At 38.4% G+C, this 144,179-nt stretch overlaps 4 protein-coding genes and 1 long non-coding RNA gene across 5 annotated transcripts in view; 3 read left to right on the top strand and 2 right to left on the bottom strand.

The window, feature by feature from the left end:
• Window positions 1–1,240: 1,240 nt before the first annotated feature.
• LOC123237906 lies at window positions 1,241–18,437 on the top strand. The gene is made up of 3 exons (XR_006505481.1): window positions 1,241–1,344; window positions 3,603–3,701; window positions 16,889–18,437. It is a non-coding gene; the product is annotated as an uncharacterized LOC123237906 (long non-coding RNA).
• Window positions 18,438–34,266: 15,829 nt separating this feature from the next.
• OIP5 (Opa interacting protein 5) lies at window positions 34,267–48,238 on the bottom strand. The gene is made up of 5 exons (XM_044662197.1): window positions 47,812–48,238; window positions 45,032–45,098; window positions 40,545–40,667; window positions 35,984–36,065; window positions 34,267–34,365 (listed from the first exon to the last, which is right to left on the bottom strand). The coding sequence occupies exons 1-5, from the start codon at window positions 48,236–48,238 to the stop codon at window positions 34,267–34,269; spliced, it is 798 nt and encodes a 265-aa protein (XP_044518132.1).
• Window positions 48,239–48,612: 374 nt separating this feature from the next.
• Window positions 48,613–78,759, top strand: NUSAP1 (nucleolar and spindle associated protein 1). The gene is made up of 10 exons (XM_044662196.1): window positions 48,613–48,705; window positions 52,553–52,621; window positions 56,427–56,565; window positions 58,588–58,686; window positions 60,885–60,997; window positions 64,031–64,242; window positions 69,821–69,987; window positions 72,355–72,471; window positions 76,903–77,011; window positions 78,583–78,759. The coding sequence occupies exons 1-10, from the start codon at window positions 48,613–48,615 to the stop codon at window positions 78,674–78,676; spliced, it is 1,212 nt and encodes a 403-aa protein (XP_044518131.1). The 3' UTR covers window positions 78,677–78,759.
• Window positions 78,760–80,315: 1,556 nt separating this feature from the next.
• On the bottom strand, window positions 80,316–90,889 carry NDUFAF1 (NADH:ubiquinone oxidoreductase complex assembly factor 1). The gene is made up of 5 exons (XM_044662195.1): window positions 90,717–90,889; window positions 86,375–87,027; window positions 83,962–84,147; window positions 81,481–81,555; window positions 80,316–80,552 (listed from the first exon to the last, which is right to left on the bottom strand). Exons 2-5 carry the CDS (start codon window positions 86,960–86,962, stop codon window positions 80,409–80,411), a joined length of 993 nt encoding a protein of 330 aa, XP_044518130.1. The 5' UTR covers window positions 86,963–87,027; window positions 90,717–90,889; the 3' UTR covers window positions 80,316–80,408.
• Window positions 90,890–125,390: 34,501 nt separating this feature from the next.
• Window positions 125,391–144,179, top strand: part of RTF1 (RTF1 homolog, Paf1/RNA polymerase II complex component) — a 49,159-nt gene continuing 30,370 nt past the window's right edge. The window contains exons 1-2 of the mRNA XM_044665118.1: window positions 125,391–125,585; window positions 140,305–140,415. Of these exons, the coding sequence (XP_044521053.1) occupies window positions 125,391–125,585; window positions 140,305–140,415 (306 nt within the window). The remainder of the gene's footprint in view (window positions 125,586–140,304; window positions 140,416–144,179) is intronic.

The following is a 144,179-nucleotide window of genomic DNA, read 5'->3' as shown; positions in this document are numbered from 1 at the left end:
TCAAGTTGTATCTCAGACACCCCTCTGTTCTCTAAACTATGAGGGTCACCCCCTATGTCTTTAGGCTAACCTCTCCCCTGCCCATGCCTCAGTGCATACCACTTTAGTCACATCTTCACTGTTGTAAAGAGTATAAAGACCCCAGAATTTATGTCATCTGGGAACAGCTTTCCATCTATACTGTTCCACCTAGGAGGCAGTCTTCCTGGCCAAATTCAACAGTACCTTCTAAACTGATAAATTTCTCTTATTTTTAAGCTAAGTTTCATAGTCTTGCATCCTTGCATCCTGACTCAGGGGTTCATCTCGGGCCCCCCACAACAATACTAGCTAAAAGCAATATGAGAAATAATTATAAAGTGGCTCTAAGAAGAGAGTGTCCTAAAGGACCGGAATCATAGGATCAAAGAGTTGAAATGTCCCTTAGACACCATTTAGTCCATCTCTTTTTAGTTTAAATCCAAGGAAACTGAGGTCTAAAGGAGTTAAGTGATTTGTTCAAGAGCCACTCATGCTACATATGACAAAGTGAAAAGTAAAATGGGTTTAAAAAAAAAAAAGTCAAGGAGGTATTGATCAGATAGATTCGACTTTTGGGCCTCTTTATCTCTTCCCAGTGTCCCATATAATTCATGCCATTTTTTGCTTATATGGGCCTTTGATATCTTTAATCTTCCTATCTTCCTAAAGATCACCTGCTTCTAGCAAAGTCCTCGGCCCTCTCTTGGAAGTTAATGAAATCAATAACTCATAGCTACACTGTGCTTTACAGTGTGCTTACAACAAACAGCACAGTAGAATTGTGGAAAGTACTGTCACCCAGACACACGCTAAACTTTTCCTGGAACCAGTCAAATAGAATCATAGAGCCCAGCAGGGTAGAAAAGGTAACAATTCAGTTCCAAATGACAAGAAAGTGAGTAATTCTGTGCCGCCCTCTCCTGCCTGCCCCGGGAACAACCACCACGTCAAATCCCTAGAAATGCTAAAGAAGGTGGGGATAGCTAACTATTCCACTAATCACCTTTCAGTGAAGTCTGCCGTGTTACCTAATCGGATAAAACAACGGTGGGGAGGGCCGGATGATCGACATTGATTTTGACCAATTAGTATGGAGAGTAGGGCACGACCAGTGAGTTCAATGATCAATTGAATTTCAGGGACAGATACGAAGGCGGGGCTTAAGGATCCAGTTGGCCTCTGGGTAGGCGGAACTGAGAAGGAAGAAAAGATGGCGGCGTGAGGAGTTTGGGCTCGCGCCGCGGCTTTGGCCGCCGCTGCTGGCAACCCCCGGCTCTGGGGTTGGCAAGCCCTGTTCAGCCGCCCGCTAGTCTGATAGCGCAGGTAAGTCTGAAAGGAAGATGGATAAATGGTTAAGTGGCACTTTCTCCATAGCGTGGGCTATGGGGAAATGCCCGAATTCGTTTGGTTCTCTACTGGAGCCATCCCGATTGGCCGGAGGTTTGGGACGGGGAGGGAGTTAGGGGGGGCGGAATCTCGAGGTTGCTTTGTCCCTTACTTAGTGAGTTCCCGTCTTCCCCACCCTTTTGCGGCAGCCACCTTTGGCTGGTACCGAGAGTCCCACGTTCCCACCTTCTTTATAGCTTTCGTTGGCCCTCTTCTGGCTGCCTTTCCGATAGCCCGCCCCCTAGACGTTTCCTTAGGGTGACATCTGGGCGTACTTGATGGACCTCCGGTGGCTTGCCCTTGGCTGCCTTTGTGTTATCCTTGGATGTGCCTCTCTGATTGGACAAAACTCGGGTGTGTACGGCATCCGCCACTTTCCCTGTTACATATTGCGGCCTAGGTGACTATTCTTTATCCAGCTTATTATTTGAATTATTTTTGTGCCTCTAATTAGAATCTCAACCCCTCTCCCATCTCTTTTCCAGTTAATAGGAATTGATTTGATCCTAGCCCTCCTTCGTCCTATTGACCTTGAGATTTGTTTGCACAGAAATGTCACCTAGATGGGCTTCATGCTGATCCTGTGCATTGGACGTCACCCAGGCTTTTCATTATGTCCTGAGTAGGCAAATTTTTTTGCCATTTTGTGCCCCACTATTGAGGTCACTTTTAGACCGTGTTGACATTAGCACTTGGAAATTCCCAATCATAGGTTTTTGCTAGAGGATCAGGGGAATCTGTGGTGCTTCTCTTTAGAGGGAAAGGCCAAAGACATTTTTAAGGGACATGGTTATATATATTGTGCTATAAATTCTTTTTGCCATTCTGAGAGTCATCAGAATGCACTATATAAAGTAGATTCAGTAATATAATTTACTTGAGGCTTAATTTAATTTATTATGTAGTAATACTATTTTGTCACTCTTTGAGCTGCAACATCTCCCCCCTCTTATTCCACCATATGAATTCAGAGGCTTTTGTAGACTCCAGATTAGAATATAATGTGGTTTTCTAATTGACGTTTCTCTATATGCTTTAAACTCTGGACTAATGAACTTTATTTTAAATTTTTTTTCCTCCCTGGGGAAGGGCAGGAGGAAAGATATGAAGGGGGAGGGCTGATGAACCTTAAAATCATTTACAGTATCATAACTGCCTTTTACAAAATGTGTCATTTAAGTTATTTAATTTGATCCTCACAGCCCTGGGAGGGAGTTACTGCAGTTGTTCCACTGCAGATAAGGAAGCTGAGACTTAAATAAATCAGGGTGGGGTAGGTAGCAAGAGCATTGGAATAAGTCACTTGAATTTCTTAATTCCTAAATCTTTAATTTCTTCATCTGTAAATTGAGGACTATAATACTTGCACTCTTTATCCTGGGTTGTTCTGACAGGAAGTGCTTTGTAAACTATTAAGTGCTATGTCATTGTTGAGAAGGAATTGTTAGACTTGTCTAGGGTGTGACCCAAGACTTACACCCAGATCTTTTGCCTCTGTGGCCAGTGCTTTTGCACCTATACAAAAAGTCAAGTGTTGGAAAAGGCCAAATTCTTATTTGCTAATGAGTTTATGTGAGAGAAAAGCTCAAGATAAGTTTTATTTAGAGTCATTGTCAATCAAGACCTGTTTAAACAGATATTTCATATTATAAGGATATAGAGTGTTTAGCATAGTCCCTTGTATATAGTAGTGTCTATGTATGGAACAAAAGTATTTCTGAAATTTTATGCCACAATAGGAAGGTTCTTGTTTCTCCAGGGCTTTGAAATATCTAAAAGAGTAGTAATTAGTTACCACTAAGTCATTTCCATGCATTTTTATTAGATAGTAGATTATTGTCCTGTTTAGTCTTTGGCTATAAATAAAAATAAAATAAAATATTATGATAAATCAGCTTAAACCCTTTGAAAGAAAGAAAGGAGGGAGGATTTGGAGGATATGCTTTCTTTAAGCAGGGAAAAATCTGTCACAATTTTTTGGTTATCCTAAAGAGAAATCTTCTAGCACCTCTTTTAGATAAATTTCAGTCCAGGGTAAAGAGTAAATAACTGTCAAGCTGTGGTTTCTCTTTGGTATGTGATAATGCTATTTCTTAAGGTAGATTAGTTCATTTTAACTGCTGCACTGTTCCATAAAATGCTAATGAGGGATCTATTACTTTGAAATTCTGTGATTTTCACTTTTTCCTCTCCAGAGGTTTCTCATCCTAGGCAGAACAATTTTCCACATTTGGGATGTTTGTATTGTCCTCATCTAGAAAGAAAAATAGAATCCAGAGCTCAGGATTTAGTGGGTAAGTAAAAGTTGATGTACCATTCCAAATTTTTGTCTTTTTAATAACCTCTTAATAATTACCTTGACAATTTTCCCTAAGCAAGTAGCAGTTTCTGTTGGGCAAGTGAAAAAAATACAGACTTTATTCAATTTACTACCATACAGGAGGTAGATGGATAAAAATGTTCTATAAATAAGTAAACTTTTAGCCCAGCAAGACTGGTTTAAAACTTAATCAGCATGTGAATGTGTTTTTTAAGTTATAAACATCCTGTAATATAATTTTTATATACTGCTTTCTTTGATACTTCGGGAGCTGTTAAACAAAAACTTCAGGGAATACACACCTGAAAGAGTCCTAATTCTTTGATATCCTCTGAATTTACTACAGAAGGAAAGTAGTTTTTATGTTCAGAAAATTACTTGAAATGTAAATTTCTTAATGTTTTTGCCCAGTTTCCTAATCTAAGAAACAAGTGTCATAACTACTTTGCTCTAATTAATTTTGTGCTGTGACTAGTATTTAATATTATAAACTTAATTGGAAAATTAAAAACCTACTACATGCATTTCATTAATAAAGGAAGACAAACAAAAAAAGGAAAAATAAACTGTTAAATAGACTGTTGGACTATGAAATCTGAACAGATTTATTACCCAGATTCAGTACTTGAAGTAATAATCAGACTTTGATAGTAGAACATTTATGTTGGTGTAATGCAGGAATTTCAGAAAAGATATGAATCTGCATTAGTGAAAGGGATTCTTCATTGGGAACTCCCTATGTCAAAATCACAGGTCTGGCAAAAAAAAAAAAAATAGTCCCAGTGATTTAAAAAGGAGTTCAGGAAAGGAATGAGCCATTATATAGTACCTGTTATATGTCACACACTTTGCTAAGTGATTTTTACAATATCTGATAATGATCCTCACAACAGTCTTGAAAGGTAGGTGCTTGTATTATCCTCATATGCAGTTGAGGAAGCCAAAGCAAACAGATTAATTGACTTTCCTGGCGTCACACAGCCAGTATCTATGGCCATATTTGAACTTGAGTCTTCTTGATTCTAGACCCAATGTTCTATCTACTGTGCCACCAGATGCCTCTTAAAAATATGACTAAAGTCAGTTTGCCCATGCATTATATTTATATCTTCCCTAGATTATAAATTCATGATTTGCAGAAACCATTTTCTGTATAACTTACCCTGTGGTGTCTAGCATAGTACTACATGCAATTAAACAATTTCTTATTAGCAATGCTTTTGGCAACATTATAAAATAATATTCTAAATTTGCAGTCTACATAGGAGGGCAGGATGACTCTTATTCTACACAATGAATCATTCTTGTCTCCAAAAACAAAACAAACCATGGTTTTTTATTCCCTGAGTGAGGTAGTCAACTTATTTCTATCAATTTTCACTGAAAAATTGTTTTCCTTTTTTTTTTTTTAACTAGTAAATCAGTCATTAATTACATACTCACTTTGACTATAGTCAAATGGCTTCAGAGGCTTGGAAATAAAATTTATTGGACTCTAGCTTTATAGGCAGGGCATGTTTTTCTGGGTTCTACATATTTGAATTATAATTCTTCTCCCTTAACACTATAGAAACTTGCTTCCATTCTCTCTTGAGTTCAAGCATTTAATAATAGTTTGTGTACTGTATACTATTTGATGCTGAAGGAAGTACAAAGGTTCATGAATATAACACTATTATAGCAGTTAAGAAATAAAGGTAAATGATTTAGATACAAAATGAAATGTAAGTATATAAGAGAAGTAAAGGGAAAAGTTTATGAGATTTCTGAATAGGGGAAAGCATTTCTAGATGATAAGATTGGGTTACTGAAGTAAGTGATATTTTTAGTTGGGCCTTCAAAGTAGATAAGATTTCAGCAAGTAGAGACTAAGCAAGGAATAAGATTCTAGAAATAAGGACAGCAGGAAAGCATAGTACATCAACAAGGTAGTATTTGCCTGAAGATTAGAATATTTAGAAGGGAGTAATATGAGCTAAAGCTGGAAAACTCCATTGCTGCCAGGTGATGGATGGCTGTGTTGGCTGTTGTGAATCCTGTTATCCAAATTGCATAGATCCAGTCAACTATTTGGGGACACTTGGCATGTATTTCAAGAATATAGTCTACAAATGAATATCCATATTATTGTGAGGAAGACTAGATTAGAGTAGTTATTGATTAGGTATTAAGTACATAGCAGGAAGGAGCTAGAGCTGGGAATTCCAGGATGGAATGAGGGGTGGAGAAGTGTGTCTGTTCCCGGAGTGAGGACTCCATTAGTGGTGGGCAAAAACTGTTGCCAGCCTGGGAGACCTCAGAGCAAAGGACACCCTGCTTCCTGTTTTTCCCTTGGGATCCTGAGTGGTGTGGCATCTAGCAAAAAGGACAAGATCTACAGTGCCAAAGGAAGAAGGAGAAGTTTGAAATCTGGTGGACAGCGTTCAAGCACTCCCTCACAACCTGGTTCCTAAGACAACCTTAGCTCCTGGCATCCAGAGATCATCAGTAGATTGCGTTGAGAATCCCAAAGCCACAAAGGCCCTAGCTGTACTCAAGCCTGGCAGGTTCCAGGTCTGAGGAAGTTGCCCAGAGACTCCATTTATAGCTCCTTGGGCCCTGTTAGTTTAGATCACTTAGATAAGAGTAGAATAAGTCCTCCCATTACCCTGTGGTTTTATCCTTTAGATTTTAAGTATAGAAATCCCTTTCCCACCTTTTAGTCAAACATAATTAAAGCTGTTAAGTCCCTTTTACCTTGTTAGCCTGTTTCTAGACTCTGGCTTAGGGGAAGCTGAGTGACAGTTAAGATCAACTGCCATTCCTGTGGGAATCCAGTAAACTCTGGTCTCTCCATCCTGATCCAGTCTCTCATAAATCCCAGAGTGTGATCCCACATACCACTTAGTTTATTTATAATATCCCTGGTGACCCCATTACCTTACATATATTTTCTACAATATTTGAGATATTAATGTATATTCTATGAAATTTTCAGGGTTATAAACTTTAGGTTTTATGGTCTTTGTGCTTTTTAGTGTTAATAGATGCTGGGACAGCTAGGTAGTTCAGTGGTTTGAGAGCCAGGCCTGGAATCAGGAAGACCCAGGTTCATATCTGTCCTCAGACCCTTCCTAGCTGTGTGACCCTGGGCAAGTCACTTAACCTCAGTTGCCTATCCCTTACCCCTCTTCTGCCTACTTAATTCTAAGACATAAAGTAAGGATTTAAAAAAAAAAAGTCTAAATGCTATGGGATCTGTGAATTATGTATATTGTTTTGATTTGTTGGCTTGGGCAAATATTTTACTTCATGATCAGCTCCTTTTTTTCCTCATGAATTATTTTAGCAGAATTTGACTAGAAAACGACTTGGATTCTGATTTGAATTAGTAGTACTAGTAGCAGTAATGGAAGGTAAAGCTAGTTTTTGTTACCATATCAAGTTTTTAGCTACATATAAAATAGCTATAGCACTTTATAATTGTGAATTGTTTATTAGATAACAGTAATGCACTGAATTTGCAGAACCCAAAGTTGGCTTATGAAAGAATTTTTGCCCTATGGAATTATAGTTTTTAATTATTCAAACAAATGAGAAAGTTTTTAGAAGTTATACAAGAGAGTGAAGATAATACCATTTATAGAAAGAGCCTGTACTATTAACTAGATGGATACTTGAAAACATTACTAATGGGGAAAAGAAAATTATCTTTCCCCTTAAACCAGATTTTTATTAGAGGTCTTTTATAGTGTAGGGGTAACTGATGCCCAATTTGCTTCAGGAGCCATTTGCAGCCTTATCCTCATTGACCAGAAACAAGGGTTGTATAGGAGGAAGGTTAGAGGGAAAATACTTCTTTCTCTTCTCATATTTCTTTAACTTTCTTCTCTTCTAATTTTTATCAAGTCAGCTACCCACAGGAGACTTAACTGCCTCATTGTTAGCTTTTTCTTTCCTATTCTTCATTTATATAACCTGAGAAAAGATTTTGCTAATCCTTAAATAGAAAAAAAAAATCTTTCCACAAAGTAGGATTGAGAACTGTAACAGATTAGTGATTATAGGAACTGATGATTAAAGAAAGACTGATTTTAACCCCTTGTTTTTTAGGATATTTGTTGTTGAGGCTAGGACTAAGAATTAAAGACTGTATCAAATTAAGTTGGGCATAGGACTCAAACCAGAGTATATAAAAATTGGCCATAGATGCCTACACAAAGTATAATGCAGAAGTAGGAATGGGCCTATCTATAAAACAATATTGTAGCTTGTTAAGTTACCTTGTAGAAATTCCAAGCAAATAAGTTACTAACTTCTTACAGTGATCTACAGAGATAAAAAGTTTTAAAGTAGTTTTTGGAAACTAGGATTCTTGATTGGGGATTGCTGGTCCCCAATCAAGCTAATTTTGACTTCAAACTAGACTCCTTTTGATATGGCATGTATCATTGGAGACTGTTGTTCCCAGCTCTGAATGCCATTGTGCTTGAGGTAAAGAATTCTTCCACTAGCAACCTTTATACAATTTGACCTCACGTCAGAGAGCCTTTTACAAATTATATGTCCAGATTTCTTCTCTCCCATCTTCTATCACAGTCATAATTTCCCTACCTAAAAGATGTCCCCACGTATTCTTTACAGCCCTTCTTCAATAGTTAATTCCCTAACATTAATAGTTATCAGCTTCTGTTCTTTTCCATTTTTAATGAATCCTCATTAGATATGCTTTTCTTTGTGGTTTGTTAGGAGAAAAAAATACATTCATTTAAATTATTCTGTAGTTATCTCTACATTTCGTTTTTGGAAAATATAATTTAGTAAATCATTGATCTAGGTTCAGTTTTATCCTTCTTCCAATTCATTGCATGACCCAGAACAAGTTCTTTTCAATGTCTTTGTTTCCCCAGGTGCACAGTGAAGATAATAATAATTTTTACTTGCTTACCTCACTGGTCTGTTACAGGAATTAATGAGGTCATGTCTTTGAAATGGTTTTACTCAAGGGTGTAGTACCAGGCAGGCACATAACAATTAGCAGTTATTAATCATTTTGTAAATCAGTTTTTTGTACATTAACCAGATTCCAATGTCACTTCTATTCTAGGTTAATCTTTTGAACAAATAGGCTATATCAGCTATTTCTTGTAAATTCCTAATCTTTCACACAGGGTTATGACTACTATTTTGCAGAACCCCAGAATCAGGAACTAGCCGTACAAAGAGAAATATGAAATGTGATATTTCCCTATCAAGTCCTTTGTGGTCTTGAGACTTTAGTTTGTTTCCTGTAGAACAGTAGTATTACATTATGCCTCTGAATGCTAATGAGAATCATTTTCCTTTTCTCTTAATTCCCAGTAGCTATGATTTAGATACTTATTTCTCCTTTGAGGGAATAACTTTGGTTTGCATGTGCTTGTGTTATTTCTGTATTTTATTTCATATGTGACTGAGTATTGGAGCTGGATACTTCCTTTTGAAGGTCAGAATTGGACAGCAAGAAATTATAGACTGTTGTGTCAAAACAGTGTCAGGAACCACAGAAAGCAGGGACCAACTGCATCTTGCAGAAGGACCTTAGTTTCTTCTCTCTGTAGGAATGTTCCACAGTATAGGTGAAGGGAAATACAGGAAACCAGAATTTTTTGGTTCAGGCTTTGAACTAGCCCATGTAAGCTCCGGCTAATGAACTGTCTTGTAACCAGGAGGTGATAAATCATTTCATTGCGGGGTTGTAAGCATCCCATCTCACCCACTATATTTCTTGCTTAATTTACACATTTTCCTGATGAGTCTTCCGTATTTCACAGCTTCATTCCCTAGACTTTTCCAGCAAGTTTCCACATTTATATTTGTAGTAGGGAAAAAAACCAAATAGGGTTTTAGAAAAAGTCAGGTTGTTAATTAGGATCCTGGTTACAGTGTTGTCAGTTCTGTGTGTTGTCAGTTCTGTGTCCAGATGTTCCTTCTAAACTAACAAATCTAAACTCTCTTCCATAGCCTTTGCTTTCCATACTATATTTGTTGTGCTCCCTCATGGGAGGAGCATGTAAACCCCTGTCACTAGCAAAAAGAAAGACCTTATATATACCAAAATATTTAAAGCAGGACTGTTAGCAGAATGCCTATCACATAGTGGGTGCTTAAATGTTTATTGATTTCATAGTAGTAAGGAACTGGGAACAAATCAGATGGCCAGTGACTAAAGAGGCTATGGATCAGGAGCATAGTATGTTACTATGTAAATAATGCATATAATAAATGCAGAAAATTAGATGAAATGATACAAAGTGAAGTTAATAAAAACCTAGAAAGCAGTAGACAGAAAATATCAAAATAAACAGTGAAAATGGGAAGTAAAGAAGCACCACAAGCCAAGCCTGGCTACAATAGAAGAAGGCCTCTTCTCCCACCTTACTTGTCTTCCATGCCAGGTTGCCCTGTGAAGCTCTGCATACAACAACAGACTTTCTTAATATGCTGGTTGGTTTTTGTTTTTGTTTTTGTTTTTTAATTTTTTCCCTTTTTTATTCTTTGTTATGAGGGATATCTTTCTGGGAGTGGAGGGGATCTGTTGGCAAATGTAAAGAATATTAAAAGTTTATCAGTAACATTTTATTTTAAAAGGCATTTCTGCTTTTGTATCCCCAGTAGCTGGATGCTTAGTAAATTTCTTTCATTTTTCTGTCTTTTTAGGGTAATTAATGTGCCTTTGTAATGATTTTGATTAAACATTTGCCATGTACCAGGTACTGTGCTAGAACACAAAATCAAAAGCAAGAGAATCTCTACTCTCAAGGAATTTATATTTTTCTAGAAGATGCAAGAAACAGAGGGTAATGGGAGCCAGGGATAAAGTATAAGACTAAAATAAATCACTTGCTTTCAAGGAGTTTAAGTTTTATTGAGTGAGTATAAATGTATATTCAGGAAAGTGAATATAAAATATATATTTATATGTAAAGTACTTTACAAAATTAATTTAGTCTTAATCTTGTGTAAATTTATATTCTCAAAATCAGTTTATGGGGCAGCTGTGTAGCTCAGTGGATTGAGAGCCAGGCTTAGAGACCAGAGGTCCTAGGATCAAATCTGGCCTCAGACACTTCCCAGCTGTGTGACCCTGGGCAAATCACTTAATCCCCTTTGCCTAACCCTTATCACTCTTTTGCCTTGGAATCAAATGGAAGGTAAGGATTTTAAAAAAAAAATCTGTTTAATAATTTCAGACACAATAAAACTTAAAAGGCTCTATTTGTGCAAAAATATTTTTAGCCACTATATTGGCAAAGATTTAGAAATTGAAGAGGTGTCCATTACTTGGAGAATGAATGAACAAGTTGTGATACATGGTTTTAATGGAATACTATTGTACCATAAGAAATGATGAACAGGGTAAGTTCAGAAAAACTGGAAAGGCTTATATAAACTGATGTAAAGTGTGGTGAGCAGAACCCAGAGAACAGTGTATTCAGTAACAGAAATTTTGTACAATGATCAACTGTGAAGGACTAAACCAATCATTAGCAAAACAAGGTTCCAAGATGACCCCAAGGGACTCATGATAAAAAATGTTCTTCATAGTTGAAGGAGCTGATGGAATCTGATTGCAGATGAAAGCATACTGTCTTTCATTTTAATTTCCTTCATGAGTTTTTTATGGTATGTGTAATTATGTATCTTCTGTCATAGTATGGGGAATATGGAAATATGTATTACATGAAAGCACTGTTATAACCTGTATCAGACTACCTCCTGTGTGGGGGTAGGGGGAGTTGTGCCAGGGAGAAAATCTGAATTGCAAAATATCAGAAAGCAGTTATCAAAAATTATTTCTATGTGTAATTGAAAAAAAAATTTTTAGAGTTTAAAAAAACTATCAGACTCAAAACATTTTTTTCAAAAACCTTAACTTTTTTGTAGGAGAAATAAGGTAGGGTAAATATTTAAATCTAAAGGAGGAAGAAGGGAGTCCGGGTTATGTTATAGGTTAGTTTCCAGGAAGACTTGATGTTGTTACTAGAGGTGTGTGACTGCTTTAGCTTGGTTGGAATAAAGTAGGTAAGAACTATATTGAATCCCAGCACTTTAAGATAGTATATTCACAGGTTCTAGAAAATAACATTTAAAAAAATTAATCCTTTATTTTTACATCACTTTCATTTCAAAATACATTCTCCAGACCAGACCAATGAACTATCCCTTGCATCAGTATAAAAAGGAAGTGAGATTCCCAGCTGTGTGACCCTGGGCAAGTCACTTGACCCCTATTGCCTACCCTTACCACTCTTCCACCTATAAGTCAATGCACAGAAGTTAAGGGTTTAAAAAAATTTAAAAAAATTAAAAAAAAAAAAAAAAAGGAAGTGAAAGGCAGTTCAGCAAAACTAATCAATACATCAACCAAATGTAGCAATATATGCCATATTACATACCCATAATTCCCCACCCCTATATCTGCAAAGAAAAAGGAGAGGTGTATTTTCTCATTTTCTTCTGGGCCAAATTCAGGTGTTACAGTTAGGACAGAATTCATTTTAGAGTTTTCAATGTTTCCATTTTGTCATGTATATGCTTTTCTGGTTCTTCACTTTGTATAAGTTATATGTCTTTTCATGCTTCTGTGAATTTATGATCGTGTATTTCTCCTGTAAGTTTGTTTTAATTTTTTAGCCTTTTTTTCAGAAACATAAATTCAGACTTGGCTAATATTTTCATTTAAAAAGTATAAAAGGCATATCATCTTACTGTAATGCAAGGTGGCTAACAGAAACCTTTTGCTTCTGCAATTTCGAACGGTCACAGAAAGTCAGTTAGAGATCTTAGAATCTTCAGAAAGTCAGTTAGAACCTGAGACTATAAATAGAGGTGAAGCTCCAACTGACGGGGCTTTTGCCTTCTGGCTTTCGCTTTGGCTGGAGGCTTTTGCTTTTTTTGGCTTGTCTTTGGCCTTTTGACTTCGGCCTTGACCTGTGCTTATTTTGTCTTCAGGAAATTTAGACCTATCTGATTTCTCTGAACCTCTCCCTGATCTCTCTTCATTTACATCCCTCCCTTTCCCCTGAATTTCCCTTTGGGCCCTGGGAGGAAGGGAGGGCTTGGTGATTGAACATTGTGGGTTTAATTTCAGTAGGCAAGTAGGGCATCCTCAAATAAGTCACCCCTAGTTTTAGTGATTTGGTAAAGACTTTACTTGAAAGGCAGTCAAAGCATCCTGACTGGGAGAGCAGGCTCTCTCAGTCTAACCCTCTCCTGTTACCCATCCCTCACCATTCCAGCCTTCTCCCTAGCAGTGAGAAAACCTAAACCCTCTTTCCCTCTGATTATTCCTGACTTTAATAAATCCCCTTTGTTACTTATTCAAAGCCTCTGGTAAATCATTGTATCGAAAATTAAGGCAAGGGCTGAAGAGGGAAGGAATTATTTTCTTTTATTTCTTGAGGGACTGCAGGCATCCATCTTGGCAGGAAGTCCTTACCCAAGACTTCCTGCAGCCATCAGTTTCACTGGCAGGGAGGAGCCCTTTCAACTCCTCCCTCAAGGGACTTTAGAAACTAACAATAGAAAACCCCAGCCTTGATCTAAATATTTCTTACTAGCCTAATTCCTTCCTCTGAATCCTCTATCTCAAGCCTCAGTGAATAAACCTGTTTGAGCTGCCCTTCTACATACTCCCTTTCCCTTATTTCCTATATACCTTGTTATAATTATTGGAGGTCTCTTGATCTATTTGAGATAGTAAATTGATGTACAGAGAGAAATAAGATGACCCTTCTCCCTTATAACAGTTGCCCAGGCAGGATCCTTCAGGTCTAAGAGGTATATCCCTTCAGGACCCACCTGGGGTTAATTGATATGTTGATTTGGGCTCTTTAGCTAGGATAACGCCTTGTATTCTAACTGTGATTTCTCCCTTCCCAAAACAAGCTTTGAAACTGCTTTAGGAAGGTACTTTAAACTTTATATTAAACAAGAAGGATGTGGGTAAAGGACTGTGGTATAGGAGACCCTATTCTAATGTTTACTAATGAAATCTCAACTGCTGGCAGATGAAGAATCAATGTAGCTTCCCTCTGGTTCAGCCTGGCCAGGACTAAACCAGAGTAGGTAAACTGCTGGGATATCTTTGACTACTTCTTCAATAGATCTTCAGCCTTACAGTTGAGTTATGTCCACCCTTTCCACCCTCTTCTTCGTCTCCTGCCCATTTCCCGGATCCCTCCCGGGCCCTGGGAAACCTAGATATCTAGATGATGAAACTCCTAATACAGTTAGACACCAAGGTGGTGGTCAGGTACAGGAAGAGTTTGCAGAGAGATGTTTGCACTCTCTCACTCCCAAGACCAGGATCCACCGATCTCCAGCCTCAGCACAGGTCAAAGACCCAGAACTTCTGCTCAGGATTCTCAACTGCCTCTCACATGACTTCCCTGGGAACATTCCATCCAGCTGACTTATTTGTCAATCAAAGGTGAACTTCAAGCTCCCAGAGATTCAATATAACAATAATATTAAATATTTCTTACTAGCCTAATTCCTTCCTCTGAATCCTCTATCTCAAGCCTCAGTGAATAAACCTGTTTGAGCTGCCCTTCCACATACTCCCTTTCCCTTATTTCCTATATTCCTTCGCTTACCTTCATTCCTCCTCCAATCACCTTATAATCACCTATTTCCCCTTTTCCTTCCTCACTACCCAAATTGCCCTGAGACCTGCTCAAAGATTACCTTACTTCTTCATAACATAACTAATCAAGGCTAATTCTTCAGCAGAGGTGTAAATAGAGCTGTGTTTAGTAATTGGCCTGCTACTGTAAGAAATAAAATTTAGTTATTATAGTTATATCTTTAAAATATGTGGCCGCCAGGAATCAACAATTCAGGTTGATTCCGTAATTAAATCAGACCCAAGTCAGCATCGGGTTGAGGAGTTTATTTACAATCAGGAAGGTGAGTAGGGATAAAGAGAAGAGGGAGGTTAGAAGACTAAATAAATGAAGCTGTAAGCCGCAAGGCCCAACAGCCGGATAGGCAGAGTTTAGAATTGGCCCAGCTAGGCCAAGGAAGCCAGCCTAACTTACCCACGTGACAATACAGAGTGTAATCTGTCTGTGGTCTCAGGAGATGCTTCTTCTTCCAGTTCCACACGGCAACTCCTCCCACAGGAAGTTCACTCACTTACTTAAAGAGAATGTGTCTTTCATCACTTCCTGTGTTCCACCTCTAATTCAAATGGACAAATGGCAGTTTCTACATTGATTTGGACTGCCCAAAGGGCAGTCCCTTATTCTTGATTTGTTACTTATTGTCACGTGTGGGTAACTCTCTCCCCTCCCCACTAAGGGAGGTGGGAGTGACATCATTAGCACGCCTGTGTTGAGTAGATTCTTGACTATTAAATGGGATCTGGCTAATTCTATTTACACACTACTTTGTCTAACTATTACATATATACCTTTAGAGTAGTTTCAGATGCAACTGATTTCTACTCTCATTCATGAGATGGAGTATATTGTAATTGCTAGAGGAGGGCAGAAAATAGGATGTGTTTCATAGATTGAAGGACTAAATAAATAGGAATTTTTTATGTCTTTAGAGAGTAGTCACCACATTTTCTTCCCTTGGAACTCACTTAGCTGTCCCACATTATTATATTTAAATCCACCGAATTGTCAGAAAGCAGTACAGAGTACAAAATTCCATTGTTTATTTTTTATCAACGCATTGAACATGGTAGAACAAAATTCATCCTTAAAGACTGGTTTCTAACAATTTTTCTCTCATGCATGGGTAAAGATTGTATGACTATAGATTCAGAGCTTAAAAACACCTTGTAGTTCAACCCCTTCACTTTACAGAAGAGAAAACTTGAGTTTAGAGAGGCTAAGTGACTTTTCCAGAGTTACACAGGTAGTAATTGCTGAGCTGGTCTTTGAATAGAAGTCCTCTGACTCTAGATTCAGTTCTCTTTCTGTTAGGCCATGCTATTTCCATCAGTCACATAAGTTCCTTGAAAAATATAACGAGGGGGCAAGCTCTGTGAATGGAGAGTTTGGCTTAAGAGACTGGAGGTCCTGGGTTCAAATATGCCCTCAGACACTTCCTAGCTGTGTGACCCTGGGCAAGTCATTTAACCCCATTGCCTAGCCTTTACTACTCTTCTGTCATAGAACCAATACTTTGTATTGATTCCTAGATGGAAGGTAGGAACCAAAAACAAACAAACAAATAAGTGTGTGTGTGTGTGTGTGTGTGTGTACATACACACATACATATATATACACATATACATATATGATAAAATGAGATAGTATTGTTGTTTGGTGGTCTTTGTATTATAAATGTTTAGCTGGGCATAAAGCAAAGAGACATGTGTTCTCCCAAAGTGTTTGCCATTGGCATGGAGATTGCTCATCTCATAATAGAAAGCAAGATCCTTGTAGATAGCAACATTCTTCATAATCTCTCTTTTTTTTTTTTTTTTCCCTAATCCTTACCTTTTGTCTTGGTCACGGCTCTTAAGATAGAAAGCTAAGAGCCAGGCAAACGGAGTTAAGTGACTTGTCTAGGATCACACAGCTAGTAAGTATCCAGGGCCAGATTTTAACCCAGGTCCTCCAGACTCTAGGCCTGGCCTTGTATCCACTGTGCCACCTAACTTCTCCTAATGTTTTTCTGAATGGCGCTGCTCTAATTATAACAGGCTTACATATGTTGAACATGGTCTTTAATTAATTAAAGACATTTGAGTTCAGCCTAATAATCCACATAAGAAAACACAAAGTGGCAAGAAAGCACAGTAGAGCTGGCCCATCGGTACTTTGCTACCACTAGATACCGAACTGGCCCAAAATTAAGAGGAAGAGAGTGTTGTAGGTTACATTTGGGAAATTAAACAGTGTTTATAATTTGTGGGTATGTCTGTAAATTTACGGATCTTTTCTGTGACTTTTTTTGGTTTCTTTTTTGGAAGTAACATTTTGTTTAGTATTTTGGTAGTGCTTGGTTCTTGTGGTTGAAATTTTTAAACTGCGTGCTTTCAATATCTATACAGATGCAGTTGTGTAATACCTATGGTTTTTGTTTTTGTTTTTTTATAGAAAGAAACTTTTAGCAATGAAAAAAGCTCAAGCTGAAATAACTATCCTAATTATTCTACTTTTCTTTTGTGTTTTTTAGATCCTTCACTATTTTCTCAGGTGGCCCTGGTCCTGTTTCTTTTATCTAACTGCAGTCCTTGGCCTTGACATGTGGATCTGTCTCCTCTCTACTTTAACTTCCTGGACCAGAATGGAAAAGATTTTTTCACTCCATGATCTACTTCTCAAATCCAGCACATTCAGGTTGTTCGGTGGCTTCCCACAGTGTGCCATCTGGCTGACATCATGCCAATTCTGCCAAGAAAAAAGAAGCAATTGATGTTGGTATTTAGCTTCTATTTGCTTAGATGAGAAAAGGGATTTTTTTTTTCAGAAAGATAAATAACATTTATGTTAATGCCAGGTGCTTAGATGGTGGCATTTGTGAATTCTTTGCCCTTTATGCCCTAAAAGATTATACACAGCAAGAAGTCAAAATGTCTGCAGGGGCCACTTGTATCCTTCTCTTTGGACTAGTATAAAATTACATTTTATTGTATTGTACATGAATTGTATTCACAATTACAGCAGGAAATCTTCCATTTCAATATGGAAAGTACATTTCAGAAACTAAAAATATATTTGAATCCTAATTCCACAATACAGATTTCTCTGTTCAGAGCAAGGGCCAATTCTGCAGTTACCCATGTGATATGATAAGTAAAACAGCTCCTATACGATATAATATTCCTGAATTGATTGTGTGTGTGAAGAAAACAAGAACAAATACTTTTATGCATGGGTACATCCACATTTATCAGAAAGAAGAAAGATTTCTTCCAAGAAACAAAGTCTGGCTGCATTTCCTTTCCCCTGGGTATCTTTTGGTTGCTTCATACCATTTTAAGATGTTTTTCTATTTTCACAAGAAAGGAGTACATCCCATGAATGCATTCCTGGGTCTACAGGAGAACATTTTCACTGAGTTTTGACTAAACAAGTTTTGATCTTGCTAAGAGTGTCTTATGTGATATATATAGCTTACTGTGTCATCTTTCTGCCTTGTGGAGTGTTATAGGACATTGTGGAACTGGCTTTTCATACTGTTGTGACCAAGAGTGAACTGCAACAAGGGGCCCGACACTGTATACTTAGAATATCAGATCAAACCTGCAGTTGGCTATGAATATAGCAGAATGGAAAAAGAGTGGGAGTAGGGAAGGTATTTTCCTGTATAACTCCTTCCTGAGAGATGAAAAGCAAAAATGTTTTGTGGGCCTCCATCTGACTAATGTATCTGCATGATGTAGTGTCATGGAACATTTTCAGCTTAAGGTGGCTGTGTGGGTGATTTCTGTAAGTGAAACTGTAGCATCTCACCAGAGGGTGAGCCTCAAAATAATGCCCATCAACCTGTGCTTGAAGCAGAATGAATTGAAATCCAAAAGAAATTTAGGAGCTAACCTCTGGCCTTCCAACTCTCCCCCCCCCCAAAAAAAAAAAGAAGAAGAAGAAGAAGAAAGATCCACAAAGTGGTTTCCTATCTGCATTAGGCAAGGAATATAGACTAGTTTGTTTTCCTCTGGAGTCGGGGTGGGTGGTTAAGGAACAGAAAGGGACAATGAAAACCTCTCTCTTGGCAGTTGAAATTCTTCCTTGCTCCTGCACCTGAGAGATGCACAGAGTTTGGGATAATTTGTTATTAGCATAGGAAAACAGCTAGCCTCTTTTATTTGTTATCTTACACAACTAGAGAAATCAGTGTAAAACTTGTCAGATGATAAGACTCATACCTTGTTGCATCTTTGTGTTTCTGGGAATGCGTATTTCCAGAGCCTTGGTATGATGTTGGAGTAAAGAGCCCATATTCATGATTGTTCTACCCAAGTGGAATTTCTGGTAAAGGTAGCAATCACCAAAATGGAATATTGGCCTCTGTTTGAATAATAGAATTTGGCAAATGGGGATTGAAATAAAAAACAAAAATGTCCTGGGGTGGGGGGATTTGGATAAAATATGATTTTATAAGAACAATAGTTAAAGATTGACTAGTAGTAAAATGCAGCATGTCTCTGACGTCTTAGTGCAGTTTTAAAGTTTTATTAGCTAAAAATCTCTGTACTAAAACTTTTGGGAAACCCAGTGTAAGTAGTCCTGTTTTTGGAAAATTGTATGTTTCGGTGATCAGATATCTTCCAGTTAACATGGGCAGCTCTCTCAGGCATTTGTATATTTTTTTCATTTGTTAATATTCAGAAAGATAAAGAGCAGTATTTTTGGAAAAACTTATTAACTAAAGGGTCATATTTACTACAGGTGCCACTGAGATGTTGAGAAAGATTTTGTATCTTGTTTCTCTGCCATCCCCTTTAATGTTTTATTGTTGATAGCCTTTCTGGCAAGATCTGCTGGCAGGTAGCAGGGCCATCCTATTCTCCTTACTTCTTCTGTCAAACTTGCCACAGATCTACTGTAGCCCATTGGTGCTCCTGGCATCAGACCTCCTTTAGATCCTTTAGAGTTCTCTGAGTTCATAGCCAGTAAACAAATGTTCCATGTTTTTCTTAAATATACTCCTGCCTTATTTACAACTGTCACAGAATCTCATTACAACTAAAATTTGTGTCATGATCAGTTGTTTCAGCCTTATGTTCCCTCAAGATACCCTCTGTGTTTCTTTTCTGCCTGTCTTTCTACAGTTTCCTTCCTAGCTGTGGTTTTAGACAGCAGCATCTATGGCCTATTGTTGTACCTTCTCTTTTTTCCAGTCCTTGTTGGTTGGAAAATTTTTCTTTTGAAAATTTAAAACAAATAAACAAGGGGCATGTGCAATAATTACATATATATATTCCTATATATATTTTAATACTTGTGGACAAAATAATGTTACAAGTTGTTTGAGAACAACAAAATCACCAATGTCTTCCATTTTGATATGTGTATAGTTTTTTAAGTATTGATGCTTTGTAGCAAACTGTAGTGCCATGTTAGGGGCCAGTGCATGAGCCTAGTAGTAATTTTAAAATTAAAAGTGATAAGTTCTTTCTAATAATAGCCAGTAGTGTAACAAAAAATGAAAAATATAAAAATATCTTTCTTTTTTTCTTAAATTTCTGAATTTGTAGTCTTCTAAGACCCTGGGGAAAAGTGACAGATTAAAAGGGCTAGCTTAAAAATAGAATTATTCTGAGTTGGAGATCTTGAAGAATATGCTTAGGGATGTTTTGGCTTTACATAATGTTGTAGTACTGTAAATCTGCTGCAGCTGAACCTCAAACTAAACTTTGTGGGGGGCTTCCCTTTCTCCCTCCTTCCCAAGTAGTAATCCCTGCTTATATTTTCTGTGTGAAATGAGATTGTTCCTCCCATGTCCTTGTAAGGATGTAGCTTAATCCTGTTTCGTTTCTGTAGGGAGACATTCTCTGCATCAAGGAAGCACAGGAAAATGAGTACTCTGTCATCCTTACATGAAATGCTGTTAACTCAAGAGTAGTCTTTAGACTGTTTTGCATTTCCTGTCTGCAGGTTGCTATCTCTGGGTTGTGCTGAGAAACCCTGATAAATGTTAGAGTCAAAGTATTTGTTTTAGGCTGTCCCCATTTCTCAATCCTTTTTTAAATGTAGTTTTCTTGCTAGATTTGCATTTTTTGCATTGGAAGTGTAGGTAGGTAGAACCTTTATAGGTTGCCATGCAGTGAGGAGTAAAAAAGCATTCGCTTATATTTGCAGCATGTGACTTAAGGATATATCTTTCAAACTTGTATGTGTCCCCTTTTTCTTGCCTTCCTAGAAGTAAACCATTTTGCCACTCTTAAAAAAGTTCATCTTTCTATGAAAAAGCAATTCTTATCTGTAAATGGCTTCCTTGAGAAATTGGACAAGGTGATTTTTTGAAATGATTTCAGGGTCCAAGTACTTAGATAATCCATGTTTTCTAAAGCATAGATTCTACCAGTAGTGGGTAGATAATGTGATTGTGTACAACATTGCATGAGCAGCGTTGAGTTAGTGGGTCCTTTTGTAGCAGTTCTCTTGGGAGCAGGTTCAGGTTCTCTTAGTCTAGACTCGAGTAGTTATACCTTTGAAACAAAATAGTATAGTGCTTAGGAGAATCAGTTTCTGAAGGAAAAAAATACCTCTGAAACAGGAATGCAAATAGCACAGTATGCAGGGGGAAGTCCCCTTAGCAAACAAAGCCATAAAATGATTTAATAAAAGGATAAAACTTTAGTAGCAATAACTGTTTTGCATGTTGATAGTAACTAACTTGAATTAACAAACCTGTATGGTAAAGTAAGTTACCAGGCTCAGTCCTTTACGGAGCTGTGTGAAAGGAAACATGTTTTAGGTAGATGATATATAAAAGATGCTTTTTTTCCCTTCATTTGAGAAGGGGTGTGTGTATGTGTGTGTGCATGTGTATGCGTGTGTCTGTGTATCTGAGTGTATTGGAGGGAGAGAAAAAGAGAGATTCATTTAGCTGTATTAGGCTGAAAGCTCCATTTGTTTCCCCAGGTAGCAGGAGGGAGCTGTTGAAGTGAACACTTTCTGGGAGACAAATTGGAGTCTCACCAATGCATTCCAAGTACATTTTCTACTTGAGACTTTACTTTGAGGATAGCTCCTCCATAATACAGTTTTTTTCTTTTTTTTTCTCCTTTTATTTCCTAAGTGGATTCTTTTTTTTTTTAGGACTAAGAAAAAACTTAAATTTGATATTTTCATTTTCTATATTCATGATTAGGAAAGCTCTTAGTAACTTGTGAGGAAAGTTTTTGTATGTGACTTTTCTATTTTTTGCTGTTGTTTTTCACCATATTTTTGATCGAAGAATTTTTAATGACTGTAGTTTTAACAGCTTATTCTCCATTGTGGAAAACCATTCTGCCACCTTCCCCCATCCCAGCTTAGGAGCCAGGATAGGGGAGTGGGGACCAAAATAATTTTTCTGTTGTCTCATACACCTGACCTTGTGTATAATTCATCCTGGCCATTTAGCAATTGGAAAGTAACTACATCTCTGCATAAGCTAGTTATAAATTGTTTTGTGTTATTCAATTATATGCCCATATGTGAATCCAGGAGAAAAAATTCAATGTAGATGGGAAAGCTAAGAAATTCTTGGTTTTCAAATAAATTCTTATTTGACAATTCCAAAAGATAGAAAAAAGACTAAATTTAATCATCTCTCAGTTTGCTCTCTTTTTAATGTGTACCATAGTGTCATCATTTAACACACTGGGAGAGCAAAGCAGTTTTCCAGGACCTGGCTTGATCATGTGTGTACCCTTCTGCTATATTGCAGATACTTAGTCATCTAGAAGAACCCAAGGGCTTTGTCAAACAGCCACATTAATAGATCTAAATGCTAAAATTGACCAGATGCATCCACTGCATAGTTGGTATCTAAATAAGCATATTCTAATCAAGGGTGTAGGCATAACCCTTTTGATAGGTATCACACAGGCTACTGAGTTCTTATTAAATATCAAGAGGGCATATACAATATGCTAGACACTATGCAAAATAAGATGGGGTCTTTGCCCATGAGGACTTTACATTTTCTTAGTGCTGCTGCTAAAACTTTATTCAGAATATTTTGGCTATTACAGTAAAGTTGGCCCAAAAGATTACTTGTCAACCATTTTTAGAAGCAGAGGGCGATACTAAAGTTTAGGCCATTGAAGACTTAGCTAGTTTACATTGTACTAGCTGTGCTATTAATAAATCTTTATTGGCTGTGTTAGGGGATGGGGATTGTACTGGTGATAACTTTTAGTGTTAGTAAAAGCAACCATTTTGTTCAATACGGTCTCCACAACATATCACCTTTGTCTTTCCATGGTGTCATACCTGCCACAAAGTTGGTCAAGAAAATCCACAATAAGTAAGGCTGTATAGTTTCTTTTCTTAATAGTAGCTCTTGTTCCTGCTCCTTATTTATGTCTTGTCATTCCCATCCTCAGGGGAATGGATTTGTATACCAATCTCTCTCCTTGTACCTGTGTAAAATATTCCCGAATTTTACCTTTTTATTTGCTAGTTTTATACTCATATTCAGAAACATCATAGCAATAGAAATATGGAGGATTAGATTAAAACTCATTTCCTCTTTCCAAAGTTGCCAAGTTACAATATTTCAGTTACAATATTCCAATGAAAAGAAATTGTTTGTATGCTAGCTAAGCTTCATAATCCCTCTGAATCAGGAGGTTTAACCGTTTTGCATGTTTATTGAACATGGGTCTGATTGAAAGGCCTTAAGGAAAAATGCATGATGCCCAAACAAGCAATAGTGGCACAAGCTCAATCTTGTAGAGTTAGAATCCTAATTATGCATGACTCAAAATGTCTAGTGAAGTACAGTTACTAGAAAACTGATATATGCATTTATACATAATGAAGCAATAATAACTATTAAGCTAATAGCTTGAATTTACTGCCTGAATCCTCAGTTCCCTTTTCTCTTTAAAAAGATGGCTTGCCTCCATCAATAACAGGAGGTTAGAGAATAAAAGAGGGACAGCAACGTGACCCTCAGGCTGGTTGGAAGCAGGAATAGCAGAACTTACCTTTGGTTTTTGCCTCTTATCTGGTTTATATTAGTCCCCTATGCATGCTTTTTGTAAATAACAGGGCACAAACTAAGAAGCATGTTGTGTCAATGAATGATTTCTTAATTGCCTCAATTGTAGTCAGAAAAGGTGCAGAGTTTCAGAAGGGGTAGGAGGGTAAGTGAAGCCCAACTGGTCTATAGAAAGTAATAACTGGGTCTATTAAGGTGAAAGTGGCCTGAGTAAAAGCCCAGAAAAATTAGTACTTTGAAGGTGAATAAACTCAATAAGTGCAGTGCACACATTTCAGGTGTTTGGTAGCCTTTTAATACCATATTTTCAGGTAACTAGCCACTTAGGCAGCAGTACTGAATGGTACTTGTGTTGCCCAGCAATAATGGCCCCCTGCAGCAAAGAAAAAAACAGTTCTACTTTGCAGGAATTGACCTGAAAATATTGTTACATCTGTGATTTTGTTTCTCTTTAGTCTATTGGTGTATTTCTTAATTTATTTGACTTGAAATAGATTTTTAGAGCCAGAACACAAAATTCTTTACACTTAATGGATGGATGAGTCAGTCCAGTAAGGTCCTTAAAGAACTCTTGCCCCTCAAGGAAATAGGTGAATTTATATATCCTCATTTCATTAAACAGATCTGCCACTAACTTCCTTATATAGAGAAAGAAAAATCAGATGCTCTTCATTTTACTGTAACCAGATTCTTGCATGGCTTTTGGGATAACCCCTAGAAGCATATGTGGTTAGAGCAGACAAACCAAGAATCATCAACTATAGGCTGTCAAAAGGAGTTTTATTCTCATTAAGAGTAGAAGTTCTATGTCTAAGCAAGTTTTATTAATATCACTCTGTTGCTTTGAGAGGCAGGCCTTCTGTCACTAAAAGACCAATTATAAAAGGGGGAAAATTTCAGTTAAGAAGGTCCTTCTCTCTGGCTTCAGAGATCAAGGTGGAGTCAGTGACTCTGAAAAGCATCTGACAGTTACTTCTGACAGTTTGTTTCCAGATACTGGTTGGAGAAGTTAAAGACTTATTAAGTTCATCAATTAGTTAAGATAGTATAGATAATTTAATATAAGTTCAACACAGTAGGCCCAGATAGGCCTGCTTTGCTGGGCAAGAAGATCCTGCTAAGAAAGGTAGTTAGAAGTAGGGTTCTTCAGAAATTTTAGAGGATTTGGATTTTAAGATGTAGTATAAGATTGAGATATTACTATCCTATTTCCTACCTCCTATTTCCTATCCCTTTCTTCTCTCCAAATAATAAGGATGCTGGTTAACCAGACAGCTCTCTGCAACTTTCATTAACCTCCACCAATAATAGTTACCTTATAACAAGCTAGTTATCACCCATAATAGCTTGGCGAGCCACAAAGATTTTGAATAATCTACAATTTTCCAAATTAGCAGTCAGTAATAGGCAGAAAGCAAACAATAACCATGGTACTCAAGACTATGGTTCAAATAATTCAGGAAGAGGTTCCATCATACCTCCAACAGCTACCATTGCCAAGAACTTCAGTGGATATAACATCTCACTGTTTTAGATATCCTGCAATTGCTACTGTTCTTTGGATTTTTTATTTTAACTGGATTAATCCAGGGATACTAACTGTACCTAATAGCCAAATTGTAACAAGAAAGAAAAAATGACTAAAAAGTGATCAAACTGAAATGAGGCTAGTATATCTGGAGGAGTATTGTACAGTTAAATGAAACTATCTCAAAACAAAATGAGATCATAACCAAATTTATCATACTGCCTCTACCACTGCTAATACTGATTCCACCAAGATAACTAAACTGAAAACACAGATGACACCATTCCCTGAGAAGTGCCAACTTTTAACCCATAAAATGAATTAGCAACTATTAGGCACCACAGACCAATTATCTCATGAGATATGGAGTGATTTAAGCAAAGAACCCCTTCCTTAGAGGTAGAGCCAATTGCAGTTATAAAAAGATAGAAACCATCTATAAGCAGTTCAATTTTGAATACTTATTGGACAAATTATTAATAAAAAGAGAAAGATATTAGTTTTACCCATGAGGCTTGGGGCACTATTCACTGGCTTAAAAATGACCTTCATTGGAATTTGAACTATCCTCATGACTACGAAAGATTATGCAAATCTAGAGAGGCAGTTATTAGGGTGATGAGAGAGTGTTCAGATAGACCAGGAACCTTGAATAAATTTGAGGAATTAAAAGCAGGAACTAGAGAATCCATCTAAATTTATGAACAGACTAATAGAATTAGGAGACATACGTTGATTTAAACATAACTAGAGAGGTGACAAACTTTTACTTCTCACAAAGATTCTCCCTCTTAAATGAGCAAACTTCTCTATAGTAGGGCACATCTCTCCATTGTTGGAAAAACTCCTTCCAAATAAAGGATAAAAATAATAATCTCTAAATGGTTCAGAATTGAATATCACTTCAACAAGTTTCTTCCCAACCCACGTTGGGAAGTTAAAGCCTTACTTAAGCCTATTTACAGTTTTTCTCAGCCACTTAATAGAATATCTGTGAAATCAAATTGGAAAATTAAGTATTTATTGATCTTGTCTTAAGAATATAGTAACTGTCAACCTTCGCTCACTCCTCCAGTAAATACTGGAATATGCTGCTCCTAACAAAACTTAATGTAGGACAGCCACATAGATAGTGCACCAGGCTTGGCGTCAGGAGGGCCTGAGTTCAAATCTGATCTGACACTTCTTAGCCGTGTGACTCTGGGCAAGTCACTCAACTTTAATTGCCTAGCCCTTGTTGCTCTTCTGTTTTAGAATTGATACTAAAACAGAAGGTAAAGGTTTAAAAAAAACAACAAAGATTTAATCTAGAATCTTTTATCTTCAAATTTATCAAGAATCTCTTGGACTTTATAGATTATTCTTTAAAAACAAAAGTTTATAAACAGAAGATCTTCCTTCTGAGGCCAGTTTACTTCCCTTGACCACAAAGTCATTTGTGTGCTGTGCCGTAGTTGTGATGTTGGGCTGTTTGTTTTTTTGTAGTAGTGGGGAGAAATATACAAAATAATAAAGAAATTGGAACACCACATGGCAATTGTCAATCTTTAAGTACCTATACTGTTCTTAAAGTTGTTTTGAAATTGTTCAGCTCTAAAATGTCAAATAAAATAAAACAATTTGGCGTTAGATTAGCAAGACCCCAACCCTTGAAGAGCTCACTTTATATACTCTATATTCTGTTGACCTTTTTTAGCTGCAGGAGAAATTGTTATATGGCACCGTGTTCTGTACTCCATTGCAGTTATTCTGTTTTACAAGGTAATGTTGTTAGAATTTCTCATTGTACATACCTGAAATTTTTCAAAAGGCAGCTTGCTTTTGTATCTATGCATCTTTGAGAGTTTGAAGAAGAGATTTTTATTCTTTTGATGATATAAAGAGGAACTGTTTTTAAAAACCTAAATTGGAAACTCTGCAACTATGTATGAAACTTTTGGGGTTTGTTTTTGGTCTTTTAGCAATAAAGCAGCATGGGCTAAGAATGCACTGAAACTTGACTTTGTGTCTTTTGTTATTTAGAATAGGTTTTGTAGGTGGAAAATTTGCCACACCTGAGCTACATTTCCCCAGCATCCTTTTAAGTATGTCCTCATTTGATGTACAGAGGCTTGGAAGATAAATTTGGCTGAGACCCACGCTGTTGGGGCTCTTTTTGGGTTTGATTTTGTTTAAAGTGTGGTAGGTGTGGTCTCTGGCTCTGGGCTCTATTCAGTTGGCTGAAGGAATCCCTTTCCCTCTCATTTTTCTTATAATTAAATCCTTTAATTTAAAATATCAGGAATATTCATTTTTACTTCTACAATTTTTGGCAACCACGAAGGGATTAAAATTTCTTCTCCTCCTGTGGTCTCCTCTCTCCCTTCTCTCTCTGGGAAACCTTTCAGAGTTTTTCTAGATTCATGGCCTACACTTGTCCACCAGGAGAGCCAGGCAGCTGTGCAGCAGAGCAGCTGAGTCTCTTCCCTTGCAGAGGCTGTTCATGCTGACTTTGCTGCTGATGTTTGCTGTTGCTACTACTGGTAAGCTTTAAACTCCCTGCCCCAACCCCAACCCAGAGGAGGAGGATCCCTTTTTCTCCTCACCAGGCAACTGGTCCTCCCTCCTAACCAAGTCCTTTTTCACCCACCCCACCTTGCTTCCTATACTTCCTTTTAGCTAAAATCTTTTCCCACTCCAGCTAAGAGGTGTTCTTGCCCCCAAATCCTTGCCTTAAAAACCTCCTCAACCCTGCCTTTGTAGCCAGATTCTCCATACTCCCACTTGGATTCTGGCATCTCCTCACCCCATACCTCCCAATTGCCTCTTCACCACTAGAGGCCATTATTGAGCACGAAGTTTTGCCTCTTGCTGAACTGCAGTAGCTGCTTGTATTTTTCTGAATATAACACCAAGCATCATGATTACTACTTTACAAGAAATCTTTTTGGTTTTCATTCATTTGGGAACCTTTAAATTTTCAGAATGCCTCCTCTTTATGTTGCTAGGGATTTTTTTTTTTTTGCCCATTCCTAAATGTTAAGGCACAAAAACTTATACAAAAAAATGCAAGCTAAAATGCAAGCTGACATTCAAATTCAGTTGGACAATTTTAAGCACTCCTTAAATGGTCCAATAGCAATAGACGATTCCATCTAAGATATATCCGATCTTTCCAAGCCTATTCCTGAGCTATAGAAAGAAGTTGATACTGAAATAGACATGGAAGACCTCTCTCCTATGTCTCAGATGGAAAACCACCTCTATCATATTGAGCAACTCCTGGCTAACCTTCTTTCCCCTGCTCCTTCTCCCTATGCCCCATCCTGCCCTGTCCCTTCTCCCACTCCACCACCAACCCTAGCCCCAAGAAAACCTTGTCCTCCTACCATACAAGTTCCTACCTGTACTACCTCATTATCCACACAGACACCTCCTATGAAACCACAACCACTGACCGATTCCTATGAAGGTCTTTTCCTCTTAAGGGAAGTGCCTATGGTACTACAAACTGGGGAAGTGTTAAAAGTAAAACATAGGCCTTTCACACCCCAGGATATAGAAGAATTTAAACACAATGTACCTACTTATGAAGATGAACCTTTCCTGTTAACAAATAAGATGGCTGATATAATCTTTTATTTTGATCCATCTTATAAAGATGTTGAACAATTTTCTCCATGTGTTTTTATCCGAACGTGAGAGGAATAAGATCATCTCTCATGTTAATAAAGCTTGAGGGCGCAATGCAGCACACTGGCCACCTGTGGATCCTCATTGAGACTATAATGATCATAATGAATACATGGAACTACATCATGCTAGGGATACCATTCTAAGAGCGATGTGAGAATGCTCCAAAAGATGGGATGCATGGACTAAATTCAAATGCCTTATACAATCCGATGATGAGACACCCTCTCAATTTATGGATAGGCTCATTGAGCTGGGAGCTAGGTACCTAGACCTTGATATTTCTATAGAAAGAGACATTAGACATATAAAATGATACTTTGTCAACAATTGTTGCAGAGTAGTTCAAGATTATTTTAAAACACATTGTCCAAAGTGGTCTGAAATGGATATTAATGAGTTGAGGTGAATTGATGCATGTTTTTAAAGGCAATAAAGAAAAACAATCAGAAACTAATGATTTACTAGAAAAGATCCAGAAAAGAAAACATTTAACAGAACTGATAAACAAGAAAAAGATCATGATACTTAATTAATGGCACTTGTCCCTCTATAAGAACCTAACTATTGATCCCTTACTTGCCATTTCTGTGGAAAGAAGGGCTACATAATGATGAACCGTAGGAATTTCTTCCAGGCAATGAGAAATAATATCTACTGGAACAATAATTTCAAAAACAACTATAGGAACTTCAGTAATTTCAGGAATCATAACTTTAAGAATGATTACAATTATAGAAATTTAAATCAACTGATAAATCAAATGACCCCTCAACAGTATATATTAAGTGGATCCCATCTCCGAACTCTCTGGGTGCTAATGCCCATCCACGTGGAGCAGAATAAGATAAGAGGTCCATTTCTCTAGCATATAAATGCGTACCCAAAAAAGTTTGGAGTATGGCAACTTTCCACCAATTATTTAAATATTATGAGACTTTTGCTCAATGAATATGTCTAAATCAGTGATTCCCAAAGTGGGCGCTACCACCCCCTGGTGGGTGCTGCAGTGGTGATGGCCACAGGTGCATTTGGGGGCAGTAAATAACTGTAAGGGGGCGGTGATAGTATGTGACAGGGGGCACTAAGTAATATTTTTTCTGGAAAGGGGGCGGTAGGCCAAAAAAGTTTGGGAACCACTGGTCTAAATCAAGGAAAAAACTGACCACAAAGGAGCACAGAAATTAACCTGCAAAGTGCAAAAGAAGCACAAAGGTAAAAGAGACCAAACCAGTCCTATGGGGATTGATGACATTCTGTGCAAAGAGCACAAGAACTAAATCATGTGTGAGACTGGACGTTGCAGCTGTTTAACATGTGTTAAATGCAGGAATTCCTTGTACCACACTCTTTATCAAGTATATAACATCAATTATTCTGACTCCATTATCCTGAAAAGCAAGGTAAAGGGTCAGACCAGTGAATACTATTTCCCGTTTCTCTCGAGATCTAGTCTCTTTTTCTATTTTCTTTCATTATGTGGCAACTTAATGTAGTCCAGACTGTTGAATTGGGTTAGTAATGATTGTCGATGCAGGCTTATGGGACATGAATCAGTATAAGAACCTGTTGTGATTTGTGAATTTTTTTCTTTCTTCCTAGAATTTTCACATGTTTGATATTTTATATTTCACTCAGAGGTTATTTTAAAAATTTCTTTGGATTCTTTAATGTTTTTGATAATTGATTCATATGTCTTATTAACCCACCATGTATCCCTCTGTGATTCTTATATGCATCCTTGTATCTTCCTCAGAGGGGAATATGTTATTATCCTCCTCAGGTGGGACTATGTTATTGTGAATTTTTCATTTTGAATTTGAGTTTAATTTAGAACAAGAGACTACCTCCCAGAATCCAGAAGGTGAACTTTTTGGAGAAGGCACCACGAAAGATGCCTGCAGAGAACACATGCTGCTCCAGGAGTTCCTGAGCAAACTGAATGTGCAGAATTGAACTTTGGGAGGGGGTTGAATACATTTTCCTATATGTACTTTATTGTACCAAAGGGGACTGCCCCCTAATTGGTTTTTGTTCTTAATTCCCTTTTGTTTCCTTATCTCCAAGTTGTTTGTATTTTCCCTGTGTAAATATTGTGTATACCTTAGTTAAATTATGTTTAAAATGATCCATTGGGGAGACTGGTCTCCCAAAAGATCATAGGGGAGGAATGTGCAGGTGGAAAATTTGCCACACCTGAGCTACATTTCCCCAGCATCCTTTTAAGTATGTCCTCATTTGATGTACAGAGGCTTGGAAGATAAATTTGGCTGAGACCCACACTGTGGGGCTCTTTTGAGGCTTTGCTTTGATTAAAGTGTGGCAAGTGTGGGTCTCTGGCTCTGTGCTCTGCTCACTTGGCTGAAGGAATTCCTTTCCCTCTTGTTTTTGTTATAATTAAAATATCAGAAATATTTATTCATTTTTACTCCTATAAGGTACCTTTGCAGGTGTTCTACAAATGATTGGGAAAATGTGATTTGGAGTTTGGGGAAATGAGAAGAAAGTTCCTAATGAGGGACAGCTAGGTGATTCACTGGATAGAGCACCAAAACTAGAGGTGAGGGGTCCTGTGTTCAAATGTGGAAATGGGAGGTCCTAAGTTGGAATCTTTTTGAAAGCTATTTCTTCATCTCCTGATAATCTGATAAGGATGGCTTAGTTGATAAAGAAAGAGGCAGGAGATGATCTTTCTGTTAGCTCGTGGCTGCTTCTCTGTCTCTCACAGTGAGCTTAGGATTTTATTTTTATATTGTATACCAAACCCAATTCACACACACACACACACACACACACACACACACACACACACACACACACACACAGGCACTTCGCAGTTGCGCAGAAATACAGATTATGTCATATCAAAGCACAAAAAAATCTCATTGGCTTCAAAATAGAACAAGGCCAAGGTTGAATTTTGGCTGGCTTATTATCAGAAAGCTACATCTGGAAATACTTTCTCAGGGGTGAATAGCCCCCACTGGAGAAGGTTTTGTCTAGATTTGACCTTGACTGTCTAAAACCAAGCAATTGTATTTCTGACCAAAGGAGAGAATGTTTTCCAATAAGGCTATAATGTTTTTCAATAAGAAAAGGTATGGATTATAAAAGGGGTCAAAAGAGGAGTCTCAGATTTTTATCTATTTGAGGCTGTTTCTCTTATTGGCCTCCCACAGAATCTGGCCTCAGAAACTTCCTGGCTGTATGACTCTGGACAAATCACTTAATCCCAACTGCCTAGCCCCTTGTCACACTTCTGCTTTGGAACCAATACTTGGTATTGAAGGTAAGGGTTTTAAAAAAAAAGTCTTAAGGAATAAGATGATTCAAATTATAGAACATTTAAAATAGAACTCAATATCTCCACCTCTCCCCCTGAATACATCTCCAGTTACCCAGGCTTGCTGTCTCTCTGGCTGACTTCCCATACCCTACATTTCTGATCTGTTGATGAGGAAACCAGGTGGCAATTCAGTAAATAAAAGCACTGCCTTTCCTCTTTCTTTTTAATGTTTTCCTTCTGTTTGCATTGTTATGTATCTTTTTTTACACATTTCCCCCCACATTATGGCTTCTATTAGAATGTAAGCTTGAGGATGAGGGATGGTGTTTTTGCCATTCTCTAGCCCCAATATGGTACCTGGCACAAACAATACCACCCGTATGAATAGCTCACATTTACATAGTACTGTCAAGTTAATAAAACCCTTTTTTCTCCACAGCTTTGTAAGGTAGATAATAAAAGTCTGAACTTGTCTGCATTTTACAGAAAATCATAGGTAAAATCCCAGGGATCATACAGATAGCAAGAGGGGGGAGCTGTGTAGTGGAATTTTACAGCAAATTTCTCTAGTAAAGGTCTTAATTTTCAAATATATGGGGAGGAAACTGGGCCAAACTTATAAAAATAAAAACCACTCCTCAGTTGATTAAAGATCAAAGGATATGAATGAGCAATTTTTCAGAAGAAATAAAAGCTACCAAGTGAAAAAAATGCTCTAAATAGCAACTAATTAATTATGTAAATTAAACAACTCTGAGGTACCATCATCTCACACCCATTAGATCAGCTTATAGAACAACAAGAATATGACATGCTGGAGGGAGAGTGGAAAAATAGGGACACTGTTGGGAGTTGTGAACTGATCCAACTATTCTGGAGAACAATTTGGAACTGTGCCCAAAGAGATTTAAAACTGTGAATACTATTTGACCCAGCAAAAGAGAACAAAGAATACTTACATGTACAAAAATATGTTGTTCGGTTATTTTAAAAAAATTATGTCCAACTCCATGACTTCATCTGGGGTTTTCTTGGCAAAGATACAGGAGTACTTTGTCATTTCCTTCTCCAGCTCATTTTACAGATGAAGAAACAAATAGGGTTAAGTGACTTGCCCAAAGTCATTGTGTTGTTTGGAATTCAGGGAGGTGCCATTTAAAAGTATTTACAAACTTCCTGTGGACATGTGGGGGACTTTGAGACTACATTTTCCGTGATCCAATGGGTTTCCAGTTTCTGACATGATTACATCAGACAACGGGGAACCAACATAGAGCTTGACTTAAATTTAGGGGTGGAGCGGAGGCTCTCTCTCTCTCTCTCTGGCGTACGAGACTAAGGAAGATGGGTGGAGATATGGACGGGCAGCATTTTAAAAAAGTCAGGCGTGGTCGTATATAATTTTTAACATGGCTTTAATTAAATTATTATTTTCCCTCATAACTTTAGCCTTTATCATTTTTAATTTTTAATCATTACATCATACAGCTTGTAAGTGTCTGAATCTGAATTTGAACTCAGGAAGATGAATCTTCCTGATCCCAGGTTTAACACTATCCACTGCACCACCTAAGCTACCTCCAAAGATATTTATAGCAGTATTTTTTGTTGTGTGAAGAACTTGAAAACTGAGGGGATCCTGACGGATTGGGAGATGGCTGAATAAGTTATAGCTGACTGGCAAATTCCTTTGTAATAAATAAATACACAGCACATCATAATTTTTTCCATGTTCTTTTAATAACTTATAGCTTTAAAAAAATAAGTGTTCTGTGAAGATTAATAGATAGGAAAAATAAAAAATGCAAGAAACAAAATGCAGTATGTCAATATTTACACATACAATTACTTGGTATAGGGTTAAAATTTAATTACAAATGTCTCATTTACTTTCAATTAATACTTCAAACAAAAGACACATTTTGAGGACATTCATGTATATTAAGTTTGGGGCACATATAGCCCACTATAATTACTAATAACCATTGAACTTATATTGTCATTAAACATTTTCTTTTATTAAAAAAGCTGACATTGATAAGCTGAAAATGTTTTTTAACCCTAACTATTCTGAAGCACCACAAAATGGTTAACATCAAAGGGAAGTTTCAATCAGCTTATCTGGTAAAAAATGTTCTTGAAGACAAATTACTTTATAAAATTTGAATCTTGAGGTATATTCCTGGTTTTTGGAAGCTTTGTCCTTATCTCCTTACTTTCCAGTTTCAATGTATGAATATGTCTGGTTAATCAAAACAGAAGGATAACTTAGTTTGGAGAAAGTGTCTTTTTATGTCCCAGAAATCGGCCAAAGTCAAGACAGGATGCCACAGGCACCATTAAATACTTCCTGAACTCCCAGTACAGGATGCACTTACTCTTCAAAGTTTGTTTCTGATTCAAATGTTACTCTAGCTCTACGTCCAATGGTCCATGGATTATTGTCTTCAGATCCTGAATTATTGTTGTTAAGTTTGAGTCCATCATCAGAATCTTCTCTTTTAGCTAGGAAGCAAACAGTAATCCAAAACATTCAGCATGCATTAAGCTATCTGGTGGTAAAAAAGCATACTTACATATAAGTGAAGTCATTGACAATACCTTTTCTTTTTAAACCCTTACCTTCCATCTTAGAATCAGTTCTAAGTACCAGTTATAAGGCAGAAGAGCAGTAAGGGCTAGGCAATAGGGCTTAAGTGACCTGTCTGGGATCACACAGCTAAGAAGTATCTGAGGCCAGATTTGAACCTAAAACATCCCATCTCCAGGACTGGCTCTATTCACTGAGCCACCTTACTGTCCCAAGGGCTTATTCTTTCATGCTCCTCAATACCCTGGACATATTTCTGGATTTCTCATGGCTCCTTTTAATTTTTCATTTCATAGCATTTTTTTTTAATTAGCCAAAACTGATTTTTCATTGCCAATTTCAGACTATCATTCTGACACCATCATTACACAGCACTGCTTCTTTGGGTTCTCTGCCTCCTTCAGGATCACACAAACCGAATTCTTGGGACAGTCATGTTCTGGACTCCTTGTCTTTTCTCCCTCTTTCTCAAGGAAATCAATGCCTAGAGCTCACCATCTTCCTCTTAGTTCTCATACCTGGGAGGACTTCAGGAAACATACTGGTATCTTTTAAAATACCCTGGCTTCCCCATTTTGCTTCCCATCTCCTACTCATTAGTATGTCTCCATCTCTGCCACCCTAAGGGAAAGTCATATCTCAGATCTTATCATCCTCCCTCATTGGGGTATCTCCAGGATCTTGAACCCTGTATTTCTTCTCTCTGATCATAACTTCTTCATATCCCTTCAGTCTCTCTACCTGTCTGCCCCACTCTTCTTCATCCTCACCATGTCTTAAAGTTCCTCCAACCCTCCCTGTTTTGCTAGGTCAGTGCTTATACTAGTTTTACATTTTTCTCCAAACACAGTCTTGGCTGAAGATTTCAACTATTTCACTGCTAAATCTAATGCTTTTTCCTCAGCTTCCAACTTCTTGATTTTTCTTTTAATTAATTTCTTAATTAATTACTTTTTTCAAATGAAAAGAAAAATCCATGCCCTGGGAGTGAGGAGGGAAAGAACAGGCATCACGTATCCTCAGTGACTATCTCTTCTAGGACGAAAGAGAACCTCACTCCAAAGAACTCCAACTCCACCTCTATAAAGAGAGTTGCCCCAAGTTTCCAAACATTTTGCTTTCTGTCCCCTACCATGCCCTCTACAGTCTATGTTCTGACCAAGCTAGTTTATTAGTGCTTCATCTCCTACCTTTATTCCTTAGATCAATTATCCATTATTCATGAAATGTACATCTTGCCTCAGCCTCCTAAGCTTTCTTCAAGTTCTGGTGCCACCACCTCCTACCTGAAACCTTTCCTAAACCATGTATTTACTAATATGTATAGATGCTGTATCCCTTGGATAGAACATACAGTTTCATGATACAGACTGTTTTATTTTTGACTTTTTATCTCTAGCCCCTAGCACATAGCTGGCCCTTAAGAAATATTTTAAAAATTCAAAGCTATCTACCCAAGATCCATTTCTATTAGTTCATATCATCAAGAGGATTATATTCAAAAAAGAAACATATCACAAGATGAAAGCTTACCTTTGAAATTTCTTCATTTAGACGCTTAATGGGAAATTCCATCTCTGTTGCATTTACTATAGATTTTGTTTTTAAAAGATAGCTGTAAGAACACAATCAAGTCATTAATATTATGTTTCCTTTATGTAACAGGGTAGGTATATTCCAGCAACACTGCTTATAAAATCAATTAATGTAGAGCAAATTCTACATTATTACTGACCATTATAAAACAGAGGCCAGAGGAGGGACTGAGGGATCTAAGGTCATAGTGAGAATAAAGAAAAATTTCTGTCATATGACAGATAAAAGGAAGAGTAGAATTTAGGTGGGAAATGACAATAGTGGAGAGGAATAAGGTATGGCAATAAATAAAATAAGGAATAAGGTAATTCTTGGGATCCTATGAAGAAAAGAAACCCAGGTCCAATTAGTGGCACCAGGAAAGTAGCTACTCTCATTCCTTACCACCAATTCCCAACTTACCCCCCACCCCATCCACCCTATCCCTAATCATAATAGCTTTCCCTCAGTGTAGGTATTTCTGAGCCTAAAATTTGGAGTGTTTACTAACACCAGGTAAGTGAAGACTGATTTGGGCAGAGGGTGTCTCTGCTCCCAAATCCCTGCTATGGTTATGGGGAATGATATACTTCTGGCATCTCTGAAAGATATTTCTGGAAGAAACGCTACTACATATGGCAACATGGTTGTATAGTACAATAAGTACAATACCTTAATACAGATATATTATGGCTTAAATAGGCCAGGTGGAAGGCTTATCACTATAACACTATATAAAAAATGTCTTTGCAAAGTGCTAAATTACTTAAGGGTTATATTTTTAAACAAATGTTACAAAGTATTTTTCCTTCAGTGAGAAGTAGCACGTTATAGAAAAGAGCATCGGACTCTGAGGAGGCCTGGTAACCCATTCACTAAATGACCTTAAACAAGTCATTTAACCTAGGTATTTGCAATACCTACTGCAGTTTTTGAAAGAAAAATGTAAACTTTAAAGCACATAAAAATGCAGGTTCAGAGGATTATCAGATTTAAAACTAGAAAGAGCCTTAGAACATCTAGAATAACCCATTCAGTTTACAAATTAAGAAACTGAAGTCCCATTCTTGTCATTCAGTTTTGCTTTTGCTTGTCTCTAGAAATTATAAGTGGCTCTACAAATTGTTCTTGAAGCAATATGTTAATAACAACATACCTACTAAATTGGTGATCTTTGAGAAATTATAGTCAATTTTAAATGATTCTAATAAAGAGATGTAATATAAATACCACACAGGACACTATAAAACAGCAGTAATATAAAATTATTAGTGCTTAATTGCTACTCTAGAGCCAACCTCAACCCTATCTAGTACAGGCCCATGAGGAGAGGTGCTCAGAGCACCAAGGGAAAGACAGTAAACTCTGGGGCACAATCTTGATTATAACCTGCCCACAATCCCTCTACATCAGGGTTGGTAGATGTACAAGAATGGAATCTCAGTTGGCTGTTTTCTGTGGTAGTTGTTGGGAAGCAAGGGGAGGATTAGTTTTCTATTTTCCCGCCTATCAGATTGCTGCTACTGGTATTTTTTGGACTGGATTTCTCCAACAGAATGATGGCTCCTGAACTCTATTCCACTAATGAGAGTCATGAAAATTTTGACTTGCTGTTTCTGACCAGCAGCAGTTCAATCTGCCTTAGGCAGCCCATGATGGGTGGTGGTGGTGGTGGTGGTGGTGGGGGACCTATTATCTTGATGGTAAGCTTGGTGGTACACACATCCAATCAGCATTAGCCCATCTGTAGAGAACCAGGCCCAGAACTCCAATAGCAGGTCAGTCATGTGCCCCTCTACCCCTACCTACTGCCTGCATTTTGACAGCTTCCACAGTGACTGGTGGAGCTACTTGAGCTCAGTTCAATAAAACCAGTAATATCATTAGCATTGCATATATCCTGGAGAGGCAATGTGGTGAAACTGATAATAAAATTCTGGTCTTGGAATCAATGAGATGTGGATTTAAATCCTGCCTCAAACTTAAATTTTGTGACTGGGGCAAGTCATTGGACTGTTTTGTCTCCTTATCTACAAAAGGACAATAATAATACTTGTACTACCTACCTCAAAGGGTTGTTGTGAGAAAGTGCTTTGCAAAGTTTAAAATATTGCTGTTAAGTACACTTCAGTTATTTCTTATTTTTACTAAGACAAAACCTCAATTCTAATACTATTAAACCAATTTTTTTCTCTAGAAAGGATTTTTACAGAATTGTGGTCATGCACTTCCATAATTCTGTATGCCCCTTTCTGGAAAAAAGCTATGTAAAAAACCACAAACTCCATACTATTTACATATTGTTTTAAAATATGTGATTTATCTTTGTGGTGGCAAAAAATTGGAAAATGAGGGGAGGCCCTCCGATTAGGGAATGGCTAAACAAATTGTGGGTATATGTGATGGAATACTATTGTGCTCAAAGGAATAACGAACTGGAGGAATTCCATGCGAACTGGAACGACCTCCAGGAATTGATGCAGAACAAAAAGAGCAGAACCAGGAGAACATTATACACAGAAACTGATATACTGTGGCACAATCCAATGTAATGAACTTCTCTACTAGCAGCAATGCAATGACCCAGGACAATTCTGAGGGACCTATGAGAAAGAATGTTATCCACATTCAGAGGAAGAACTGTGGGAATAGAAACACAGAAGAAAAACAACTGTTTGATCACATGGGTTGATGGGGATATGATTGGGGATTTAGACTCCAAAATGATCACCCTAGTGCAAATATCAATAATATGGAAATAGGTCTTGATCAATGACACATGTAAAACCCAGTGGAATTGCATGTTGGGTACAGAAGGGGTGGGAGAAGGGGAGAGAAAGAACATGAATCTTGTAACCATGTTAAAAATAATCTAAATTAATTAAATAAAATCTTCCAAATTAAAATAATAATAATAATAATATGGAAATAGGTCTTGATTAATGACACATGTAAAACCAAGTGGATTTGTACATCATCTATAGAAGGGGGGTGGGAGAGGGAAAGAACATGAATCTTGTAACCATGGAAAAATATTCTAACTTAATTAATTAAAATTTCCCAGGGGAGAGAGGGGGATAAATAAATAAAATAAAAGCCCTTCACAAGCAAAAAAAAAATATGTGAATTATATATGTATGCTAATATAAACATCCTCTGCTTTTGAGTTCCTTTTGGATTTCTTTTACTTTGATACTCTTTTCTCTTTTGATTTTATGGCTGTTGTTTTTAATGTAATCATGGTATATATTCAAATATCACAATCTATTTGGCTATTTCTCCCAATCATTGCATTTATGTTATTTCTAATTATTTTCCCATTACAAATATATTCCATACATGAACATTTCCATACATCCACAGTACATGAGACTTTTAGAAAAGTCCATCTGACCCAACTCCATCTGTTTATAGATAAAAAAGACTGAGGAGATCCAGAGAATAATCTGCCAAAAACCAGAGCCCTACTAGTGGGAGGGCCAGGCCTTGGTCTCAGTTCTTTTGATTCTTGACCCAGTGCTCTTTAACTGCTTCACTTAATTCTGAACAGAAATTTCATCATGGCAGAAACTAGAAACTGGTTTCCAAACTGTAGGACTACCGGATTTTATTACCTTGAATCTGCTGATGGAAAGGAACTATAAAAATCATGTGTTTTTAATGGAGTTAAAGGATGTCACTAAAAAAAGAACTGGCAAAATAAAATGTGAATTTTCTGCCTATTCAATACTTGAGAACCTAGCTCATATGCTCAAATTAATTAGATGGAAAAAACAAATGATTTCTTTAAGAATAATAATGATAGTTAGTACTTATGTAGTGCTTTTAAGTTTTATAAAGCACAGCATATTACCTCATATTTCTTGCACTATTGAAAACAATGAGGGGGCAGCTAGGTGGCTCAGTGGATAGAGCCTGAAAGAGATTCAGGCAGGTCTTAGCCTCGGGAGCATCAGCTCTGGTGGGATTCTTGGTGTTCTTGGCCTTGTGTGCATTGAAGGCTCTCAGCAGTTTTCAGTGTCTTTTGGCTCTTTGGAATTCGACTTCCTACACTGGAGACTCAGGCTGAAGAGGGACGCTTACTCAGGTGAGACTCTTGCATCCTAGGCGAGAGAAACTGCCCTTTTTGGTTTTTGGTTGCTGGACCGTCTGACTGGAGACACTCTTGTGGACTAGTGAGATTCACATTCGGATTTGTGGCCTAGAGGCACTAGGATTAGGACTTAAAGTATTTTTAGCTAAGTGATATTTTCTAACCTTCCTATATTTCCCACTTTAATATCTCTACCTTGCTGTAAATAAAGCTACTAAACAGACTACTACTGACTCATAGTTTAATTTTTATAAACAGCAACCACAACAACTTCTTTTTCACTCATAAATTTAGTCAAACTATTTTTAACCCCTACACATTTATAGGCCCTGTTCTTAATTTAGTTCTTGAACTTCATCCCTACCACAAAGCATCCTTCTCCCCTGAACATTTTCATTTATTTAATAAAAATTAAAGTCTACTTACCACACAATGCTGTTCTTAAAAAGGCAGAAAAGACCCTTCAAGTCAGAAAAGGCAGCATATGTAGAATAAAGTCTGAAGCCTACAGAATGTCCACAAGACTGGCAGAATAAAGGGTTGTAAGTACTGGGGAGAGGAAAAAAAAAAGGACAGTACTCCAGAAGATTAGAAAAATTGTAACACAAAAGTTAATCAGTCTCAGGAAGCAACTCTGTTTCCACTGTCCCCTTCTACCATCCACTTCTTTTTTTCCTTTTTTAATTTAACCCTTACCTCTGTATCTTAGAATTGATACTAAGTATTGGTTCCAAGGCAGAAAAGTGGTAAGGGATAGGCAATGGGATTGCCCAGGTCACACAGCTAGGAAGTGTTTGAGGCCAGATTTGAAGCCAGAAGTTCCAGTCTCCAGACCTGGCACTTTATCCACTGAGCCACCTAGCTACCCCTCTATCATCCACTTCTGGAACCATAATCAAATTACTTTTGTCAATGCTCCTAGAAAGAGTGTGTCAATCTAGCCTCCTAAGGTCTACTGACCATCCTTATAATTTTCCAGACCAACTTCTCTCTCCCTTAGCCACCATTCCCCAATATGTATTCTCTTACTCATTCGAATACAAGCTCTTAAAGGCAGGGGCTATTTTTGCTTTTGTGCTTAGTATATCATGAACAAGTAATAAGTGCTTTTTCATTCATTCATTGCATTGGCATAAAAATACAGCCAGTCATTAATCATTTATTAAGTGCCTACTATGTACCTGCCCCAACACCTCCCCAGGGAGTACCTCTACCCCTTATCCTTTCCTTTCATAGGACAGGAGGCTTCCCACTTGACATGGGGCTGATGCTGCTGAAATGCAATTAAAGCAATTGATTTTCTAGTGCTGGTATTTATTGACTACCGTGCAGAAGGGCTATCTTTCTATTCACATCAAACCTGTGCTGAGTGCTAATGAAAAAAGATAAAGATAGTCCCTGCCCTCAAGCAGCTCACAATCTAATAAGGGAACAGGTAGGTAGTAGGTAAACAATTAATCTTGTAAAACAAGGCAGGATGAATTGGAGATAATTAGTAGAAGTCCCTAGGATTGAGAAGGATCAGGAAAAAGGCTTCCTGTAGTAGGTGAGATTTTAGCTGGGGCTTGAAGAAAGCCAGGGAAGTCAGAAGATAGAGATCGGGACAGAAAGAATTCCAGGCAGGCAGGACAACTAGACCAGAGATAGAGCATCTTGTTGGAGGGAAGCAGAAACCAGTGTCACTGTATGCTACATATTAGGGTGGGAGGTAAGTGGGGAAGGTGGAAGAAGATGGAAAAGTTAGGAGTGGGTCAGGTTATGTTGAACCCCAAAAGATTTACATTCGACCTTGGTGGTGATAGGAAGCCCCTGGAGTTGGCAGAATGGGGTGGTAACACAGTTAGACCTTGACTTTAGAAGATCAACATGGCTAAATGGAGGATGGACTGGAGGAGGGACAGGCTTGGGGCAAGGAGCCCTACTAGAAGGCTACCCATAGTTCTGGCCTGAGGTGAGGAAGGCCTGTACAAGGCAGGGTTAGATGAGAGAAGGGGAACTATACAAGAGATGTCACAAAGGCAAAACCAATAGTACTTGACCACAGATTTGGATATTGTGGGAGGGTGAGAGTAAGTGAGAGAGGTTGACACATAGGTTGGGAGCTTGGCAGTTCTCTCAATAGTAATAGGGAAGCCAAAGGTGAAATTTGAAAGGGGGAACAGTTAGGGGAAAAGATAAATTCAGGTTTGGACATTATGGAGTTTAAGATGTCCAATAGCTGTCTATTAGAGATAATAGACTAGAGGTCCAGAGAAAGGTTATGACTAAATAAGAGAATATAAATAATAAATTAAAATAATCAGCATAGAAATAACAACTAAAACCATGGGTAAGCTAGCCTAATGAAAGAAATGTCAATAATGACTGCAAACATCAATCCTAGATGTGTTTTAATTGTTATAATTATAATTGAAAAGGTAAGAAATTATACAGTAGCATCAATTATACAAAAGATTTAGGATCACAAATATTACAGTATAAACTTGCCATCATTATGCCAATTCCTAACTGAAGGGGAAAAAAATGAAACCAAACTTCTCCTGGTCCTGCCAATAGTCCTCAAAGAACCTCATTAGAATACTGACAATAAAGTGAAAAACAACTTTATTTGAATACAATGATAATAATATAAGACCAGTGGCATTCAAGGCCCTTTACAAACTGGATCTAATCTACCTTTCAAGCCACATTTCCCACATACATCCAGCCCAAATGAACTTAACACACAATCTCAGAGTTGGATGGCACCTCAGAAACCAATTTAATTTAATAAGAATTTCCTGAACATTTGCTGTGTGCTGGGAAAAAAAAGACAAAAATCAACCAGTCTCTCTGGTCAAGTGTAGAATCCTGCTCCATCTAGTAGCTGGCAAGTGGTTAGTTGTCCAGCCTTTTAGTTAAAGATTTCCAATAAAGGGAGCAGCTAGGTAGCACAGGCTTGGAATCAGGAGGACCCAGGTTCAAATTTGATCTCAGATACTTCCTAGCTTTGTGATCCTGGGCAAATCATTTACCCCTGTTTTGTCTACTCCTTGCCTTTATGTCTTATAGTTGTTACTAGGATAGAAGGTCATGGTTGAAAAAAAAGAAAAGCCCTTTGTCTTTAACATTCATAATTGGCATTAGTTAAGTTTGAACTCTAATGCTCAAGGCATTATTATTTTAGGGATCACTTGTGACTCTATTCGTAGTTTGTATCTATTACACACACACACACACACACACACACACACACTTTGGATGATGTGTTTTCCATATACTCACATCAATTTTTTAAGGTAATTTTTTCTTTTTTTCCTCATCAAAATTATTTCTGACTTTGCCTTCATAATTTCATTATTGGGAGTTCCCTATTCTTGAGTTTACCAGTTCCTATAGTTTTTAAAGCAAGCGATATAATCTGCCCTTTCTCTGAACCCACTGAAATTTGCTCTAATCCCAAAATGTAAAGTCCTTATCAGGCTAGCTTATTTTTCTCCTCTCATGAACTCTATGATAGAACGGTCATTTGACCCCAAGATGCCCATCATGTCTACTTCAGCAATCATTTCTTTTTTAATGGCTAGATATGACCTGGGGAGTTACAAAAGAACTGTGTTTAAATCCTGCTTCAAGATTTATGACAAAGGAAGCTCTCCACCTCCAGAGAAAAAACCGGTAGAATCAGAATACAGATGAAAACATGACTTATCCCTTATTTATTTGGGTATATGATCTGGGATTTCAGTTTTATAAGATTATTCACTTGCAAAAATGAATAATATGAAAATGTTTTGTGTGACAATACATAAGCCAGGTTGAATTGCTTGAGAGGGAAAAAGACAATTTGGATCATATAACTTTGGAAAACTTATGTGGAAATCTACTATCCCCCCCCAAAATAAATAATAAAATAAAAAGTGCCAGTCCAAAGAAAATCCTACCTCAAACACATTAGGTGATAATCTTTATTTGCATCAGTTTCCTTATCTGTAAATTGAGGTGCTGGACTCAGTGACCTCTAAGTTCTCTGCTAGCTCTAAATCTATGATCTTATGTCTACAATAACGTTCCCTTTATTACCTTCTCCATCTTGGAAGGATGAAATTATTAAGACAAGTCATGAATTTTGTAGCTGCTCTGCTTTTGGCAGAGAGAGCTCCAGCAGATGTCATGATTTCATGCTGGGTCTGTCAAGTTTCCTGAACAAATTGCTCCTTCTGTATAGGTAAATCTATAACACAGATTTATATATAAGGAAGTTAGCCTAGCAGTACTAGATCTCAAACTGCATTACAATTCAGTACACATCAACACAATCTTGTACTGAATAAGAAAGTGTTGTGGCAGTAGAGTAAATTAGGTACACAATACATCATCTAGCAATCTAGTGTTTGATAAACTCAAAGATCCAAGCTTTTGGGAACTCACTATTTGACAAAAATCATTTGGAAAACAGTTTGCAGAAACTAAGTATTGACCAACATTTCACATGATAAGGTAAAAATAGTACAAAGGATGCTATTATAAGCAAACTAGGGGAGCATGGAAAATTATACCTGAATGGAGAAGGGAATAATTTATGGACCAAAGAAGAGACAGAGAGCATTACAATATAGACAATGGATCATTTTGATCCAATATGGCCAAGATTAGAAGGAAAGCAGAAAACTGGGAAAAACTTTTACAGCAAGTTTCTCTGATAAAAGCTTTTATTTCTCAAATATATAGAAAACTGAGTCAAATTTATAAGCATATGAATCATTCCCCAATTGACAAATGGTCAAAAGATATGAACAGGCAGTTTTCAGAAGAAGAAATCAAAGCTACAGTCATATGAAAAAATGGTCTAAATCAGTACTGACTGGAGAAATACAAATTAAAATAACTCTGAGGTACCAGCTCATGCCCCATTTCAAACAATTAGTACCTACCTGCCCAGAAGAGCACCTTCAATGCCAACCAGTAAGGATTTATCCAAAATGACATTATTTGTGATTCCTGGGGAGAAAAACACTAATAAGAATCTGACTCTCTACTAGTATTAATTGGATTTCTCCCATCTACCATCTTCTAGCCTGGTTCATTCCTACTTCACCTTTTCCAAGAAAACAGCAAACAATTATTAAGCTCCTTTTAGATGCAAGAAACTGTGTGTTAGGCTGTGGATACAAAGACAAAAGGAATAAAAAAAGAGTCCTTGACCTCATACTATACTATAGGTACACAACAAAAGGGATGATTTGAGAGGGGAGGTAACACTAACAGAGGTTATCAAGGAAAGATGGGTCCTAAACTGAACCTGGAAGTTAAAGGCTGGGCAGACCAAGCTAAGGACTGAGTATATTCCAGTCATGAGAAAAGGTTTATATGAAAGTACACAAATGTGAAGTAAAATATTTGGCCAATCTTCACTTTGGTTGGAACTTAAAAGAAATAAGTGTGGAAAAATAGGTCAGAAGCAGTTTGTGGAAAAGGAAATGAAAAAGCTGAGGATTTTATATTTTTTCCTAGGGGCAAAAAGAATCAATAAATGTTTCTGAGCAGGGAAGAGTCAGGTCTGTGTCTGAAGTTTGGCAGGTCTATGGAGGGCATGTTAGATCAGGAAAAGTGTAGAAAGAAAGCTATTAGGAAGCTATTGTAATAGAGGGAGTAAATTGTAATAGATAGAGAAGACTTGAACTTGGACGTTGAGTGTGGGAAAGGAAAAAACTGGAGAGATGGCTAAGAGCATGCTGTAGAACGACTGGTTCATTATATGTAGGGGTAGGAAGCAGTGAGAGAGAAACAAAGACAAGAACACATCCTAGGTTACACCTTACAATCTTCAAAGTACATGGGCAAATTTGAAGGGCAGGGTTGGAGAAGAGTGGGAAGTAATTGGTTCCATTTGGAACACATTAGGTTTAGATACCTGGTGACATTCTAGTAATGCCACTATTATGCTATGCTTTGTATGACTATTAACTCCAGGGACTAGGGGTAGATATGAACATCTGGGGCTTATGTATGTACTGATGATAATTAAACATATGGAAAGTGATCATCAAGAACACAGTACAGAAAAGTCAGAGAACAGGGCCCAAGACAGAACCTAGGAAGATACCCACAATGTATGGGTCTAGCAAAAGAGAGTAGCATTCAGATAGTTTAAAGAAATGGAGAAGGGGGCAGCTGCATAGCTCAGTGGATTGAGAGCCAGGCCTAGAAACAGGAGGTCCTGGGTTGAAATATGGCTTCGGACACTTCCTGTGTGACCCTGGGCAAGTCACTTAACCCCCATTGCCTAGCCCTTACCACTCTTCTGCCTTAGAACCAATACATAGTATTTATTCTAAGATGGAAGGTAAGGATTAAAATAAAAGAAGAAGAAAAGCAGGAGAGCAGTATTCTAGAAATCAGTGGAGATATTAATATATATATATATATATATGTATGTATGTATGTAGGTATGTAGCTTAGATTTATTTTTGCTTTTTCTTTATATACCCACTACTTTGCACACTGCCTGGCATTTAACAGGTGTTTAATAAATATTTGCTGATATTGACTGCCTACTTTGGAGAAGACAAGGGACTTCATTCGCTCCCTGGACTTTTTGTTTCTGGGATTTTCCTTTTCCCACTTATCTGCATGGTTGAGCAAAACAGTTTTGAGGGTTGAGAAACTTAGAGGTCCACAACCCAGAGAATTCTTGGTATTCTGCTTGAAGCACAGCATTTTAACAACAGAAGACTGAGCTAGAAAGAAACCTAAACCCTTCCTTTTACAAATGAAGAAAACTGAGGCCCAAAAAGACTAAGTGATTTACCCAGGGTCATATAAGTGGAAACAGACAGATGGAATCTGAATTAGGAGCCTCAGATTAATCCAATATCCTTTCTACTAGCTGGTAGGGCTGCCTCAATGTAAATTAATTTTTCACCCCAAAGAGATCCAGACTGGATCTCCAGGGGCTGTGACACCTCTGAGGCTTAAATTTACTATGGAGGGAACACAAACTTAACCAACACTAATTTCACAAGGCTGTTAAGAGTAGCTAATGAGATAATTTATGTAAACTGCTTTGCAAATCTTAAAGTTCTCTATAAACTTTTGTTAAGTTTGAGCTGCTTATGGAGGGAACACAAACTTGTCTAGCACCAATTTCATAGGGTTCTTAAGAGGATTAAATGAGATAACACCTAAAATGCTTTGAAAACCTTAGTTTTACACAAAGACTAGTTATTATTATTGATATTTAATAGGAGGCTTAAGTTGCCTGGATAATGGAGGGAGCACAGACTTATCTAGCACCAATTTCACAGGGCTTAGTTAAAAGGAACAAATGAGATAACATATGTAAACTGCTTAGCACACCCTAAAGCTCTAGTTATTTTATTTAACCCACTACATCTAGCAGTTCCCTAGACCCATAGTTCACACCCCCAATCAGTATTCATCCACCGGGAAACCACTATGCCTATGTCTCCTCAAAACCTCGTGCCCAGTTCACTCCTTCCGTATATGTAGTTGGTCTCTAATTTAGTAAGTATATATAAAGTGCCTCCTATGTGCCAGGAATTGAGTTAAGCCTAGTCCTGTTAGGATTTCAGATCCTGTGTCCTTCCGGTAGTAGTATCCACAGGCGCCCAGCACTTATGAGACGCCTCTCATTCATTCATTCCTAAGCTGGGGAGCAAGGGGCCCTTTCCCTCCCGCCCGCCACACTCACGGTTGAAGACGAGGATGCTCAGGGGGCGCGTCTCCTCCCCGCAAAAATGCACTGAGTCTCCAAGTACGGCGGAGCAGTCCAGGCAGTGGAACACCACGAAGTTCTCCAAAGGCCGCGAGGCGGTAGGCTCCTGCAGGGCAGAGGGCCCAGGCATGGCCTTGTCGCGACGGAGACCCGGGGGGCGGGACCTCTTAGCCGCGTGCATGTCCCACTCCACGGAGGTGGAGGAGGAAGGCTCCTCCCCGGCCACCGGCTCCTCGGACTGGCGGCCCTCCCTAGCGGCCTTCTCCTCCAACTCCTGGAAGATCTGACTGAGCGGCTTCGAGACGGTCTTCTTCCCGGACCTGCGGGGAGCCGCCGCTGCAGGTTCCTCTTCCGCCTTGGCCACAGAGCGCGGACTCGGCTTCCGACGCAAAGTCCGCCTCATAGTCGGACCCGGTGCGAACAACCCTGGGAGATCTGTCTGGGGCGCGGGAGTGTTGAAGAGAGTCGGGGTCGGAGACTCAAACGCGTGGAAGGAGGATGACGCGCCCAAAGAAACAAACCCAGACAGGTCGAGCCAATCGTATTGGCGGAAGTAGGGAACGGAAGCAAGGTAGGCTCTGCTATTGGCCGAATGCAGGCAGCCCCTCCTCCCTAACAACCTTAACCAATGGGAAGGTGGCATCTCTCAATTTAAACCGTCGGACAGAAGTTAGCAAATAACGTTTCCGGGTGTGGCGCGGGAGTTTTGAACGGTAGCAGTCGGGGCTGTTACATCCTCGTAGAAGGAAGAGACGCATCCCAAAGGGTTGGAGCATCATGGCTTTCCCTTCGGCGGCGGATCTGGATTCCTTCAAGTACTGCGAGTTACAGAGCTTAGCCAAGAACATTGGCCTCCGAGCCAACCTCCGGGTACGAGGGGTCGTGGAGGGGAGGGCGTGGGAGCAGACAAAAGTCGGGGATAGCGCGAATAATCTGTAAGACTGATCCCTTCTGGCTAGGTGCCTGCTCCAAACGGCTGGGAAGGGCCGACTGGGAAACACTTTTCATTTTCATTTTTTTCAGTAAACATTTACTAAGCGTTTACAAGGTGCCAGGCCTTGTACTAAGCGCTGGAAATCGGGCAAACACAGCAAATCAGAACTTGATGTATTAATGCGTCGTTAGGCTAGACTTTAGGAAATGATGGAGCAAAATGTTAAAAGTGCTGATTAAACCTAAAACTGTGGCCTGCATACTTTACTTTTTTGGAGCTGGTTGTTAAACATTTACACACTACTACTTTAAGCTCTATCTAACACTGATCTATCCTCCGAGAGGGCTGGCCCCTCCCCTGCAGCCCGAGTAATCTGTATTCCTCCTGTTCCTGTCTATTTGTGTATGTGAGCCCTTTAAAAAAATTTTTATTTAGTTAGTTAAATTAGAACATTTTTCCATGGTTACATGATTCATGTTTTTTTCCCTTCGAGCAATTCCACTAGGTTTTACATGTATCATTGTTCAAAACCTATTTCCATATTATTATTTGCGATAGAGAGATCATTTAAAGTGAACATCCCCAATCATGTACCCATTGAACCATGTGATCAATCATGTTTTTCTTCTGGGTTTCTACTCCCATAGTTCTTTCTCTGGATGTATGTGAGCTCTTGATGGGATTTTGGTCTTGGTAGCACCAAAGCCTGGTATAGAGTGGATGCTTTATAAATGTGTAGAGTACAGATACCTGTTTTCATTAGGTTTTTCTTATAGTGCTTATTCTGTAACGTGACATATTTTACAAAAAGAATCATGGGGTTCCTTTCACTCATTGGGGTGTCATGATTATCAATAGAAACCTGAAACGAGAAAAAAGGGGGGTGGTGGAATATCAAACTGATTATCCAGGCCTTCACTTTGGATTTTAACATTTGCAAAAAGATTAAACTATCTCCTTTTATCCTCACCACAACCTTGTGAGGGAGGTACTATAATATAATCTTCATTTTACTGATACAGAGACTGTGAAGAAACTGGCTATTATTAGGTCCTAGTAATTATCAGTACATATATCTAATTCTGTATCACAGAGTTTTCTCTATATCATGGGATTTTTCTGGATGAATACTGTACTGTACACAATGGAAATGCAATAAGCCACTACTGCTTGCACAAGTTTGTCAAAATGAGATTATACACAGTACATTATTGGCTGATGGAATGAAAGGTGACCAACCACAGCACTGTGTTCTATATCCTGGACATTGGCTCATTGTTTATTGAGTGTGAGAAAGGTTTATAAGAGAGTGAGAAGGGTTTATAAAGCCTTAAAATATACATAAATAATAAAATAAATATAACCTCCACAGATTTTCACCTATGGGGGGGGGTGTCTCTGGAATGTAACTCCCAAAATAGGTGAGGGATCACTGTATTCCAAAGAGATCAAAGAAAAAGACCTATTTGCACAAAAGTATTTATAGCAACTTGTTTTGTGGTGGCAAAGAACTGGAACAACATGGTTTGTAATGAATCCTTTTCAGTCATGGTTGGCTATTAGAATTGAATAGAGTTCTTAAGTTTTGTGAAAATAGAATTAACTCTCCCTTTGTCTATTTTTAGTTAATCAAATCAAGAACTTAAAGTACCCCTACTTAGTAGCTAGCTAACCTTTAGGTAAGAGAGCTCACAAGTCACTTACTAGTTCATACCCCTGAAGGCCACAAGTACTGCTCCAACCCCTACTCCTTGGGCAGTGCTAGATAAATTGGGAGATTGCAATTGGTTCCTGTGAAGAAGGAGAGAGACAAGAAATGACGTGGAAAAAGGGGGTATAAAAGAAGAAACCAACATGGTCTGGTCTCTTTCCTTCTTTGGTTTTTCGGGTACTTTCAGTTCTTGATTTGATTAACTAAAAGACAAAGGGAGAGTTAATTCTACCTTCACAGTTTCTCAAAGTTATTTGTCTTTACACTGTTATTGTATTGATTGCTCTTCTCTTCACTTTTTTCATAATACAAGTCTTCTCAGGTTTCTCTGAAATAGTCTCCATCATTTTTAATAGCACAGTAATGTCCCAATATATTCACATGCCATAATTTGTTCAGCCATTCCACAATTCATGAACATTTCCTTAGTTTCCGGTTCTTTGCTACTACAAATATTTTTGTACATTCTGGGTCTTTTTCCTCTCTCAGTGATCTCTTCGGGGTATAGGTCTAGTGGCTGTATCCCAGTGGTGGGTCAAATGGTATGCATAAGTGTAAGATTTAAATTAGGTTTTGACTCAGTAAGAGAGTAATAAAAATGAGACAGCCATTGCTGTTTATAAAATATTAACCCCTACGACAAAATGACTGTTAACACCTTTTATTTACAACAAGATAGAGATAGTGAAAGTGGGAAATATAGGAAGGAGACAAAGCCTGGTCTAGCCTACCAGCCCTAAGTGCTAGTCTGGTGAAGTCTAGCTCAGTACCAGCAGGGGCTTCCCCAAGTCCCAATCTCCATGTGGAGTCTTCAGCCGGTGTTCCACCAACACAGAATGACTCCAAGAAAAAGCATGTCTCTACAGCTCTGCTCACCTAAACTGTATCCAAGGGAAGAGTCTCTCCAAAAGCCAAGGAAGGAACAAACTCGTCTCCAAAAAAAGGAAGGAAAGCCCCCAGACCATGCTGGTCTCTTCTTTTATACTCCTTTTACCACATCATTTCCTGTCTCCCCCTCATCCCAGAAACTAATTGCAGTCTTTCAATTTATCTAGCACTGCCCCAGGGACAGTGCTTGGGGCCTTTGGGGGTGTGAACTAGTAAGTGACTTGTGAGCTCTCTTACCTAATGGTTAGCTACTAAGTAGCGATATTTTAAGTTCTTGATTTGATTAACTAAAAATATACAAAGGGAGAGTTAATTCTATCTTCACATAAGTTTGTAACTTTTTAGGCATAGTTTTATATTACCTTAATGATTATACCAATTCACAGCTCCTGTCAACAGTATGTTAATATGCATGTTTTCCCATAGCAATCATCATTTTCTGTTTTGTCAACTTTGCCAGTATGATGATTCATCAATTCTTTCAGAATCTCAAACTGCAAAAGAGTATAAAGTTACTGTACTTAAACTTCCAGGCTAGTTAAAGAAATTGAATATGCTTAAGAGTAGTAGACTAGAATCTCTATCATATATAAAGATCCATAGGATGTAGAGCTGGATGGGACCTTAAAGATCACTTAGTTCAACCCTTTCATTTTATAGATGGGAAAACTAGGCTCAGCAAAATAAAAGTGTCTCCCCCAAGGTCACAAAAATAATAAGTACAAGAGATTTTGCTGTCTTCCTATAAAATCAGTGGGGGGGGTTTCACTGCATTGCCTTTTTTTTTTTTTTTTTTAAATCCTTATCTTCTATCTTAGAATCAATACTAAGTATTGTTTCCAAGGCAGAAGAGCAGTAAGGGCCAGGCAATGGGGGTTAAGTGACTTGCCCAGGATCACACAGCTAGGAAGTATTCAAGGCCAGACTTGAACTGAGGACCTCCTGATTCTCAATCCTCTAAGCCTCCCAGCTTCCCCTACTGCATTGCATTTTGATAAGTGATTCAAAATTGGTATTAAAGTCATATAAAGTTTAGTTTTCCGATAATCATCTAGTATGTATATATCTTATTTGGACAGTCTGCACTTGATGGTGAAAGTTGGTAGAGAAGACAGAGAATGGAGGGGAAGTGTACAAGGATTCTACTTCATTTGACTTCAGTTATAATTATTAATTCTTTATAGGGAGACAGACTTCTGAAGTCATTGAAAGAATACTTTCAAGATGAACTCAAGAAAGAAAATGAAACTCAGGTAAGTAGTCACATCTTCTCAATGGTCTATAAGTAGGCCAAAAACTAACTTTAGCAATCAGATGTTGTTCATAATTGAAGCTGACTTAAAATCTGCTCCCAAAGGGTATTTTTGGTACCGTCATGGAAGTAGCATTAGTTTCTGTGGATAATTAATTAAATAAGGGAATTTTGTTTTGAATAGTAATGCTTCTTTGTAGCAGCTATCCAAGTGCCAAATATAGAATCTGAAGAACAAATTAGAAAATTTATTGAAACTATTGACTGCCAAACTCTGCTTCATTGTGCAAAGACCAAAGGTCTCAACAAACAAGACTTTACAGGGTACCAGATTGATCACTCAATATGTCAGTGAAGTAGTCAAAAAGAAGAGAATTTTAAAATACTTAAGAGATTGTGACTGTGGTGATATATAACTATGACCTGAAAATTCAGTATTATTCTTCCCACAGATTTTCTTCCATTCCCTTATATCCCAAATAGATCAGTGTCTCTGTTCCTTATCTTTTTAAAGTCTGATTTCCTGTTGATGAATCTTCCAAGTTATTCCGAACTGTATAAGAGAGTATGGTAGGTGCTGGAGAAACAAAGTCTCACTGTTATAGAGTTCACCTTCAATTTGGGGTGTGGGGGTGAGGGTATGGCATATAAACACTTAAGAATGTGCATAATTACATAAGTGGAAAGACAGCACCAGGGAAATAAAGATGGATTTCCCATAGAGAGTAGTAAATGAACTGAGGAAGCTAGGAATTCTAAGAGAAGTGATGAAAAATTCCATGAATGGAAAAAGGCCAGTGGAAATTCATGAAGATGGAGAGAGAAGACTGAGTCCTGAGAGTACCAGCTAGGCCAGTTTGACTGGAATATAAAATGTATGAAGGAGAATAAAGCGAAATAAGTTTAGAAAGGTGGCTGGTGCAAGATTATGATCAGCTTTAAAGGACAAACCAAGTTTATAGTTATCCTAGAGGCAAAAGTGAGACATTGAAGATTTTTGAGCAGCAGAGTTAAAATGGTTAGATTTGGGCTTTGAGAAGATTACTATGACAAGTGTGCAAAGGGTGAATGAGGAAAGACAGACTAGACTGGAGGTCAGTTGGGAGACTGTTGGAATAAATGATCTGGCAATAGCTACCAACATCTAACTAGGACTAATAATCCAGTGAAAATAACAACTCAATTTCTTACTGAATTATTTATAAACATTTAATTAGCAATTATAAGCAATAGTAATTATATTTCAATCAGCTGTTAAAATCAGTTATTCCTAAACTGGTCCCTCTGTTATTTTTTTACATTCTGTTTTAGGATCCATACTGAGTTGTTTCAAAGCAGAAGAGTGGTAAGGGCTAGGCAACTGGGGTTAAGTGACTTGCCCAGGGTCATAGAATTAGGAAGTATCTGAGACCAAACTTGAAACCAGGACTTCCTGTCTCCAGACCTGGCTCTCAATCTGATGAGCCATCTAGCTATCTCTACATACCCTATTCTTTTTTTTTTTTTTTAAACCCTTACCTTCTGTCTTAGAGTCAATACTGTGTATTGGTCCCAAGACAGACGAGTGGTAAGGGTAGGCAATGAGGGTCAAGTGACTTGCCCAGGGTCACATAGCTGGGAAGTGGCTGAGGTCAGATTTGAACCCAGGACCTCCCATCTCTAGGCCTGGCTCTCAATCCACTGAGCTACCCAGTTGTTACCTACATACCCTATTCTTGAAGCCTTTCCAATTTGAAAGGTTTTCAAGAGCTTGAACTTTGATAGGATCACCTTCAAAAACCAAGAATCACCTGGGACAAGGCATTAGAGTAGAAATTTAGAAGAAATCTGTTTTCCTTAAAAGTACTCTAGTTTTTTTCCCCTGGACCAGTGATGACCAGCCTTTTAGAGATGGATTGCTGGGCCCCGCCCCATCCAAGACTTGTGCCATGCCCCTCCCCCTCCACCAAATGTTGGACATGCCCTGTTGCCCCTCTTTCCCCACAGGGGAAGGAAGAAGCACTCCTATTGGGCTGATGAGCAGAGGGGTGGGTAAAGTGAGGGATGTCCTCAGTGAGTGTAGAGAGGGGGAGGGGTGTGGCCCAAGCTCTGTGCTCACCTCTAGTTCTTTCCTGTGAGCTGCCCATTTTACCCCCTTGTGCACTCTCATTGGGCTACTGGGCAGAGGGGCGGGGGATGGGAAAAAATGTTATTAGGTGCAGTGGAGAGGGGAAGAGGAGCAGCAGTTCCCCCCAGTCCCTCTGCCTTTCTAGGATTGAATTCTGGGGGTAGGAGGTGGCCTTGTGCCCACAGAGAGTGCTCTGTATACCATCTTTGGCACCCATGCCATAGGTTTGCCATCACTGGCCTAGACCTAGTTTTAATTTAATAAAATTTTCAAATATTGCTTTTACATGTTTAACATTTATTTTGAATTCCAGTTAGAATATGATTTTTCATATGTAGTTTTTCACCCAGTGTTTTCCTATGCTTAGGGTATAATAGACTGGTTTCTCTTTTTTACATAATAACAGTAATATCTCTGTTTCCTCTCTTGAGGAGATAGACATGCTTAATGGCAAGGATAAAAAATCTGAGCAGGAAACTGTGGTTGCCTCTGTCACTACACCACTGGAAAGGGGCAAAGCAACCTCAGGAACCAGTTGCTCCAAGATGAGAGTGTGAAAAACAAGGCTAGGCTGTACCTGCTGAAAAAGGGGAATATGAATAACTATGTTGCTGGATTCTGAGGATATTAATTTAGGGCCTAATGTTAGTGTACCTGTCTAAGAAGAATATGAGGCAAAAAATGGAAATAAATTGCTGGTTTCAATGTTGGTAAATCTGTGGTGGTAAGTTTTCTGTTTGTTCCAGTCTTCTTCAGGTCCCCTGAACCAAGTTTAAAAGAACCTCACAAGGCTCCATTTTAAGTGAGGCCCATATAATGTACATGCCTAGTGCAAGAGGCCCCTACATAGAATAAATTCAGAGAAACCGTCCCTATCCCCATCCCTACACAAATGAGGCTTTGTGGCTTAAAGCTTTTTTTCTCCCTATTCTCAAACCCTAAACATTAAAGCTATCTCAAACTTTTATGGCTGATACATGTTTCAGAAAGAGATCCTTATTTCATGATAAAATGGAGAAAATTAAACATAAACTTAAACCCAAAACTTATTTTACAGTTTGATGCTGAAGGATTCACTTTCTACCTGACTCATTTACTGAAGTGGTTTGACAAATAAATCCTTTCTCTTATTGTTTCTTTCATTTAGATGTCACTTCACTTAGACCTACTGTCCTTAACATAGTATATTTTTTATCTAGACATTTCCAGTCTCTTCTTGCCCCTAGCCTTAAGGGGGACCCATGGAAGTCCTATCTTCAAGTTAGCCTCAGTGGTGGACAAAAAAAGTACCTCCCAGTTGCACGTTATATTTTAACACTGATGTTGCAGTTAAATAGCCATTTCTGTCCTGTTTGTCCCCCTGCTTTCTTTACAAATAGACTTGAGTTGGGCAGGTAGGTAGCCCATTGGATAGAAAGCCAGACCTTGAGACATAGAAGGTCCTGGGCTCACATCTGGCCTTAGAGCCTTCCTAGCTGCGTTCATTCTGGGCTAGTCACTTAGCCCCAATTACGTAGCCTTTTCCACTCTTCTGCCTTGGAACAGATTCTTAGTATTGATTGTAAGACAAAGTAAGAATTAAAAAAAACAAAACCAAGTAGACTTGAGAGAAATTCTTTCCTTACTTTTCTACTTAATTTTTCATTTCCCTCACTTTGGTACCCCTTTGATGGCTTAATGGAGCCTCTGAACTTTGTAGCAGGATCAAAGTGATCATCCTGAGTCTCACAGACAGAAGAAATGTCAAAAGGAGAATCTCTTAGCTGTCGAAGAGGCAACTGAGCCATCCGAAGACAACCAGAATAAACCAGTTTGCTCTGAAGGAAACAAAATGGAAGGTATGTAAAGTGGCTTTTCTAATTAGCAAGGGGCTATCCAAATTCAGAGCCATAAATAAATAAATCCAACAATATTAAGCACCTGCAGTAGGAGATCTACAAAGTTTAAAAAAGATAGGATTCCTGTTCTCATGACATCTTGAGGGAGCACAGTTATAACCATCTAATGCAGTTATCATAAGTTATGACTAAGTATCTGTGTAAGCAGAATGCTATGTGAGAGCCAAGGTTGGGAAGGGAAGTTGTTCTTTTTGTTTAGTTTTTTAAATAATGAAATCTGAGTATGTTTTTAGGCAGAAAGGAAGGAGCCACAGAAGAGAACCTGAATATCACAAAGAGGATGGGAGGGTGTCAAATATAAGTAGAAGAGTAGTTAGACTTGAAAGATAGGAGAGTCACCTCTTTTTAGACTAGATTTTAAAAATGAGCATGGATGGAAAACAGTTATGGAGGAAGGGAGAGGTCTTCAATCTTCCTCATAAAAGGTGAATTCAACTGCCAAGAGAAAAAGGACTGAAGTAAGATTTGAGGATGGGACTTAAGAAAGTTTGGAATCAGGGGACAGCTAGATAGCTCAGTGGACAGAGAACCAGGCCTAGAGATGAGAGATCCTGAGTTCAAATGTGACCCCAGACACTTCCTATCTATGTGACCTGGCAAGTCACTTAACCCCCATTGCCTAGTCCTTATTGCTCTTCAGCTTTGGGACCAGTTACAGTATTGATTCTAAGATGGGGGGTAGTGGGGAGAAAGAAAGTTTTGAATCGTTGCTATGGGGAGTATGAATAGGGAATCAATCACATGAATAGGACTGTTATATAAAAAGACCCGTTTGAAACTAGGTGGCATGGATGTAGAGTAGACCTTGGGCAATATTGCTTTCTTTGCTTCATTTGATGGTTTTCGAATAAGACCAGAGAAAAGTCCTAATTTCAGAGGTTAGCATGAAGGGAACTCTGAAATGACACTAAGACATAGGACTCAAGAGTAGAGGTCAGAGGCAGCAGTTGGGTTGCTCATTGGACAGAAGCCTGAAGGCAGGAGATCCTGGGTTCAAGTCTGGTCTCAGACACTTCCTAGCTGGGTGACCCTGGGCAAGTCACTTAATCCCAATTGCCTAGCCTTCACTGCTCTTCTTTTTATGAACAAATACTTACTATCAATTCTAAGACATAAGATACAGTTGTTTTTTTTTTAAATAAATAAAAATGAAAGGCAGTGCATTTCTTTAAAATGACTAACTTATGAAGCCAAGACTGGGAGGAATTTAGAGCAGGTTTGTTAGACTGGAAGAAGAGAGAAATTGAAGGATCCAAGGCGATGATGAAGGGAAAGAGTAGACTTAGGAGGAATGAGGGTATGGAAAGAAGAGAAGGAAAGTTCAAAGATTAGGACCTTGGAGGCAGAGCAGTTTCAGATAATAGGGAGGTCTAGGATGTGTCAGCCTTCATGGGGAGACTGAGGTGTGGGGGACTTGCAACTTGAATAGCAGAACAAGGAGTTGACATTATTAAGGTAAAAATTATGGAGGGTGATGTTGCAGTGGGATAGAAGAGAGAGGTGTTAGAAAAAGTCTGATCATATTTTCATCAGAAAAAAGAGATTTGTCTAGCTGTCTTAAGAACCTTGCAGACCTACTGCTTCTGCCTAAACTTTCTCTGGGTCTATTTTGCGTCTTTAGTCAGAAACCTGGAAGGTGTTTGTGACCTCCTCAGGTATTTTTGGAACATTTACAGGCATATGGTAGTTCCCCAGGTCTGTCAAGAATAGGAGAATCACATGATTTCTGCCTACTTGAAACTTATACACAAAGGGCAGAAGAAAGGGAGCTAATGTCTCCTGTTTTCTTTACTTTGGAGGAAGGCTTAAAATAGAAGAACCAATAAAACAAACAGCCTCCTCCTACCAATAGTCCCTGGGACCAAGTACATCAGGCCAAGATGCTGCAAGAAATAAACTTGCTATGTGATTTGGGAAGAAGCTTCTTTAAGTCCCTTTAACCAATCTTTCTTTCTGAACTAGGTGATACTCTTTTAAATATCTCTTCAGGAGGAAAGAGGCCTCGTAGTAGGGATGATTCGTCCAAATCTAAAAAAAGGAAAATGATATTTACAACACCAAGTAAGTTTTTAAGTAATTGTTAACAACTCAGCACTGAGTCAGAGGCAAGGAAAGTGCTTAAGGGAATGTTTTGATATTCTTTCTTCTTTGGTATTTATTTTGCCTAGTCTCCTAATATGTACATAGGCGCTGAAATGCTTGCAGGATAATGAATTAGAATAACAAGGTTTTCCAGACCCATATTGAAAAGTCAAATTGTGATTCATAAAGATGTTTATAGGTTTGTAAATCTATAAATCTATAATTTTTTCCTTAATTCTGTCCAAACCAAGATACTTTGGTGATCAGTGGGAAAAGGAATATGATAATCCATCAAAAGGATAGTTAGTAAAATACAGTAGAACCTTATTTTATGCCAACTCAACCCACACGAATTCAGGTATATATGATTGGCAATTGGGGGAAAAAGGGTAAAAAAATGTTGTATAAATTTGCATCTAGATGATTAAGTGGATAGAGAACCAGGCCTGGAGACAGGAGGTCCTGAGTTCAAATGTAGCCTCAGGTATTTCCAAGATGTGTATCCCTGGACAAGTCACTTAACCCCCATTGCCTAGCCCTTATTGCTCTTCTGTCTTGGAACCAATATTTAGTATTGATTCTAAGACAATAAAATAAGGGTGGTTTTTTTTTAAATATGTAAAATTTTTAATAAGATGTTAAATCCATGCTCTTTTACCAAGCAGCATCAAAGTCTCAAAGTATATTGCCGATTCTCACTCATTCTCACTCTGAGAAGCATGACAGTGAATCATTCCATTGTTTTATGCCCAACATTAGCTCCTATATCAGTCTTTATCTGATGTTCTCATTTGTAGCAAGTCATGTCAGTGTCATAGCAGTGCTTCTCTGTTTCATTAATGTTCCTTAGTTATTAATAATGGCCCCAAAGCAGAAGAATAGTGATTGATACTGTTACTTCTGATAAACCTAAGAAAAGTCATAAAGTGCTTAGGTATTTATGTTTAAGAAATACTTATAAAATAATGGAGTTTGCTATGAAGTGTGATTTTCAACCTATGTGGAGGGTCTTGAAATATTTGGGCACATAGAATAAGGTCCTATTGTATTAAAAAATTTACAAGGTAGGGTTATATTTTCCTGATCTCAGCCCACACAGAGTCACTAAAAACTTAGCTATTTGGGAAAACTTGCGCCAAGATAATGTTGAAATTTGCATGCCAATGATAATCCATTAATTGGGATGATGATGCCAGGTACCAGGCTAATGGCTAGGTGTGGATATAAAGACAAGCAAAACAGTTTCTGCCTTTGAGGAGCTTATGTTCTTTTTTTTTTTTTTTTAGAAAAAATTTTCCATGGTTACATGATTCATGTTCTTACTCTCCCCTCCACCCCACCCCCACCTCCCCATCCCCATACCCAATGCATATTTCCACTGCTTTCTTCATGTGTCATCAATCAAGACCTATTTCCATATTATTGATAGTTGCATTGGTGTGGTTGTTTAGAGTCTACATCCCAAATCATGTCTGCATCAACCCATGTGTTCAAGCAGTTGTTTTTCTTCTGTGTTTCCACTCCTGTAGTTCTTCCTCTGAATGTGGGTAGTGTTCTTTTCCATAAATCCCTCAGAATTGTCTTGGATTCTTGCATTGCTGCTAGTAGAGAAGTCCATTATGTTCAATTGTACCACGGTGTTATCAGTCTCTGTGTACAATGTTCTCCTGGTTCCGCTCCTTTCGCTCTGCATCAATTCTTGGAGGTCATTCCAATCATGGAATTCCTCCAGTTTTGTCCTTTGAGCACAATAGTATTCCATCACCAGCATATACCACAATTTGTTCAGCCATTCCCCAATTGAAGGGCATCCCCTCATTTTCCAGTTTTTTGCCACCACAAAGAGTGTGGCTATAAATATTTTTGTACAAGTCTTTTTATCTATGATCTCTTTGGGATACAAACCCAGCAAAGGAGCTTATGTTCTAATAGAGAAGACATGTACTTATATAAGAATATACAAATTGAATACAAGGTAGTTTTGGGAAGGAAGAGAGGGAGAGTCCTAGAAGCAGGGAGAGGGGGAATGGAAGAGATCACTGGACCAGAGTCTTGATGCCAGAGATCCCAAGAATGAACAAAAGGAGGGGTTAGTATTAGGGGCAAACCGAAAAAGTAAATAAATAGATTTGGGTTTGATAATTTAATTTTCACGTTTTGCTGGGGTGATACTCTAGATTTTAAGAAGATTCATGAGGCTCATTTTAAGGAAATGGAATCTATTGACAAGTATATTGACCGAAAAAAGAAACGTATAGAAGTCCTTAACAACTCAGTGAAGGAACTAAAGGTAAGACACCTAAATTGCATCCTGAATTGATTTGATTTTTTATTTTTAAAAAATGAAATAGTTATAGGAAAAGCTCCTGTTAGTGATTTACTAAAGATGGCTTTAATTTACATACTCAGTTACTATTAAGTTCAAGGCACTGTACTATGTATGTCAGTAATAGGCCGACTTATGTAATTATTTACATATAAGAATTTCTGTCTTGTGAAAGATCATTAGCTACCCAGAATCCTATCAGTGGCACCAAGGAACATGAGTTAGAAGTGTCTTCAGTAATGTGAACCCAGTAGCTTAAGATATAAAACCCCCAAATGTCCAAGAACTTTCTCTATTTATGAGTGGCTGATTGACAAAGCTAGCCCCCTGCAAAAGTTAGCTTATTTCTAGCCCATATATTATTTAGAAATAGATTCCCTGATTCCAAAGTAATTCTACCAACCCTTGTATGCATCTGACCTTCTCTTGACATGAAGTATCCTGAGGTTGCATTGGCCCTTGATATCTCTCGATCACTTAGGAATAGTCTGGACCAAGCTGCTTTCTTAAGATTCAACTTGTCAGGGCAGCTAGGTAGCTCTTTGGATAGAGAGCTAGGCCCGGAGACAGGAGGTCCTGGCTGCAAATATGGCTTCAGATACTTCCTAGCTCTGACCATGGCATTCCCCTGTTCAGAAACCTCAGAAGCACCTCATTGCCAATAGGATAAAATACAAACTCCTTGATTTGGCATTTAAAGCCTTTCCCCATCCAGCTCTGGGAGCCATCTGTGCAGACTTACATATACATTACTTCCTCCCTGGGGCTCTAACCTAAACTCAGCTCCTATATTTTTGTAGACAACATTCCATTTCTACATATGTTCCCTAGGACTGAAGTGGCCTTTTTTCTCACCTCTTATCATATATGCAACCCCTTGGTTTCCTTTGAGACTCAGCTTAAATGTTACATCTGCCATGAGGCTTTTTCTGATTACTCTTTTGTTATGAAGACTATACCCCGAATCACTTTTTTTTTTTAAAAAAACTCTTACCTTCTGTCTTAGAATCAATACTGTGTATTGGTTTTAGGGCAGAAGAGTGGTAAGGGCTAGGCAACTGCCTAGCTTGAAAGTATCTGAGGCCAAATCTGAACCCAGGACCTCCTATCTCCAAGCCTGGTTTTCTATCTATTTAGCTATCTTAGCTGTCCCAAGCCCATTATTTTTCATTTCCTGTTTTTGTATTTCTTCTAAATTCCTTCCCTTGCTATGACCCAAGAGGCCCACTTCTTCCCTGTCCTCAAGCCCCCCAAATTCTTTGGTTTTCTACTCTTTCTGTCATTCGTTACATTCTTTCCTTTCACTTTAGTATCTATTGACAAGTATGAGTAATAAAATGTACAGTTATGAACAGAAAATAAGACAAAATAAGACAAACATAAAAGATTGAAAATAATTGTATCTGTGGCATAAACGGTTATTTACTGAATATTCTAAATAAAAAGTCTACAAAGTTGGGAGGGGGGAGAGAGAGAGAGAGAGAGAGAGAGAGAGAGAGAGAGAGAGAGAGAGAGAGAGAGAGAGAGAGAGAGAGAGAGAGAGAGAGAGATTGTTTTAGCTGTTCCAAGATGCAGCTGTGATTTGGCTGCCAACAAAAAATAAGATGGAAAAAACATGTAGCATCCCTTCTCTTTAGAGCCGAGTCTTCAACAATGTTCTTTCTCTGCCACCTAACACATTGAGACTTTAGTAGTCAATGATAGGATTGTTTTTTTTTTTATCCTACTATATCATTTGGGATAATTATCATCCAACATGATTTATAATTACTATTCATCAGGGATGAATTTTATTTTTCTCCCATGATAAGCTCTGAGATCTGAATGGCAGTGATTGAAGTCAATGGTATAATGGAAAGAAGGAATAGTTTGGCACTTTTTGGTCCATCCATTTAATAGTAAACTCCATATATAAACTATAAAATGTCTTCTGAAAACAAATGCAAAACATTCTCCACATCTTTTTATTGTGGACTTTTAATTTTTAAAATGCTTTATTGATATCTTTTTTCTTTACATCACTCATTTCAAATGCCACCCCCAACTGAACATACTCTCATGCCACCCCCACCCCACCCCCCAGCAAAAAAAAAAGTTCGGCAAAAAACATCCAAAATAATAACTACATCTTATAAGGTATATGATACTCTGTTCCAATAATCTGCAGCCCTTTTGCCATAAGATATGTTTCAGAGTCTGTCTCATGGAACTCTAATTGGTTTTCCAGTTTTTCAGTTTGCCTTTTAGTGTCTTTTCATCTATATCATCAGAGCTATTGAATACATGCTTTTGTCTATATAGAAACTTATAAAATGACTTGTCAGACCAAAATGAATTCTATTTACTTACAGTCTTCCACCACCACCTTTTTTAAAATAGACTTTTGCCTTTATAATGTATATGTGCCTAGGGGAGAATTGTATATAAATTACAGACAAGGTAAATCATATGTATTACCACAGGAACTATAGCCAAGAATAGTTTTCTTCCTGACAAAACCTCAGATGGTTTTGTCAGCAGCGTTAACTATTATGAATACATTCAGCCACTTGATTCCCTTTAAGAAAGAAGGACCATTATAAAGCTGTTCAAATCAAACTTAAAATGTATCTGACAATGACCAAAAAGTAGTCTACTTAAAAAAAAAAGAAAGAAACCTATGGGTTTTAAAAAAATGGAAATAAGAATTAATTTCTTCCTCAAAATGCATTACATAACAATAGACATTATATTTCATAGGTCTAAATCATTGCCAAGCCTATGGTAAAAGAGTTAACTTTATTTTAGATGTTGGCATTCTTTGTCTTACAACATTAGACTATTTAAATGCAATTCTCTCGTTTCTCTTTTGGAGCACAATCTGAATTTTGCTACCTTTGATAACATATTGCCAATTTCAGTAGTCTTCTCTGTGCTTTCAGATAAGATTAAATTTCTTTGTGCTGTAGCTGAGACCAGTGAAATTCAATACTCAGTTTTTTCTTTCTCTCTTTACAGATGTTAGCTAAAAAAGCTAACCTGACAGGAACTTCCAATAATTCCAAGGTATTAAGCCCATTTCCTAAGAGAGGCAGGCCCTCTTCTACCTTCACACCTTGTGCCAGTCCACGACGCTCACTTCGTACATCTCCTGGGATTGCGAATCGAAGTATCTTGTGTCAGAAATTGTTCAAGCCATCTATCCTTTCAACTAACAAAATGAATGTCAGGTAAAGGAGAGTACCCAAATTGAACCAATAAGCAATTTTCAGAAACTCTTTTAACCCTATTTAAAGGTTCAGATAATCCTACTGTAAGGGGTGAAAAGGGGTTTTTATTGGGTAAATATTAAAAGGTTGGTCCCCAGGGGATTGAACAATTATCAATCCCCAATTAAGAATAACCTCAAGTTAAAATGACTTTTATGCAAGTTTATTTACAAAATATAGGAGAGAGTAGAAGTAGAGAAATGAGAAGAGGGTAGAATAAGAGATTTGTATTTAAGTCTGGGCTTTACCTCCAGCAGGGCTCCAGAGGCCCAACCTGAGCCTAAAAATCAATTAACAAGGGTTTTAGCCACAAGGGCTTCTCCCAGTCAAGGGAGCCTTCTGGAGGCTAGTACCATGTGTAGTTCTAAGAGAGAGATTTAAGAGCAAGGTCTTAGGGTCTCAGGTCCAGCGCTCCTCTAGGTCCCAGCAATGAACAAGAAACCCCCTGGCTCACTCAACTCTCTCTTTTTAAAGGGGCCTCTTTTGCATCACTTCCTGTGCCTTCCTCTTAGCTTGCGTGTCCAATCACAACAGATGCTTTTCTTAGGACAGCCCAGGAGGCAGTCAGTAAATTCTGATTTGTTACTCATTCTAACACATGTGGGCTAAAGACCACCCAACTTATGAGTTAAGTGGGGATGTTTTCACCTTTGGTAATTAAATCTAAAGATGGGCAGGGTAGATTTAATCTCATCACACTACTGCACAATATACATAGGGGACCACTGGTAAATTACTTAATTTCTTTTTGGCCTCATTTTCCTCTTCTGTAAAATGAAGGGCTTGATCTAGATCAGTGATGGTGAACCTTCAGCACGTGTGCCAAAAGATAGCACACAGAGTGCTCCCCTCCCCCTCCACACTGGGTCTGATGATATTTTTTCATAACCCCTGCCAATGGGAGTGCACAGGAGGTAAGGTTGGAGACTCACAGGTGGCAGAGCTGGAAGGGAGCTCATCTACACTCACTGAAGACATTCCTCACTTCACCCTCCCCTCCACCAAGAAGCCCAGTGGGACTACTCCCTTCCTTCCCTGTGTGGGATAAAGGAGGCAGGGAAGGGCATGGCACTTGGTGGGGGAGGGGGGGAACGGGACCTGACACTCCCTCTCTAAAAGGTTTGCCATCACTGGTCTAGATTCTAGTTCTATATTTTTATGAAAACTCCTTTAATGGACTAAATTGGCAGTTAGTTATGAACTAAACAGTTCTTTCTCACTTTAGCACATTTTATTAGCATCAGAAAGTCAGGAACTCTGAGTTCAATTTCTAACTCTCCCAATTACCAGTTTCATAAACTTGAGCAAGTCACTCAATGCCCTGAACCCCAGTTTCCTCATTTGTAAAATGGGAATAATTTTTGCATCCCCTACCTCCCAAGACTCTTGGAAAGAAAGACTTGTAAATTTCAAAGTGTTATGAAGAAGTGAGATGAGGGATCTGAACTGTCCCAGATATGTCTGGCCATGTAAGGATAACATTTTAAAAATTCTTTTTTCCCAAGATACAATCTTAGCTAACATTTATATAGTACCTTAAGGTTTGCAAAGCAGTTTACAAATACCTTGGAGTTTTTTGTTTGTTTTGGGGGTTTTCCATATTATTTTATTTATTTTTCTATGGTTATATGGTTCATGTTCTTTCCCTCCCCTATTCTGGAGCTGATAAGCAATTCCACTGGTTTATACAAGTCTTATTACCCAAAACCTATTTCCAATGAGGTGATGCCCTTCGATTGGGGAATGGCTGAACAAATTGTGGTATCTATTGGTGATGGAATACTATTCTGCTAAAAAGAATAATGAACTGGAGGGATTCCATGTGAACTGGAACAACCCTTCAGGAATTGATGCAGAACAAAAGGAGCAGAACCAGGAGAACATTGTACACAGAGACTGATACACTGTGGTACAATTGAATATAATAGACTTTTCTGCTAGCAACAATGCAAAGACCCAGGACAATACCGAGGAACATAGGAGAAAGAATGCTATCTCCATCCAGAGAAAGAGCTATGGGAGTAGAAACACAGAAGAAAAACCACTGCTTGATCACATGGTTCAATGGAGATATGATTGGGGATATAGACTAAGGGATCAACCTAATGTAAATATTAATAATATGGAAATAGGTCTTGAACAATGATACTTGTAAAACCCAGTGGAGTTGCTTGTTGGCTATGAGAGGGGGAGGGGGAAAGGGAGGGAAAGAACATGAATCATGTAACCATGGAAAGATATTCTAAATTATTTAAAAACCTATTTCCGGGGCAGCTGGGTAGCTCAGTGGATTGAGAGCCAGGCCTAGAGACAGGAGGTCCTAGGTTCAAATCCGGCCTCAGACACTTCCCAGCTGTGTGACCCTGGGCAAGTCACTTGACCCCCATTGCCTACCCTTACCACTCTTCCACCTATAAGTCAATACACAGAAGTTAAGGGTTTTAAAAAAAAACAAACCTATTTCCATTTTATTCATATTTGTAATAATCTTTTTAAAACTACAATCCCCCAAATCCTATACCCATAAAACCAAGTGATAAATCATATGTTTTTCTTCTGAGTTTCTACTCCCACAGTTCTTTCTCTAGCTGTAAAATAGCATTCTTTCTCATAAGTTCCACAGGATTTTTCTTGATCATTGCATTGTTATTAGTAACAAATTTGATTACATTTAATCATGCCACAATATTTCTGTTTCTGTGTACAATATTCTGGTTCTGCTCATTTTATTCCACATCTGTTCATGGAGGTCTTTCCAGTTCACATAGAAACCCTCCAGTTCATTATTCCTTTCAGCATAATAGTAGTATTTTATCACCATGAGATACCACAATTTGTTCAGCCATTCCCCAAACAAGGGACACCCCCCTCATTTTCCAATTGTTGCTACCACAAAGAGTGCAGCTATGAATATTTTTGTACAAACATTTTTTTTAATCTCTTTGGGGGTACAAAACTAGTAGTCATATGACTGGATCAAAGGGTATACATGCTTTTTTTTTTGATAGTTCAAATGTTCCTGTCCCTACTTTTTTTTTATTTAAATATTTTATCTTTTTAGAAAAATTTTCCTTGGTTACATGATTCATGTTTTTACTTTCCCCTTCACCCCTCATAGCCAACGCACATTTCCACTGGTTTTAACATGTGTGATCAATCAAGACTTATTTACATATTATTGATAGTTGCACTGGGGTGATTGTTTAGAGTCTATATCGCCAGTCATGTCCACATCAACTCATGTGTTCAAGCAGTTGTTTTTCTTCTGTGTTTCCACCCCTGCAGTTCTTCCTCTGAATGTGGGTAGCGTTCTTTTCCATAAATCCCTCATAATTGTCCTGGGTCATTGCATTGCTGCTAGTACAGAAGTCCATTACATTCGATTTTACCACAGTCTCTGTGTACAATGTTCTCCTGGCTCTGAGCCTTTCACTCTGCATCAATTCCTGGAGGTCTTTCCAGTTCATATGGAATTCCTCCAGTTTATTATTCCTTTGAGCACAATAGTATTCCATCACCAGCATATACCACAATTTGTTCAGCCATTCCCCAATTGAAGGACATACCCTCGTTTTCCAGTTTTTTGCCACCACAAAAAGCGCAGCTATAAATATTTTTGAACAAGTCTTTTTATCTATGATCTCTTTGGGGTACAAACCCAGCAGTGGCTGGATCGAAGGGCAGGCAGTCTTTTGGAGCTCTTTGGGCATAGTTCCAAATTTCCATCCAGAATGGTTGGATCAGTTCACAACTCCACCAGCAACGCATTAATGTCCCAATTTTTCCATATCCCCTCCAACATTTATTACTCTCACCTGCTATCATTTTAGCCAATCTGCTAGGTGTGAGATGGTACCTCAGAATTGTTTTGATTTGCATTTCTCTAATTATTAGAGATTTAGAACACTTTCTCATGTGATTATTGATAGTTTTGATTTGTCTGAAAATTGCCTATTCCATGTCCCTTGCCCATTTATCAATTGGGGAATGGCTTGATTTTTTTTCATACAATTGATTTAGTTCCTTGTATATTTGAGTAATTAGACTCAAAATATATTTGAGTAATTAGACCAAAAAAAAAGAGTTTTTTGTTATAAAGATTTTTTTCCCAGTTTGTTGTTTCCCTTCTGATTTTGGTTGAAAGGGCATACATTCTTTTAAAGCCCTTTGGGCATAATTCAAAATTGCCTTCCAGAATGGTTAGATCAAAATACCTTGTTTTATTCTTACAATAGCTCTGGGAGGTGTGAGGTACTACTGTTATTCCCATTTTACAGATGAGGAAACTGAGGTGGGCACAGCGTAAGTGATTTGGCTAAAGTCACACGTCTGGTATCTAACGCTAGATTTTAATTTTGGCCTTACTGATTCTAGGTCCAGTGTGTTCTATCCACTGCTTCACCCGGGTCAAGAACTGCTAGGGCATTAAGAAGAAAAAAAGTTAATATATGATAGAGGAAGATAGAACTAGATGACCTATGTTTTCCCTTCAACTCTAAAATTCTATTTCTTAATTTATTTTTATTGAATTATCTTTTCAAATACTTTCTGCATTTTTGCCAATAGTTGAGAGATTGTATTAAAATAATGTTTATTTTCAGAACTGTAACAAATTTTTCTACCTTTTCCCCAAAGAAGAAAAATCAGAAAAGAGAGAGGTTGAAAGGATGAGAAAGTTCTTTTGAAATAAATGATTTTAAGCCAGGCCCAGAGATGGGAGGTCCTGGGTTCAAATCTGAGTTCAGATTCTTCCTAACTGTGACTGGGCAAGTCACTTGTCCCTCATTGCCTAGCCCTTACCATTCTTCTGCCTTAGATCCAATACATAGTATTGCTTCTAAGATGGAAGTAAGGGAGGGGGGGTTGTTTATTTTTTCATTGTTTCCCTTGTTATTCTTGATCTTTTGTTCTTCCAAATGAACTTTGTTATAGTTTTTTCTAATTCAATAAAAAAGTTTCTTGGTAGTTTTATAGGCATGGCACTAAATAAGTAAATTAATTTGAGTAGTATTGTCATTTTTATTATGTTAGCTCATCCTACCTATGAGCAATTAATGTTTTTCTAAACGTTTAGATCTAGTTTTAATTGTGTGGAAAGTGTTTTGTAGTTGTGTTCATATAATTCCTGTGTTCGTCTTGGCAGATAGATTCCCAAGTAGTTCATATTGTCTAGGGTGATTTTAAATGGGTTGTTTATTTTTTTTTTTTTTTACTTTTTTTTTTAAACCCTTAACTTCTGTGTATTGGTTCCTTGGTGGAAGAGTGGTAAGGGTGAGCAATGGGGGTCAAGTGACTTGCCCAGGGTCACACAGCTGGGAAGTGTCTGAGGCCGGATTTGAACCTAGGACCTCCTGTCTCTAGGCTTGGCTCTCAATCCACTGAGCTACCCAGCTGCCCCAGGGTTGTTTATTTTTTAAAGAAAGAAATAGTCCAGTTTAGGCTTCCCTCCCTAACTGCTCAGTAAAACTGGTCAGCAAATATCAACAGATGAGTACAAGGAGCTCACTAGTCATGGATTCCACTGTATTCTTCTTTGAAGGTTCACTGAGGCTACTCAAGATAATGAACATAAACGCTCCCTGACCAAGACCCCTGCCAGAAAGTCTCCCTACATGGGTATGCTGGACACCCAGCCTAAATGCCAGACTGGTCTCGGGAAGAACAAGGAAAAGGAAGCCAGCCAAGCGAAGGGTGAACACACTCCAGGTAACAACTGCTTACTGGAAATTGTTTTTTCCCTCTAACGAAAACAAATCTCTGTGTGTTACAAATCTTTAAGCCAATCAGTTTCCTGGATTTTTGTTGGTTTGTTGCTCACAGCAAGCATAATCATTATATGCATTCTCAAAAGCAAATACTTCACAAAAAAGTCAGCCGCTACCTTGTAGAGGAAATGTCAGGGGCTCTCAAGCATTCAGTGAATCTTACTTTTTAGATTCTAGAGGTGTGATCCAGAGACTGAGCTACACCTACCTAGGGCTGTATTAAACATTCACATCTTAGAAGAAATACTGCCACTAATCCTAATAGCCTCTCCTTGAACATGGCCAGATCTACATCCAGAAAACCCCATGATGGCAGCTGCTCAAAGAAGAAATTCTGCAGCAGTGACGAGAGTCCTTGTTAGTTACAACTTCTGCTGCTAAGTATATGGCAGCAACAGTTTATTTTATTTTTCTAAATTCTTACCTTCCATCTTAGAATTCATATTGTATGCATTCCAAAGCAGAAGAATGGTAAGGGCTAGGCAATGGGGGTTAAGGGACTTGCCCAGGGTCACACAGCCAGGAAGTGACAGCAACAGTTTAAAGATTGCAAAGGCCTCTACAAAGAAAAAGGCACCAGGAAAAAGTTCATTAGCACACTTGTGCTAAACGCATCTTAAAGTTTCTGGGCAGCTAGGTAACATAGGATAGAGCAGCAGGCTGGAGTCTGGAAAACCTGGGTTCAAATCTGGCCTTAATCACTTCCTCATCGTGTGACCCTGGGCAAGTCACACTCCAGTTGCCTTGGCTTTGCTGATCTTCTGTCTTAGAATTCATATGAGGACAGAAGATAAAGGTTTTTGAAAAAACAAATATAAAGTTCCTTCAGAGATTGCTTTGGAATGACCCAAAGTGTGAGCCTCTGTCCTGCAGAAAAGGCAGTCAGAATGGTTCTGATAGAAGGGACATAAGGTTGGAAAAAATTCAGAAGGAGTCATTCATTGGAGGCTTTCTTTCCAGCTCGGAAACGGTCATAGCATGTAGTTCAGTGACAATTTTAAGAGAGTACAAAGTGTACAAGTTGTGAATTCAGACTCGTACCTTCTAAATATTCCCCATTTTCCTCATCTTAGACCAGCAGGCCAATGATATTTTGTTTAATGGACCAAAATGCCTTTTTGGAGTCAGTGTGGCACCGTGTCTTGAGTCAGGAAGATTCCATTTTTTGTCCAGTCTACAACTCATACAGACTTAAGTCATTTAACCTCTCTGACCCTGGCCAGAGACCACTTGGCAGGTGCCTGTCTGCTAGAAGGTGGGTCCCTAGACCAGTGAAATAACAGGTCTGGTTCAAAAAAGAAAAAGAAACAAGCCAGACTAGCTCAAGCATCATCAGAGACCACTGAGGTATGTGAAAGTATAATTCCTGGTCCTCCCGTTCCCTGCCCCTGCATACCTACTAGGTGCTGATTCTCTGTATGATGGAGCAAACCTGGAAGCCTCAAAGGTTTGCCTAGGAAGCATGAATAGGACAAAGTGACCCCAGATCAGCTCAGGCCAATACAATAAAAATCACTACCTAAACTAATTTAATCAGTTGATGTCTTAACAAACTACCATAGAGCTAGAAAAAAAAAAGAACCACAAAATTCATCTGGAAGAAAAATAGTAGAAGGAAATAATGAGAACAAGTGGAAAGAAGGGTGGTCAATAGTACCAGAACTCAAATTATACTACAAAATAGCAATTCTCAAAACTTTTTGGCACAATATTTTTTAAAAAACTGATTAAGTATATGACACACTGAAGCAAACAAACTCCAAAACTAAATGTTGCAGTAAAGACTCCCTTCACAACAAAAACTGTTGAGAAAACTGGAAAATAATCACAATTTCTTATGCCAAACATCAAAATAAACTCCAAAAAGATACTTGTCACATCACAAACAGAAGCAGGGAAGGAGATACATATCAAAACTGTAGATGGAGGGCAGCTAGATAGCACAATGGAATACCAGGCCTGGAGTTGGGAGGGCATGGGTTCAAATTTGGTCTCTTCCTAGCTTTGTGAGTTTAAAAACAAACAACTGTGGATAGGACAGAAATCTTGACCAAATAAGGGATAGAGAGGGTCACAAAATATGTGAAATACAAGAGAAAAATAAGGCCCAATGAATGGTTAATTATTTAGCTACTCTTTCTATCACATAACCTTTCATTGATTCTCTATTCCCCTTTTTGTCAAGTTTAGGCTCCTCAAGTATATTGCCTTCTCTAGGCAAGAATCCATTATGTTGAAAAGTCTTAAGATTTTGGAGTGATTTATCCTATTTACCAATCTTCTCTTTTTTGTTTTGTTTTGTTTTTAGCAGTTACTCCATTCAAGTTTACAGCTGAGGCAACCCAGACTCCAGTCAGTAATAAGAAACCAATATTTGATCTCAAAGCAAGTCTTTCTCGTCCTCTTAGCTATGAGCCACACAAAGGTATGTATGATAAGTCTATTCTGTATATAGCATGAAAAGAAGACAACTTTTAAACGGTTATACTATCCTGGGGATTTAGATTTTGTCGAAAAAAATGGGAAAGCTAATAACTGGCTTAATATTGGTTGTAGTTTTGTTTTTTTTAGAATCTTAGAATCCATCTTATGTATTGGTTTTAAGGCATTAGAGTGATAAAGGCTAAGCAGTGAAGGTTAAATGATTCACCGAGGGTCCCAAAGCTAAGAAGTGGTGCTAGTGGTCACATTGGAACCCAGGACCTCCTATTTCCAGGCTTGGTTCTCTATTCACTGAACCTCCTTGCTGCCTCCAGTGGTAGGTTGATTAATGGCTGGCTAACTATAACCACTCTTAGAGACATCACTACACATCCATCTAGCAAAAATAAAAACTACTTATTTTTTGCCAGCTTTCCAAGAATTGCCTGGAAAGAAAATTACAAAGTTCTCCTTAAAGGAATGGGACTGACTTGTGTAATTTTTTTCTCTTCAGGCTAATGGTTACTAAATTGGTAAATTCAAACAAGTGAGCATAGTTTGCCTAGATTTTTGCCAGGGTTCAGTCAGGCATCTTGTGCTATTCCTATGGAAAAGAAGGTGACCTGTGAACTACCCAAGAGAACAAAAGTAATAGCCTTGGAAACTGGTTGAAGTTCTGGGCTCCAGAGTGGTCATTAATGACCCAGTGGTGTCCCTGTGAAAAGGGATTCGGTGAGGAGTTCTGGAAGTCTGAGCTTGGCCCTGGGCTAGGGACCTTTTCCATGATGGTATAGATAAAGGCATAACTATGTCCTTATCAAACTGTAAATACCACAAAGGTAGGAGGCGTAGTTAAAGATGGATGACAGGTTCAAAAAAGATTTTGAGAGACTACAATATTTGGATGAATGTAAAGAAAAAATCATGCAGAAGAAAAACATGCATGATCATATGGTTCAATGGGGATATGATTGGAGATATAGACTCTAAATTATCACTCTATTGCAAATATATAATAATATAGAAATAGGTCTTGATCAATGATAAATGTAAAACCCAGTGGAATTGCGCATCAGCTCCAGGAGGGGGAAGGAAGAGGGGAGAGAAAGAACATGAATCATGTAACCATGGAAAAATATTCTAAATTAATTCATTTAAAAAATAAATAAACAAAAGACAACAATCAACCAAAAAAAACACAATAAAAAAAAGATCTGACAGTTGGAGTAAGTTCAAAAAGGAATCAACCATTTGTAGTATTAATAAAGCAACTGAAAAAGCTCATGTGTTTTGAGTCTAAACAAAGGTGAGGCAGCCAGGTGCCAGGAGTTAGGCTGAGAGTCAAGAAGGCTTCTTATCTTCCTGAGCTCAAATTTGGCCTCAGACACTTGCTAGCTGTGTGGCTTGTGTGCTTGCCTTAGTCTCCTCATCTGTAAAATAGGCTGAAGAAATGGCAAACCACTCTAGTATCTTTACCAAGAAAACCCCAAATGGGGTCACAAAGATGGGACAAAACTGAAATGACTCAACAATAGCAACAAAAAGAGTGGCATAATGTCCAGGAACAGGGAAGTAATATTAGGTCTCACTAGACCATGCCTTGGTCAAACCACATCTAGAACATTCTTTTCAGTTCTGCACTGCATAGTTTAGAAAGGATACTGACAAGCTAGAGAATATCCAGAGGCAGCATCCAGTAATTCTAGATGATTAATCCAAACACATCTGCTTAATACCATTTACAGGGGGCAGCTGGGTAGCTCAGTGGATTGAGAGTCAGGCCTAGAGACGGGAGGTCCTGGGTTCAAATCTGGCCTCAGACACTTCCCAGCTGTGTGACCCTGGGCAAGTCACTTGACCCCCATTGCCCACCCTTACCACTCTTCTGCCTTGGAGCCAATACACATAAGTTAAGGGTTTAAAATAAAATAAAATAATACCATTTACAGGAAACTCATTCATTTCAATGTATAAAGTACTATGAAACATGTTCAGTGCTACCATCATCAGAATTCACCATCCATTTCTTCCCTCTATGACTGTCGAGTATACCGCATTCCTCTGATTCTGAATTATTTCATAAAGGTCTTTCTGGATTTCTTTGTATTTCCCCATATTTGTCCTTCTGAATTGATTACATTAATGTATTATGATTTTGGGTCATGGCATTATAGAAGCAGAGCTGGAAGGGCCCTCAGAGGCATTCTAGTCCAACTCCCTCATATTACCAAGTTAGGAGAATGAGGCCAAAGGACAAGGAGCTTGCCCAAGCTCACACAGATATAAGAATTGGAGAGGGGATTTGAACCAAAGTTCCCTAATTCCAGGGCCGGTCCCTGCTGCTTCATGCTTTATTTAACCTTTCTTTATTGCTGGATGTTTAGTTTGCTTGCAGGTTTTTTCTAATTACATATAATGCTTCTAGGAAAATCTTTCAATTATTGACAATTTTTGTGTTGTTACTACAGTCTGCCAGATTGCTTCCCAGTAGTTTACTGTTTCCACCAGCATTGCATAAACATACTTGTTTTGCCACAACCATGTTAACACTGAGTTTCAGTGCTTTTAATTATTTTTGCCAATTTGGTGGGTGTGACGTTGTTATGGATTTAGAGAAGAATGGTTTAATAATTGTACATATATATGTATGTATGGGCCCATATACACATATGTAATATATATGTATATGTGTTACATATATAGTTATAATAAATCTTTTGCAAAATGCTAGTCTTTTTTTACCATTTATCTTTTTTTTAAGTGTCTAATTTAGGTCAGTGTTTATGAGTATATGTCATTTCTGTAGGCCCATAAGTATTTTTCCTAATCTTTTTTCATAATTACTGAGCTTTCAGGTTTTGTTTTGTTTTGTTTTGTTAATTTCAGTATACTCCAACATATCTGTCTTGCTAAAAACAAAAAAAAACTGGTCTCCTTTCACAACTTTGAGATATAACATTTATTCCGTTTTCTCTCATCTCTTCTAAAGCTGTATGTTTGGATCTCACCAGCTAGAATTCACAGAGTTGTACCATATGGCTCCAAATCCCTTTCCTGTCACACATTGACAACTAATTTTGCAAAGTATCTTTGTTCACTACCTTTAAGAAATGAAAGGTACTACTGTGAGGGCTCTACTTTTAGAAAATATCTGTTAGAATAAGTTGGATTTTACCCTTGGAGTTGCAGGCTAAGCTTAGAATCTAAAAGTGTCTCCTTGACAGAGGTAGTTACTGTTTCCTTAAAGAATCAACAGAAATACTAGTTGAAATAATTAACAACTTTAGCAAAGTTGCAGGATAGAAAATAAATCCATAATAAATTATCAGCATTTCTATATATTGCAAACAAAACCCAGGAGAAGGAGATTGAAAGAAAAATTCCATTTAAAATAACTGCAGACAGTAATCAACAGGAGTCTGTCTGCAGAGGGAGGTAGTTTTTGTTACTATCCATGTTGCCATTATTTTTAATACTTTTTTTAATTCAATTACATGGAGGAAAAAAAACAATTTTTTAACCTTCAGGGGTTTTTTTTAAATGTGAGCCAAGTTCTCCCCCTTCTTCTCTCCCCTCCATCCTCTCTGAGACAACAAGCTATCTAATATAGATTTTACCTTCGTGGGCGCAGCTGGGTTGCTCAGTGGATTGAGTCAGGCCTAGAGATGGGAGGTCCTAGGTTCAAATCTGGCCTCAGACATTTTCCAGCTGTGTGACCCTGGGCAAGTCACTTGAACCCCATTGCCTAACCTGTTAACCACTCTTCTGCTTAGGAGCCAATACACTGTATTGTGTGTTATTGTACCAAGGCGGAAGAGTTTCTTAAAAAAAAAAAAAAAAAAAAAAAAAAAGATTTTACCTGAGTAATAGTATAAAAACATCTTTGTCACTTTGTAAAAGAGAACTTGAAAAAACAAGAGTATATGTTGCCATTATTGGGGTGTTTGATGGCTCCTTTGTAGAAAGAATGAATGATCATATGAAAATGAAATTCTTTATAAAATTTGTAATGCCAGAAACTTTTTCTACATGAAAATCACTTGATCCAAGTTTTTTTCACATCTGAATTCCAAAAACCTCCTAAGGAATGTACTGAAAATTCATTGGCACAGATAACAGCATGAAGATGGCCCAAGGCAGGAAGCTGAAAAAGAAATAAACTATAGCCTTAGTGTGAGAGGAGTGCCTTAATGCTTGGAGTTCATTTCCAGGGGTGTGGAATCAAAATAAGTAGAAGACAATAGGACATATGTACGTGTGTGTGTGTGTGTGTGTGTGTGTGTGTGTGTGTGTGTGTAAGTAAATGTAGACAAAGTTATATTTTAAAAGACAAACTTTGACATTCAGCAGGGAGCCGTAACTGATTAAAACCTAGGTAGCAGCAATATAAGTGCAAGAATCTACTAAACTTCTAATTTCTTTTTCCTCTATGTAGGGAGGCTAAAACCATGGGGGGAAGCAAAAGAAAATATTTCTCTGAAAGAGACAGCAAAAAGAATTGAGTTCCATAAAAAAACTTATAAACAGCCACATCTCCAGACCAGGTCAGTATATAACTTATTATTGTTTAGTTTTTAACTTTTCTATAAAAACAGATACTTAAAATGCTGATCTTGTATTAAATGTGTTTTTTTTTTAAACTCTTATCTTCCTGTTAGGATCAACACTGTGTATTAGTTCCCAGAGAAAAGAAAAGTAAGAGATAGGCAATGGGAGTTAAGTGACTTGCCCAGGGTCACACAGCTAGTATCCGAGGTCAGATTTGAACCCAGTACCCTTCCATCTCTAGGTCTGGCTCTCAGTCTACTAAGCCACCTAGCTATCCCCCTTGTATTAAATGTTTTACCGTGGCAAAATTTTCTAACCATTTAGCATAGGGATGATAAAGAGTTCTCAACCATTGTAATATGGGAATATTAGGAGCCTAGACAGATGCTGTTGATGGTATATGATTAGGGAGGGAGTCCCAAACCACGGCTGTATGTGTTAGATAACCTCACACAGCAGCAGGATCAGGTCTCCTTTAACCCCAAGATTCTCTGCCCCTGGTCCAGGGCTTGGAACCAATCCAGCCAAGACAGTTAGTAATGTTTCCAGGAAGCAGATTGAAACTTCCTGAAACCCCAAAATCAAGATAGATAAACTGGCTTGGAAAGGCTTGCTCAACTAAAGTTGTAATGAGATCTGACTGCTATTAATTAGATGGTTGATGGTAAGATAAGCAAGGCTCCAAGATTGTTTAGGCTTAAGGTTAACCAGGGTTTATTGTAAATAACAGAGGGAAGGGAAGGGTAGGTAGGTGGGTGAAGGAAACCCTAAGTCTTGCCTAAATCCTTGATGTTAATTAATCTTGAAGTTGATGTTCCCTAGGTGCAGAATATGAGAAAGCCTTGAGGGCAAATGCTGACTCTTTTGCTTGTTGCTGAGCCCAGAGGCTGGCAGGCCCCTGGGTCAGTTGCTCCTATTCTTGGTTGTAGCTGTATCTCACTAGCTGGTATGTAAGGATGTTGTCTATGCCAAGGAAGTATTGAATATTTAGCTATCAATGGAATTAGTCCCTACCTGCCTAAAAGAAACTCACTCCCAAACCACCCTGAGGCCCAAAACCCTCCTGTCCTCCCTAGCCCTCCAGGTGAGTCAGAGAAGTGAAGCTCCCAGGGGTTTGAGAGGGACCCCCTTTTATACCCTGTCTTTAACTGGCACTCTGGCACCCGGCCTGAGTACTCTGCCAGGTTCTGTGTTCCAAAGTGCCAACTGCCATCTTGCACCCCCAGAAACATGGCTACTCATTTCTGCATCTTACACCATTTGTGTGTCCTGGACCCCTTTGGGCATCTCTCGAAGTCTATGGACCCCTTCCTAGAAAAGCATTTTTAAATCATCTAAATTTCAGTTAGAGATTAGTGAAAATAAAGATTTAATTTTTTTTCCCATTAAAGTTCACAGACCCACCCCTCTACCCCCCCGAAATCTAACCATGGAGCTCATTTTAGTTTATTAGATAAAATGTTTGTTATAGTCATTTTTATTTGGCATCTTTTTAGTCTGGGCAGTAACTACTCTAGTGTTAAAGTAGTAATCTAATTGCTACAAGCTATTTTGTCTTTGTCTTTAGAGAAGATCAACGGAGGAAACGTGAGCAGAAAAGGAAAGAGAAGAAAGATTGCATACTTGGAACTCGAAGAGGCCTAGTCATGCTTGAAGACTAACAATCTGCCAAATCCTGTAGATTTTGTGAAACTTTGATGCTTTTGTAAATATTTCTATATTTGTTTTATCGTTGTAAATTCCATCCAGCCTGTCTTATTCTGTTCTTAGTCCTACTTATTATAGATGTATCTTTGGAGCTTTCATTTTAACCTGCTACTTACCTACATCAGTGAAACAGTGATACTGTCAGTTCACAAATGTTTCATTTATAAACTCTGGCAGATTATCTCAAATGGTCTTTACCTAACTTTTTTCTGTTTAAAAGTACATCCAATCCTTGAGCTAGATTTTGAAGGTCAAGTATCTTCTCGTATCTTCTCCTAGTCCGAGGGTTTCAAATAACTTGTATAACCTTTTTTACATTTTAAATAATGGTACAAAAGGAGAAGGTAGAATAGAAGACTTCTAGAGAACCTAATAACTAAGTAAGCGGCAGTATAAAAAAGTCAAGCTTTAAAGTTTTCTTAGATTTTTCCTTTATGTATCTATAAATACATATTCATTGCTAATTTGTTATTAGATGCTGTTGTCCACATTTGTACCCTGAATGCTTTCCAGTTTAAAGCAAAAGGATCATGCTTATGAGTCTATTCAATTCTTATGTTATTTCTTTATATTTTCAAGATTATTGTTCTCTATAATCTAGTCTCTTATTCAAAGAAAGTCAAAGACTACAGTTGCTTAGAATTATACTTTTTTCTGTTGACTTTCAGAATTTTACATCTGGCACTGTCTCTGTCAGATTAAGACAGCATACCTAAGCTAACCTATTAAAAATTTTCTACTGTTTGGAAAATTTTTATAAATAAAATTAAAACTGGAAATTTGTTCTCTCCTGAGCCATAGTCTGTTTAATTCTTTTTAATAATAACACATAGTACCCCAAAGGGGAAAAAGAGGAAGAAATCAGGAATGAAGGGAAGTGAACTAATAAGAACAGAGATTAGTATTAAAGCTTATTGAGCTATTGGCTCAGTGGATAGAGCACAAGGCCTGAAGACAGGAGGTCCTGGGTTCAAATGTGAACTCGGACACTTCTAGCTATGTGACCTTAGGCAAGTCACTTAATCCTAACTGCCTAGCCTTTACTGCTCTTCTGCCTTGAACCGATTCTTAGTTTCAATACAAAGACAAGGTATGGGCTATTTTAAGTTTGCGGTAAAATAAAGGAACATAGTACAGTTTACAACAAAAGAGGGGGGGGGGGGTCATAACTTGGTAAAAAAACCCCAGACAGATGAAAAAAATATAAACCTAATTCGTAATTTTAAATGTGAATGGATTAAACAATCCACTATCCCTTGCCTTCTCTTTAGATTTGACTCCAAGGCTGTTCCTGTTCCTCTTAATAAGCAAAAAGAATTGATCATTTCACAATACATATGAACCAAAGTCAGCACTACATAAAATGCTAGCAACAGGCAGGCAGCTAGGTGGCTTAGCAGATAGAGAGCCAGGCCTGAAGACGGAAGAACCTGAGTTCAAATCTGGCCTCAGACACTTCCTAGCTGTGTGACTCTGGGCAAGTCATTTAACCCCCATTGCCTAGCCCTTACCTCTCTTCTTTCTTGGAACTGACTCTCAGTTTTGATTCTAAGATGGTAAGTAGGAGTTTTCAAAACAAAACAAAAACACCACTAGCAATTCAATAAAAACTTTATTTTGTCACTGTCAAGTAACAGAACAATATCAATTCCCTAACTATGAATAAATGATGATCCTCTCTGCTGGTTAAAGTTCCTCACAAATCCTTTTATTATTTTCATAGGCAAATTCTTCAGTATGGGCTGGGTCATGAAACACTCCAATAAAATCTATTTCCAGGTAGAATGGACCATTCACTTTATCAGCCAAGGTGAATCCTATACTACTGATCTGGATTGAAAAGGGAGAAAATAATTAAAATCTTATGCTCACTGTTTACAACATAGCTTTAATTCTCTCGGATGCTTATTATAGCCGAGGCTCTTCATATTTCAGTCTAAGATGCTTCTATGTGCTAATAAAGATGTAAAATCCTGCTAATCCCTAGGAAGTATTAAAAAGATCCTGTCCTCTCTAGCAAAGCTAGAGGAGATTATTACTTAGCCTATTCAGGCCACTAGGAAGGTGCATGACAAAAGAGAGGGAGAGAAATGTGAAATTGGCTCTCTCACTACTTTGCCACACTACAGGCTTCTCTGTGTTTCAGCTTCCTCATACACAAAATGATAGAATTCCAACTTCACAGAGTTGTTATGAGAGAGTCTGTAGACTTTAATGCGCTATAAAAATATAAGTAGTGGCTTTTTTCCCATGCAGCCTTTCTCCCATTCACTTTGCTACTGCCTGATTTCATTCCAGGGAAGGTCTTTTAATTTACTTGCAACACTGCAAAAAGTGCCTGGATTCTCAACTGTTCATCCTTATTTTTAAGATGAAATACACTATATTACATGAAAACATTGACGTAACCTATAACTGACTGTTAGCCATCTTAGGGAATGAGGGAGAAAATCTGAAACCTAAAATGTCAGAAAACAATTGTCAAAAATTATTTGTAAATGTAACTGGAAAAATAATTAGTTCATTTTTTTAAAAAGGTGAAAAATACTATTGTGGTTTTACAAAAATATCGGAGTATCGGAGTTCCTTCATTTCTTAGGCTGCCTGACAGAAGTGACTGTCAGCTTAGGGGTATGATTGGCACTATTCAAGCATAAACAGTCCTCTGGCTAGATGGGGAAATTTTAGGGAACACCTTCACTGGAACAGCATTGCCCAAAAAAGATCCTGTGCTCCTGAAAACACAGCAAAAACTCACCTGGTCTGTCAGAAGCTGATGCTGTCTATCCTGGATTCTCCCCTTATTGGAGAAAAAAAACTTGGAGAACGGAATCTGTGACAAGAAAGTCCTTAGTTCATTATTCATGCCTGAGATGCAGAGAACTTTGGCATTTACTTTAGTTTTGAACACACAAGGAAACAACAGTTAACTTAAACTTAATTCTAAACTCTCATAGGTAAATATTAAATTTAAATATATATGCATAGGTATGTATTAGTGTTTCCCCTAAACCAAAAATTACTTAAATACCCCAAACAAAAGAAACCCTAGTTGTAGGTACTTTTAAAGTCACTAGCAAATTGGTTTACCTTTCTCTGTATATCTACGACGGTTTCTCCCAGTTAATATGCTGCATCTTAGATACGCCATTTAAAAAGAGCCCTTTTCTAGAGCTCACCATTTCCCATTCATCCGGCCACTTTTGTTCCTTTATTGCAAACTCACTTTTCTGAAAAACCTATCTGGAAGCACCCTAACCTAACTATTGAATAAGAAAGGTGTTTATGCTCACCTACTATTACCCCTAAAATATTTCTGTAAAGGTCATCAGATTGGCATATGAATTCCATCAAAACACTTACCTAATACCAAACCCCTATTGTGTGTGAGTATATAGTCTCAAAAACGTAGAAATGCACAGAAAGGTACCTCAAAGGTTTGCCACATAGCATTCCCTTTTTCTGTCAGCTGCACATCAAAATGCCCAAACAAATTTTTAAAAGTCTATATATGCCACATATGTAGAGAATGAGATAAGGTTATACAAATAGGCAATTACTTAACTAGTAAAAGAAAAACCCAGTCAGGAACCTTAAACATATAAAAGATGGAAGATGACGAGATATCATCTATTTACACAATTTTCCTCTCTTTAATCCTGATTTTTTTCCCTTCCTTAAAATAAAAGGAGAGGGCAACCATGTGAATGTGTGGGACCAGTTCCACCATAAACTTAAGCACTTTAAATTAATCTATGAGAGTCATGCTCTTTCTCATCTCACTAAAGGTTAAACAACATCAAAAAGTTAATTAAAGATATAACCCTTATGGCATTTCATTTCCTTGCCAATCTAAAAAGCACTGCTCAAAGCAAAATCATTAAAGTCGGGCATTGTTGTAAGATTTATACAGAGAAGGTGAGGAAACAATTTGCGAGTGATTTTCAAAGAACTTACATCTAGGATTTCTTTCACTTTGGGTGTTCAAGTAATTTTTGGTTTAGGGGAAACACTAATGCATAGCAGCTCAATACTTCAGTCTCCTCAGGAGGCCTGCTTCTTTAACTAAAAGATGAGTAATGTGAAAATCAACCCGTCAACCAACCTGGTTCCAAGTTCTGCCCCTTACAACTTGTGCCACATTAACCAATTTATTTCCTCTCTAAATCTCAATTTCCTAATCTGTAAAATAGGAATAAAAATACCTGCCCTATCTATTTCAAAGGAATTCTTTTAAGAATTAGATCAAATGTAATAATATATATGAATGGTTCGACCAATCAACCAACATTTATTAAGCACCTACTCCGCCAAGCATGATTCTGTGAAAACAAAGCAAGCATTAATCAAAGGAAAGATTATTACTAGTTCAAACTGACGGAGTAAGAAATGAAAAACAATCTCATAAAATCACATCCCCTAGGCCTTTTGTTTGTGTCCCTAAGAACTGATGTCATTTTGTTCCATAAAGTTTCTTTTTTATTTTATTTTTAAACCTTTATGTTCCAAGGCAATGACGATTAAGTGATTTGCCCAGGCTCACAATAGCTAAGTTTCTGAGGCCATGTTTGAACCCAGTGTTACCTGGCTGCCCCCAAATAAAGTTTCTTTCTTTTAAAGCCTTACCTTTCATCTTATAATCAATACTAAGTACTGGTTCCAAGGCATAAGAGTGGGCAGGGCTAGGCAATGGGGGTTAAAGGATTTGCCCAGGGTCATACAGCTAACAAGTGTCTGTCTGAGGTCAGATTTGAAGCCAGAAGCTCCAGGTTCTAGGCCTGGCTCTCTACCCACTGAGCCATTTAGCTGCCTCCATAAAGTTTCAATAACTTTAATCCTTGAGAAACTTATTTCTCTTCCTTGAGAACTTAACAGTACCATTCATTAAACAGAGATGGTTCAGAGGCGGTAGGATATAAATTATATGTGAAAAAAATTCTGTGCATTTTGTATTGATCACTATCACTGTGACTTGGCATCATTACCTAACCATGTCCATATATTAAGTTCCATGATATGATACTTAGTATTGTGAAAAGGGAATCCTTTGTGCTCTCTGCTTAGTTAACTCTTACAGTATTTCGTTGTCTCTGCTATAAAGACAGAGGCCAGTTCTTCAATTCTCCACTCTGCCTCCTTCACCCTACCAATGGTAGATGAATAAGTCAAAGACAATCCAGCTGCAGACAGGATTTCAAAGGATACTATTTCCAGAAGCCAAAGCAGTCGGTGCTATTACCTTGATCTCCTGCCAATAGGGCCCCCCACGCGTGAACATGAAGTAACTGTGCAACAGATGGCTTTTATGGATCAGGTCAGTGTCTGTTTTGATATTCACCATCCAGGGCCGACCATCCCCACGCACACGGAGATACAGAGTATTAAAGTTAGACCAATCATAATACTTCTTCCTCTCAAAAGCACCCTACAGACATGGAAAAAGGTAAATTCATGTAATAGATTAGTTGATAATTTTCATAATATAACATTTAAATTGATAGTAAGCTCCTTGGGGGTAGGGAAAGTGATTTTTTCATCTTTATATCCCCAGGAGCTATGTGTATTATACATGGAAGGCACTTAATAAGTCTATTATTAAAATGAATTGAATATTCAGCAGGTGCAAACCACTTACCACTATAATAGATACTTAGCTTTTAATTTTAATGAATAGTTTACAAACAACTTTGAAATGAAATATGCTACCCACCTCCTAACAGAGAAAAGTGATGGCCTCAGCATCCAAAATGAGACATCATTTTGTGACATGATCAACATGGGAATTTGCTTTGCTTGATTTTGCAGATGTTTAACAAGATTTTGTTTTTCTCTCCAATAGGATAGAAAAATGTATGTCTCAAATGAAGAAGGCATTCTACTAGGCTCTCAGAATACAAAGGCAAGATGACAAAAAGTCTGTACCCTCAAGATTACATTCAATTTGAGGTGGTAGAGGAGGTAAAAGAAATACAGCCAATAAACAGGTATTCTGACAGATATATTTGCACATAGACACATACCCTATATATAATGTGTGTGTGTGTGTGTAAAATTTTATGTGTATATTATGTGAGTTTCAAAGCCTGGGAGTGCTAACCACAGGAATCTAGGAATGCAGGCCAGAGGTTATGGTTATATGACCTCAGTGGGGAAGGGAGACCTTAAGGCTCCCTTCACTGTATGATTCCCCCAGATACTCTGAGTAAAGGAGTCACCTCGATCTCCAAAACAAAAATACACGACAGTGGCTCAAGCAGAAGTCAAGAGTTCCAAGTACCCAACCAATGGAAAAAAGACATCTGACCAACCGGTCACATGCATGCACCTCCCTGATGATTCTCCAGAAAGCAGTTCCATAGTGTTTCCAACATGAACATGCCTTCTTAGAAGGTGATGGGGTCTACAGATGGGCCAGCCCCCAATTACATCTGAGAATTTAAGGAAGTTGAAGTAATAAACCTAAAGAGATCAGGAAAGGAGATGGCCCATTAGCTAAAACTTGAAGGAATCTAGGGATTCTGGAGGTGAGGAGGGAATGAGTTCACATATGTAAAGCACTCTGCAAACCTTAAAGCACCATGATCATTATGACTGTTATTCTAGGCATGAGAATAGTCTCTGCAAAGAAAAAGAGGTAGGAGACAGACTACCAAGTTTGAGGGCTGCAAGTAGGCCATGGATCATGAAAAGCACAAAAGAGAGTAATGTTCCAAAAACTTGGAAAACAAACCTGGAATTAGACTACTATGGGCTCTAAATGCCAAGCTGGGGAGTGTGTATTTTTATCCTTGAGACAATAGGTAGCCACTGAAATTTTTTGAGTAAAAGACTGGCATGGTCAAACTTGTGCTTTAGAAAAATTATCTGGATGGTTATGTGGAAGTCAGCAGCTAAAAGAGGGGAGAGACTAGAAGCTGGGAATCTAAGAAATTTCAATAATAGTCAAGGGGTGATGAAGATGTGGTCATGTTAATGAAAAGAAGGGGAGAGTGAAGGAGATGTTATGTAGCAGTAAGCTAGACAAGACTCAGCAACTATTTGGAAAGGGAAGGAAGAGTCCAGGATGATTCCAAGGTCAAATTTCCAAGTAGCATCACGGTGCAACACAAGTCTAAGTAAATACTCAAGCTCCTATCAGTTTGTCTCCCAATTTGTTGAGGCTATTCCAAATGCCAGGTGTGGAATCCTGGTCTAGGGCATCCCTAAATCACTCCCAATCTGATGATTCTTCAGGATGTTTTGAAAGTCTGGGCTCACTCTAAAGTGAGCCAGAGGTAGCCTCAGGGATCCTAGTTCAAAGCTGAGTCATGGGCCCACAAAAAAAGGAGCAGACTCAAATCTTCATCCATTTTTAAAACTGACCAGGATACAGAGGGTTTTTCTGATATTGGAATGACCTGCTTTGACCAAAATGCCTAAGCTAGATAATAGGGACCAGTCAACAAAAAACTTGGGACTTTCTCCCCTACTTTAGGAATGCTTTTTTCCCTTTAACTTCAGTGGTATACATGTACCCTGGGTATAAATTAGAGTGCTCTGCTTGGGGGTATTCCATGCATTTACCCTGTCACAAATAAAAGCAATGTGCTATATAACTGAGACTGCAGAGAAGGGCACTTTGGGGAGCCAAAGGGCTTGATTATCTCACCTACCCTTGGAATCCTGGATGTCACTGCACAGTATCCACTCTGTTTGGTCTCCCCATCATGAGGAAGTTCAGTGTTGAGAATCCCATAGAAGAGTGCACTTTGGTTATTGTTGGCCATTTTCAGGAAGGCTTTGCTTTTGCCTCCTATCATCTTGTCAGACGTCACTAGCCACTTATCCAAATCTTCATTACTGCGAAACTGCCACATTACCCTAGCTTTTTCCAGTAAAACTTCATGGTAAGGACGGCCTTCAGGCCCTTTCCAATGATCTATCAACTCCTTCTTTAAAAGCTTAAAATGGTACTTTATCTCATCTTTAATTGCTTTGTCAAAATTATCTTCAATCTTTTCCTTTGGTGAAATTAAATCTAAACCAAGCTCATTGTTCTTGGCTTGTTTTTCCAATCCACCTTGAGTCTTTCCTTCAGGGGAAGATCTGCCTGAATCAGCCTCTGTTTTTTTAATACTAGTATATAGTCTGGAGGGGTAGCCAGCAAATATGGGCCCCAATAAAAAGGATTGTGCGGCATCTTGCTTTCTGCAAAGTTTGGGAAAATAAATGCCATTTAGTAACTTGTGAAGTAAAGCCATGGTAGAACCGATACAAATTATAAATTCGCCAGAATTTACCAGGGAAAAGAAATTTCAGCTACACCCTGTAACAGAAGAAACAATACAAGCGTTACCAAACTAATAGAAAATTTATCCTTTTTTTCAAATGTAACCAAAATCTGCAAAATTCATCACAATAACCATCTTTTGAAGTCTAAGGTTAATTGGAAAACATAATTGTCTTACAAAGTTCCATGAAAAAGAAAGAAAATTGGGGGTGAAGTCAAGACGGCAGAATAGAAATAATGCAACTGAGCTTCTTTCTGTCCACAACTCATCCAAACACATTTATAAAGTGAACCAAACTAAATCCTGATGGGGAAATCCAGAAAATCAAAGTGAGTATTTTTTCAGGCCCAGGTCTAAAAAGGGAGACAGATAAAGAGGCTGACAAAAAACTAGGGACTGGTGAGGCAGGATAATTGGGCACTCCGGCACCTAGGGAAGACTATCCAGTGGTTCCCAAACTTTTTTGGCCTACCGCCCCCTTTCCAAAAAAAATATTATTTGGTCCCCTAGAAATTAATTTTTTTTTTAATTTTAATAGCAATTAATAGGAAAGATAAATGCACCTGTGGCCAGGGGATCACTGCAGCACCCAGCAGGGGGCGGTAGCGCCCACTTTGGGAATCACTGCTATACACCAACACAAAAGGAGGTCCCAGACCTACACTCAGGGCACAGGTGTCAACTGGCAGCTTGTTAAACACTATCCAATCTGAGGTCAAAGATCCAGGGTGAAGTGAAAAGTGGGTCTGTGCATAGTGTTATAATGAAACCCTGGGAGCCAGGAGTCCACACTGTTGATTGGCGAGTGGGTCCGTTGGATATAGGAATGTTCCCAGGGGGCCGTGAGGACAGGGGAGAGAGCAGTTGGCCCAGGGGGGTATAAAACACCCTGGCAGCCCTGGCTGAGGGTTCCTTTCCTTCCCTTGGACTGGAGATCTGTGGATCCTGGTCTTTGGGGGATTGAGAATTGCTGGGCTCAACCTTGCAAGATCCTCCTGTCTTGTTCCTGATAACATCATCAACCTGTACCCAGACCATCATCTTCTGATTCTACTGCCCCTAGATATTAGGAAATCAATCATCTATAGTTATCTAGGTTTCCAAGGGCCCGGGAGGGATCCGGGAAGTGGGCAGGAGAAGAAGAAGTGGGTAGAAAGGGGTGGATATCCTGAAGACTGGTTAGGCATATCATCAAGAAAAAGAAGAAGAAGCTGAAACATCAAGCAGCAGTTTGCCTACTCTGGTTTGGCTCAATACCTGCCTACAGATCTGAGGGTTTATCATCATCATCCAAGTAGATAGGGTTTCCCAATTCCTCTATCCAGTCCCATTACCCCATCTTTGCTAAATACAGTCAAAGCCTTTTAAGTACCTTCCTGAAGTGGTTATTTATTGCTTCTCTGGGAAGGGAGATACACAGTCAGAGACAAGCTAATAGAGCCCATTATACACTATCAATCAACTGAAGGGATATCATCCATTGACCTGAAGGATCCTGCCTGGGCACTGTTATAAAGGAGGGAGGTGTCATATCATCTAGCTAGGACAAGCCTCAGTTGATCTTGCCCTGGCCACCTATCTGGGCTATCACTGCTGTCACACAATTACCAGTGGTAGTATCCAGTTTAGTTTTATTCCCTCTCCATCCAACAACACATCTACATATTTTTATAACAATAGACAGTAGTGTTTCTCTGGAGAGAGGCGCTGGGTAGTATACTGAAAAGGAAGATTAGAAGCCTGCTACAGCAGCTAAAACCCCAAGCTCAGAGCAATGTCTCAGTTCCAACATCTAGCCCACCCTGCACAGCAGAACAATCCAAGCTAGGAATCCCAGACTAAAGGGAAGCCTACAGTTCTGCCCCTGTGAATCAACACAAACTTTCCAGCTTGCTAATATGGGCTGAATTTAGTAGCAGGTTACTGTTGTGAGACCTAAACATGAGTCAGGAATTTCAGAGCTCAGAGCAGGGGTGGCAGTACTCAGATTTTGCCGTGAATCATCTCAGTTTGGGAACACTGCAAGTTTGCAGGTCTCCACCCTATTCCTTGAGAATAACATTAGACTGAATACAGAAAGAAAGCAGCAATAAGACCAGTACTGACCTTCCTAACAAAAGTTCCAGAAAGTCCAGCCTTAACATCAAGTCCAAAGCCAGGAAGGAAGATGGAAGAATGGGCAAAGAAAAAAAGACTCACACTATGATGCCCATAATATTATGGTGACAGGGAAACTCGAGACATAAATGCAAAAGAAAAGAAGAACTCCAAAACATCTACAAATAGAATCTCAGAGAAAAACAGGGCTTAAGCACATACTCAACTACAATTCCTAGAAGAGATGAAAGGTTGGTTTTTTTAAGAGGTGGAAAATAAATGGAATGAGAGTGTTAGAGGAAAAAAATTGGAAAAGAAATGAGAGCTATGGAAGAAAAAGCTAGAAAGGGAATTAGCAGTTTGGTTCAAGAGGTACAAAATCTTGCCCAAGCAACAAACTCCCTGAAAATTAGAATGGACCAAACAGAAACAAATGACTCCCCCCCGCCAAAAAAAAGAAATGACTCCAAAAGGCAACAACAAATATAAAAATAAAATCAAAAGGCTAAAAAAACTAAAATATATCATAGCAAAAACAACTGGCCTATAAAACAGATTAAGGAGAAAAAAATTGAGGAATTACTGGATTATCTGAACACTATGATCAAAAAGAGTCTAGACATCCTATTTCAAGAAATCTTAAAAGGAAACAGTCTATATCTCATAGAAGTAGAAAAAGAGAAAAAGAGAAAGAGAGAGAGAGAGAGAGAGAGAGAGAGAGAGAGAGAGAGAGAGAGAGAGAGAGAGAGAGTTCAAATCTGCCCTTAGACACTTCCTGGCTGTGACCCTAGGCAAGTCACGTTATTAACCCCCTTTGGAACCAATACACAGTATTGATTCCAAGATAGAAGGTAAGGGTTTTAAAGAAGAGTCTTGGCTGATTAAAATAAATACATTTTTAAAAGAAATGTAAGGAAACTTCCTCAACATTATAAACTGTAAAACGTTTCTTAGCTATCAGCAAGATTGATATTTTAGCAAATTTTTAACACCAGTTCATTTCTAAGACTTGGATATCACCTATTAGCCATATGTAAAATAGGGACTGAGTGACCCACACTTTTATATAATCCCAACACGGAGAGAAACAACAATAATCGCATTTCCATCTTTCTTACAGCTGGATTCAATTTGTTTTTGTTTTTTTTTTTTAATTCTTTAGAGCTAATTCACATATGCAAGATCTCATTTAATGCTCACATAGTGAGGCAGAAAGGTAGGCAGAGCCTCCATCATTTCTCATTTCCTATTGGCCCTTCTCTGCCTTGCAAGGAAAAGGCCTCCTTATGACATAATAGACTCCTGGACCTGGGTTCATAACTTACCTCTGATGCAAGCAAAATGCACTTCATCTCAGTTTCCTCATCTGTAAGATGAGAGAGTTGTAACATATGACCTGTAAGGTCTTTTCAAGCTCTTATCTAAAAGCCTACGTGCCTCCAGGGAGGAGCCTCCATCTCCCGAGCCGAGGGCAGGTGATTTAAAACTCCATTAATAAAAACGTGAGTTAAAGGAAGATGCTTCAGATTTGAAGATTTGGGTTCGAATCCTGAAACTGTCTATTCCTGGTTACTAACTCTGTGACCCTGAACAGCTCAGGCAATCTCAGGGGCCTCGGTTTCCTCACCTGTAAAACAAGGACGTTGAGTTAGAAGATTTCTGCGAACCTTCCCAGCCACAGATGTGATCCTCCAAAAAACTAAAGCCACTTCCAGGCAGGGGGGAGGGGCGTTAACTGAGAGACTCGGAGGGGATCCGGGAAAACAACGCCCCTTCCCCCAGCCCAGTCTGGGGTGAGATCGTGACCCTTAATTCTCTCTAATCATCCTTCTTCCGGGGCCGGAAGTCAGTGTTCCTAGATCTAATGTGTTCCCCCAAACCCACGTCACATCGTTCTTCTTCCCTTCTTTGGGCACTGCTCGTTTTCCCAACCCGTCCCGCCCTAGCTTCAGAGAGTGACTTCCGCCCGCGACTGCGTCCTTCCAAGATTTCAGTCCCCCGCGGCATAAACTCCCAGAGCAGAAAGAGTTCCGCCTGTTGCATATGGATGATGCCTAAAAAAGAACGCCCAATCCTCGGCTTTCAGCTCTCATAAACCCAGCTAGAAAGATTTTGTAGGAAGTCCCTCTAGGTGGCGCAGGAGATAAAGCCTGGGACCAGAAATCACCCGATCCAAATTCAAACTCAGACTACTTAACTAGCTCATGTTGACCCGGATATACTGAACCAACTGATTCTGTGCAAATAACTTAACTTTTGTCTGCCTCAGTTTCCTCATCTGCAAAATAGGGATAATAGCAGTACCCACCTTCTGCCATTTTTGTGAAAATAATTTTGAAATCATTTAAACCTTTAGATCTCAGCTATTCCCCTTTGGCCCTCCTTGTGGTTCATGCTTTTTTCTGTCTCCATTTCAGTTATTAAACATTTTATTTGTTTTATTTCATTAAATCTAATTTCTTTTGGAACAACAAAATCCAGCTCCTACCTCTTCCCCATTCCCAGTTCTCCATTTCAATTTAAAAATATATATATTTTATTTGTTTAATTAGCCAAAATCCTCACTCTCCCTGCTCATCCCCCACCCCCAGCATTATATTCAGTTTTGCTGGATAAGTTATTCTTGGCTATACCAAACCCTTTGCCATCTGGAACATTGTATTTCAAGTTCTCCTCTCTTTTTAGTTGAGGTTGTTCAGGTGTGATCCTGACTGTGGCTTCTCTACTTCATTCTTCCTGACTGATGGTAGTAGTTTTTCTTTGATCTGGAAACTCCGGACTCTGCAAAAGACATCCTGTAAATTTTCATTTGAGAGTTTCTTTCAAGAAGTGATTGGTAACATTTCCTAAAAATAATAAACAGTATATACCTAAAACCATCAACAAACATCATATGCAATGGGGATAAATTAGAAGCCTTCCCAATAAGATCAGGAGTAAAACAAGGATGCCCATTATCACCTCTATTATTCAACATAGTACTAGAAACACTAGCAGTAGCAATTAGAGAAGAAAAAGAAATTGAAGGGATCAAAATAGGCAATGAGGAGACTAAGCTATCACTCTTTGCAGATGATATGATGGTATACTTAAAAAATCCTAGAGAATCAACTAAGAAGCTGGTAGAAATAATCAACAACTTTAGCAAAGTTGCAGGATACAAAATAAATGCACATAAATCATCAGCATTTCTATATATTTCCAACACATTAGAGCAGCAAGAGGTAGAAAGAGAAACACCATTTAAAATCACCTTAGACAATATAAAATACTTGAGAATCTTATCTACCAAAACAAACACAGCAATTATATGAAAACAACTACAAAACACTTTCCAAACAAATAAAACTGGATCTCAACAATTGAAAAGCCATTAATTGCTCATGGGTAGGACGAGCTAACATAATAAAAATGACCATTCTACCCAAATTAATTTACCTATTTAGCGCCATACCTATCAAACTACCAAAAAACTTCTTTATTGAATTAGGAAAAACTATAACAAATTTCATTTGGAATAACAAAAGATTGAGAATATCAAGGGAAATGATGAAAAAAAATGTGAAGGAAGGGGGCCTAGCAGTACCAGATATTAAACTATACTATAAAGCAGCAGTCATCAAAACAATATGGTACTGGCTAAGAGACAGAAGGGAGGATCAGTGGAATAGACTTGGGATTAATGACATCAGCAAGACAGTCTATGATAAACCCAAAGAGCCCAACTTTTGGGACATGAATCCACTATTTGACAAAAACTGCTGGGAAATTTGGAAAACAATATGGGAGAGATTAGGTTTAGATCAACATCTCACACCCTACACCAAGATAAATTCAGAATGGGTGAATGACCTGAATATAAAGAGGGAAACTATAAATAAGTTAAGTGAACACAAAATAGCATATCTGTCAGATCCCTGGGAAAGGAAAGATTTTAAAACCAAGCAAGAGTTAGAGAAAATTACAAAATGTAAATTAAATGGTTTTGATTATATTAAGCTAAAAAGCTTTTGTACAAACAAAAATAATGTAGTCAAAATCAGAAGGGAAACAACAAATTGGGAAAAAAAATCTTTATAACAAAAAACTCTGACAGGAGTCTAATTACTCAAATATACAAGGAGTTAAATCAATTGTATAAAAAATCAAGCCATTCCCCAATTGAAAAATGGGCAAGAGACATGAATAGGCAATTCTCAGGTAAAGAAATCAAAAGTATCAATAAGCACATGAGAAAGTGTTCTAAATCTCTAATAATTAGAGAAATGCAAATCAAAACAACTCTGAGGTATCACCTCACACCTAGCAGAGTGGCTAAAATGAAAGAAGGGGAGAGTAATGAATGCTGGAGGGGATGTGGCAAAATTGGGACATTAATGCATTGCTGGTGGAGCTGTGAACTGATCCAACCATTCTGGCTGGCAATTTGGAACTATGCTCAAAGGACTATAAAAGAATGCCTGCCCTTTGATCCAGCCATACCATTGTTGGGTTTGTACCCCAAAGAGATCATAGATAAACAGACTTGTACGAAAATATTTATAGCTGCACTTTTTGTGGTGGCAAAAAACTGGAAAAGGGTATGTCCTTCAATTGGGGAATGGCTGAACAAACTGTGGTATATGCGGGTGATGGAATACTATTGTGCTCAAAGGAATAATAAACTGGAGGAGTTCCAGGTAAACTGGAAAGACCTCCAGGAACTGATGCAGAGCAAAAGGAGCAGAGCCAGAAGAACATTGTACACAGAGACTGATATATGGTAAAGTCGAATGTAATGGACTTCTGTACCAGCAGCAATGCAATGACCCAGGATAATTCTGTGGGATTTATGGTAAAGAAAGCTACCCACATTCAGAGGAAGATCTGCAGGAGAGGAAACATATAAGAAAAACAACTGCTTGAATGCATGGGATGAGGTGGACATGATTGGGGATTTTGATTCAAAACTACCACACCAATGCAAGTATCAACAATTTGCAAATAGGTTTCGATCAATGACACATGTTAAAACCAGTGGAAATGTGCATCAGCCATGGGTGGGGGGAGAGCAGGGGGTGAAGGGGAAAGTAGGAGCATGAATCATGTAACCATGTTAAAAATGAATATTAATAAACGTTTAAAAAAAAGAAGTGATTGGTAGATTTTTTTAAATTTCTATTTCTACTTTGCCCTATTGTTCTAAGAGATCTAAACAGTTTTCTTTTAAAATTCCTTGAAATAAGATAACTAGACTTTTTTTTTTTCTAGTCACGGTGTTCAGATAGTCTGTTCTTAAATGTTTTCTTTTCAATATGTTTTCAAGTTAGTTTGTTTTTGCTATATTTTCCCCCCAGTATTACTACTTTGTTACAGTATTTCCTGTTGCCTCATAAAGTCATTGGCTCCTATTTGGCCTATTCTAATTTTCAGGGAATTTGTGGCTGGGGCAAGGTTTTTAACATGTTATACCAAGCTATAAATTCCCTTTCCAATTCTTTCTGCAATTCATTTCTTTTCCCATTTTTTCCTCAGACAATTTCATTCTATTTATAAAAATATTTTTAAGTTCTTTCTTCATCTCTTTCAGGAATTCTAGTTGAATTTTTATCTAGCCTATGTTTTTCTCTGAGGCTTTGTCTACAGATGTTTTTTGTTTATTTTCTTCCTTTGCATTTGTGTTTTGAGCTTCCCTGACACCATGATAGTTCATTATGATATGGTTCTTTTTGTTTGCTTGTTTGCCCATTCTTCCAGGCTCCTTTCCGACTTCAAATCTGATGTTAGGACTAGACTCTGTGAAACTTTTAGAGGAAATAACTGTGCTCTACTATTGCCTTCTTGGGTTATTAAATGCTGTGTTATTCCAGGATCTCAGGGATAGGGTGGAGACCTGCAAATTTTCAGTGCTCCCAGAGTGATCCCATCAGGGAAAAGTCTGATTATTGCTCCCCTGATTTGAACTTTTCAAATTTCTGACTCATGTTTGGGTCTGAGCAAGAGTAGACTGCTATTGGATTAAGCCACTCTCAACCAGCTGGAAAATTGTGTTGGTTATTCCTCTGCAGGTTGGATAGATGCTGGAAAGGAATCCTTACTCTGCTCTAAGCCATACTTTGGCTGTTGTTGCTTGCTTCTGACCTAAAATGAATTTCTTTCTTGGTATAACACCCAAATACCTCCATCATATGCAGTCTAGGTCTATGCTTCAGAACTAGATAATAGGCTTCAAAGCTGCCATTTGGTACCTGTCCCCATCACAGTGCCCCAGTATTCAACTATTCTGAAGAACAATTTGGAGCCAAATTCAAAGGGCTATGAAATTTTGCACCCTTTGATTCAACAATACCACTACTAGATCTGTATCCCAAAGAGAGCAAAAATGAAAAAGACCTATATATACAAAAGTATTTAAAGCTGCTCTTTTTGTAGTGACAAAGAATTGCAAATTGAGAGGGTACTCATCAGTTGGGGAATGGCTGACCTAGTTATGATATATAATTGTGATGGAATACAATTGTGCTAAAAGAATTGATGAGATAGATCTGACAAGTAAAATATTCCATGTTCCTCGAATTTGTTTATGGTATCACCTTTTATGTCAAAATCATTTATCCATTTTGAGCTTATCTTGGTATACACTGTGAGATGCTGTTTTGTGCCTAGTTTCTACCAAAATAATTTCCAGGTTTCCTAACAATTTTTATCAAATATTGAGTTCTTTCCCCAATAGCTAGGATTTGGGAGTTTATTAAACACTTACAGAAGCTTACTTCCTTCTCACATAGATTGTATTGAATCTATTACACTTAGCAACACCTCGACTTCTTACCTAGTACCAAATTGTTTTGATAATTATAATTCTGTTGTGAGTATTGAGATATTCCCTTTGGTACTGCTGGTACTGTTAGACCCTTTACCCTCCCACTTTTTTCACTGATTCCTTTGATATTTTTGACTTTTTTGTTCCTCCAGACAATTTTATTATTTTTTCTAGCTCTATAAAGTAATTTGGTGGTAGTTTAATTGGTATGGCACTGAAAACATGAGTTTATGTAGTATTGTCATTTTTATAATATTGGGTTGGCCTACCCATGAACAATTAATATTTTTCTATTTAGATCTGACTTTATTTGTGTGATAAGTATTCTATTTATATAGTTCCTGTATATATCTTGGCAGGTAGACTCCCAAGTTTGTCAGTAGTCATTTTAGTCTTTTGACTTTGCTTTATTTGTTCTTGCTGTCTTGAGAGATCATTAGCTTCTAATTGCTCAATTCTAGCCTTTAGGGACTGGTTTTCGGCTATAATCTTTTGGTTTTCGGCTATGATCTTTTGGTTTTCCTTTTCAATCTGGTCATTTCTGGTGTTCAACTGGACATTTCATTTAGTTTAGTTTCGTTTTTTTTTTTTCTTAAAGAGTTGATGCTTTAGTGACAACCATTACTATGCCAAAGTTTTCTTCTGCTTGTAACTCTAATAATGGTAATATATCTAATCATTACCTTCTAGATTTTCTTGGAAGAATATTTTTAGTGAATAGTTTCGTCTGGGCACTTTTCTTCCAAAATAAACTTAAAAGGTTTCTGGAGGGGGCAGCTGGGTAGCTCAGTGGATTGAGAGCCAGGCCTAGAGATGGGAGGTCCTAGGTTCAAATCTGTCCTCAGACACTTCCCAGCTGTGTGACCCTGGGCAAGTCACTTGACCCTCATTGCCTACCCTGACCACTCTTCTGCCTTGGAGCCACTACACAGTATTGACTCCAAGACAGAAGGTAAGGGTTTAAAAAAAAAAAAAGGTTTCTGGGCAGATTCCTCATTTTTTTTCCTTTGCAAGGTGGCATGTACTATGTGTGTGTTGTTCGTGTAAGTTACATGTCTACATAGATCTATGGTGTGGCTCACAGGGAAGCAAGAACAGCTATCTCTAGAGTTTCTTCCCCCATTCCTTACTCTGCCACAAGGGACCATTTGATCCTACCAGGAAAAGGAATGAGAAGGTTGGAGCCAGAGGCTGGCCACTCTCCTCCCCTCAGAGAGAAGGGGAACTGGTTTAGAAGTATATTTATCTACTCCTTTAAATATTATTCATCTGGGGAAGATAATTTTTAGGTTCAAGCTGAGCTCCTCCCTGCCACCCCTTAAAGGAGAAGGAGTGCTCCAAGCTACATATCCAAGCACTAAAGCTTGGCTCTTCCCACCCAGTGTTCCAACAATGAATACATGTAGCAAATCTAGATGATCTTTATCCAAGATGATAGCAAAACAGAAATCAGAGAAGGCATACAGATAAGAACATAGCAGGCAATACACAAGACAGCTAGTCTAGTGGCCCACTGGATAATGTGTTAGGCTTGGAAGATTCATCTTCCTGAGTTCAAATCTGACTTCAGACAATTACTAGTTGTGTGACCATGGGTAAATCACTTAACCTTTATTTGGCTCAGTTTCTTCCCGTGTAAAATGAGCTAGAGAACAAAATGGTTGAATCACTTCACAACTCCACCAGTAGTGTATTCATGTCCAAATGTAGCCGCATCCCCTCCAACATTTATCATTTTCCTTTACTGTCATATTGGCCAGTCTGATTGATGAGAGGTAATACCTCAGGGGTGTTTTAATTTGCTTTTTAGAGAAGGAAAAGGCAAACCATTCAACTATCTTTGCCAAGAAAACCCCAAATGGGGTCACAAAGAGAACGAAACCACTGAATAACAACAACAAAGTGAAAAAGCTCTCCCTTTGGGAGCAAAATTACTCAGTTTCATGGAGAAAAGAGTCTAAGATCTCACCTAACAGTAAATTTGTAGTGGCTACTACACTGAGCCTGAAGTCAGGAAGTGTGTTCAGTCATGTTCCAAGTCTTTGTGACCCCATAAACCATAGCATGCCAGTGTTCTACTTGGAATTTCCTTTTACTGGAGTGGTTTGCCATTTCCTTCTCCAGTAGATGAAGGCAAACAGAAGATAAGTGACTTGTCCTGGGTCACAGAGCTAGTACGTGTCTGAAATCAGATTTAAACATAGATCCTCCTGACTCTAGGACCAATGCTCTATCCACTGAGTCATCTAGCTGCCCCTTGTCAGGAAAGCTGAGTTCAAATCCAATCAAAGACACTTTCTAGCTACATAACCCTGGACAAGTCATTTAAACCTTGTTTGCCTCAGTTTCCTTATCCATAAAATGAAGATTATATATTTTATATAAGATAGCACTTCACTCCCAGGCTTGTTGTTGCTTCAGTTTCCTTATCCATAAAATAAATATTTTACATTTTATATAAGATAGCACCTCACTCCCGGGGTTGTTGTGTGGATCAAATGAGATAACTGTAAAGTGATCAGTATACTTCCTAGAATATAGTAAACATAGAAATGTTTATCATTATTATTATTATTATTATTATTACCATTGTGGTAAGCTGAAGATAGAGATATGATCGAGTTGCCAACTCCTCAACATGTCACTTCTTTCCAGAGTTTTTCTCTCCCTTTAGGGACCTAGAGAGTTTGGAACCAGGTATCCTCTCTCTTGAAGTTGGAAGCCCAAAAACATAGCTTTCTCCTCTCCCAAGCTATCACCAGCTCCACTCCTCATGCAGGCAAAAAAAGCACCGACTAATCAATCTCTACCATTAAGGAAGGTCTTGTGCAAATAGGCTTTATGCCATGGGTTAAGCCTGATTCTAATGCTACTGTAACGGTGAACTAGGTTGGATTTTCTGATAATATTATAAAGGTGTTCTGGTAGATGAAGTCTATAGCCTTCAGCTTATTGTGTTGTTCTTTGAGATAATCCATCAGTGTGGTATCTCAATGGATAGAGAGCCAGGAATGGAGATGGGAGGTCCTGGGTTCAAATGTGCCCCCAAACACTTCCTAGCTTTGTGACCCTGGGCAAATCACTCAACCCCATTTGCCTAGCCATTGCCCTTCTGTCTTAGTTATTACTGAGACAGAAATTAAGAGTTCAAGAAAAAAAAAAAAAAAGAACTACATAAGCCAGGAAACAAGCCCTAACTGCCTGGTTGAGCAAAGAAGAGACCCAATAAACAGCTGAGACTCTTGGTAATCAGCACTCCTTGTGTGACAGAACAATATTCCACTGGATCAGTTAAGTGCTGTGGAATGATGCTAAGTGCCAGGCAGGCACTGGAGATTCAAAGAAAGACAAAAACCAATGGAGGAAAAAGAAATGCCATTTTAGAAGAACACAGACCACCAGGCAGCTAGGTGGTGGCTCAATGAAAAGAGAGCCAGGCCTATAGATGGGAAGTTATGAATTCAAATATGACCTCGGATGCTCCTCGGCTATGTGACTGAGCAAGTCACTTAATCTCCATTGCCTGACCCTTACCCCTTTTCTGTCTTACAACAAATACAGTATTAATTATAAGACAGAAGGTAAGGGTTTTGTTGTTGGTTTTTTCTCTTGTTGGGTTGGGGTTTTTTTTGCTCTCTACCAGCAGAGAAAGAACTGATGAAATCTGAATATAGATCAAAGCATACCATTTTCCACTTTATTTTCTTATATGTGTATGTATGTGTGTGTAATAAATGTCTTCTTTTAAAACATGAGTCTGGAAATGTGTTGCATGATAACCTATATCAAATGTAAAACCTATATCAAATTGCTTACTGTCTCAGGAAGCAAAGAGGAGAGAGAGGAAGGGAGGGAGAGAATTCGGATGGCAAAATGTCAGAAAACAAATGTTAAAAAATTGTTTCTATATGTAATTGAGAAAAATGTAATAAAATATTACTAGGAGGGAGGGAAAAGCAACTGTGTATATGCAAAATACATTCAGAGTAAATTGGAGGCAATCTCAGAGGGCAAGTTCTAGCATTAAAGAGGACCAGGAAAGGCTTCTTGCAGAAAATTTGGTTTTGAGGTGAGTCTTGAAGCCAGGAAGCTGAGGTGAAGAGGGAGAGCATTCAAGACAGAGGAGACCATGAGTGAAAAGGCAAGAATTTGGGAATAGATAAAAAATGGAGCATCCTATGGGAGCAATAGCAAAAAAGTCAGTGTTAGCAGAGACCACAATAAGGGGGATTTTAGGATTTTAGGATGAGTGGGAGAAGTAGAAGGATTAGAGGGGATGATCCAAGTGTGGAATTTCCAATTCTGGGTCTTTTAGGTGGTGCCATCCCAAGAGAGGGTAGAATAGAGGAGATCATTGGATTTGATTTTTATGAATCTTAGTTCTCATTTGCCAAAATTTCTCTCTCCCTCTTCCTTAATTCCACATTCTTTAGTCCCAGCTTTCCTTCCTCCCTCCCTCCCTCACTTCCTTCTTTTCTTCCTTCCTTCTTTCCTTCCTTCCTTCCTTCCTTCCTTCCTTCCTTCCTTCCTTCCTTCCTTCCTTCCTTCCTCTCTCTGTCTCTCTTTCTTTCTTTCCCTTACCTTCCATCTTAGAATCAATACTGTGCATTGGTTCCGAGGCAGAAGAGCAGTAAGGATAAGGCAATAAGGACTGAGTGACTTGCCCAAGGTCACATAGCTGGGAAGTATCTGAGATCACAGCTGAACCCAGGACCTCCAGTCTGGAGGCCTGGCTCTTAATCCACTAAACCGCTTAGCTGCCCCCACCCCCACCCCAGGCTGGTTTTCTTATTGATATATATCCTTTCTAGTTTTTACTCTGCTGGTCAGATCCTTCCATAGGACTTATGGATAGAAACAAGGGCAAGACTGGGAAACATTTTGGAGTCCAGAAGGATGTAATAATTGAAATGGGTTCGACAAATATAAGAATTAAAAAATTATTGTTGTAGTCAAGTTTATAAAAAAATAATTAACTTCTTAAGTCAAAAGGACTGTTAGCAGCTTTTATTTGCAGCAAAGTAGAAATATTGAAGTGGGAAATATAGGAAAGTGGTAGGGAAAAAATCTCCTAGCTACAAATACCCTACATCCTAATCCCAGTGCCTCCAGAACACAAATTGGAAAGTGAATCTCACTAGAATCCAAGGTCCTAATCAGGAAGCCAAAATCCGAAGAGCCAGGAGATGCTGAAAAATCTACCCAGAACCTTCAGTGCACGGGAGGCTAAGACTGCCAAGAATCTCATGCTAAAGAGAGTGTCCCACTGAAGGAGAAAGAGACAGAGAGACAGAGACAGAGACAGAGAGAGACAGAGAGAGCCTATGCCAAGGAAGGAATGTCATAGCCTCCCAATTTGCCTACCACTGCTCAACAGGGTGCAGTGCTTGTGGCCTTTGGAGGTGTGAATTTTTTTTTCCTAGTAAGTGACTAGAGAACTCTCTTAGTGATTTACTAAATGTTAAGTAGGGGTACTTTTAGTTCTTGATTGGTTAACTCAAAATAGACAAAGGGAATTAAAAAATCCTTTTACAATGAGAACAGAGAAACTTTTATCAATAATGGTTAAACAGTGGGAGAAGGAAAGTTGAGTTGCTAGACAAGTGGAGGTATTCTGAGAAGTTGTTAGATAAAGCCAAGTTCTTGGAGGAAGTAGAAATTGGATTCACAGAGTATCTGAAACTGAGCCACTATGCCAAGGATCAAATCTGATCTTCACAGATGTAGGGAAAATACTCTTGAGACTTGAGTATTTTCTGTGGCTGTATGCATGGATGTATAATTTTTTTTTTTTTAACACTCACCTTTGGTCTTATAATTGACGTGAAATTTTGGTCCCAAGGCAAATGAGCAGAAAGGACTAGGCAACTGGAATTAAGTGACTTACCCAGGATTCACAGTGTCTTAGGTCATATTTGAACTCATGACCTCTCACTTCAGGCCTGGCTCTCTATCCACCTAGCTGTCCCAGTAGTATTATAAATAAGGAGGCCAATATTGATCCCTGATGGAGGGAGCCGCCAACCTGAAAAATGATAGCATAGTTATCCTAACTGCTTACGGGTTTGGCTATATTCCTTTGTATTTTCTGTCTGATAAAATAAAGCCTGTCTTGTTTTTGTTGCACTGCTAGACTAAATGCTTGCACAGGAGAAGTATCTTTTCTTTTTTATGAAGACCTAGAAATAAGTTAGATTTTGATGTTCCCAGAGAATATCTCAATAGGGGAATGAATCAAAGAGAATATTTTGTGATATGCCTCCAATATGGAATCTGATCCATGTTAAGTCCAGAGCTTTTGGTTCTAGGCCAGGGATCAGCAAACTATATAGCCTGCCCACCACCTGTTCTTGTATGGCCTACAGCCCACAAGCTAAGAACGATTTTTATATTTTAAATACAACAAAACTTTATTTACAACTGTAAAAACAATTCTTAACTAGTGGACAGTACAAAAATAGGCAGCCAGCCTGATCTGGTGATAAGTAGCTTAGTAGTTTGCCCACCTCTATTCTAGCCCAGTGGTTACAATATTTGCACTATTTATTTTACAGGCTTGTGGTGGAGAACGTTCTTTCTGAACCCTAAAACACAATATAAATGTCAGTGTAGTGAGCCCTCTGGGGTGTTCCCCTCCATTCTCACTCTAGACTCTATACTCTAGGAGTCCTTCAGGGGATAATTAATTACTCCAGATTCAAGGAACTTCAGTGAATCTTAAAACGATAGAACCTATTTAACATTCATCCAGTTGTCACAATTAATTTAGAGTGAAGGAATGCTGAAATGTAGCATGGACAGTAGTAACAACACAGTCAACATATAAACCTGCCTGTGTTGTTATTGTTCAGTTGTGTCTGACTCTTTGTGACCCCTCTTGGGATTTTCTTTGGTAAAGATATTGGAGAGGTTTGGCATTTCCTTCTCCAGCTCATTTTATAGATAAGGAAACTAAGGTAAAGAAGGTTACGTGTCCAAGATCACACAGCTAGGCAGGGTCTGAGGTCAAATTGGAACCCATATCCTCCCATCTTCAGGTGTGGTTCTCTATCCACTGAACTACCTAGTTGCCCATCTCTCTTCTCAGCTGTTAGAGATGACTCTGATTTCAGAATTGCTCATACATTTTTAAAAAGTTTTTATTGATCTTTTGGGATGTTTTCTTATCTTGCCCATAATTTTCTGCAGTCTCTCTCCCCTCATATTCCATAGAGTAAATAATATTTTTTAAGAAAAAGAAGGAAAAAACCAACATAACACTAAAAAAAAAAAAAGGCTGTATAACACTTGTGGACCTCTCCATTATTGCAAAGTGGTTAGGTGGAGTGTCTTCTCATATCTCTTCTTTTGAGCCACTCTCCTCAGTCTTTATAAATTTTGCAGTATTTGCTTTTGATTTTTTTCCGGGTTATTTTCCTGTTTACATTGTTGTAGTCATTGTGTATACGTTTTGTTGGCTCTGCTTATTTCACTCTGCAGTCGTTAATGAAATCTTTCCATGCTTTTCTGTATTCTTCACATTGGTTGTTTCTTAAAAGCCCAGTAATATTTCATTACCTTCATGTGCCACAATTTGTTTATCCATTTCCTAATTGATGGGTATCTGCTTTGTTTTCAATTATTTGCTGCCACAAAAAGTGTTTCTATACATATTTTAGTATATGTGTGGATTTTCTTAGGATATAAGTCTACAGGAAACTGCTCTTCTCAGGTTTTCAGTGGTAATTTTGTGGAGCTCTGCCTCCAGTTAGTAGCTCATCAGTTCCCACTGAAGTGCTTCCATTAATAATCAACCAGCAGATTAATTAGCTTTTAAAAAAAGACATTTTCTAAAGATGGTATAAATAAGAGGAGTTGGCACAAGCATTCTCGGCATAAAACCTGAGAAGTTCTTCCACAAATACACAAAGACCCAAAGAAAGGGTGGGCTTGGCATACAATAACACTGAAGCAAACATGTAAGATATAAATGTAGCAAAATGTAACTCAGAACCACTGGTACCAGAAGTCCTTTCTCTTCGTAAAATTGCCTACAATGCTCGGTAAATGCTGAACCTACAAGAACATCCCCACAATCCTAAAATGTAGACCAAACCATGAACCCTCACTCCTGACTCAGCCCAACTTCTTCAGATATCTTTCTCCCAGAAATCTTCACAATGCTTTTCCTAGAAATAGTAGTTCCAAAATGTCACTAGCTTAGTAGATTCTGGTATTGCATCTTCTTACCTGTACAGGTTACATAGATAATAGGGAAGGAGCCAACAGATGGAGATGGAAGAGAAAGAGAAAGGAAGATGTTTGAAGTTAGTGAGTCAGAAGACCTGAGTTCAAATCCTACCCTGGGCACATACCATTTGTGTGACCTTGGGCAAGTCCCTTAACCTCCTTAGTTTCCCTATCTGAAAAATGAAGTGGTTGGATTAGATGACTCCAGACAGCCCTTTCCAGTTTTAGAGACAGGCTCAGAGACATTATATATGAAAAACAATCATAAGGACTTTGCTTTAAAGACTTCCAGTGAAGTTGGAACCCACTAATTTCCAAAGCAGTCTATTCCACTTTAGGGTCCTTTTAATTGGTGGGAAGTTTCTCCATACATCAAGTCTAACTTCCATTTTGCAGATTCTACCCAATTCCTTGCTTCCTCTCTACCCTGTTAGGAACCCCCAGAATGATGCCATTTGCACCAACTATGAGTCTGGCAGAGTTTAAATTGAGCTCTACTCAAAACAGTATTGAAACCACAAATTTAGAAATTTAGAAAGATGAAAACCATCAATGGGCCAGGGTGTGTCAGACAATTAGTCCCAGCTTACAGTGAAACTAGGGGAACAAAAATGTCATAGACAGACCCAAAAGACCTCTGTGAAAACAAACCCACTTAGTGAAGAAAGACATTAATGTCATCAGTAGCACTCTCAACAGTAAGAAGATACACAAAATAGTAATACATAATTGAACTTCATGACAATAAGTTAAAACTTATAGGTCCTCAGATATAAAGAGATCTCAGATATGGCTGAAAATTCCTTGAGTTTGAACCCATTCTAGGGGAAGTGGATTAGAGAATCTAAATGAAACTACAGTGTTTTAAACAGGGTACTGATGCTCAATTTGGAATCTTCATAAAATGGATCTTTGTATAATGGAGTTGACCACTACTTTGCAACACAAGTAATTGCTGACTTCACGATCTCTAAAATTAGTTTCCATTTATAAAAACATTGACACTGTAAATACTAAAACATTCAGGTTTCCCTTGATACAAAAAAAATAATAATAAATGACCCACATTCATGGAATTCTTTAGTGTTTAAGAAATGCTTCTTTTCCCCAACCCCCAGAGCAACTGTGTGAGATGGGTCATACAAGTGTTATTGCCTGAGGCTCAGAAAACTTGAGGAACTTGTCCATAGCTAATAAGTGCTGGATCAACAATTCAAATCTAGGTCTCCTAACTCCAGGATTGTGTTCTATTATTCACATTGAAAAAACTCAACATATAAAATGTAGCCATAAAATTGAAAATTGTGTGTGTGTGTGTGTGTGTGTGTGTGTGTGTGTGAACCAGATCTGTGATTTCATGCAGGTAGGAAAATTCCTAGGTTGGACTTTATTCTACCAAGTTCCTGCTCTGCAATTTTTACTCTTTTAAAAAAAAAAAAGATTATTTATTTCATTAAATATTTTCCAATTATATATAAAGAAATTTAACAATTTTTAAAATTTTGAGTTCCAAATTTTCTCCTGTCCTGCCCCTTCCCTCTCCTTGAGAAGTCAATTTGGGGGGCAGCTGGATGATTCAATGGATTGAAAGTCAGGACCAGAGACTGGGAGGTCCTGTATTCAAACCTGGCCTCAGACACTTCCTAGCCATGTGACCCTGGGCAAGTCACTTGACCCCCATTGCCTATCCCTTACACTCTTCTGCCTTGGAACCAATATATAGTATTGATTCTTAAGATGGAAGGTAAGGATTTAGGGGGAAAAAAGTCAATTTGATGTCAATTATACATGTGAAAGAAACCAAAAAATTATGCATGTGAAGTTACGTAAAAGATATTTTCATATTAGCCATGTTGCAAAAGAAACTACAAACAAAATAAAAGAATAAAAAGAAAGTAAAAAATAATATGCTTCAATCTGCATTCAGAGTTCATTAGTTCTCTGGAGATAGATAAACATTTTTCTTTCTTTTCTTTTTTTTTAAACACCTTATTTTCTGTCTTAGAATCAACACAAAGTAGTGGTTCCAAGGCAGATGAGCAGTAAGGGCTGTGGTAATTAGATTAAGTCTACACTGCCTGTCTTTTAGATTTAATCACCAAAAGTGAGAGGACCTCCACTCGTACTAGGGTGGGTGATGAATCAGAATCAGCTGACTGCCCCCTAGGCAGTACCATGAGAATCATCTATTGTGATTAGACATGCAAATTAGGAGGTAGACACAGGAAGTGACACATATGTGACCCCTTTAAAATGAGAAGGTCCTCTTCAGTCAGCTGAGGTCTTCAGTGGAAGAAAGCTTGGTGAAGGACCTCTTCTGGTTTGTGGAGGTGGTGAGTTTAAAGACTGACTGAATCTTCCTGAACTTCTCTTAAGGAACTTCCTTAATAGAGGGCCTCTGGCCCCCTGACTCTTGGCTGAGGGTTAATTAAGATCTACCTGGATTAATTAGATGATCGTGGTAAAATACCTACTGGGTTAGATTCTTATTTCCTTATTTCCTCTCTCTCTTCTTAATTGTAAATAAACTTCCATAAAACCCAATTTTGACTTGAGATTATTCTTAACTGAGGATTGATAATAGTTCAATCCTCTGGGGATCATCTTTTATTATATTGAACCCAAAAAAACCCCCTTTTCCCTCTTACAGGGCTAGGCAATGGGGTATAAATGACTTGCTTAGGGTATACACATCTAGAAACTAAGGCCACATTTAAACCTAGGACATCCTGTCTTCAGTCCTGGCTCTCTATTCACTGCCATCCATATGCCCTAGATAGCAGCAGTTTTCATTATGAGTCCTTTGGAATTGCCTAGGATCATTGTGTTGATCAGAGTAACTAAGTTTGTCATAGCTAATCATCCTTGACATATTTCTGATACTGCGGTTTATACTCTTAAAAAAATAAAATAAAACTCTTACTTTCAGTCTTAGAATCAATACTGTGTATTGGTTCCAAGGCAGAAGAACAGTAAGAATTAGGTATTGGGGGTGAAGTGACTTGCCCAGGGTCACATAGCTAGGAAGTGTCTCAGAGCAGATTTGAACCCAGAACCTCCTGTCTCTGGACCTGGCTCTCAGTCTACTGCGCCACCTAGCTGTTTCCTGCAGTAAAGAATTACCCAAAATAACTGAGATTAAATAACTTGCCCAGGGTCACATAATGAGCATGTGGCAAGGGTAACACTTAAACCCAAGTTTTCCTGATTCTAAAGGTTGTCTGTTTGTTGAAGGGGATGGATAGTGCTCAAAGGCTTCTAGTTAGGATGTTTTTAGAGCTCCTAGAATCACTTTGGCCCTGCTACCAGCCTGGTCCACCCCAGCTGGGAGAAGCTAAAAATAGCTAGTAGCATAGTGCCTGGAGTATGCAGCTTCCCTCATTTGCTTTCCCCAAAAGCTGTACTACAGCTTGTGCAAGTCAGGAGCATATAGCAGAGGGGAAAGTGAGAAAGATCCTGGCCCTGGGATCTGCTCCCAAAATACATAAGTTTTTTACTTTTCATTTATTTCTTTAAAGAAATAGTACAAGATTTGCCCATTCCACCAAATGGTCCTTAATGGTTCTGTTTTGAAGTCAATACTGTGTATTGGCTCCAAGGCAGAAGAGTGGTAAGGGTAGGCAATGGGGGTCAAGTGACTTGCCCAGGGTCACACAGCTGGGAAGTGTCTGAGTCCAGATTTGAACCTAGGACCTCCTGTCTCTAGGCCTGGCCCTCAATCCACTGAGCTACCCAGCTGCCCCCCTGCCCCATTTAGTTTTTTTTTTTTTAAACCCTTGTACTTTGGTGTATTGTCTCATAGGTGGAAGACTGGTAAGGGTGGGCAATGGAGGTCAAGTGACTTGCCCAGGGTCACACAGCTGGGAAGTGGCTGAGGCTGGGTTTGAACCCAGGACCTCTTGTCTCTAGGCCTGACTCTCACTCCACTGAGCTACCCAGCTGCCCCCCCCATTTAGTTTTTTTTTTTTTTTTAACCCTTGTACTTCAGTCTCATAGGTGGAAGATTGGTAAGGGTGGGCAATGGGGGTCAAGTGACTTGCCCAGGGTCACACAGCTGGGAAGTGGCTGAGGCCGGGTTTGAACCTAGGACCTCCTGTCTCTAGGCCTGACTCTCACTCCACTGAGCTACCCAGCTGCCCCCCCCCCAATTTAGTTTTAACAATGATAAGGTGCTAAGAAAATAGATGAAAGGGAATGAGGAGGAAGGTATGAAAGGTAATGTTGGCAGTTTTTATTTAGAGTGCTACTATGTAAATCTTATATATTGTGTTATATATTAATTGTTATTAGTTACATATTCTGTTCTATAAATGCTAAATATTATTATAATTTGCATGTGTAAGGGTGCTTTATAACAACCATTAAGGACCATTTACCCTTGGTAAAGGTGCCATACCTTAGTATGACGACTTCTCATTGATGATTTTGGCTTTTAGCTTACTAGATGCTGAAACTCAGTTTAATAGGTTTTACCAGAGGTTAAAGTTAGTTTCCTAGTGAATTGATCCCTAGTGAATTCCTGATAGTGAACAGAATTTCTAGTGAAAAGCAGCCTGATATAGGCTGCTTAAATGAGGTCCTTTCTACCAGAGGGGAAAGAAGGGAAGGGGAGAATATCCACCAAAACAGTACAATGACTGATGAATCCATAAGGTCAAGCTCTGATACCAAATTCAACCAACTTGCATGTTTGTTTTTCAAATCTAGTCTATTCATGTATAATCAAGGTGTGGTGTACATAGATGAGGTCTCTCTGGGAGACCTAGAAAATGAGAAGATGCTAGAGAGTTTGCTTTTGAGCAGAGTAGGGGTGATTTGGATTGGAAATGCCTTGGCTAGACTATAGAGCAGTCATGGACATTTTGTGACCAGTTCTGGTTGGCTAACTATGTCTTGCTGATTCTCCCAAGAAACATTAAAAAAAAAAAACTCCTGTGGACTTCATCTATATTTCCTTTGACTCATTTAGTAAATCATTCACAAGGTCCAGTAGGAGATAATACTTTAAGAAAAAAGGCCATACCTAGAGTCAGGAGGTCCTAGCTTCAAATCTGGCCTCAGATACATCCTAGCTGTGTGACCCTAGGCAAGTCACTTAACCCCCATTGCTTAGCCCTGACCACTTTTCTGCCTTAGAATCAATACACAGTATTAAGAAGAAGAAAAAAAAAATAGCCATGTGGTTCTGACCTCTGAAAGGATCTTTGGTCATTGGCCTTTAGTTTGTTCTTTCCCTTTTAGGTAAAGGTGATTAGAACCTCCAATCTTGTGATTCGAAAAGGTCAGGAAGGGGCTCCGGTGTCCTAGACCTCTAAAACCCAAGTTCTAGAGTCAGTGCAGCATTAATGTCTTGAGAGCAAAGATAGATCTTTGAGAGTGAATCTTTGAGGCCCCCCAGCAGTGACTGAGATAAGGAATCAATTGGCAGAGATCTTACTTTCAAAGGTGATGGGCCCAATGCTACGCAGGAACTGAACTAAGTTTTCAGCCTACCAGCCAGACTGAGGTAGTATAAAGGGCATTAGGAGAAAATTTCTTTCTTTGTTCTTGTTATATCTTTGAAGTAAACATCCCAATGTAAAAGCTAATTGATGTATAAAATGGTCAAATGAAGCTAGGGTTGAAGCTGATAGTTGCCAGCACCTAATAGTTCAGAGGGACACATCTGGTGGGGGCTCAACTTGATGGTAGTAGGGAAGAGACATCCCACAAGGCCCCTCTGAATAACAGAACCCTGAGGGGAGAAATAATGGCTGAGCTCTAGAAAATAGGACCAGTTTAACTCACCAATAAAACTGAGATATTCCAAGGTGGGTTGGATCTTTGATTCTTGTAAAAATTCCTAGCACACTGTCCTGCCAAGCATAAAACCACCAAACTACTTAGCCCATCTAATCACCTTAGGCCATTCATTGTCAGCCTGAGGTTCTGAGCAAGACTGGTTTTTTGGAGTTATCACGTATGTTGCATCACCGTTTAGAAGCAGAAACCAACACTGAAACCTGGAAGTAATGAGGTATACTGAGTACATGTTTCCTTATGTCCTTTTGGGTGTTTGTCACAGAATAGTTTGGGCACCATTAATAAACCCCATATTTAGATCAACTGATTGTCGGACTCTAACTCTATTATTTTAAATACCAGACTAGACTGGCAGAATTCCCAGTAACCAAACTCACAAAAATTGATTTACAAACAAGAATTTTAGATTTGCTTCATTTTCAATTGTATCTGACTCTATGTAACCTCATTTAGGATTTTCTTGGCAAAGATACTGAGTGGTTTGCCAGTTCCATCTCCAATTCTTATTACAGATGAGGAAACTGAGGCAGAGTTAAGTGACTTGCCCAGGGTCACACAGCTAATAAGATGTCTGAGGATAGATCTGAACTCAGCAATTTGGAGTCTTCCTGACTCCAGGTCTGGCACTCTATCCACTCTTATCCACTTACCTGCCCCTACCATTCTGTACAGCCAAATAACATTCAGCTACTTTTATTTATCATAATTTGTTCAATTCTTCTACAAATATTGTATTTCCTGGGTTTCTCACATATAATGCTCTTATGAACATGTTTAATGCATAGTTTTTTCCTTTGTAGACAGTGACCTTTTGGGGTTTTGGCATCAGTAGCAAAGAGAAAGGAAGAAGGAGTAAGGATTTTTGTTTTTAAACCCTTACCTTCTGTCTTAGAATTGATACTAAGTATTGATTCTAAGGCAGAATAGTAGTAAGGGCTAGGAAATTAATTGGGTTTAAGTGACTTGCCAAGGGTCTCCTAGCTACGAAGTATCTGAGGTCATTTCTGAACCCTGATCCTCCTGACTCCTGGTCTGGCTCTCTATCCACTGAACCACCCGGCTGCCCCAAAAGGATTTATTATGTATTTACTTTGTTTCAGACCCTGCGCTAAGGACTTCATAAATATTTCTTTTGATCCTCATATACTTATGAAATAGGTGCTATCCCCATTTTACATTTGAGGAAACTGAGGCAGGCAGAGGTTAAATGACTTGGCCAGGTTCATACAGTTAGGAAATGATTAAAGTTAGATTTCATCTCAGATATTGATTCCAGACCCAGTGTTCTCACCCAATTGCCTCTACAATTTATAATTATATTATATTTATATTATATATGCAATTTATAACTTTATATATACTCATATATATAAACTATATAAACTTATAAAATATAAAAATAATAACTTTTTATATATAAAAATATATAACAGTTTATAACTTTTCTTGCATAATTCCAAACTATTTCCCAGAATGCTTGAACCAATTCTCAGATCTATTAGCAATGAATTATTGGATCTCACTTCCAAAGACACATCTAACGATAAGCTTTTTCATTTTTAGCATCTTTGCTGAGTTGATTGGCATGAGGTAATACATTCACCAAGTCATTTAAATTTACATTTTTTGATTATCAATTTTGAATATTTTAAAGTGGTTATTACTAGTTTGTATTTCTTCTATTGGATATTGTCTGTTCGTGTCCTTTGACCATTTGCATATTGGAAACTTACATCTTTTTGTCAATTTCTTATGTATTTCAATGTTAGAATTTTCTTAGAAATGTTAGATGTCAATATTTCTCCCAATCCATATCTCTTCTACTGATTTGAGTCATGTTGATTTTATTTGTGCAAAAGCTTTTAAATTTCATATAATCAATATGATTTGCTTTGTATCTTATGATCTCTTCTTTCATCTTCAGGGATCGTTTCCCAAAGTAGAGGAATTTGGTGAACTATCTCTACTACCAGGTCACCTTTACCCAGTAGATTAATTCGGTACATTAAGTACTTATTGTGTTCAATGGAATGTGCCAGGTCCTGGAGAAAAAAAGATGAAATAAAACTAAGACCCTCAGAGTGGGTTGTTATTTAGTCATTTTTCAGTTTTGTCTGACTCTTCATGACCTCTATTTGGAGTTTTCTTGAAGATATTGGAGTTGTTTGCCATTTCCTTTCCTAGTTCATTTTTAGAGATGAGGAAACTGAGGCACAAAGAATTAAGTGACTTGGAAGCTCAGAGTCACATAGCTTAAGTGTCTGAGGCTGGATTTGAACTCAGGCAGACAAGTTTTCTTGACTCCAGACTCTGAACTGTATCCACTGGGCCACCTAACTGCCCACAGAGAGGTTTACAATCTAATAATGATAAAATAAATGATTTTGCTACATGGCAGATTATGAGTGCAAAAGAGCCTACCATACAAAATTCTATGAAAAATCTAAGGATGGGAAAATTACTTTTATTGGGGTTAGAGGAAATAGGGAAGAGAAATCAGGGAAGGCTTCATGAAAGAGGTGATACTAGAGATGGAACTTGAAGAAAGGTCTAATAGAAAGACTTGGGGCAAGTCCTTCCAAATCATGAAGACCTAAATAGAGCAAGACAAGATGGAGGGACAGTGAATAGGCAGATATAATCGGAGCATAGAAGGCTAAACTGTAAATATCTTTGACATTCAATTTAAGTAGTTTCTCTCTCTCTTTTTTTTTTTTTTGGCAGGACATGGGGAATCCACCAAAGGCTTTTTATAGTTAGAAAAAGCAATTGGGAGATACTACAGTAATCCAGATGGTAGATGATAGTCTGCAAACTGCTAGTTACAATAAGAGATCTCAGAGGAAGAAATGATAGCATCTGGCAATTGATTGTACAAGGACAAAGGAGAGGGAAAAGTGAAAAATGATTTAAGCTTTCAAGTAAGGCAAGAATTAACAAAGGGCCACTGGACTTGGTGATAGGGAGACTATTCTTCACTCAGTCCTTCTTTTCTAGTCCCCATCCTCACCACAGAACAAGAGGGTGGATTCAAGGAATGATGAAAAAGGAATAGCAAGCTCTTGAAGAGGGTTGCAGGAGATAGAGTCTGTGGGGAAGGACAGTTATTGCCTGTTGTGGAAGGAGTATAGTAAGTAAGAAAGAAGTAAAGCAAAGTAAAGAATGGGAAGTCTATTGGCAATGAAACAGAATTACAAAGGGCAAAACGGAAGGAGTAGGCAGAAGAAGATAAGGAGGAGGGAAACATAAAGCTAGAGTGGAAGGCAAAATAACCTTGTATATTTTAGGTGGGGTGTTTGAATTGTTTCTTTCGGAGGCACTGGACTGAAAAAGGAAGCCTTCAATTTATTTACATATTTATAAATCCCACAATCATTTCTTGGTTTCATTAAGACAAAATTGTCTTTGCAACTCTCATATGCTCATTCCTCACAAACTTGTTTTTTTTGCCATCATCTTAGATCCCTCAAGAAATTCTTTGTTTTTCCAAATCCTTCTTGCCTTTTCCCCAGAGGGCACTGCTTCATCAGTAAAAATTAGGGCCCTACATGAATTCTAAATGCCTCTTCCAGCTCCAAAATTCAAGGATTTCAATAAGAAAAAAACCAACCTTACCTTCTGTGTTAGAATCAATACTAAGTGTTCTAAGGCAGAAGAGTAGTATGGGCTCAGCAATTGGGGTTAGATGACTTGCCCAGGGTCACAGGGCTGGGAAATATCTGAAGCTAGATTTGAACCTTAGCTCTCAATCCACTGAGCCTTCCAGCTGCCCCTAAGGATTTCAATTTAAGATTTCACATAAAATTAGAAGTCATTCAACTTCTACACCTTAGGTGTCCTTTCGAGACTATTTACATTATGGGGGAACTTGCTAACTCCATGGAAATCAGCTTCATTCCCTTCAGTCATTTCAATAATAATAATATTCTCCCTCACCATTGAGCACTCACTCCCTTGATTTTCCTTTCTTTCCTAACTTCAACTAAGCCCTCACCGTTGCCTAGCAACCCTTTCATTCATCCTTCCTTATTGACTCCTTATCATGTTCCCTACTGCGCTTGCTTTAGACTTTCTCTTCAAGTTCCTACTCTACCATTGACCTTTTCTCAACAGATAACTTCATCTCTTACTTTTATTTCTCTCCACAGACTCCTTTCTGTTTCTCCTACAACTCTCCAGCTCCCATGTGTGGAATGTTTTCCTTCCTTGTCTCTGGATTCTTGGAATCCTTGGCTTTCTTCAAGCCCTCACTCAATGGCCACTTTCCGAAGGGAGACCTTTTATGGTTCCTGTGTTGCTGATCCTTCAAGGTCACTTTGTATCTACTTTGTATAAACCTGTATGTACACTTTGTCTCCTTCTTTAGAATGTAAATTCCCTCCATGGACTGTTTTGTTTTCGTCTTTGCATCTCTAGCATAAGATAATACTTGGAGTATTAATAAATACTTAATTAGGGACAGGTAGGTGGTTCAGTGGAGAGAGGGACCCAGGTCTGCAGATGGGAGATCCTGGGTTCAAATCTGGCCTCGGATATTTCCTAGCTGTGTGACCCTGGGCAAGTCACTTAACCCCACTGGTTAGTCCTTACCATTCTTCTGCCTTCAAACAGGCAAATTATGCAAAACATATTTCCATATTCATCATGTTGTAGAAGAAGACATATAAAAAACAATGAAATTAAAGTGAAAAATAATATGCTTCCGTCTTCATTCAGACTCCATCATTAGAGACTATTGACTCTAAGATTGAAGGTAAGGGTTGCTTTTTTAATACTTGATTGATTTTTTTTGAAGAGATTGAAGCCTTCCTCTCTGAGTTTCCTTTGTCTCTCTTCCTCTATTTCTAAAACTACTTCTTCTAAACTCTCTTCCTTTGTCTTAAAGAACAAGATGGCTTTTCTACTGGGTCAAATAATTAATACCTTTCTCTGTGCTGGTAGTACCGTCCCGAACCATCTCCTTTAGAATATGCTTCATTTAGCCACTTCCTTCACCCTTACCCTCTTCTGGCTGCTTCCTTTTTGCCTAAAAGCATGCTCAGTTCTCCTCTATTTGAAGAAAAACCTTCTCTTGACCCTATTACTCCCCTAATTTATTGTCTATATATAACTCCTTTCCTTGCTAAGCTTTTGGAAAGTGCAAAAAAGATTGGACAACTCAGCCAACAATTTATTCTTAAACCTCTTAACATATTTCAATCCCTACTGAAAGACCCCACTTCTAAAACTCTGCCTAGTGTTCTACAACTTTTTTTTATTTTTTTATTTTTTTATTTTTAACCCTTGTACTTCGGTGTATTGTCTCATAGGTGGAAGATTGGTAAGGGTGGGCAATGGGGGTCAAGTGACTTGCCCAGGGTCACACAGCTGGGAAGTGGCTGAGGCCGGGTTTGAACCTAGGACCTCCCATCTCTAGGCCTGACTCTCACTCCACTGAGCTACCCAGCTGCCCCCTGTTCTACAACTTTTGAAAAAAATCTTAGAATCATCACTCTCAGAACTGAAAAGTACCTTATTTAATTCAATTACCTCATTTTACACATGAGGAAACTGAGACTGAGGGAGGTGAGATATTTTACCCAAAATCAAATGGCTAGTCTGTAGCAGTCTTTCTCAATTAGATTAAAAACAATTTTAAAAAATTTATTTTCTAAAATTTTGAGTTCCAACTACTTTCCCTCCTTTTCCCTCCCTGCCTTTGATATAGGTAATACATGTACATGTGCAATCATGCAAAACATATTTCCATATCCATTATGTTATAGAAGTCGCATATCAAAAACAAACAAACAGGAAGAAAATAAAATGAAAAACAGTAAGCTTCAGTCTTCATTCAGAAGTCATCCATTCTTTTTCTGGAGGTAGATTGTATTTTTCATACTTGGATCTTTGGAAATGTTTTAGATCATTGTATTTCTCAGAATAGCGAAGTCATTTTCAGTTAAGGAAAGTACAATATTGCTGTTACTGTGTACAACGTTCTACTGATTGTGTAGCAGCTTTTTTTTTTTTTTAACTCTTCTCATTCTATTTTAGAATCAATACTGTGAACTGGTTCCAAGATAGAAGAGAGGTAAGAGCTAGGTAATGGGGATAAAGTGACTTGTCCAGGGTCACACAGCTAGAAAGTATCTGAGGCCACATTTGAACCCAGGACCTCTTGTCTCTAGGCCTGACTCTTAAGCCACCTAGCTGAGCCCTCTGGAGCAGTGTTGACTCAAATCTGGGTTTCCCAAACTCTCTGCTAGTGTTCTTTTTACTGTATTAATGATGTATTAGTTGCCCAATTCTGACCTCATCTTCCTTGACCTGTCTATAGCATTTGATAATGTTGACCATCTGAACTCCAGTCCCACATTCCAACCTCTGCTGTCCATTTCCACCTGGGTGTTCAACTGATAATTCATCACAGCCCAAACAGAACTTATCATCTTTATCCCAAATCTGTTCCTCTATGTACCTTCCTTTTTCTTTTAATCATTCATCATTCCCCCAGTCATTGATTTTAAAAATTCAAGCAAAATCAAACACTTCTCCCCATCCCCACTGCCAGTGGGCAGTCATCTACCTCTGAATACCTTTTATCTGTCCCCTTTTTGCCCTACCACCTCACTAGTATCCATTCTAAGATAGGAGGTAAAAGTTTAAGGGGGAAAAAAAAAGAATGTAAGCTTCTGAAGGGTAGGAACTGTTTTTGACTTTTGTACTTGCATTCCAGATTTAGCTGAGTGCTTGACACATAACAGGTGCTTAATACTTTGTCATTCATTTATTCCATCTACCCATATATATTTCCATTGGATCATTTGAATGCATAGATGCAGCAGAATGTAAGCAGCAAGTATTGAGTGCCTCAAATAAATTTATTTACAAAATACACTTAGTCCAAATTTTAAGACTAGAAAATTTGAGGTCTAGTCCAACTTTTCTAGTCTCAGAAGTGTTCCCCTTAGCTATTGCTGATACTCTAGTCATCAATGCTCAACAAGTTCAGTCTTCTAGACTCTGCATTTGTCCAAGATTTCCCCCATACCTAGGACTGCCTTCTCCCCTCCTCACCTTCCCCCCCACCTCAATACTATGTTTTACATTTAAATGGTGTTGTAAGTTTTTTGAAGTGGAAAGAGTACTGGCTGTAGAGATTAAAGACCTTGGTACAAATCTTACCTCTGATATTTACTATATTAGATCCTGGGAAAGTAACTTGACATTTTGGGACTTTCTGCCTTGGAACTGATACTTAGTATCAATTTTAAGAGAGGGTAGGGTTTGAAAAAGAAAAGAAGGAAAAGAAGACAACATATCAGAGAAGAAGGAAAGAAACAGATGAGGCAGAGGCACTTAGGGCAGCTGGTGGTCCATCCAATGGATAGAGTTGGTGGAGTTGGCATCAGAAATTGTAAAATTAAATACTGCTTGTAACCCCTAGATACTTACTACTAAATGCATGACCCTGGACAAGTCACTTAACTTATCTGAGCCTCAGATTTGAGGATGTTGAATTAGATGGCCTCTAATATCCCTTCCAGGTCTAAATCTATGATGCTATGGATAAAAAAAACCTAACATTTTCCATTCCCTCTGCCTATTAAACTTCCCTTCTTAGATGTGGCAAAATTGGGACACATGCACTGCTGGTAGAGTTGTGAATTGATCCACCATTCTGGAGGGCAATTTGGAACTATGCAGAAAGGGCTTTAAAAGCCTGCCTGCCTTTAGATCCAGCCATATCACTGCTGGATTTATACTCCAAAGAGGTAATAAGGAAAAAGACTTGTGCAAAAATATTCATAGCTGCGCTCTTTGTGGTGGCAAAAATTTGGAAAATGAGGGGATGACCCTCAATTGGGGAATGGCTGAACAAATTATGGTATCTGTTGGTGATGGAATACTATTGTGCTAAAAGGAGTAATGAACGGAGGAATTCCATGTGAACTGGAAAGACCTCCAGGAATTGATGCAGAGTGAAAAGAGCAGAACCAGGAAAACATTGTAAGAGACATTGTAAGAAAACATTGTAGCACAATCGAATGTAATAGACTTTGCCTCTAGTAGCAATGCAATGATCCAGGACAATCCAGAGAAACTTATGAGAAAGAAGGCTGTCCTCATCCAGAGAAAGAACTGTGGGAGCAGAAATGCAGAAGAAAAACATATGAGCGATCATGTAGTTCAATAGAGATATGATTAAGGTTTTGATATTAAAAGATCACTCTACTGCAAATATGAATAACATGGAAACAGGTTCTGTACAATGATACATGTATAAGCCACTGGAATTGCTTGTCAGCTCTGGAAGAGAGGAGGGAAGGGGGGAATCATGAATCATGGAATCATGGAAAAATATTCTAAATAAAAATAAAATAAAACAAAAATAAACCTCCCTCCTTCATTAGTCTCTTCTCAGCTGAGAGGCGAGGAAGCCCTGATCATAACATGGAAAGTCCACTGGACTAAACACTTGAAGACCCAGTTCCAGCAATGTCTAGGCTGCCAGCTAAAAATGTGATCTTATTTTATTTAGTTAGTTTTAAATGGTATTTTGCTCCCCCCTCAATTTTATATAAAAACAAATGTTAACATTCATTTTTAAAAATTTAAGTTTCAAATTTTCTCCCTCTCATCCCCTTTTCCTTGGATAAAACAATCTGATATGGATTTTACATGTACAGTCATGTAAAACATTTTTGCATATTAGTTATTTTGTGAAAAGCGATCTTGATAGAAAGAAAGAGAGAAAGAAAGGAAGGAAAGAAGGAAGAAAGAAAAGGAAAGAGAGGGAGGGAGAGAGAAATAATAAAGGAAAGAAGGAAGGAAGGAAGAAAGAGAGAAAGAAACTAAGTTATGGTCTGCATTCAGACTCTATCAGTTCTTTCTTTGGAGGTAGATGGCATTTTTCATCATGAGTCTTTGATATTGTCTTGGATCATTGTAATACTGAGAATAGCTAGGTCATTCACAGTTGTTTATCAAACAATATTATTGTATGATTATATTAAATTATATTAAATTAACTATGATCTTGAGCAAGAGTTACTTCATCTCATCAGGTCTCAGTTTCCTCCTCTGTAAAACTAGAGGATTAGATCTATCCTAGGATTCCTTCTGGCTCTAACATGAAAAGTTTTCTATTTGATTAACTGATTTCACATTATTATGTGAAATGCAAGACTTCTACTCCTTAATGTCCCCTCTCTTTCAAGACTATTTACATTTATTTTGCTCATCATAGAGGATAAAAGGACGAAACCTTATTGTTGGAATTTTAATCAGCAAAGCAGAGATAATTGAAGGGAGGAGGATCTCAAAACATAGTGATTAGGATTTCCTTCTTATCCATTTTTGCACAAGGCTTGTGACAGAGGGAAACAGCTTAGAAAGAAAGGGGAAAAGAAGAGAAAATGAGGGTTGAAAAATATTAGAAGGCTACCATCTACCCTTTCAGAACCTTCAGGAAGATTTACTTCTACCATCATCCCCCAGAAGCCCCAATCATCTTCCCTATCCTTGGTACTATTTCCCTCTTTGCCTAGGATCTGATACCTTCCAACTATGGTACCAACCTTATCCAGAATAAACAATTTACATAAATAATTACAATGTGACAATGACTTTCGTATGTACATTTGAAAGTAACACGACAGTTTGGAGAAGAAAGGGTTCACCTTTGGCTGGAGAGATGATGGAAGGCTTCATGGAGATGACATCTGAGCCAAAACCCTACCAGATTTTTCTCTTTATAGGTATGTTCCCCCACCACAGATGGATTTTCCCTTTACGTCTTCAAGTTGATTCAGGACAGATGTATGAGACAAAAGTCTCCCAGTTGGTCTGGCTGTCAGTCAGCTAAGCTAGCCAGTTGCTAGTATCTAGTAGATGTATTGTTCCTTAGTACAATACTGTAATTCAAAATTAACTTTGTAGCCCAAGGCTGTAAAACTAAAGTTTTCCAATATTTTCCCAGATATTTGGGACTCATCTGTAGAGTCAATTGTTTATTGTTTCCATGACACTATCTCCTTCTCTGCTGACCCTTTCTCCTTTTGGCTTCAATCTTTTTTTTTTCTAAACATTTATTAATATTCATTTTTAACATGGTTACATGATTCATGCTCCTACTTTCCCCTTTACACCCCCCCCCGCTCTCCCCCCACCCATGGCCAATGCACATTTCCACTGATTTTAACATGTGTCATTGATCAAGACCCATTTCCAAATTGTTGATAGTTGCATTGGTGTGGTAGTTTCGAGTCTACATCCCCAATCATGTCCACCTCAACCCATGTGTTCAAGCAGTTGTTTTTCTTATGTTTCCTCTCCTGCAGTCCTTCCTCTGAATGTGGGTAGTATCTTTACCATAAATCCCTCAGAACTGTCCTGTGTCATTGCTTTCTGCTGGTACAGAAGTCCATTACATTCGATTTTACCATAGTATATCAGTCTCTGTGTACAATGTTCTTCTGGCTCTGCTCCTTTCACTCTGCATCAGTTCCTGGAGGTCTTTCCAGTTTACATGGAATTCCTCCAGTTTATTATTCCTTTGAGCACAGTAGTATTCCATCACTAGCATATACCACAATTTGTTCAGCCATTCCCCAATTGAAGGACATACCCTCCTTTTCCAGTTCTTTGCCACCACAGAAAGTGCAGCTATAAATATTTTCGTACAAGTCTGTTTATTTATGATCTCTTTGGGGTACAAACCCAACAATGGTATGGCTGGATCAAAGGGCATTGGCTTCAATCTTTCCTAACATCAGGATCTTTTCCATTGACTCCTGTCTTCTTGTTATGTGGCCAACCTTCCAAAGAATAGTCTGAATTAATTTCTTTAAGTGTTGACTGATTTGATCTGCTGTCTAAGAGACTCTCAAAAGGCTTTTCCAGCACCACAATTCAAAAGCATTGATTCTGCAGTGCTTGGCATTCCTTATAGTCCAGATCTCATTGCCACACTTTGCTACTGAAAAAGCCATAGTTTTGACTATTGGACCTTTGCTGGCAAGGAGATGGCTTTGCTTTTTAGTATGTTGTCCAGATTTACCATAGCTTTCCTTCCAAGGAGCAAGTATCTTTTAATTTCATGGCTGCAGTTGCCATCTGCAGTGCTTTTCGTCCAAGAATACAACATGAATTTAATACACATAGATATGTCAGGCAGTATAGTACAATGGAAAGAGAACTGGATTTATGTATTATTATTATTATTATTATTATTATTAAAAAGAAAACAAACCCTTACCTTCTGTCTTAGAATCAACACCATGTTTTGGTTCCAAGGCAGAAAAGTGATAAGGGGTAGGCAATGGATGTTCATTGTCTTGCCCAGGGTCACACAGCTGGGAAGTGTCTGAGGCCAGATTTGAACCTAGGACCTCCTGTCTCTAGGCCTAGCTCTCAATCCACTGAGCTATCCAGTTGCCCCCAGAACTGGATTTACAATTAAAAAATTCTGGGTTCAAATCCCAACTCCACTTCTTTTGATAGGACCTTAAGTAAGATCTTTTGAGTCTCAGTTCCTCATCTGTAAAATGGGATTAGATTAGATTAGATGCCTGCAGGCAATAGGTCTGTTTGGGGTTGGATTGGGCAGAACCTGCAACAAGCATCCATAAAGTAGGGTGACTTTTTCCTGGTGGATCACAAAAAAATCTAATACAAAGAAGACTTCTTGGGTCAGTAAGCACTCCTCTACTTTGGTTTTGCATGCTGCTAGATACCTGCCCCATAGAACTTGAGAAGCTTATTAGAGTGGCAGGGCACCTGAACGCCAAGCAGGAATGTCCAGCTGTGCAGTCTCTTTGCTACCAAGGACTCTGATTGGAATGTCTTGACTTCCATGGGACACCATGTACCTGATTTCTACTGATAGCTGCTAGATTGGACTGGCATCCTGAGTGGGTGAGCCAGGCTAAATGGGTTGACTAGATCTACTTCAGTCCCCCTCTAGGGGTGAGGACCAGGTAGCTAGGATTACAGGTATTCACTACATTCCAGGCTTAAAAAAAATTAACTAACAAAATTTTATATTTTCTCATTTCTTTCTTTTCTCTCCATTGAGAAAAAAAAATACAAAACCCTTGTAACGAATATGTGTAGTCAAACAAAACAGATTCCCAAGTTAGTCATATCAAAAAATCCAGGTCTTATTCTGCAACTTGTGTTTAACACCTTTCTGTGGCACAGACCTTTCCATAATCCCTGAGTCTGGGTGTTGCTCAAAGAACATAACCCTCCCTCAAAGTACAACAAATGCCTATTATTGGCAGAGATGTCTGGGGTTTCGAAAGGCAATGTCCCCCTTTCTCAAGTAGCTACACTGTTCTCTAACAGTAGTTGGTCTAACTCAAATTTGTCCATTTTGTTGACAAGAATATCAAATGCTTTGCTGAAGGCTCTGTAAATAATAACAGCCAGCATTTATGGGGCACTTTAAGTTTCACAGTTTTACATTTGATTCTCACAACAACCTTGTAAAGTAAGGGTCACTATTATCCCTATTTTACAGATGAGGAAACAGCTGAGAAATTAAGAGACTTGCGCAGGACCACACAGGTAGTAAATACTTTGAGGCAGGATTTGTAGTCTTCTGATTCAAAGGTCAGCATTTTAATATACAATGCCAACTAGCTGCCTATATTTGAGTATTTTCCTTATTCATGTATCTGGTAGGAGGCAACTAGGTGGGTCAGTGGATAGAGTGAGTTCTGAGTCTTGAGTCAGGAAGATTTTCAAATCCAGCCTTAGACACTTCCTACTTGTGTGACCCTGAACAAGTCACTTGACCTCTGACTGTCTGACAAAAGAATCCACTGGAGGAGGAAATGGCAAACTACTTCAGTTTCCTTGCCAAGAAAATCCCATATATCAGTATGGTCACAAAGAGTCAACACAACTGAACAACAAAAATGTATCTGGGAACTAGCCAAAAAAAGTGAAATAAGATGGTATGAATGGCATCTTTCTGATGAAAACATTCTATTTCCTTTTCTAAATTTCGTAGAATAAGATAGGAAAGTATAAGTTTGTGGAGTACTGCCACTTTTCTAATGTTTATTCTTCTGAGATATTTAGCATTAGTAGGTATATGGCAACAGAGAATGAAGGGGAGGATATTGAGGGTGATATAATGGACGGCATGTTGTCTTCTAATCAGAAAGTATGTGTTGGAATCCTGCCTTGGATACTTACTAGTTTTCGGAAATTAGATTAACTTTTTTCAGCCTTAGTTTCCCCTTCTGTAAAATAACATACTTCAGAGGGTTGGTTAGAGGATCAAATGAAACAGTTTATGTAATAAGAGCTGAAACTGTTTTTGTGGTGGCAAAGAATTGGAAGCTAAAGTGATGTCCCTCAATTGGGAAATGGCTGAACAAAATGTGGTATATGATGGTGCCAGAATACTATTGTGCTCTAAGGAATGATGAACAGGATATTTCAGAAAGAACTGGAAAAGACCTACATGAACTGATGCAGTGAAATAAGCAGAATCAGGGGAACATTATACAAATATGTGGTATATGATGGTGATAGAGCACTATTATGCTCTAAGGAATGATGAACAGGATATTTCAGAAAGAACTGGAAAAGACCTACATGAACTAATGCAGTGAAATAAGCAGAATCAGGAGAACATTATACAAATAACTGAAATATTGTGATGATCAAACAGGATAGACTTTACTACTAACAGCAACACAATGATCAAGGACAATTCTGAGGGACTTGTGAAAAAGAAAGCTATTCACCTCTAGAGAAAGAACTGTTAGGAGTAGAAATGCAGAGGAAAAAATTATTTATCCCTTGTTTATTTGTGTATATGATTTGGGGTTTTGGTGTTATACGATTATTCTCTTACAAAAATGAACAATATGGAAATATGCTTTGAGTGATGTATAACCCAGTTATACATCATATGTATAACCCATATAACATGTATAACCCAATTGAATTGAATTGCTTGTCAACTCCTGGAAAGGGGAGGAATGAGGGGAAGGAGACAACATGAATCATGTAACTTTGGAAAACTTATTTGTAAATTTGTTATTGGAATAAAATAAAGATTAAAAAAAGGAGAGCTGAAACTGACATGGAGTTTTAAGGTTTACAAAGGTCTCTATATGCTTTATCTCATTGGAAAAGCACTTTCACTTTGCACATCTTAAATGTGAGCTATTATTATTATCAGTTTGGGGTAGAAGAGAATGAATGGGTCAACAGAGAAAGGACTCTAATCCTGATTTCTCTTATCTTCCCTCTTCCAGATTTGAAACAAAGGAAAGTGTTTAGGAATATTATCTCATTTTGAAATATTTATTGCAGTCTATTTTTAATAACAAGAAAACTGAAACCGACCAATCAACTATTAGGGAATGGCAAAACAAATTGTGATATATGCATACAACGGGGATATTCTTATATATTTCTTTTGAAATAACAATTAATAAACGTAGGAAGTGATAAGATTGAAGAAAACAGAATCAGAATAACACATTTTGTAAAAATAAAAATGCCAGCAAAAAACTCCTAAAAAAACCCCACAAAGAATAGAGGTCTGAGGAAAAGTTTTTATGTAATTCCTGATTTCATGTAGAACCAATGAATTGTTTATGTATATAAATTTTTTCATTGTGATTAATTTGAGAATTGTCAGTTCCCAAGAACACCAAATCAGTGAAGCTGTCGAGTAACCTTCTTGGGAAGGTTGTGTGAATGATGGTGTTGCTACTGAAGTAAATAGAGACGGCACAACTTTAATATGTTTAAATATGCATATATCTATTATCTACATTTGCGATTAAGTCAATCGCCAGGAAATGTGCTAAGTACGGGAAAATACAAAGAAAAGTTAAAACCACTTTCCCAAACTACTTTCACATTCTAACTGGGGAAGCAACCTACAAATAACTATATACATCCAAGATATATACACAGTTAATGCAATGTAATCTTGGAGAGAAATTGGGAGCGGTAGGTCAGGGAGAGATGGGAGGTTACTCGGAGTGCCCACCCAGTTCCGGCTTTACCCGGCCCTACCGCGTTAGTTAACACGTGCATTCACCATCAGGTTTCCACCCTCGGCCCTTTAGCGTCTAGTTTCTTCCCAAAATGTGAATTCAGAGGCATCTAGTTTCTCCCCAAGGTGTGAATTCAGAGGCATCTAGTTTCTTCCCAAGGTGTGAATTCAGAGGCATCTCTCTAGAATAGAAGACCCGCAGGGCGTCTAGCAGTCCATTCCCCTTAGAGAGGTTCCCCAGGACGAAAGTGCACGCGGGAGCGCAGGCACAGCGGACTCCCCATACCGTCAGTCCCGCCCCTCGCTCTTTGTACCGCCTCTTTCTCTCCCTCCCCACCCCCCGCCGCGTTCCGTCGAGTGAAGGGGGTGGATCTCACGGCGACAGCGGGGCGGGGCGAACGGCGTGCCTCGGAAGGGGAGGGGGCGGGGCCTGGCGGCGGAGAGGAGCGCGCATGCGCGGTCGCCTTTGTGTGGGTCGAGCGGCGGCGGCGGCGGTGGCGGTCGCACTGGCTGGCGGGCAAGAGGGGAGTCCGGGCGGCGGCGTCCGGCGCGGGAGCCGGGGTGCCACCATGGTCAAGAAGCGGAAAGGCCGCGTTGTGATCGACTCGGACACGGAGGACAGCGGCAGTGACGAGAACCTGGATCAGGTAAAGGGGCAGGCCGCGGCGGGGGCGGGAAGGAAAGGGCTGAGCAGGGGGCGGCCGGGCTGGGGCCGGGCCGCGGGGCCTCCACCCCCGAGTACCCGGCCCTTCCTCCCTTCTACCGAGTCCCCCTCTTCCTAGGTTTCTCAGCCCTTCCCCGGGGCTCCCGGGCCGGGAGGAGCCCGGTCCGGGCCTGAAGCCGGAGTCCCCGAGTACTTGGCGCCGCGAAACCGGGTGGTGGGGCGGGGACGGGAACGAAGCGCCCTGGGGCACCGAGGCACCGGGGGTGTGGGGGGGAAGAGTCTGTGCCCAGGGCCGTGGAGGGCTGGGGACAGCGAGCGGGCGGGGGGGACCGGACCCTGCATCCCTCCCCGGAGGGCTCTTTCCACCCAACCCAGAGGAGAGAGTTAGGAAGTATCGCTGTTTCTTCCTCCCCGAGTCTGGGAGGTTACTGTGAGTGAGTGAGTGTGTGTACGTGTGTGTGTGTGTGTGTGTGTGTGTGTGTGTGTGTGTGTGTGTACGATCGAGTTTGGCAGGCCGATGAGTTGAGGCGCAGAGGGCACACTCAGGACTGTTTCTGGGCGGGGGTGGGGGGCTGACCCTCTGCATGTGCCAGACGGAGAGATGAGATGAGGTTGGTTGTGGTTCCCGAGACTTTTGGAGACCAGGGCCATTTGTGGTTGGAAAGGCCTCTGAATGGGATGTCAAAATAAAGTTAACAGTAACGAGAGAAGGAAGCAGGTCAGATGCTGTGTACAGCCCTGGACAGTTTTGTAAGGTGGCATGGAGGGCCTGTGGCAGAGGCCTGATGGGAGGACCTTTTTACCCAGACATCCCAGAATCCTTTCCTACTTGGGGTTTATGCAAAAGACATTTATAAAAAAACAAAACAACTTTTAGCTTAATGACTTTGGAGTTACCTGAGTTGGCTCCCTCCTTTTGTGCTCTAGGTGGGAAGTAGTGGGTTCTAAGCTTCATGTTTGCCAGCAATGATGCCAGAAGTTAAGCTGTAGAGGGAATAGCGTTTTCTGTGTTTTTATTAACAAATATTAGAAAGAAAGGGAAGTTGGCAAGTGAATTTCCCTAGTGTATCTACTCCCACCATGGTCTGTAGAAGCTTGATCATCAAGAGTGTCGTGGACATTCTGTTTTTTTTGAGGCCCAAACCCTCAGGACTTAAAGATACTAGAGCTTAAGGACTAGAGGTGCTATTGAAGAGAGGGAAGCAAGTTTGTTTTGGAATTGAAAATGAAAGGAAGAGAGAAAACCAAAGAAAATTTTATCTGGAAACAAATGGAGGGAAATCTGAAGATATTGAAATAGAAAAGAAGTCTCATTTTATTACAAATATTTGGGTTGTCAGTAAAAGTTTAGAAAATATTGGTATATAGAACCCTAACTGAGAATCAGGAGGATTAAAGTCTAACATTCTCCAGTTGTAAAATAAGACTCTCTGATATTTGTAAAATATCTGAACTCCTTAAGGGAAACTAGCTTAAAAATGAAAAAGGTGGTTCTAAGGCACTCAGATCCCTTAATAAACACTTGCCAGACACCTGTCCTTTTGGTGAATGAACAAGGAACCTGCCGTGGGAAGTAAGGAGGGAGCAGCAGTGATGTTGACCCTTTTTCCTTCTCTTATTCTTACTTTTTTTTTTTTTCAAAGTCCCAAAGAATTATGTAAATGAGTGAAGTATAGGGAGTTCCTGGGTGGCTCAGTGTATTGAAAACCAAGCTGGAGGTCCTAAGTTCAAATGGCTGTGACCCTGGACAAGTCACTTAACCCCCATTACCAAGTTTTTACTGATCTTCTGCCCTGGAACCTATATGCACTATTGATTTGGAAGATTGGGGTTAGAAAGAAACAAAGAATGAAAGAAAAAGGAAGAAAAAAGGAGGTAGGTGGTGGTACTAGTAGAGGTAAGAATTGTTGGAGACACTGAGAAAGATGGGGGGGGGGAATTTCATCTGAGCCACAGATAACTTCAGAGTGGGCATTGATGCTTAAACTCAGGATTTTTTTAAAAAACCTAAACCTTCTTAGACTTGATATTAAGTATCAAATAAGGCAAAAGATTGTTAAGGTTAGGTAATTGGTGTTAAGTGACTTGCCCAGGGGTCAGATAGCTTGGAAATATTTGAATCCAGATCCTCCCAACCCTAGGCCTGTCTCTCTATCCACTGAGCCATCTAGCTGCCCCGAAAGTTATAGGATTTAGAAATAGAAGGAACTGAGAAATCTAACCCTAAATCCCCATTTTATAGATGAGGAAATGGAGGCCCAGAGAAGTAAAATGATTTGTCCATTTATTTGTCTCCTCTACTTCTACCACTGTTAGTTAACCTTTTTAAAAATCAGCAGAGTCAAATCAAAAGTCCTAGTGCATGTACCTACTAATAGAGGTGCTTAATGAGTAAGTCAGTCAATAAGCATTTATTGAGTTCTTAACTTTGCACCTAGCAAAGAACATTCATCAAAAAGACCTTCAGGAAGGAAAGAGTCTGAAGAATCTACTTGGAGGAATTCTATGCAGTTCAATTTAGAACTCTACATTTAGTACTTTACCTTACTTTTGAATCTTAGGCATTCTGGACATTTCATATTTTTTTAATCCTTATCTTCCAAGTTAAAAATTTATTTTATTTTATTTTTTTCCCCAATTACATGTCAAAACAGTTTCCAACATTTTAAAAAGACTTTTTAGTCTCCAACATGCCCCTGCCCCTCCCCCAAGACACCTTACCTTTCATCTTAAAACTGATACTAAGTATCATTTCCTAGGCAGAAGCCCAGTCAGGCCTAGGCAAATGGGCTTTAGTGGCTTGCCTAGGGTCACACAGCTAGGAAGTGTCTAGGCTACATTTGAATCCAAGACTTGGGCCTGGTTCTCTATCTACTGAGCCACCTAACTGCCTTGGGCATTTTGTTGACTAGTGTAATACTCAATATAAATTTGTTTCCTGATGATATTGAACTGTTGAGAGTGGCAGTTGTTTTTGGTCATGGCTCTTGTGGAAAAGGCAATGAGCCATTAAGTATTTAGTGTCAGGATCAGAAATCTGTGCTGTTTGAGGTAGAATTAGTCACTTTGTCCATGGCTCCTTCATATTACTTCCCTTTTCCCTATCTTTCTTAATGCTAGGGCCTTCCCTCTAAGATTATCTCTAGATTTTTCTTGTCTGTACCTTGCTTGTACATAATTGTTTTCCTTTAGATTATGTACTTCTAGAGAGCAGGAACTGCTTTTGCTTTCTTTGAATCCTGTGGTGCTTAGCACAGTGCCTGGCACATAGCAGACATTTAATAAATGCTTGTTGACTTCTGCTAAAGGACACTGAGGTGAGTCCTTCCTAAATTCTATGAGTTAGTGTCTTTTTGTTTACTAACTCCAGTTAGTAGTTGAAGAATTAGTTTTAGAAGGTAAGCAAATTGTATTGGAAGGAAACCCATTCAGCTTCCTTTCTCAGCTTGTGAGTTCCAGAGTTGCAGGGACATCAAAGTATAAACACAGAAGTAACCTGGCAAATGATGTTTAAGCTTCTATGGTTGTCAGTCCTTCTGTGACATCTCTAAGGCCAAAATTGAAGTTAGAGGAGGCTCTTATTTGGGTAGAATCAGATAATAATTCTGGGCTCATTTTTTTTTTTTTTTACATCAGGCACACCCAACTCTTTCTTTCAAAATTTAAGATTTAGGTCCCCCCCCCCCCAATCCCTGATACATAGCTTAAAAAACTGTAAGCCCAGGAATCTTAGAATCTGCCTTAGTAAGCAGTAATCAAGTACACTGCTTGTGTAGCCACATTTAAAATTAGAAAAATCTGTACTCTTAGAGTTGAATTCTTTTGAAGAACTTTCGAACTTGAATAAAAAAGCCTTTGGCTCTTTACCTTTATCTTCTAGCTATACCAAAATAGTGTGCTTCCCTTTCTGATTTGGCATTTTGGTTGCATGTCATGAAATAGATAGCATCAGGGTGGGCTAGAAAAAAGAAACCAAAGTTATTTATTTTAGAGATTAGTGCAACCTGCAACCTTTTTGACTATGAGGCCTAAAATTACACAGTCCTAAATATATATGTGTGTGTGTGTATATATGTATATATATATATATTTTTTCCTTATTTCTCTTGCAATAATTCCATGATCTCTCCCCTCCCCCAGAAGTCTAGTCTAAAGCCCACAGAATGGGATCCTTTGGACTTTTATTTATAAATTTCTTGTTTTCTTTATGGTTTTATCACATTTAACCTGTTTTTCAACACTCCATGCATCTGCTGTGTGCCAAGCACTGTTATGGAGGTTACAAATGCAAAATAGATAGGGCCTTTTCCTCTAGGAGTTTATAACTTGATAGGCTTCATGAATATTTTTAGGAAGTTTTCTTGGATACAACTACAAGAGAGTCTTCTTGCCTACATGGAGTTTATAACTAATTACATTTTCTTTAAGAGACTAGACCAATAAGCATTTTAAAGAAACTAGTTTTAAAAGAATTACATGTAAAAATTATTATTATTATAAACTGGCCCAAAAAAAAAGCCAGAAAATTTAAAAGCTATGTTTCTAATTAAATATCTATTTTACATGGGGGCAGGGCACATTTTGATGTATAATCTGAATTTGTGTATGAAATGTGTCATGTTAGAGTTTTAAATTTTAGTTTTAATATTGCATTAGTGGAGCCTATTTGTTAATTTCATTTGATTTTTTTTTTTCATGAATTGTGCAATGCAAAGGTAGAAAAAGGTTGCTTAGATTTTGACATATAGGTATTTGGGAATATATACACTTGAATCATCTCTAAACATTAGGTGGGTTGTTTTGGTTTTTTTTTTGTTTGTTTTTTAAGTTAAACCTGAATTGTGCTTGGAAAGAATCTATCAATTTTATCAGGGAGGTTCTCATAGGAGGTTCTGTTGTAGGGGGAGGAAGAGGAGGATTAATTCCCAAACTTAAATGGATATCATTTATAAATTCCAGTATGAATTAGCTAATTGTATCCTAAAAGTCCTTCATAATCTGACACTATCTGCACCATCCAACACACTTTCAAATAGGGACAGTTTCTGCTGTCCCGAATAAGGGAGGTGAAAGTTCTTCCGTGTTCTGTCCTGATCAGAGCACATCTGAAGTATTATTTTCATTTTTGTGAACCATATTTTAGGAAAGACATTGATAAGCTGGAATATATTCAACAAGACAACAACCAGGATTGCAAAGGGACTGAAAGAAATTTACTTGAAGGAATTAGCAGAGTTTGTTATAGAGAATAAAATACTTGGGGGGCACATGAGAATTGTCTTTAAGTATTTGAAGTGTTATCTTGTGGAAGAGAGATTTGTTCTGCTTGGTCCCTAATACCACCCCGCCTTCTTTATTACTGTAGTGGATGCAACACCGTCTTTCAAGCCCTCCCTCTCATAACCTTGACTCCTCAGTACCTCTCATCTGCACGGATCTCTTCCCTTCTGACCTATTATCAGAGTCTTGTCAGTTTCACCTTTGCAACATCTATGGAATAGGCCTCTTCTGCAGGGCCTCATCACCTCATGTCTTAATTTTTGAAATAGCCTGCCTGGTGGGTCTGCCTTCCTCAAGTTTCTCCCCATTCCAAGCCATTCTCCATTTAGCCACTAAAGTGATTTTCTGAAAATATAGGTTCAATTATGTCACACTCATCCCTCTTCCCAATAAACTTTAGTGACTCCTTACCGTTTTTTCACATCACATACAAAATGCTCAAGTATTCAAAGCCCTTCATTTTATTTTTCCAGTCTTCTTACACATGACCTTTCCCATAACAAGATATGTTCTTTGCCCTCCCCTATGCCTGGAACTCTTCCCTCCACCACCACCAACTTATTTCCCTGGCTTTCTCTAAGACCCAAGTAAAATCCCATATTTTACTCTCTAAGCCCCTCTTCATTCTAGTGTCTTCCCCTCTGTTAATTATTTCCTATGTATCCCATATATAGCTTGCTTTATGCATACTTGTTTGCTTATTGTCTCTTCCATTTGATTTTGAGTTCTTAAAGGATAAGGACTGTCTTTTGTCTCTTTTTGTATCTCCAATGTTTAGCATAGTGCCTGGCATATGGTAGGCACTTAATAAATGTTTATCGATTTTCTAATTCACAAAAACAAACAGACCAAAAAAAAAAACTGGATATAAAACTGGGTATATGAATACACAAAGAAGAACAAAAAAATGTGCATGAAACTATAGTAAACTTTGGTTATCTGTAGATTACCTGTTTTTAAAAGTACACCTCAAATTTAACAAAGTAATTCCAGAATTTCCCTGTTTGATTCTGTATTCTCTTCCAAACTTTATTTATTGCATTTTTTTTTACATTCATCACTTCCCACTGACTCAACCCCAACTCTCCCTCATCCACCCAAATAGAACCTTCCCTTGGCACAAAAACATATAGTTAGACAAAACAAATCAACATATTGGTTCTGTCCGAAAATGTATGTATCATTCTATCACCTCTGTGCCAAGACGTGGGAGGTATGCTTCATCATCAGTGTCTTCTAGAGTTTAGCATAGTGCCTGAAACATAGTAGGTATTAATAAATACTTTTTGACCTAATTTCTGAGCTCATTGCTACTGAATTCTGAAGTCTTTCAAAGTTGTTAGAATTGTGGTTACCATGTAAATTGTTCTCCTGGTTTCATTTAATTTCTTCTGTTTTCATATATATTCTCTCAAGTATTATTGAGCTGTTCATATTAATTTTTTTAAACCCTTACCTTCAACCTTAGAATCAATACTATGTAATGGTTCCAAGGCAGAAAAGTGGTAAGGGCTAGGCAATGGGGGGGGTGGGGGGGTTAAGTGACTTGCCCAGGGTCACACAGCTAGAAAGTACCTGAGGCCAGAGTTGAATCTAGGACCTTCCATTTCTAGGCCTGGCTCTCAATCCACTGAGCTACCTAAATGCCCCCCATATTCATTAAAAAAAAAAAAAAATCTTTACCTTGCTTTCCATTCCAAGGCAGAAAAGCAATAAGAGCTAGACAGTTGGAATTAAATGACTTGCCCAGGGTCGCACAACTGGGAAATGTCTGAGGCTAAATGTGAATGTAGGACCTCCCCTGCATACCTGATTCTCTCTCCACCTGCCCCCATATTCATTATTTCTTATGGTACATTAATGTTCTAGTACATTCCTATGTCACAGTTGGTCTGGCCACCCACTGCATTTCCATTTTGTTTTCTTCTACTTCTTACTTTACCAACTACTTTAGCTTGTATTCTTCTTCTTTGAATTCCCATTGGTGCTTATGTTCTGAATCATAGAATTCAACCCTTAATTAATCTGTCTTATATTGTTATGTAATTATTTAATGTGTATTCTTTGATTTATCAATAGTATTCTAAATATTTGAAAGTTTCTGATTCATTGAGTGTTAGGTGATATCTAAATATTTTTGTTTCTGTAGAAATAGTCTTTGTCAATGTATTTTAAAATACAATTTTTCCTTTTTTATTTCTACATTATTCATTTTTGTAAGTGAATACCAAAACCCTGAATCATATACACAAACAAGTGATAAATCATATGCTTCCTTCCATCTGCATGTCTACTCTAACAGTTCTTTCTCTGGAGGTAGATAGCATTCTTTTTCATAAGTTCCCCAAAATTGTTCTGGATCATTGTATTGCTGAGAGTAGCTAAGTCTTTCACAGTTGATCATTCCACAATATTGCTGTTATTGTGTACAGTGTTTTCCTGGTTCTGCTTATTTCACTCTGCATCAGTTCATGGAGGTCTTTCCAGTTCTTTCTGAAATCATCCTGTTTATCATTCCTTATAGCACAATAGTATTCCCTCACCATCATATACCACAATTTGTTCAGCCTTTCCCCAATTGAGGGACATTCCTTTAATTTCCAATTCTTTGCCACCACAAAAAGAGTAGCTATAAATATTTTTGTACAAACAAGGTCCTTTCTCATTTTTTACATCTCTTTGGGATATAGATCTAGAGGTGATATTACTGGATTAAAGGGTATACATTCTTATATAACCCTTTGAGCATAATTCCAAATTGCCCTCCAGAATAGTTGGATTAATTCACAACTCCACCAGCAATGCATTAGTGCCCCATTTTTGACATTTCCCTGACAACATTTATTTTCCTTTACTATCATATTGGCAAATCTGCTAGGCAAGTATTTCTTAAAGGAAAAGGAGAGAAAAAAGTACATTCATTACAAATCTTTTGCAAAGGTACAGAAATGGGGGATGGAATGCAGAAATTCTCAGAGAGCAGTAAATAAACTAGTTTGGCTAGTGACAAGAGAGTATATAGAGAGATGGTGTGAAATATCATGTTAGCATAAGACGGTTTTCTTCAAGGATTTCATTGATAGTAGTCTTGTCTTGCCATCTAATGATAAATAGGATTTCTTAGTGATACTGAAGAAGTGGTTCAAGAAGTTGAATGTTACTCCTTAACCACATCTTAGTCCTTGGGCCACATAGCCAGAGATTCATATATTTTATTTATTTATTCATTTTTTCTGAAACTTGATGCTGTGTTGTCTCCTTACACACTACCAGTCTTTTAAAGGCATGTATAGAGCAATGGAGATAATAGATAACCTGGTTGCTGTTGGGTAAACTGAAATGAGGGAAGTTCAGTCTTTGGACAGATGAACCCTTGAAGCACATAAATGATTTTGTTCCTGGTATGGGAACTTCATCTACCCTTGAGATCATGACCCATCTGTGGCTTAGTAAATAAATCCTAGGAGTTGCCTGGAGCCCATAGAAGTTATGACTTGCCTAGGGTCACACCCCTTAGTAACTAATTGGGTTTTAAATATTTAAGTGGAATGGAGCAGCTAGGTGGCACAGTGGATAGAATGCTAGGCCTGGGGATCAGGAGGATCTGACCTCAGACATTTTGTAGCAGTGTGACCCTGGGCAAGTCACTCAAGTCTCTACTGCCTAGCCCTTCTATCTTAGTTGTTACTAGGCAGAAAGTAAAAGTTAAAAAAAAAATTTTTTTTTTTAAGTAGAATCTCTTTTGTAGCATCAAAGTGGGATGCATTTCTGTATTGCTGGCTAACAAGTGACAGTATTTTAGAGTATGTTATGTTTCAGTGGAAATGATTTGATTGAGTATATCCAAATTATTCAAGATCCAACAAGTGTTTCTTAAAGGATTTATTATATGCAAAGCTCTGTGCTTGGAAGTGGGAAACATTTTTAAAAGTTTAAGTAAGGGAGGGCAGCTGGATAGCTCAGTGGAGTGAGAGTCAGGCCTAGAGACAGGAGGTCCTAGGTTCAAACCCGGCCTCAGCCACTTCCCAGCTGTGTGACCCTGGGCAAGTCACTTGACCCCCATTGCCCACCCTTACCAATCTTCCACCTATGAAACAATACACCGAAGTACAAGGGTTTAAAAAAAAAAAAAGTTTAAGTAAGATGTACTATCTATCTAAATACTATCTAAATAATAAACTCTATCATGACATAATTTTACTATATTTGCATACCTTTTGGAAAGGATTTACTGGTTGCCTTTTTCTACTTGTTTCCAAGGTTACTTTAGTTATTTAATTTAGTTGCTCATTCATCAGTGATATCAAAAATTACAATAATGGCTGAGGAGTACTGGTTCTGGAGTCAGGAAGATTTGAGTTCAAATTCAGTCTCTGGTATTTTGTGATCCTGGGCAAGGTATTTAATAATCACTGTCTAAAGAAGAATAGCACTTTCCTCCCAGGATTGTCTTGGCTAGCGAATGAGTTTTGTAAAATGTTTTGCACACTTTAAAGTGCTATGTAAATGCTGAAGCCTTCATGAAAGATTATATCCTTTTGTAGACCATCCCTAAGCTTTCTGAGCTATAAGCATCTCCAGACATTGCTCTGATTTATTAGGTTAGGTGTAAAAGGATGACTTATGGTATGAGACAGTAGAATGTTCTCTTCGTCATCATCATGTTTCTTTCCATGGAATTGGTATGCCAGCTCTGTGATGTGGAGGAGGGTAACGTTTCAAGGCTCATAGAAAAGGAAAGAGAGAGCAGGTGCTACGGAGCCTGAGAAGGTCATGTTATCACTTTCCTGGCCAAGAGGAAATAATCTCAAAGTTAGGGATGCCATCAAGGAAGGGAAGGAATATATTGTCACAATTTATTATTTTTTATTTTGCATCACAGGATTTGACAAACAACCTGTTTAGATTGCACTAGAAGGACACAGTAGGTAGTTGGGGGGGGGGAGCGGGGGGAGGAGGCAAGAGAGAAAGCAATTCAGCCAAACTTACCAGCANTTTTGCACACTTTAAAGTGCTATGTAAATGCTGAAGCCTTCATGAAAGATTATATCCTTTTGTAGACCATCCCTAAGCTTTCTGAGCTATAAGCATCTCCAGACATTGCTCTGATTTATTAGGTTAGGTGTAAAAGGATGACTTATGGTATGAGACAGTAGAATGTTCTCTTCGTCATCATCATGTTTCTTTCCATGGAATTGGTATGCCAGCTCTGTGATGTGGAGGAGGGTAACGTTTCAAGGCTCATAGAAAAGGAAAGAGAGAGCAGGTGCTACGGAGCCTGAGAAGGTCATGTTATCACTTTCCTGGCCAAGAGGAAATAATCTCAAAGTTAGGGATGCCATCAAGGAAGGGAAGGAATATATTGTCACAATTTATTATTTTTTATTTTGCATCACAGGATTTGACAAACAACCTGTTTAGATTGCACTAGAAGGACACAGTGGGTGGGGGGGGGGGGGGGGGGGGGGGAGGAGGCAAGAGAGAAAGCAATTCAGCCAAACTTACCAGCATGTTGACGTGAGTCAGTCATCAGTAGTGTTCCATAGCCATTGTCTTCTACCTCTACATCAAAAGGAGGGAGGTACATTTTCTTACCTCTTTGGGGCCAGATTTGTTCATAATTACACAGCCTTCAAGTTTGAATTATCTGTATTTACCATTTTCATTGTTGTTGGCATTGTGTGTATCATCACCATCAACAACCCTTACCTTTTGTCTTAGAATCAGTAAGTATCAGTGGTAAGGGCTAGGCAATTGGGAGTAAGTGATTCTCCTTATCTTACTTTATATCAATTTACATATCTTCAGATGCCTTTTTCAGTTCTTCAATTGTTTTTTACAACTCAATAATATTCCATTACAGTTATGTACCACAATGAATTTTATCATTACCCAGTTGAAAAGCACCTACTTTGTTCATAGTTCTTTGCACAAAAAAGAAATACTATGGGACTCTTCCCTCTGAGATCTCTGGGTCAAAGACTGTTTTCATTTTTTTTTTTTTTCCTAAATCACTTCCAGGATGCAACTAATACTTGAAAAGAATCCCCATTACAGCCCATTCAATAAATGTTCATCCAGCCTTGCTTGGGGAGCTCTAGTGGGAAGAAATCTACAACCACTGAAAGCAACTCAGTCCTTTTTTGGATAACTCTTAATTACTTGGAAGTTTTTCTTAATATATCAGACCTAAATTTGCCTTTTGATAACTTCTGTCCATTGCTCTTCTTTCTGATTTTTGTGGCCAAACAGAAGTATAATTAATCCCTCTTGCAGTATTCAAGTATTTTAAGACAGATATCATGTATCACCTTCCATAACACTAAGCCATCTCAGTTCCCCTTCCCTTCTCAAGGTTAAACTTTCAGTTGATACTCTAGTGGCATGAACCCCTTAGGGCCCAATGGCTTTGATGGTGTGATGCCCAGAACTGTATACAAAATTACTTTTGTGGTCTGAACAGAGTACAATAGAGCTATCACCTCCTTATTCCAGGAAAATGTACATCTCTTAAAGGGGTTAGCCTCTTTGGCTGTTATACCATTGTTGACACATTTATTTGACACATAACATATGTTGACACCATATGTTAATAGCCACCAGATATTTCTTAGATAAACTACTGTTTAATTTCTCCTCATCTTGTACTTTTGAAGTAAATTTCTTGAACCAAGGGTAAGATTTATATATAGAGAGATTGGAACTAGATCTGTGATTTCATTAGTATAGGGCAGTGATGGTGAACCCTTTAGAAACCGAGTACCCAAACTACAACCTTCATTACCACAGCATGTAAGCCACCCCTTTACCCCAGACAGGAAGGGAGGGGCAGGTAATGGGAGAAATGTCCTCTGGCTCGTGGTGGAGAAGGGGAGGGGAGCAGCCCTCTTCAGTACATGTGCCATAGGTTCACCAACATGGGTATAGGAAAACTCTCACATGAGGAAACTCCCTCTACCAGTAAAAGTTCATACATTCTCAGGACTTTGGGAACAGTGTGAAGTTAAGGAACTTACTTGCCCAAGTCCTATATATCTATATCTATATCTATATCTATATCTATATCTATATCTATCTCTATATCTATCTCTATATCTATACATATACATATACACATACATATATGTATATATCCCTATTAAATTTCATCTTATTGGAATTAATCTACATTTCTAGCCTGATTTCTAGCCCTTTTGGATGCTGACTCTATTACTTATTATGATAGCTGTCGAGGGCAGCTGGGTAGCTCAGTGGATTGAGAGCCAGATCTAGAGACAGGAGGTCCTAGATTCAAATCTGGCCTCAGACACTTCCCAGCTTTGTGACCCTGGGCAAGTCACTTGACCCCAGTTGCCCAGCTCTTACCACTCTTCTGCCTTGGAGCCAATACCCAGTATTGACTCCAAGATGGAAGGTAAGGGTTTAAAAAAAATGATAGCTGTCCTTTTCCCCAACTCTGGGCCCTCCAGCTTTATGTCATCAATCCCTTTATTCAAACCATTGATAAAAGGTATTAAATAGGAGCATGAAACATAGATCCCTGGGGATCACCACTGAAAGGCAATCTTGCAAGTTGACATTGACTCATTCTTGAATAATATTTGAGTTCCATCATTCAACCATTTTAAAATTCATGTAATTGTATTAATATCTAGCCTATATCTCTTATCTTTTACACAGTAATAGTATGAGATATTTTATCAAGCACTCTTAATCTAGGTAAACTTTATAGCTTTCTTTTGATCTGCCACTTTAGTAATAACCCTTTCCAAAAAAACAATAACAAATTGGGTTAGCCTGTTTTTAAAATTTTTATTACTAAACCCTTGAGAATTCTAAATTAGATAACTAAGTTATCTAAGGCAATTCCAAAGCAGAAGAGCAGTAAGAGCTAGTCAATTGAGGTTAAGTGATTTGCCCAGGGTCACACAACTAGCACATGTTTGAGGCCTGATTTGAACCCAGGTCCACTTGACTCCAATCTGTGCTGCTTACCTGCCTCTTAACCTGTTTTTGATGAAGCCTTTTCTATATGTTCACTAACCATCTCATATATTAGACTTTTTCCAGGAATTAAAGTCAAGTTTGCTGGTTTATCATTTGCAGTTTTCATTCTATTCTATTTTGTGTAAATTCATCAAGAGCAACTAAATGCTGTTTTACTAGCTTCTTACTTATCTTGGGGATCAACTCCCTTTTGATCATTTTGTTCTGTTCTTTATAGTCAAACATCATTCTCCTTGGCAAAGAAAGCAGAAGCAAAGAAAGAATTGAGTAGTTTTGTATCTTCTATGATTCTTTTCCCCCAACATAAATAAACCTCTCTCAGATTCCTTTTCCTCATCTTCCTTTGCTGTCCTCAGTTCATACTGAATTGGAACATTCTGATTCTTTTCTTACAGGATCATGCCATGCTTTTTATGTTTCTTCTTCAGTTACCTGCCTTTTTATCTTCAGAAATGACTTCTCAGATCACGAACACTAGTACTTTGGTAGATTCATCAGTTTACTAATCATCTTCTATATGTAACACTGGAAAAAAGAGAATCTTGAAGTCCTGAGTCCTACACCTCTGGCCTAATTACTATAAAAGTGAAGTAGCCCCAAACTTTATTAGATTTTTCAGTAAAGATAGCCCATTTAGAATAGAACTGACAAGTTATGAACCCCAGGCATATGATTACTGCATGCTATGAGACTTTTCTAGTACAAGACAAGAAGAATTCATTGGAAACCAAAGCTTATCTTTGTGGTTGTGGTTTGCTAGTGTTTTAGGTTGTAGTAAGACTAACCATCATGGAGGTCTTGGTAACTGTGATCCTTAGATCAATGAGAGCACTTTTATTGTAAAGTTTGCTACAAGAAGGTGTTATTATTATTATTATTAACTATGTGGTTCTTGGAAGAGATAATGGCATTTTAAAAATAACTTCCAGTTTGGTTTCCCACTGCTTTTTCTTTTTTAGACATCTATACATATATGAATAATTTAAAGAGAAACTTGATTGAGCTCATTTCTTTTCTGACCAATTACTTGAAAACCCAAGGGTTCTTTTTTTTTTTTTAACCCTTACCTTCTCTCTTAGACTCAATACTGTATATTGGTTCCAAGGCTGGAGTAGTAAGAACTAGACAATGGGGGTTAAGTGACTTGCCCAGGGTCACACAGATAGGAAATGTCTGAGGCCAGATTTGAACCCAGGACCTCCCTTCTCTAGGCCTGGCTCTCAATCCACTGAGCCAACCTAGCTGCCCCCTAAAAACCCAGGTGTTCTGGTAAATGTAGTCAGACAGTAGCTTGTAAATAGTATTATTGGATTAGAAGTACTTAAATATAGGAACAATTCGGATAACATATTTTGCCATCCATAGTTCTTTTTTTTTCATTGAGCAAAACTCATTATTCTTTTTATTCCCTATAGGAACTCTTATCCCTAGCCAAAAGGAAACGTAGTGACTCTGAAGAGAAAGAGCAACCTGTTAGTCAGCCTGCAGCTTCTTCAGACTCTGAAACATCGGACAGTGATGATGAGGTAGGTTACAATGGTTATGATGCCAATGTAGTCAATTAATTTTAATAGAATCCTTAGTTTGAAGTTTTCTTTTTTTTTTTTCTGGTTGTATAGTATACCCCTAAATTGATCTTAGAATGAGAGTACTTTGGCAGAAGAGTTGCATGACTTGATTATGATTACATAGGAGAGATTTGAACCTGGGTCCTCTGACTCCAAATTCAGTGATCTTTCCAATGCAGAGAACTATCATGTCTTTGCTCCCCTCCATATTCTTTCCTCCAGGTTAAACATCTCCAATTTCTTCAGCTAGACTCAAAGAATTATCTCAGGGTCCTTGACCATCCTGGAATTGTTCTTTTGGACCTTTGTTTAGCCTTCCTAAAATGTGGCATCTAGTACTTATCCCACTACTAGAAATCTTCTTTAGAAGAGTGGACCCATGACTCTTGATAATTTTGTTTAGGATTATTTAGACATCTAGTATATCACTAAGGATTAAATAATAACTTTTTCTTAAAAAGCCTTACTTTCCATCTTAGAATTGATTCCAAGTATCAGTTCCAAGGCAGAAGAGCAGTAAGGGCTAGGCAGCTGGGGTTAAGTGACTTGCTCAGGGTCACACAACTAGGAAGTGTTCCAAATCCAGATTTGAACTCAAGTCCTTCCAACTCTAGACCTGGCTCTCTATCTATTGAACCACTTAGCTGTCCCTTATATGATAACATTTCTTAAAAATTATCTTTTTATTGAACCCAAATCACTTTGGAGGAAGGAAGAAATAGAGGTGTTTAATGACATTCCTTTTTTCCCCCAATAAAATCTAAAGCAATTCTTTTTACTAATTCATCCCTGGAAGTTCTCTTTCATCTCTAGGACCCACAGATTGGGACACTAGACTTTTTTACTTAGGAAATTCTGTTAAAACAAGGTATTCAGGTGGCAGCTGGGTGACTCAGTGAATTGAGAGCCAGGCCTAGAGAAGGGAGGTCCTGGGTTCAAATATGGCCTCAGACATTTCCTATCTGTGTGACCCTGGGCAAGTCACTTAACCCCCATTGCCTAGCCCTTACCACTCTTCTGCCTTGGAGCCAAAACATAGTATTGGTTCTAAAGCAGAACGTAAGGGTTTTTAATAATAAAAAAAAAAAATTAAAAAATAAAACAAGGTATTCAGAAGACCTTAGAGTTTGTTATAATGGGATTCTGTCATCAATCTTGTACATATGCAAATAAAGACTGCATTTTAGGAGTTGCTGGGTGGCTCAGTAGATAGAAAGCCAGACCTGGAGTTGAGAGGTCCTAGGGTCAGATCTGGCTTCAGACACTTCCTAGCTGTGTGACCCAGAGCAAGTCATTCAACCCCTATTGGCTAACCCTTATTGCTCTTCTGCCTTGGAACTAATACACAGTATTAATTCTAAGATGGAAGGTAAGGGTCTAAGAAGAAAAATAAAACAAAACACTACATTTTGATTGGGCACAGTGTTCCAGTAATTTTGAATCATTTAACAAACAAAACTGCAATGGATGTTTTCTGAACTTAAATAAAAAAATATTATACCTCTTAAATTAACAAAATAATCCCATCTGTTTTGGAAGATAAGTTTGAGAAATCAGATACCATTACATTATACCTTTTGTGAGATGTGTTAAAGTGTTTTGTGTTTTTTTAAAGTTATTTTAAAAAATACAAGCTTAACAAGCTATTTTATCAGAGAGGAAGTGTAAAATCCCAATGCAGTGTTTCTATGGGAACAGTGAAGGGATCAAGGTAGAGGTTCCATGAGGAACTCCTAACTGCTTTCAGATCCCCACCCCAATATATCTATTTGTGATGCCTATATGTTCTGTTTTTGTGTGGAGTTTCTTTATTGTCCTAAAGTTCTTCAGTAAGGTGTGGAGTTTTGTCATTCCTGTAAGCTACTGGTGAGGCAGACAGGATAAGCAGCCTGCTTTGACCTCCACAAAAGTAGAACTCATGGGCTATGACACTTCCTTACTTATCAAGATAATCATTCAGCTTCATCAGGCCCCTAACATTGCTGAGTTTTATTGTAAAGGAATTACCTGAAAACTTGGCCTGACACACCTTGCCCTTTGTGGAATAAGTCTTGATCAATCCATTAGTATCATTACTGGGTCTCACTGTTTCTGTTGGCTTCTAGACTCCCATGTCACCTTTCTCTCCTTCTACACCAGCCTACGATTCTTACCTGTATCTGCCTTAACTCTGTACCTACTTTATGCTGACACATACAAGTAACTATGTACAAACAAACTAGATATCTAGAGTATAAAAGGAAGGGAATCTCAGAGGGAATGTACAAAAATTAAGGGTGATGGGGAAAGATTTTTTATAGAAACTGAGATTTTAGCTGAGACTTGAAGGAAGCCAGCAGAGATGAGGAGGGAGAGCTTTCCAGGCACTGGGGAGACATCTAATGAAGATGAACTTTGTGACTTGGAGGAGCAGCACAGAGACTCATATCACTAGATCACAGAACATGAGGAGGCGATGGGTAAGACTCACTTAAAAATCCAAACAGAAAATTTTATATTTAATAGTGAAAGCAATAATAGAAAGCCACTAGAATTTGTGTGTATGTGTGTGTCCTGTGTCAGATCCCTATCATGTGTTATTTTTGAAAAGTTACTGACTCTTGGTAATCTGCCATTACCTCTGATCTAGTTGCTATTGGTTTAGCAAAGAGTACTTCCAAAACTGAGGCTGTATCCCAGCCTCTTAATATAATAAGAAAGATAACTCAAGAATTAGGTGCTTAATGATCTTGTTATCACAAATTCTCCACATCCTTGGAGACTCCCTGGGAGGAAAGAGTTGCTTTCTGAGAAAGCCTCAAAAGATTTAAAGTTATCTGAATCAAGATCTTGCTTGTTTCCTTTTCCTTTTCCTTTTCTTTTTTCCTTTTTTTAAACATTTAATAATTTTTATTTTTTAGAAAAGTTAACATGGTTACATGATTCATGCTCTTACTTTCCCTTCACCACCCCCCACTTTCTCCCCCCACCCCCCCCCCACACATAGCTGATGCACATTTCCACTGATTTTAACATTTGTCATTGATCAAGACCCATTTCCAAATTGTTGGTAGTTGCATTGGTGTGGTAGTTTCGAGTCTACATCCCCAATCATGTCCACCTCAACCCATGTGTTCAAGCACTCCTGTAGTTCTTCTCTGAATGTGGGTAACGATCTTTTCCATAAATCCCTCAGAATTGTCCTGGGTCATTGCATTGCTGCTAGTACAGAAGTCCATTACATTCTATTTTACCACAGTGTATTGGTCTCTGTGTACAATGTTCTTCTGGCTCTGCTCCTTTCACTCTGCATCAATTCCTGGAGGTCTTTTCAGTTCCCATGGAATTCCTCCAGTTTATTATTCCTTTGAGTGCAATTGTATTCCATCACCAGCATGTACCACAATTTGTTCAGCCATTCCCCAATTGAAGGGCATACCCTCATCCTTTTCCTTTTTCATCCGTCAGGAGCCTGCCTTCCATTGCATGTGGTTGTGGTTGAATCACTTAAACTCTGGGTTTTGGTTTCCTCATCTATAAAATGAAGACTTTGGACTAGATGAGAAGTTATTAAGGTTCCTTGCTAGGCAAGCAGTCTATGTACAGCAGAAACCTGATTTCCACATATTAAAGCAAAAAGTTACAGACTGAGTTCTGCCTTATACCTTATACCTCTCATTTGTAAGTTTTAACTTAACTTGAGCCAGCTCCTTAGTAAGCTAGAAAAGAAATTATTAGTTAAT

Source organism: Gracilinanus agilis, chromosome 2 (genome assembly GCF_016433145.1).
Source record: "Gracilinanus agilis isolate LMUSP501 chromosome 2, AgileGrace, whole genome shotgun sequence".
In the NCBI taxonomy this organism is placed as follows: domain Eukaryota; kingdom Metazoa; phylum Chordata; class Mammalia; order Didelphimorphia; family Didelphidae; genus Gracilinanus; species Gracilinanus agilis.
The sequence above is the reverse complement of the archived record's forward strand: the minus strand, read 5'-3'. Positions and strand labels throughout refer to the sequence as shown.

What these genes read in the sequence shown, in the direction of transcription:
- OIP5 (XM_044662197.1), bottom strand. Translation starts at nt 48,238, where the DNA reads ATGAGGCGGACTTTGCGTCGGAAGCCGAGTCCGCGCTCTGTGGCCAAG. An exon ending in GAGCATCCTCGTCTTCAACC is followed by an intron (nt 45,099 to 47,811) that starts GTGAGTGTGGCG and finishes TTTTCTCCCCAG; the next exon opens with GAATCACAAATAATGTCATT. An exon ending in GAAGGTGCTCTTCTGGGCAG is followed by an intron (nt 40,668 to 45,031) that starts GTAGGTACTAAT and finishes TCCTCTCCCCAG; the next exon opens with TACTTACAACCCTTTATTCT.
- NUSAP1 (XM_044662196.1), top strand. Translation starts at nt 48,613, where the DNA reads ATGGCTTTCCCTTCGGCGGCGGATCTGGATTCCTTCAAGTACTGCGAG. An exon ending in ACTCAGTGAAGGAACTAAAG is followed by an intron (nt 60,998 to 64,030) that starts GTAAGACACCTA and finishes CTCTCTTTACAG; the next exon opens with ATGTTAGCTAAAAAAGCTAA. An exon ending in CAGCCACATCTCCAGACCAG is followed by an intron (nt 77,012 to 78,582) that starts GTCAGTATATAA and finishes CTTTGTCTTTAG; the next exon opens with AGAAGATCAACGGAGGAAAC.
- NDUFAF1 (XM_044662195.1), bottom strand. Translation starts at nt 86,962, where the DNA reads ATGGCTTTACTTCACAAGTTACTAAATGGCATTTATTTTCCCAAACTT. An exon ending in TGACATCCAGGATTCCAAGG is followed by an intron (nt 84,148 to 86,374) that starts GTAGGTGAGATA and finishes CCATGTCTGTAG; the next exon opens with GGTGCTTTTGAGAGGAAGAA. An exon ending in CCTATTGGCAGGAGATCAAG is followed by an intron (nt 81,556 to 83,961) that starts GTAATAGCACCG and finishes TTCTTGTCACAG; the next exon opens with ATTCCGTTCTCCAAGTTTTT.